The sequence below is a fragment of the Sesamum indicum genome, linkage group LG9, assembly GCF_026168435.1.
Source record: "Sesamum indicum cultivar Baizhima isolate 11 linkage group LG9, ASM2616843v1, whole genome shotgun sequence".
NCBI classification, from domain to species: Eukaryota; Viridiplantae; Streptophyta; class Magnoliopsida; order Lamiales; family Pedaliaceae; genus Sesamum; species Sesamum indicum.
Window position 1 is genome coordinate 19,533,086 of NC_142665.1, and position 123,973 is coordinate 19,657,058.

The window sequence follows — 123,973 nt, forward strand, 5'->3', positions numbered from 1 at the left end:
TTACGGTCAACTTAATATGAAAGTTATTTAGTTGGATCAAAACTAAAAATTTTGGATACCAAATGCGATTACTTGTAAACTTGTGGGTACTGAAACTGAAAATGAAATTATCCCTTCCAACTACAATATGATGATTGTATTTGTAATTTTACAAAGATAATAACTACATAGGAAGAAATTTAATATTTAAACATACCCAATTGTGATTGTTAAAAATAAATAGTCATAGTAAATAACCATTGACCATGGTCAACGAACGGTTGTTGGTCGTTGTTTTTACGAGTGTAGCTAAAATATTTGTCATGACAAAAATATAATTTTTATGGTGAATAATTGTTGAGAATTCGACCTCTCAGTCCTATGACCTTGAGGTCGAACACCAGGTCGCATTCGTTGAGATCATGGTTCATGACAGTAATCGTGAGATCGCACTTGAGCCTATGGATCAGAACACAGTTCCAATTATACTTCATGAGGTCGCACATGCCACGTCTGCAGATTTGCTAGATACGGGATAGATACTCTCTAACTGTCTTTATTGTACCTCCATTTTTGAATGATGAAGATATTACAGAAAACAAGAGGAGATTTTCTCTATAATGGCTTGCTCTTTGCATTCTTCTATCTTTGAATATATGAAATTCAACAATAATTTAAATTTTTACATCAATTTTTAATTAAATATGATTAGTAATAATTATCTCTCATGATCTTATTCCGTACTCAATAAAATCATACTTAATAGTAAATTTCCTTCTAGTAATATTTATATAATTAAACAAAATCTTAAACGATGTTGACATAATTAATTACTCAAATTAATATATATGGGCCTAGACTTCTACTCAGTTGCAGGGCTATAGGACTAAGAAGTCTAGGTTCCATTGATTCACTACACAATTACACTGAGGATCGATGAAACATAGGATTGGTTTTCTAAGTTTTACCTGATCTTATCTAAGACAAAATAAATAAATAAACAATAATTAAATATCAAAGGGAGATCAAACGTAAAAGTTTGGTTAGCAGTCATGTCTTGATTCTCATAGATGTCACAAGTGACATTCTTGTACCTAAGAAACTCATCAATTTAGATAGGAACTAAAATTGTGATTTTGGAAAGACTTAATCATAGATAGATAGAGTTAAAATTTTGATTATTTCGATTAAAAAGTTTAATTTTCTCAAGGTGTAGTATTAGTGGTTGGCTGGGCAAAATTAGGTTTGGCCTAGATTTTTTATAAGCTAATTATTTTATCAGTTGAAATATATTTTTTCGATCACACAAAATTGGTGCAATGCGAGGTGTTAAAACCATCTTTTTCTATTTATAGCATTTTTTTATAATAGTATTTATAGCATTTTCTGTTACATATTTAGTATTTACACATTACGTATATAAATATTACGTCATTTAGTTTTATTTAAAAGAATTATATGTGTAATATGTTTATATTAAATGCAATATAATTTGCAATAAAGAAATTTAATCTTCAAAATGTTTGCCAAGTTTCAAGGAAACGGATAAGTCGATTAAATTTTCTATTTTAAATTATGTTACATCTTATATCCCATTTAATATGTACGTATTATATGTATAAATTATTATGTTACATATTTTATACATAGGAAAATACTTTATGCACATAATTTGTCTAAAAATACGACGTAATTCGTATACACGTGATGTAATATAAAGATATATATATATATATATATACAATAAGAATGGAAATACAAATTAAAAAGAGAATGATCATTAGACATCCCCTCAAAGTTTTCATACTAATCCGGGAAAAAAATTCAAGTTTTGGATCCCTTTTGATTTACAAAAACAAAAACAAATTAAAAGAAAACAAAAAAGCAAAAAAGGGTGATGTATTATTATATATGGGATGGGCATCCATGAAGCAGAACCCAGTCTGTTGATCAGTGTCGCATTTCCCAAGAGAAAATTGTCAGTTTTAATTTGCTGTCTCTCCACAAGAGACTGTTGCGTTTGCTTTCATGAACTCCTATTGCTCCTGTTACGCACAGTATTTTTCAAAATTTTTTCCTTTCTTCGTTGTGGGTGTGGGAATGAAAAATCTGGAATTTGCCTACACTTATTGAGGCTCTTAAGCTGTTGAAGAAACAGTTGCTATCCTTGGAAAAGAGATCTCATCGCCAAACTCTCTCTCTCTCTCTCTCTCTCTCTGCACATAGAAAGATGCAGACATATTGTTTATAATTGGCAAGAGAAAATGATACAAGACACTAAGTTTCCAACAAACCTCTTTCTTTTCTTGTCAAAAGTTGACATCCTTCTAGGGCTTCCCAACACAACTGTGGACAAACCATGTACATACATACACACATACATACATGTTAACTTCTGCTCAAATCTCAAACCACATTATTACATACATGTCTCCAACTTCAACGCACCACAAAGTAACAAAAAGCCCATGTCATTTTCCCTTATTTGGAACCTTCTCCATCTTTTCCTCTCAAGAAATCTCATTCTTCTTGCACGCAATTAGCACACAGTACTGAAGTAGACATTATATGCAGCATCTTTTCACACTGCCCTCATCTGGAATTGACACTTCTGTGAAACACTTTTAACTCTGTGTGTGTGTGTGTACTTATCCATCTGGAGATCTGAATTTGAGTTGAGTGTTTGAGTGTGTAATTGACTATGTTAGTGAAAGAGGTTGTAATATTTAAAGGGTTTGCAGAAAGAAACAGACACGAGCACTATAAGTACTAAATTATACTATATAGTCTATATCTTGTAGGGAAATGCCAAGAAATCATGTCTGATCAGCTAAGACTTTAGATTCTTTAGATTACATCCAATCTATTTTTTCTATCTCTTGCACTCATGTACTGCAGTTGAAAACAACAGTTGAGTGATGAAATTGAACAGTTTGGATCATATTAATTCATCAAGAACTTATTTTCATCAGATTGTACTATATACATATATATCACATGTAAATTTAGAAAAATTATACTGAATGCTGAGTTCTTGCTTGCCCTGGACTTTTCAAAACTCACATGAAGCCTAGACATCCGGAAACGAGATTCAGAGTCTCAAGATACAAAGCAGACATACACATACACATACACATACGTGTGCGTGCGTGTGTGTGTGTGTATAGAAGTAGAATCACTACCTTTCTTACCCCCAGATCCAGCAAATGATGGTTGGGGGGAATGAAGCCTGGTCCGAGAGTCATTCAGGGTTTAATTTCCCTGGAAAAGAAACACAAATCAAAAGAAATATCAACCTCCATGACCTCGAGCCAGACAACATTCCTCTCAACCTTAACACTCACGAACAATACCAAACATTCATTTAACCCTCATCAACCTACCTATGTACATCTATATATACATATATATGAGTTGTTGAAAATCTATCTGATCTGGTATATGTATGTATGTTTTGAGGGGAATGAAGCCTGGTCCGAAGCATTACTGAGAGAGAGTTCCAGCCCACTTATAATTCTCATTCATCAGAAATATAGGAACTCTCAAACAGCCTCGAGCCAGCCTACATTCACCTCAACCCCATTTCTCTCCTCTCTTTGAGAGAACCCTACTAACAATTCATGTCTGTATATATAGACGACTCAGGGGGGGTTAGAAGGTGGGTAGTCCCGTAATGTGTTTTTACACATACACTCAGCGACAGACACACATACCAACAGGGACTGACTCAAATCTAATTTTTCTTGCATGATTCAGATGTTGATCCTAAATTAATCTCTGCAAAATAGTATTTAAAGACAATATTACCTAATTCAAATGTCAATGTAAAAACAAGAAAAGATAAAAGCTCTCTTACAAGTCGCAGCAGCTGATCAAACTTACCTAATTAATATATATATATAAAATAGTACTTTTTGTAATTTCTATCATTTCCTAGGCTATGACTTCATGACTCATAAACCCCCCCCCACCCCCTTGTTTCCAGTCAACTGGGCAAACCTGTTGCTTCCTTTTACTTCAAGGGCATTTTTCTTTTGTTGAAAAAATAATGATTTATTATTGTTTATGGTCCTTTTTTATTATTAATATTATTACAGTCAAACACACACAACAAGACAAAAAGTGATACATTTAAAAATGCACTTTACACGAGAAACAGAAGACTGATTCAGACAGAACTCTGTAACCCTCATAAATGCGATTCTTTCATCAGTGTTTTTCCATCATTACCTTATTATTTTTAGCTTCCTCTCTACACCTACTTTACATTAATTCTCCTCTCTATTATCAATTTCAATCCTCATCCCTGTGTCTTTCCCTTTTCCTCTCTTAATTACCACTATTTTCTATATATATATATATATACATACACTCTAAATCTTCTATTATTTTTTCTTTTTATTTTGTTAAATTTTCTATTTTGATGAGAAAACATGAAGATGGATGTTTGTGATGATGTTTGGTCTCTACACGCAAAGGTCGACTCATATGGCCATTTTCAGCTCGAAACAAAACTTCTATATCTAGGTTTTTTATGCACATAGTTTGATCTCAACCACACATTGAGTGCAAGCATTTGCACTGTGGGCAAACAATAGGAGTTGAACTCTTTTTTTCTCAAAAATCCTTCTAAAAATCTTTCCAATATTAACATGATCTTTTTAATTAAACTCCTGTGTACGAGATAATGTGAGTAGGGTATTAGAAAAAATACATTTTTTTATGGGGAAAATACAAGTAACTCCTTGTGATATCATAAATGAGCAAATTATCTCTTTATGAAAAAAATAAATACCAATTTACCTTTCTGTATTTTTAAAAATACAACAATTTGTCCCCCTATGATTTTTAAAATTAAGCAATTTACCTCCCTGTATAAGGAGGTAAATTACTTCATTTTGAAAAAGACAAGGGGGTAAATTGCTATATTTTTTTATAGGAGGGTAATGTAGTCATTTCAATATCACAAGGGGGGAGTAAATTGTTATTTACCCAATTTTTTATTATAGTTAATTATAAAAAAAATAAAAAATATAAATTAATCATGACTCCACAACGACTATTAGTTGTTATTTCTACAAGTAAGGTCACTACATTAGCAAATGTTCACGCCATATCTAAAAATCATAGCAAAAATTGATTAACCATAGCAAAAATTTAAGTTTTTCGTTAGTTTTGTTTGTCGATAGTTAATAGTATTGATTCGTCACGGTTTGAATCGCGAGCATTTATAACGTCGGAAAAAGTTAATTTTTTTTACAATAGTAATTATGATAAAGTTAATGAATTTGTTGTTCTTTCTCCATATCATAATGTTTTCGTCTCCAAAAATTGGAAAAAAATAAATAAATGCACGAAATGTTTTTATCCAAATTAAAAAGTTAGATTATTTTGATTTGGGCTAGAATTTAAATTCCTTGCACAGAAAACGTGTACTATCGATAATTTCTCAAGTGTAAAAATACATATTATTGGGATTTGGGAGTTTGACATATATTCTGAATGTGGTCGGACAGCTGGTCGCTCCATTTTTCTTCAAATAACTTTTTATAGAATTTCATTTGATGTAAAAGAAAAATAAATAAATTAAATAAATTGTTCAAATACGTCTAACAAAATTTATCGATCTTGAATATCTATACTAATATTAAAAGAAAAGCATTTCATATTCACAAACGAAGGTTAATGACATGTCACACCAATTTTTGTGAAATTAAAAATGCCCTTCATGATAAAATAATTATCTTATTCAATTTTTCAAAATTTACATTAATTGATAAATTATTATTTCTTTTTATTAATTTAATATACTGACTTATATATTTCTCTTATTTATAGTATATTTTAAAATTGTGAAAGTATATATATTTTATGCACGTAAGAACAGTGTGCCACAGCGGCTGGTATAAAAAAGATAAAACCCTATTTTCACTCACAAATAGCGATTACTTATACCATGATATTAATTTCTTAAATTATCAAAATGTCCTTATGTATTTTCAACTACCCCTACTCAAATTCTTCTTCTCATCTATATTATCTATACTATCTATTTACACTAATATAAAAATTTCACCCACACTAAATATCTCTAAAGTAGTTTTATTTTATTGATTTGGTTTATATACCTTATTTTTATTTATAATATTTTATAGATATAAATAATTATTTATTATATGCACGCAGGAAGATTGTGTTATAAAGGCTAGTATAAATAAAAGAGAACTAAGATGCAACTCCCCAAGATTAATTAAAGTCTAAATTTTCTGTTGACTTTTTTTTTCTTTTGCATTTATTAAAAAAAATAATTTTAGTTATGTAATTTAAAAGGGTTTTGATCCTGTATTAAATTAATTTTTGTAATTTAATCATATAATTTTAAAATTTTGACAATTTTCATTTTTTTTCATATAAGTTGCACGCGACCCAATTAAATTATGAAAATTAATTTGTGCAAAATCAAAAATATCACCACCATAAAATTAAAGGACTAAAATTGCAATATTTCCGAAAAATTGAAAGTGCAAAAATAATGTCAAACGATTTACTGCATATAATTTTCATACATTTTCCGAAAGTGAAAAAACGATTTTACCGAGTGGTTATTTCTGGGTAGCTTGACAAAACAATAGCCCTCCGCAAAACACGTTTTGCAGAAAGTCGGCGATTATGAAAGTTAAAATCTCGACCGCCCAATGCAACCATCCAACGGTCGACTGTGGTTGGAAAGCCAGCGTGATTGTCGGTGTTAGCGCAAGCGGAGGATCGGGAACCGAGGAGGCAGTGCCTGCCCAACAAGGAGATGCACAGAATACTCCAAAAATTAAATAAAAATAAAATATATATTTAAAACCTCTTATGGTTGAATTTTTTTAAAAAAATAGTAATAATAATAAATAAAATAACATGTTGCGTGGATGGTTCAGTAATTAATGCAGTTGCAGGGCTTTATTTATTTATTTTTTAAATAACATTTAGGACATCAAATTTAAATACAAATTCAATATATATTTGTTTTTATTTCCATTTTTTTCTCACTTATAATCACAATTTTATAGATTATAAACTTGTAATTCTAATAATATGTCTAATTTATGTTTACGTAATCTAATTTTATTTCATAGCTACAAAAAAAAATAAATATTAAAATCAGTATCGAGCTAATTAAAAAATAAATTTTTTATTGCTAATCTACACTATTTAATATCTATTCAAAATAATTCGATGCTAAACTCCTTATTACGTAAATTTTTGTTGCCAAAGCCTAAATGTATCAACAAGTAAATTTCTTAAATTACATAATGTAAATTAACAGCATGAATTTTATTTACGACTTAGTTTGACATTATTTTTTTGGCAAAAGTATCCCACTATTTTTAAGTTTAATTTTAATTTCAATTTAGTCCTTTATAATTATCGATAAATTCTTATTATTGGAATTTGATCGTTTGAAAGGTACTGTTGGTCGTTTGGAATTTTTCAAGTTGTAATTTTCTTTTGCCACGTCATTTTTAAAAAAGAATATATTGAACTGTTATTAAATTCGTCAAAAACCCAACACTGTTGTCGACATAGTTGACGACGTAGAAACTTTCCGATTAAATTGCATGAAAAGGACTAAAATCGCCACCATTTTTAAGTTACAGGATCAAATTGCGACTTTTCATTTCAACAGAATCAAAATTGCCACCCCCTTACTTACACGATTAAAATTGCAATTTTTCTTTCACCTATTTCACATAAAAACCAACCATCAATCACATATCATTTCCAAACAATTACTGTTTACAAATGGATCTTCCCTCTTCAAGTTCAACCAACAATAGAACTACAATCAAGTTGATGATAGAATTTGTTTCTACGAAAACAAAACATTTGGATGATTTTGAAAATCAATAAAAAGTACAGGGACTAAAATAAAAACAATCCAAGAAAAATATGATTTTTTGTGGTGACTAATTATATGATTTAAATTAAGTAAATATTAATTAATTACCATTGCGCAATAGCTTAGCCGTAGTTTCCAAGGCGATATTAAAATATTAGTCATAATTAAAAATTTTAAAAAATAATTTTTCCAATGGCAAATGTTATTTAATTTATATTATAAGGTAAAGGAAATGTTGCTATCTTATCAGCTTTTCATTTATTATAACCTGAGCTACAACTTGACTACAGCTTTTAGTGCATATATGACCATATGGACTCATTTATTGATACATGTTTTCTTCACAATTTTCACTTGGATCACTTTTCTATTTTTCGACCAGCTTTTGATTTATTATTTAATTTTTGTTTTTAATCACACTAAATTTTGAAATATACAATGTTGAATTTCTAATAGAATTAGTTTTTTTTTCTTTTAAATTCAATTGATGTTAATCTGTCAGGGGGACAAATTATTACAATATTGAATATTCATTATGTCCAGACTATATTTTAACTAAATTCCACCAAAAAGAGTATGATTTTATGTTATATGTAATTATTATGGTTGAAAGTAGTAAAAAAGTCTTAGTAAATATTAATTAATCACAATTACATAAATGCTCTTAGTTGTCGATTTTGCAGCGCTAAAAATCAGGCATAGGGCTAAAAGTCATATCTAATGGTTTGATCACAGTTAAAAGTCATTGGCAAATTTCGATTAACCATGATCAAAATATTAAGTTTTTTCATTGAATTTATTCGAAAATGTAGAAAGTATGGTACGTCTCTATCATAAATTTTAAACTGGGGTGATTTATAATGTAGGGAGTAATTTTTTTTTTTTTTAATCCATGGTAAATCTTCTCGTCTTAGTACATCTAGTAAAGGTCTAGTTTATAAGATGGGATATTCCTCGAAGTCTAATTTAACGGTATAATTTTCAAAATATCCTCAAATTTTCTCTTTTTCCAAATTACTTTTTCTGGTAAGTTTTTAAATTGACCATCTTATTCAACATTTCACTCGTCACAGTTATATTTTACAATTTTTATCAAGAACAACTAAGTAATTTTACTTTCCTCTTGAGCAATCCAATCCTTCCTTGATTTCATCTCTTCAGCCGTGTCAATCACATCCAAATATCTCATCACATCACTCGTATATATATATATATATATATATATATTTTAATTAATAAGGAAAGAATAAATTAAAATAAGATGAAATAATACAACAAAAAAATATATAAGAATTCATTTAAAGGGAATTCTAGTAATTGTTTCAAAAAAAAATATCAGAATAGTTTTTCAAAACTCCATAATTTATAATTAGTGTATTTAATTATTATAGCTCCATCACAAATAAATTGGTGAGACATTATGATTCTTTTTTAAGAAAAAAATAAAAAATCTTCCAAAATCATCTGGTTTATTCTTTGAGCAATGACCAAAAAATATACATCAAGTGATAAAAAAATTATTTTGTCACATATAAAATCCATATTTTTAGTAACCATTATTTGTGAAAATTATAATTAGTAAGAATTAGTGATAAAAGTTATTATTAAAAAATATTAATGACATATACACAGTGATGACGTAGTAATTATAATTGTTGTCACCAATTTGTCATTTTAAATGTATCGTTGATAATTTTATGTCTAATTATTGTCACTAATAACTATATATTATGACAAGATAAAAATAATTGTACGTCAATATATATTTTTTGTGACAATTTTAAAATTATCGTTTGGTATTTTATTGCTAATACAATATCTTATTGCAAGAGAAAAGAAAAGAGGATAATTACACTGCCCATGTCTGAGGTTTGGTGTAATTACATGCAAACTCCCCATCGTTGAAAAATTATGTCTAGTACTCCGGTATTGTTAATGTCTAATAAATAGATAATCATTAATGAAAATTCATCAAATTTATTGATATGAACAAAAAAATTAAATAAAAATTCATACGTAGTCTAATTGACTTAAAACTGACTTATTGTAGGTAAAAAAAAAATATAATCAAACCACCATTAAACATCTTTATACGCTAATATATGTGCTGTGATATATTTTTACTCTTATAAGGGTATTTTACTTTTTTTTTAAAAAAAAAGATTTATTTATGTTAATACATCAGCATGAAGTTAATTGACAGTAAATATGAATTTTCATTTAAAATATTCTTTTGCTAATATTACTGAATTAATGAATTTTAATTAATAAATAAATTTATTTATTAAATAAAAATAAATATTAAAAATATTATATATAATTTTTTAAATAATAAAAAAATACATAAAATTACACCAATTCTTTCGAGAATGCGGTCAGACTATTAAAAGAATAAATAAAAAAAAAAAAAAAGGTAAAAGGAGTAGGCATCAATGGAAAGAGGTTTTTCAGGATGATTCATCTTCCTGCAAACGAGATTAATCAGAACTGTAGGATTACATTCATCAGTGTCAAGTCCCAGAGAGATGGACGGTTGAGATTTCTCTCTTTCAAATCGTACGGCGGCAGAGTACACAAACACGTGATGGCGATAAATGAGTTCTGGAAGAAATAGATGATAGATCCACAGGCGACAGTGACGAGGGATCTGCTGCCACGTGGATGGATATTATTTGGTGGTGACTCCCATCAGATGGGACCACATCTGGGAGAGCAAATCATGTGTCAATGATGACCATGATCATCCCATGTAGATGCATATAGACATACATATATATATATGTATGTATATACAGGTGTGGCTTTATTGCATGACGACAGTTCAGTTAGTAGTTAAGGTTCATTCATTAACAAAATAGGCTTATATCCTTTTTCTTTTTCTTTTTTTTCTCCCCCAAAATTATATAAGATTCAAAATTCATCTGATGTCGGGATCACACTCAAACTATTTGCGATGATAAAATTAGCCCCGACATCATAGGTGGGATTTAAATTCAATCATGGTAGATTATACATTTCGATCATTTTCATAAATACATAGTCTAATATGATAGGTATATTTTTTCTACCGTATTTATTCCTCTCGAATTTCATTCGTATCAATTTCACTTACTTAAAGCATCGAAAAATTATAATCAAAGTTTTCGTGATGTATTTCCATCGATCTTTCTGAATGCATACAGATACACTTGAAAGAAGTGCACAGCCTCATGAGAAAGAGCCCTTTAGGTAGGGCGAAGTCAAAATTAAGTGAACATAAAATAATGGGATAAATTAAAAGGGTATAGGCATAATATCAAGAAATAAATGAACCCTAAATGAATTAAAATAAAATGTAGACTAATTGACTACACATTTTTACATGAATTGACAAATTCTCGTACATTAGGTTTTGATTGATGTAAGAATTAACAATGTAATTAATATTTAGTCTTGTGTTTACATCAGCCAGTACTTATCCATTATATTAAACTATGATTTGTGTTAAAGTGTATTTACTTTTTTGGTGAACGCTATATTTGATCTATTAATTTTTTGTTGTAATAGTTACACGAGAAATAATGTTCTGTTGTCTTAAATTTTTAAAATTATTTACTTGAATGTAGATCAAATAAAAAATAATAATTTAATTAATTTTTTTTGGTTGGTGGGGGGGGGGGTAGATACTTTTTTATTCAAAATGGATATTTAAATTCATAGATAGGTAAAGATCCAACTCAAATCTAATCTATATTTTTTTAATGAATTTGGGTTTGAACCTGAGTCTAATTAATACTACTCATTGGGTTTGGGTTTGTATATTTTGAATTAGTCTATGGGCCTCAGTAAACTCTTACTATACCCATTCACACCCCTATTTTAGTCGCTCAAGTTCATTTCTTAACTTTATCATCCTTGAAATTTAATTTTTATCTTAGTTTGGTCTCTCTGACCATTTTTTGGCGAAAATGTGGTCGGAGTTTGACTTTATGGAGGGTAAAATGATCGATTTAAGTTTAATTTTATCATTTTAATCCCTTAAATTTGTAAAACTATCAGTATTGTTTTAAAAAGAGAACTATTTCTTTTATATTTTTATATGGTGAATATGATGTAATATCTTGTATGAAAAATAGAATTTTGAACTCTTGTTAACATAATAATGACATATTGCTTAATTTAAAATAGAATAGTCTCTTTTTTCTTCATTTTCAGAAGTGACCAAAAAAAATACAAACTATAAATAAATTTTATAAAATTTATATAATCTAAAAATATAATAAAAAAATCTAAATTGATTTTTCTATCTTAGAAGTTAAAGATATGTCAAATAAAATTAAATCTGAACAATGTTTCTTAAATATTAACAGCTACTATTTTGAAGAAAAAGTTGATAGAATGTATTTTTAATTAGATTATTTGGTGGGTTTCAAATATATATAATATTTATTTTCGGAGGTCTTTTTAAAACTTTTTCTCTAAAATGGAACTATATATTTAGAAAACCTTTTCTATAAAATGGAACTATATATTAATTAGAAAACTTCTTAAAATGAATTTTATACATATAAAATCCTCCCCCCAATAAAAAATAGTTAAAGAAACATAATCTATCAACTTTTTATTAAAAGATCCAAATACTTAGTAAATATTGTTAATAATTAACTTTTATACTTATCTTTAATTTTTGAAATAAAAAATTACTGAGTTATAGATTTTTTTTATTATATTTTCATATTAGATAAGTTCATAATATTGATTTTTTTTAACTACTGCAAAGAAAGAGACTGTTTGTTTTAAGTTAAGCAATATATTATTATTATTATTATTATTATTATGTGCACAAGAGTTTAAAGTTTTCATTGTTCACATAAGATAATTACAATATATCAGCATAAAAAAATATAAAAAGTTATTTTTTTTCATTTAAAAAAGGATTAATTTGATGATTTTACAAACTTAAGGAATTAAAATTATAAAATAAATTATTGACCATTTCCCCCTCCAAAGAGTCGAACTCTGACCACATTGTCGTTGGAAAATAGTTAAAGGGACCAAAATGATACAAAAATTAAAATTTAAAACTAATGAAGTCAGAAAATGAAATTGAGGGAGAAAGTGATTTTAAGCGAAAACTTAACATACCAAATATAGTATTTACTCTTACTTTTTTATGATTAATGGTTTGATAATAAGTGTAAATTACGTATCTACCTTATAATAAGCTAAAATGTCATATCTGTGAGCTGTGTTCTGTTTCATTGTCTAGCACACCAAAAACCCATTCAGCCATTGTCATCAGAGATGCTTCTTCAGTAGCCTGCCATTCCGCCGTTGTCTTCCCCGTGTGGATCAGTCGCAAGGGAAAAGCGGATGCAACAACTACAGTCGGTCAGCAACTATAGAAAATCTGAGATCAACAACGATGTTGTGAAGAAAACGATTCAAGATTGGCATAATAACAGCGATAAAACATGGAATGACAAACAAAACCATTTCTACGCAAGTTTTTGAACACTGCAAAGTGGAAGAAACCATTAAAAATAAATCAAAAAATCTGTGTAAGAAAGTTATTGCAGTTTAGCAGTGGTGTATTTTAGAAGTCAAAGAATCTCTTCTAACATGTCATAAAGAATCAGGCAGATTGCATATAATTTTTCAACTAAAAAGGACGAAAAGTGTTGCATCCCTATAATTTCAGGATGAAAAATAAAATTTTGCGTAAATTTATTTACATTCTTGTTAATGGGAATTGTTTGATAAGACAACATTGATATATAACATAACGACACGGATTTGCACAAACTCAATCAACATATTATTAATTTAACTTAACAATCAAACCAACTTCATTGAGTCCACCATTGACTAATCAAATACGGGACATTATTCCTTATTACAAATTCTAAAATTTGATCATAACGACTGAATACTTTCAACCTAGGAAGCTCTGAACTGGGAACAGCTTGTACCGTGAAACAACAGCGAAGAGCTGAACCGGAGCCTCGAAGCAGCCACATCAAACTCAAGCAGATGATTCTCCAGTTGATGTCCTCCCACGACTACTGAGGTTGTTGGTCCAGTCAGGTTCGATCCTCCATCGACAAAAGCAAGGCAAATTACATCGTTGCTGACTCGAACCATTGAGTTTGAGCCATAAAACCTCCAGTAAATATTCTTGCTCTGCAGAACCAGATCGATAGTCGGCACATCAGGCCCTGTCTTGGAGCTGCCAACAGTCTTTGAATCAAAGCAAGCCTCGAAAGGAGCCACGGATGCCACTCTTGTGATGTTCTTGGACGCAGCCGCCTCCACGAACTCTTTGATCAAAGCATTCAATATTGATCTGTGCAGGCCGGTGTATGGCCTAACGGTGCGTATACTCGTGCCTCCAGCACCTGTACTCTTGTCAATCGAAAGCAGTGTTTTGTTGAAAGAGAGAGTCCTATCACCAACTCTGATGGACTTGACATCGATGAAGTACTCAACTGTCAAATTGCCTATCTGCTCATTCCCAAAAGTGCTCACAGGGTTCCTGATCAGGGGTGTAGACAATAGTGACTTAGAGATTTCTGGAAAGGGGCTGCTGTAAGCCCCCTGACCGATGATCATGTTGCCGTCATTTCCGGAAGATGGAAGACAGAGAGCAAACTTTTGGCGAATCTTGAAAGCAGATGCAAGCTGAGCCTGCAATGAAATCCTAGTCCTACCTAGGCCGATCAGCCCTGCAGTGGGGCTAGCCAGGCCTTCTCGTAAAACGGGATCCGAGAACTGGAAGGGGAAGTCATTCACCCTGTACTGGTCACCACGTGTCGAATACACGCGCAGAACGTCCTGCCCCAAGCCGCTATACCCCTGAGTGCCGGTGAAGGGGTTCAGAGCGTAGTCAGAGCACGTGTTGTTGGTGCATCCAGGCACTGGAGGCGACAAGAAGCAGAAGACGCAGCCGACTCCATTGGCGATCCTGCATTGCTGAGTGCCGCACAGGATTGGGCGGTATGAGGAGGCGGCGTTGAAGTAGTCAAGGGAGTTGAACCAGAGGAATTTGCCACCAAGATCAATCACAACATTGAAGGTGGTGGCACTGGAACCTATCTGAATGGTGGTGTAGTACTGATTGGTTGTGACATCTTTCTTGATGGGGAAAATGAAGGCTTGGGGTTTTGGAGGGCTCTGGGAATTTGAAAAGGGAGACAAGAGCAACAAGGAGAAAAGGAAGATTGAGAGAGTGGAAGGGGCCATTGTGTGAGGAGGAGTGATGCAGATAGATACTCTCCTGGATATGTATTTATGGACGTACTTGATGTACTATTGTGATATATTATTAAGGAGAGATTTGAATATTACAGTATTGTTTTGAATTGACTATGAATGGCATGCCAGCAAATCATCTTTATCTTTTAGATCTCATATTGTCTGGTTGAAGTCAAACTTCTTAATCAGATCATGAACAATTAAAAGTCAGAAGTCTAAAACTCAACAACTTACATTCAGATGAATTTGCCAATAAAATCTAGTTTAGTTGGCAAAATTAAAGTCTCATAACTATTAGATCATGAGTTCAAATCCCATCAATAATTAATGTGTAAAATGTAATATAACCAATTTACTTAAAGAACAAAAAATTCTGACAAGTTTCAGACACGAATCATAATAGGATTATATTACTAATATCACAAGAAGGAGTTTAAAAGTCTAGAATTCAACTTACATAATAACTAATACTCAAGTGGTTGCATCTCTAATAACCTCAATATTTGCTCTAATGAACCTAATCTTTCCTTCAGGTGACGATTAAGTGGCCTAACAGCGGTACATTGTTTCGGTGAAAGAGATGTACGAGTTCACGTCCCTATGGAGTTAGAAAATCAACTTTGATCCTCCTTGAGAAAAGACTTCTCTTACATAGAGAATTTATTATAGCCGAAATTATGCTTTTGCAAGTATTAAATTATGATTGCTGATATCCGTGTACTTTAACACGAAACTATAATATATAATAATATATTCTCCAGAATGATGTATCATCAATTTTCCGCGTGAAATAGTCAAAACTTTGTAGGACCAATATATTCCTTGTTTAAATTAGTGGGCCAGAAATTGAAATAATTGCAAAACTTGGTGCTGAATTTTTTTGTTTCTGAATGATTTGGTGCTGACTTTAAATTGTCCTATGGAACTTATATTGCACTTGGCATCACAGTAGGGCTCATAGCTATCTGTACGACATATAATTTTAAGCTCGAACAGTCTCCATAAAGAACCTAATAAAAGAAGAAAAGCATTCACAATTAAATTTTCTACACAGTATACCTAATTATCTTCAATTAAAAAGAAATGTAAATTTAAGCAAAATCTCTATCTTAATATGAATGTCAATTCAATTTTCCTCTTATGGTGGAGACGTAATATTTTGTCTGACAATCGTATAATTTGTATTAGAATCAAGAACCATAATTATTCATATTGGCAAAAAATTGCCAACCTCTGCGCTCTTATTAGTAAACTATAATTTGAAATATAGGGGCTGTTGTACCATTAAAATATGGTAGTGTATCATTTTTACTATCAACAATGACTTTTTACACAGTACTACAGTAGTTATTTTTCTACTTTGTAATAGATGTTTATGGTTGATGGTTGAATGGTTGGTGGCTGACTTTAAATTAACTCTTGATGTTAACATTTTTTATATAATGATGCACTCAAACCAATTTTCTCAAAAGAAAACGGAAATGGCTAATCCATATGAGTTCATGTTTCAGTTTGATCCACAGAAGCATAATACAAGGGAGCTAGTGATGAGCATAGTAATACTTCAGATTGCATGTGGATTGTAATAACCTAATTTTGTAGCATATCAAGTTTTTAAATTTGTACCTTCTATAATTTGATTATTAAATGTAAAAAGAAAACATGAATGCTTAATATGCTCTATAAGAAATGATCATATTGATATCATCCGAATATTGCAAACGATACAATCCATCAATTCAAGCAACTGATAAGAGACAGATTTCAGACAAAATTACTCTGATAGAATTTGCAGTGAACACACAAATTCCGGAAACAGCATACCTGCATTCATTTGTCTACTGATTTTCTCCTCTCCATTTGTCCAGAGCGAACGATTCCTGCTTTCCATGTCGGGCCTCAAAGAAGTCTTCTCTACCCAGTTTCAGTAAATCTGAGATGGAAAATGATTTAGATTCACGATGCATAGAATGTGTTAATTAGGAAACAAATGAAGGGTCAAATAGTATTCATTATTTTGACAGTTAAAAGGAAAAAAATACCATACTTGAATAAAACAGGCCCTTCTTCTCTACTGCAACAGTTATACCATCCAGAAACAAACTTCTCTAGTTCCTGACTTGTTTTAAGCAGAAAGGTAATATGAGATACTTTACACCCCAAAAAAGGTAGTGAAAAGTTTTTCTCTGATTTTGGATCCAAGAACATGGGTCATGGCTGTCATCTTCTCCACATGATCTCCGTCATCATTTTTTCATTATTTCTCTCAATTTTGCCCACATTTTCAACAGAAAACCCTCACTCAATGTACCAGGATACCACATTGTAAAGGTGGAGGTAATCCTAGAACTCAAGATCAAAAGTTCAGATTTTTGCTCGAACTCAAGAGCTTCAGCATTGGAAAATCAAGAAATGGTGATTCTGTTCTCGCCCTCACTGGGACCCAGCGGACCCACCAGAGCTCCAGTTCCTTCTCTGCTGCCACACTTCCATCTGCATCATTGCCATAACCATCCTGCACCAGCAGTCAATCCCACAAACCATAAGGTACAGATGAAAAATTAAGGGACAGCGACAAGAGTATTGACAGCAGACCCTGCATCTGCTGGAGTCGCCTCTGTTGTATGTGCAACTGAGCTGTTTTTTTCCTGCCTCAAATTCAAGAAACAGAAGCAAAGAACTATGCGTATCTATCTAAAGACATCAACTCATTGGATTTGGATATTAAGATAGCCCCAGGACTCTACACTATAGTAGGCATAGATAATTTGGCCATTTCCCTCGACAACCGAAGGGCTGAATCTGGTTCTAATGATGATGAAAGTGACGCTGCTAATTCAGTTTGAATAGTATGTAGCAGTGTGGGCGACTTATCTGCAATGCATTGTATGTGTTCAGTGGCTAATGGAAGCTCTCCAATGTCAGCCAAGTAATTCAGCAAAGTTAAATGGGACTTTGGACATCCTATACCACATGTGAGCTCACACAGTAGTTTAGAAGCTGCGGTAAGAAAACCTGCGGGAACATATATATATCAGTTCAACTTTAAAGCAAGAAATCTTTTAGCAAGCACAATATGTAAGAGGTATGGGTTGATAAGTCACCTTCTTTGCATAGGCAGAGAAGAAATGAACTCAGTAACGTGTTTGCAAGTGTTGCATCCTGTTCAACTGACTTCTGAAAGATATGCAGAGCCATTTCAAGGTTTTTCTCCTGGCAAAGGCCTTGAAGGAGGAATTTGTATATCGATTCATCAGGTTCCAACCCTTTCCCAAACATGTGGTGGAACAGGCGACAAGCATCTTCAACCTGGCCTACTTCTGAAAATTTTTGAATCAGGATTTTGTAACTCTCCAAGTTCCCAGAGCAACCACTTGCAAACATCTCATCCCATAGCCGTTTTGCAGGTCGCACTAGATCCTCCCTGCAGCAAGCTTCGAGAAGAGAATTGTAAGACGAAACATCTGGGCTCAAACCTTTCTTCTTCATCTCTTGAAGCACCTGATACCCTTCTTTAACTCTTCCAGCCTTGCAGAGGAAGGAGACCATTATATTGTAACTCTCCAAGTTGCTGAAGTACTCTTTCGTCGACAAGAGTTGGAAAACTTCAACTAGTTCTTCTCCTTTTTCATGCTTGCAGAGATTTTCACTCAAGTTGGTTAACGTTAGCAGAGTCGGCATTCTTTCTTTCTTGAGCATGAACCTCAAAAATGAAACTGCTTGCAGACAGTCGACAGAAGACACAGATCCTATCAACACATTGAGAACATCATCCTCAATTGGAAAATTCCCGCTTACAATCACTTCACCCAAATCTTTTGCTTCACATATCAGTCTCTCTGAAACTAACTGAAGAATAAATTCCCTATAATCATTAGCCCTTGGCGCCACCCCTAACTTCCTTTTCTTCTTCAAGATCATCTCTACATCAACTATGTTTCCCATCTCACGCAATTTCTCTGCAACAATTCTGTACGCCATAAAATCAGGCTTACACTCTCTTTTTCTCAACTCTTCCAAAGCACATATTGCATCCTTCACCCGGGACTCCACACACAACCCATGAACAACCAAAAGCGCAATAATCGACCCATCAAATCCCAAACAATCAACTTTCCTAGCGTCATCCAACAAAATCAAAATCTCACCTAATCCCATATTTCTGCAAGCCCACCATATAAAAACCCCAAAACCAAGAGTACTCAACCGAACACCTTTCTTAATCATTTCATCAAACACCTTCCGGGCACTCTTAATCATCCCTTCAGATGACAACACCGCAAGAAGCAAATTACAAACTTCAGGTCCAATCTCCGGAACAACAGATACAACATCACAAAATACCGAAAATGCCACATGGGTTCTCCTACCGGCGACAAGGGAACCAATGACCGAGCGATAAACGGAGGGACTAAGGATAATCTTTTGCACCCTTACTTGTTTTAACAGCTTATCAATGGAGTTGAATTGGCGGGAAACGGAGAGGGACTTGATAACGGATTGATAAGTGGCGGAAGTATGGGAGAACCCCGGTTGTTGAGACGCCCAGTTGAAGAACCCAAAAGCGAGGGAGTGATGATTGAGGAGGAACGGGTCGATAACTCGGGCAACAAGGACCGGACTCAGTGAGTCCCGGCAGCCGAGTTGGTGGAGGGTTTGCTCTAGCGACGGTGCCCATGGCCGCGTTGGTAGCGTTTGATTGGACACGGCGAGCAGTGCTCTGCTAATCACTCCGGCAAACTCAGTCACCGACCGTCTCATAACACCCCTGTGCGTGAGCATGAGATCGACAAATTTAAGGTAATAGCATTTCGCACCCTTAAATTACATCGAATTTGCACAGTCCGCTCTTAAATTTTACAAATAGCATTTTCCAACCCTCCAAATAGCATATCATTGGCAGATTGCATCCTCAAGCTACTGGAAATTTCAAGGGAAGTACAATTTTCACATGGTTTTTCGCTGCATCAAATTTTTTCGTCCACCATGCGTTCTGGTTTACACACAATCAGTTAACTCTCACGCTACTCTACTCAAGTCCTCGTGTTCCATATAGTTTTAGGGTTACATGCACATATTACGGCATGAATATAAACAACACAAAATTTGCAAAGCTCAATAACTCAAAAGAAACTACTAGCTCAGAACTCAGAGCTGCTAACTCTAACATCTAGCTCCTAATTCATAGCTCAGAGTTCATAGAAAATAAGATTGGTAGCACTTTACCCTATTCCTCTCTTTGACTCTGAATGGGACGGCGCGTACACTGTTTTCTAGAGCTTCATTTCCCCATGGTAAAAAAAAGCTTGATTAAAGATATAGAAAAGCAACTACTTCCTATGATTTTATCACTCTTAAGGCTCATAAAAAATACATTTAAGGAAACTATAGAAACTACAACCTTGCATTAATGACTAAGTACAAATACAAGAAAATTTGCCCAAGATTTGCACACAATATACACTATGCAACTCAAGGGCCATGGACATTTTTAAGGCACATCGAAATTGCAGTGGACATCCCCCAACTATTGGGAAAATAAACAACCGATCATGTTTCAATATTTCCCAGCAAAGCATCCAGTCATTGCCATGTGTTATACACTTTGCTGGAGAATTATTTCAGCATGATTGTGTGCGTATTTTCCCAGCAGTAGTAGGATGTCCACTGCAATTTTGATGTGCCTTAAAAACGCCCATGGCCTTTTGAGTTTCCCAGTATGTATTGTGTGCAATTGTAAGGTGAAGATGATTTCAGCGATCAAAACTAAAGTTAAATATCAACTCAGAATACAGCTGCAATACATTGAGAAACTGATAATTCCAAATCAGCAAGCATCATCGGTGGGATGACATGTTTCTTGCCGACAGAGAGTCCAGAGGCTCTGGACTACCAATTATTTCTAAACCATCTACATTTGCTTATGAACATGAAGTGAACACAAAATCATCGAACTTTGCCAGCTTTTGAGGTCTTGAATTATTCCTTTCACTCGCTTTTTGCTTTTCTCCCTTCTTACTGGAACATTGAATCATTTGATGGTAACGAGAACTGCAGCTGCTTGCTACAACATGATTCAACTATGCACCAAACACTACATGCTACATCATAATGTTGAGCGCTTCAGGTAGACCAATACCCCAATGCTTGTCAGAGCAACTGCTCCTGCAAAAATCCCGTAGTGGAGAGAAGCCGCCCCACCTTTCTCGGCAACTACAGTATCGGATGAGGGCTTCGTCGTTTCTTGACTTGAATCATAGTACTCCAAATGTAACCTCAAAATCTGGTAAAATAAGACATGACATCAGGAAATCATGATGGCGAAAAGTTGGCGATGCAACAGAGTGAATGGAAGCTCCGGTGTAAAAGAAAACAATATCATAACAAACGGATGGTATTTTTATCAGCAATATATCCACGCTAGTCACCGAAGGACACATGGGAGATGAAGAGCGAGAAGCATGTAATGAAAGCTGATTCACTTTTCCAAGATAGGGATTGGAGAAAGTATTCATGTTGTAGCAAAATGGTACCTGCTGACACTTTGAAATTCCCTGTACATTTACCAAGCTTAAGTTAATAACTTGCCCAGCAGGTGCTGTATTAGCATCTCTGCATTAGTGCAATACTAGAGGTAGTGTCGCGAAATGTCAACTCCTTTTAGTTTTGGCAACATAATGGCCTATGATAGAATTTATAAGGTTCTTGTAACTCTCTGTGTACTTCAATCAAGGAAGGTAAATAATTTGAAAACTGCAACTCATAAGTAGCAAAATGGAAACCTAAGAGATGTGAGCTGACATACCAAAGCAGACAACTCTAAGCCAGCTGCAAAGAAAAGCATACTAAAGATGCTGATTACTGTAACTATACTGATCCCACAGTTAAGAGGCGAAGAGCTTTGGCCGAGCTTCTGGTGGGGTTTGTGACCCAAGACAAGGGGCAAATGGCACATCATTTTGTAGAATATCCAAAGCACAATATCATGATAAAAGTTTTAGAGAACAATATATATATATATATTTATATACACATATATATAGACATTTATGGCTCTGGAGGATTTCAGATTCAAGTTGTCTCAAGTCGATCAGCATGTTGAATGCTATCAACAGAGACAATAACATCCTGCACTTTCTCTTGTTATAGTATCCTTGGTGAGTGAGCTGAATAAAAATTTCAAAGAACAAAATTTACTAGATCATCATCGTGGGAATGTTCTAAACTTTCTTCTTTAAAAGGTAAGTAAAAGCTCAATATTAGATCATGGATATCTTTACAATGTTCCTCCAATATCACCCAGCTCTCAGGTGTATGTCAACTCCCAGATTATTTCACAGTTTATCATATTCTGTAAATAAGAAAACATACAGGGAAACAACCACTCTCACCTTTTGTCCTGCTGATCTTGCATGGGTTACAGCACTAAGAAGATCTCCATCTGTTGTGAGGAGAACTTTATCACCTTCATCATCTTCATACTAGAAGATAATACAGAAAGGGCATTAAGAAACTTCTCATTGAAAAGCAAATAACGAGGAATTTTCTATATGCTTATATACCCACCAGAAGTTGGGGGCAACTTTGATCACTGGATGCACCCACCCGTTGCATAACAGCAGAAACAAGTTCAGATAAACTGTCCGTGCCTGGTGGGAAAGACAGAGAGAAGATTAAAGCATTAGAGTAAACAGAAAATCTTCTATTGAGTTTCTTCATTAAGCTTGAATGTATTCTTTTGCTTTCTTCATTGAACTCAATCATGAGATGACACGTATCTCCATATCAGGACCAGCAGCATGAGATAGTTTCGTGCCTGACAATCTTTCGATTAGTATATATGATTGTTTGTTTGAAGTTCCATTTAATAAAGCACCATCAGCAACAATGCGCTGTCTTTAGTATTGCTGGTCCCTATCGTCACATTCTGGTACATGCTCTCTTTTAAAGGACCCAAATTTTTAGGCCTCCACACAGCTAGATGATTTGATGGCACTTATTCATAAAGATCACTCTAAGAACTAAAGATAAGACGCTCCAAATAATCACAGATCAAACATGCGTCAGAAGATGGGTAACAACTGAAGATATTAGTGAATAATAACCATACTAGCATTGCACACTGACCAAAATTAAATCGGTGCACACGCCCTTTTTGGTCCTTGAATTTGAAAGAAAATGAATTCCCAAGACCAAGAGAAGGGTAGGCAGACTTGGCTTGTTCTACACCCTCTGATGTCGCATATTGGGGCATAGACATTTCACTGTATAAAAACGAGCAAGAAAGATCAGTATACAAACATCCCAATAATCAAGATAATTAACAAGAAAAGTAGAGTAATACCTGTGAGTGTCAAAATCATCCGGGGGCTCCAAATTAAGTGCTGAATCCCAGAAATTTTGCAACACTGTATTTGCAATATCATTACCAGTCCCGGAGCTACTTTCAACCTTGAGAGAAAAACTAAAGGAACTTAATTCTTCCCTCCATCAAGAAATATATACAACACACTACCATGTCCATTAATCTACTTTGTTTGCGTTAGCAAATACCAGTAATTTGTCAATACAAGTGGCAAGTTTCGGGGAGCTCATAATCCGACAAACATGCAGACAGTAAAGATACACTTATCTTGACAGAACTTTCCCTTCTCTATCCTAGAACATAAAGCAAAAGTGGAGAGATACAAGATCAGGGTCATTGTAGATAACGTAATTAATTACCCTTACAAAGTTAATGATGATCAAAAAGAATTTGTAAGAGCACTGATACATTTAGTTGTATATCAATAATGTGCAAATGCAGAAACATGCACTATATTTGGATTAACTTATTTTTCAGACTGAAATACATTTCCCTTGGAGAATGAGTGAACTCTGAAATGAAAATGCTTTTGGGAGTTGAAAAGTTGAACCAATTGGGTGCACAGATTGATTGGACATTACATTTTGAAAAATATGTTTGTTTTACTTGTTCTCAACTGGAAACAAAGAGTGTCTTTTTCAAAATAGAACCTTACTTTCTAAAAATGAGGTGTAAGCCTCTGAAGAAAGGGGTTGCAACAAGTTTTATATTCTTAAATGTTCTTGGAAAAAATTCAAATAGAAAATGAGAGAAACAAACATTTCCTTTTAGTGTAAATTACAACAAGTTCTCCTTAGGTTTGGTATAATTACGAATACCTTTGAAAATTTATAAATACCCTCCTCATATTTGATGAAATTATGTAATCTTTTAATGGAGGTCCAGAATTTTCAACTTTTTGCCTTGCTGTAATTTTTTCTTTTTAAAAAAAAATGTAAAAAAAGTGGATGGAAAATTTGAAATATTGTAAAAAAATTATCCACTTATTCGATGAAAACACTACAGAAAAATTTTAATAAATAAATAAAATTATAATTTATAGCCCACAAGGGCGTTTTAATCACTTCACACACAAAAATTGGATAAAAACCTAAATTGTTAAGCTGTCAGTAATTTGGGGGGCATTGGTAATCCTCCAAACAACGAAGGGTATTTGTAATTATGTCAAATCTCACGACAACTTATTATTGTATTTTACGCTTTTTTTATATTGAAAATGCCAAATAGAAAGATGAATCCAAAACTTAGCAGTATGTTTTATACACAGGTTGACGAGGACAGCATAAATTCTGATTGACATTTTCATCCCTCAAAATCAGAATATAAATATATATATATATATAAACCAGTACCCCTTGACTAGTATGCAGCCACTTCGGACAAGATAAGTATTCAGTTCCACGTCTGAAAGAGTCCTCTTAGGTTATCAGAACATTATTTCAGGACAAGAAAACCAAGAGAGTGCTTAGGATAGGGTATACATGTGAGTAGGCAAAGTTCTCATCTCACCAAGAATTGTTAGGTAGTATACACTATGCAGTTTATGTTAAAAAGCTTCTATCAGTAAATTTAGAGGTGTATCAATCACTAGTTGAGTACAAGTCACTACGCCAAAAATTTAAGGGGGCGTGATGTGGCAATCAACAGAAAAGAACTTTACCATAGAAATTGCTGCATGAGTTATCTGCAAAACATCCAGACAGGCAGCAATGCCTCCATCTGCCAAGAAAATAATGTTAAAAATTTTTGAGAATGGAAAAGAGAATTTAATGTAGTACTCACCTTTGTCAACAACAGGAAGATGCAAAAATTTCCCATCATGCATGATATGCAATGCCTCAAGAATTGTTGTCTCCAGCGCCGCAGATTCAGGGTTAGGCGTCATTACCTTGAGAAAAGGAAGTGGCATGAAAGCACAATAAGTTAACAGAGACATCTTAACCAACAACCATGATAATCAGGTGAAAGTTAAGGAAACTATTTCATTAGATCCATGAAATTAAATTTGTGAAAGGGGAATCACTAGTACTCTTCGTAGTCAAGAAGAAAAGTGCAGAAATAATCCCACCACAGTCACAACAAGCTCAAAATAAAGACCAAGGGGCGGGGGACCATAGACTGAGCTATGAGTTTCATGACATCAACAATTAGAGATTACAAACACACAGCAAATTAAGAATAATTTACTAGTCATGCATCCACACAAGTAATTCCGAAATGGGCAAACCAAGAAAACAACTATCAAAATTGCTTCAATGTTAAAGAAATCTGTCAGAAAGTTATATGATTCATCTGATAAAAATAGTGCTAAGTAAGCTGGAAATAAAGCCTCATAATAACTTTCCATTTAGAATGAGGGGCAAAAGCATAAAAGTTAGTCAAGTAATTGATGCAATATGAGAGAAGCATGCTGCATATTTGATAAGAACCATGAAAGTAAAAGAAGCTGGCATACCTTCTCCACTAGAGTTAGCTCAGGAGAAAGGTTTTGGGACACAACTCGCATGAGTATATCTTTTGAGCTGAAACAAATTTCCAAAATTTAAACATGAGCTTAATCATTTGCAGAAGACCACATATCATTTTAGAGCAAGCAAGTTTTCTGATCAAAAGATTATACGTGAGAATCCCCTGCATACTGTTTCCTGTCATAACAAGAACTGAATTGACCCGTAATTCACGCATTCTTTTAGCAGCAACATAAACAGGATCTTGAGGAGATACAGTTGCAACCCTGAAGACGTGACAATATTACAGACTTAGTAGCGAAAACAATGTCAGGGAAACTGTAGCATCACAGAGAGGAAGATCCTCAGCAAGTACAATTTACCTAGAATTTTCGGAGATGATAGCGGATAGAGAAGGCTTGAACATGCGTTCCCTAAGTGTTTCTATCAAAGCTGATGGTGCTGAAAGGCAAAGAAAGAATGAAAGTTTTTTATCAGTATTCGATGTTATGCAAACAGAAAGACAATACTAGACGATACAATGAACATGAAAATTTATGAAATGCTGTAAACTGCAAAAACTAATACATAGCTAGTATGAGCTGCTTTAAACTTATTATATGGATTAAATTGGCACTAGTCTACTACATTGAGCGTTGGGCTTAAGTATCTCCGAAATGCAGTTTAGCTGCAACAATTTTCCAGGCCAGTTTATGCTGAGTTGTTGCACTGATTTCATATAAGATCCTAGAAGAACCATAAGGATAGACAAGGCACAATCATCAATTTTTCTATTATATTCCTTTCACTACTTCCATTTGCAACAATGAAGCATTATAATGAACAAACGAAAGGCATGTCCCAGAATAGGTAATTTTTACCCTATTAAAGTTTAATATTTGCAAGTTCATAATATGCTGATGCAAAGTGTAAAGGATGTTGTGTGAGTCAACTCTACAATCACCCAAGGGCTTCCTTCATGCAGATAGAAAGAAAATGGACCTTACTGACAGCAAAAATCACTTGCAAATTAATCAACCTTCACAAGAATATAGGATTTGCAAGGAAATGAAGAACTGCAAGTCAGAATTACTTCTCTAACACTGAAGGGATAATTTTATTTTTCTTTGTCGTTTGGAAAAATATAGTTTATCATCCTAATATAGAAACCAATATCAATAGCAAATAAACATTGAATTTGGAACTAACCGGAGAAATTGCTTCCAAATTGGCGTTCTACACCTTCAACTGCAGCTGCAATAGCACTTCCCTGCTCAGCAGCCTTCTCCATTCTTGATATAGCATCATATAGGCATTTTGTGATATCTAACAGTGCTATAACTTCACCATTCTCAACAACAGGGAGGTGCCGGAATTTCCCTGTTAAAGAAAATAAATCAGTGAACAGTAATTATAAGTAACAAATATGTCAATAAAAATGCGAACAGTAAAAGAAGTAATTAGCAATGAACATTTGTGCTTTTGAACGAAGCAAAATATCAGCCGCATTTGTGTTTCTGGACAAAGCAAAGTATCAGATGAATTAGAAAGAGGAAGGGTTACAGCATCAAACCTGAAGGGAGGTTAACATAATAACTTGCTAAAGTTGGCCATTCTTACAACAATTTTAATCAATGCTTAAATACTTGCATGCACAGCCAAATACCTAAGCTCTAGTTCACTACCAAATCATAATTTCTGGGCAAACAGCATAGAAATACTCCCGAAGCAAACAAGGCATGGAAAATATCAACCTTGGACCATCTTCTGCAAAGCCTCAATAGCCAAAGAGTCTGCGTTCACAAAAATAGGATTTCTAGTCATCACTTTTGAAATTACTGTCTGCTCGGGCCTCAATTCCTCAGCTATTACCCTGGTTGCTATGTCCTGCGCACAAGAGTTTCAGTAAAATTAAATTGATACTGCTGCACATTCCATCTCAATAATTGCAAAAAAGCATAAGGATCAGTTTAAGTTCATCTCATTAGCATATGCAGCACCATCATCTTCGAATCCTTTCTCCGTTTTGCTTCCACTTAAGAAAACTGATAAACGAAAGAACTAAAAACAAACAGAAGAATGAAGCAGAAAAACAGAATTTCGTTCAGAATGCCCATGATATGAGTACCTTATCAGTAACAATTCCAGAAAGCAAGGCATTAGCATCGGTAAGCAGAACAGCATCCACGCGCCTGGCTGCCATCCTTCTACAGGCATCCAACACTGTCGTCCCCTCAGGAATTGTAAGTGCCTTAGATAACCGGAGTTTCTTCACCGTCCTCTCCGCAACACTAGACATGCATGAACACACGCAAACCAAACACAGTCGATCCCAGATCATATGGGTTCCATACAAGTTACCAATTGAGTTTGAGTAAACATCCAAGTATATAGGTACAGAAAATGACAAGTAAATAATGGTAACCGAAAGTCTATCAACTTGATATACTAGATAAAAAAACTGTTCGAACATAATGTAATCAAATGGTGTAAGACAACACATATAAAAGCATACACATGATCACTTAAATACACATACATATATAAGAAATCATAATAAATCCTAAGCATAAAAGTTCAACAAAATGAGACACAGCACAGGTCCAAGCACAAAGGTAAAGGAGAGAAGGGGTGATTGTCCCGTAAATGTCCATACTTCCATATACCATACATGCAAACACAATACAATCAAGAGATAGCACCTTCATAGAAAAGGCCAATTTCACCATTTTGCCCCATTAGAGAAGATCATGTATGCATAATCCACATTCAATCAAGGGCAATTTGGTCGTCTCAGTCAAATTCCACTCAAAGCAAGCGTTTTAGGGTGCATGCGACAAAACGACATGGCCTGCCAAAATTATAGGAGAAATTTTATGGTATCTGTATTTTACTAATTAAGCAGTAGCACCAATCCTCTAAATCAATTCCAATTCTTCAGTACCTTTTATCTAAAATAGATTACACAAAAGCTGCAGTGCTTCTCATCTCACTCTCTAATAATCAGTGTTCTTCCAGTTAACTACTATTCCAAATCTTGCATGTAACACGGGCTTCGAGCAAATGAACGTTTCCCACTAAAACCTCATCCTGTACAACGATTTTGACTTTCACCTTCAAGTCCCAATATACGTCTACCCAAACATATCAATAATCAAACTCAAATCTCCATCCAAAAAAACAAAAAAAAAAACAATGAACCATATATGAATAATATAAACAGGTAATCTATCTGTGGGAAGCTTACGAGTTGGAAGGGGAGGACGGCTTAGCATTGGCCCCATTACTGACGGAGCCGTTCTCAGAAGAAGCCGCCGACGACTTCTTCACGGAAGAGGAACTGCGCCTCTGGGCCACACTGTTGCGTCTCGGAGCCGGCGGAGCCGGCGGACCACTCATCTTCCTTCTTAATTATACGTAAAACAAAAATAAAATCTACGTCAATTATATTTTCTTATACCACCGCGATTACGACGAGCATAAGGATTCCAATAAATCAAATCAAAAGAGAGGTTAGGGCTGGAGCAGTCGGGGCCGCCCTATCCCTCTGCTCTCCTCCTCTTCTCGACCTTCTCCGATGAGAACCGAGAGAGTCAGAGGAACGTGGCTGCGTGGGTCTGGTGTGGGATTTCAAATGTGTTTTACTTTCGCTTTTGTTTTGGTTTTATAATATAGAGAGAGAGAGAGAGAGAGAGAGTAATCGTTGTGGTGTTGAAGATGCGAGTGTCTTTGTTTGGATTTGTTTATTACATCCTGCGGCTGTCAGCTCTTCTCCAATCAATTCTTTGTGTGCGTGTTTTCTTGTTAGTGTGGAGTGCGTCGTAGACTACAAATTATGTGTGAAGAAGGAAAACTCATTCCTATATTGTTTTGTTTTGTTTTTCCCTTTCGGGGGTCTCACGCTTTGTCTTTTACTATTTTGTTTTTTCGTTAGATCACCATCACAAATTTAACATAATTATAAATATTTTTTATTATTAAAAATTTTATCAATATTTTTATTATTATTTAATAAAATTATATAATTTTTAAATGAATGTTCGAAATTATCAATTTTACTCTTTTTATATTTTTAAAAATAAACAGTAAAAAATCTTTAGAAAAGCAAACAAGGTGGATAAAAAATTATAAAATTAAAATATCAACTTAAGTCCATAAAAAATTTAAAAAAAATTAAATTATAATTCATAATTTACAAAAGCATTTTGGTCAGTTCGGCATAAAAAATGGATGAAGGTCTAATAGAAGTGAACGGATTTAATCAGTTGTTTGACGGCCGTTAAAATCAGAAAATATTAACAATGAGCGAGTATTTGTGATTATGTCAAATTTCAGGAAAACTTGTTGTAATTTACTATTTTTTATTATTATTAAAGTGTTTTTGCCACCTTCGGTGTGTGTGCTTAGATTTTCAAAAATAAAATAATTAAGATTGTTTATATGAAACTAATTTTTTTGTAAAACTTTATAATGAGTAAATGAAAATCTAAAATACCATAAGGAAAATGAAGAAAAATAGGAGAGAGAAAAAAGATAAAAATATTGAATAAAAAAGAAAGAAAAACTTACTTGATATTAATAATAAATAGATAGATTCATGATAAATAAAAATATAAATAATTTATTGATGTAGTTTTTAAATAAAAATGTAAATGTGAAAAATATATGTGTTATTCTATAAATGGTCTAATTTACACTGGTTAAATTATAATTTATATTATCTATATTTTACTATCTACACTATTATTAATGGTTCTTACTTATTTTTTATTTTCTATTTATGTTTCAATGTTTAATTTTATTTTTTTATTTATTATATAACTTATAATTCACCCATTTATGTAAGCATACAAATATTTTAAAAAATAACAAAAAAAATATTGCTGAAAATCTTTATAAAGTACGACTTTTGTTATGCGCAATCTATATGTATTTTAAGATATTCTTTTGTTGATATGAATTTAATTTATAAAATTAATGTCTATTTATAATATATATATGCATCAAATATACCCTTATTGCTGGTTAATTTCATAAGGTGAGGTCACTGACACATGCACACGCACTTTCTCTCTCTAAGATGTTTTTACTATTTAAATTTTTCTAATTAACATTCGAAAAAAGAGAAAATACTTCATTATTTAATAATTAATATTATTATAGTTAAATAAAGAAAATATTGGGCATATTTATTGTTATAAATTATACGACTAGAAATAATCATTATGTTAAAATTTTAAAATATATCAAGAAATAACAATTTATTTTATTCTAATAGCGTTATGCTCATTTTAGCCATTTTATCAATAACCTTAGACAAAAATACACAAATATTTTCTTACCTTTTGTCAAATGACGAGCTTATAATTGTAATTGCAACTGTACGGCACATTTAAAAAATAATACTTACACAAACATTTCCTGAAAAATATTACACTAACACCATCAAGGAATGTAATTGTAATTTTGCAAAAGAGATGAGTGTTTGTGTGTTTTTGGCACAATTTCAGCAGGTGTCAATATAATTTATCCTATTATATATTTATTGTATTTTATCAACAAAAGTTTATAAATTCAAGATTTACATTAAAAATTCATTTTGTGTAATTATATTTTATTTGTTTACAAAACTTTTGAATAAGAAAATTACACAAATAATTTTTAAAAATTATGTACACGCATAAAACGTATGGCACAGGTTAGGGAATAGTTTGAAATCAATACTTCTCAAATATTTTCCCTTTGATTATTATTTTAAAATTAAAAATAAAAAATAAAAACACAAACAAACAGTTTTTTTTAAAAAAAAAAAAGAATCATACATATTGTAATTTGAAAAGAAAAGATAATCAATTAGTTCGTATGTTTTAATTTGAAATAATAAGTATATTGTAATGTTTTAATATTGACGGGTATCTGTCGATGAGGTTTAGTTTAATTGACAAAGTTGAGGTCCCTATGACTTTTAGGTAATGGGTATGAATTCCATCCACATGTGAGTTTTTATTCTATTTTAATAATAATTATCTTTCTATTGTAATAGTTGCTATTGATTATTAATTATGATAAATTACAACTAACTCCTCTAAGATTTGTCATAATTTCAAATATTTTTTTATTATTTGAAAAATTACAAATATCTCATAAAATTAACGAATGGTTAACAAATACCCTTACATCTGTCGTGATAATGTATTTGCTAAATGAGAATTAATTTCAAAAAAATATGTATAAACTTTTAAATAGGAATATTTTTTTTTATAATTATAATAAATTTTATAATATAATTATGAGATAATTATAATCGAATAAAACAAAAAGGAAAGCTTACTGATAGGTATCCAAAAAATTATACCCACACACCGCAACAGACGATGGCTGCCTTTCACGACGAAAAGGGTTTCGTGGTGCTGCCGTGGAGCTTGTGATGAGGGGTTTGTGGCAGGCAGGGAGTCCTGGGGGATGCCCATCGAATTATTATTTTTATTTAGATAAAATTATATTTTTGGTCCTATAATTTTAAATTGTTAGTACTTTTGATCATGTAACTTATTTTATTTACACATTTAGTTCTTTTTTTCAACGAATTTAATCATGAACTTTGGTCCTTATTTTTGGTGAATTTAATTATGTATTTACAGTTTTGGACTTCTTTACACTATAATGGATCTCATATTTGGTCTTGTAACTATAGGTTTTTCTAGAACCAAATTTGTCAACAGATAATTTACCATAAAGAGACCAAATGTGAGATGCTCGTGACTAAATTCGTAAAAAAAAAGACTAAATATCTAAATTGAGTAAGTTACAGAATCAAATATGCTATGACTTAAAGTTATATGACCAAAAATATAATTTTATCTTTTATTTATTTATTTTGTCTTTATGCTATTTGTTATTTTTACAATTACCAGAAATAGAAAAACAATGTAGATAATTCAATTGTGGTTTTTATTTATTAATTTTGTGTTTTTTATATATATATAGAAATTCATTTCGTGTTCAAAATTGGCATTTTGCTTTACCAATGATCTGATTTCGAAATTCAAATGTATTGGTGTTTATTGAACAACATCAAGTAGGCCCTGATCGTAATTCTATTATGTTGGCAGGAATTAAAATCAAGAATAATAAATGAGATATGAAATAATATACCTAACATTTTTGAGTTACGTATTTATGAAAATAATTTTAATTGTACATTCATCATTTAATTTCATTTCGCTCATACGGTGATAAAACTTGCTATAATATTTATCCTATAGGACTAAACATGCTAAGTTCATAAATCATGGGATCAAGAATACAATATACTCTATTATGCAGGACTAAAAGTGCAATTTTTCCAATGAGAATTGCACGGGTCTCAGGGGAAGTTTGGCCCTTTTGATAACATCTAGGTGTAATTTTCTCATTTTAGACCGTACATGTGTGGTCTCCATATTACGCAAAATTCTTTGAAATTATTTCAAAAATATATAATGTTTAAAGTATATTATTTCAAGACAATATGAAATATATATATATATATATCATAATAATGACCATAAATCAGAAATTACTACAAAAACGAACAAATATTCACACGTACATGAACTTAGAATTTGGGCACCCTTAAAGTTAGGTATACAATTACTCTTCATTATAATAAAATTATAACTATACCCTCCCAATTAATGTAATTAATTTTAAATGACGTAATTATAAAATTTTAATTACATCTTTGTTAATGCGAAAGCATGGTTTTAGGAAAAAAATAATTATTTTTAATTTCATTATTTAATAATCATAAATTAAAGAACGGTTAGGATTCAATCAACACAACATTGCTTTTCTCCAGAGAAATTGAATGTAGAAAGGAAAAAAGAGGTGAATGGGGTGAGAGAGGCTCGAACTCTCGACCTCAGGATCACTCAATAAAGCTATGAGACCTACGCGCTAGCCAACTGCGCCACCACCCCAACGCTGTACTATTATAATTTTTTGATAAAAACACAAAAAATAACATTTTAAGTTTTTCTTCAATAGGATTTAAGCAATTTACTTGCCGTGATATTGCAAATAAGTAAATTACTCCTCTATATAAGAAAATAATAGCAACTTATCACCTCATATGTTTTAAAATAAAGTAATTTACCTCCCTATATAAAAAAGTAAATTACTATATTTTAAAAACAAAGAAAGGTAAATTGCTATTCTTTTTTCACATGAGAATAGTTTGCTTATTTATAATATTACAAAGGGATTACTTGCAAATTTTTCATTCTTCAATATATTAATTATTTTTATATTTTGATATCTAAGGTTAAAGTTGCCATTATTCAAACATCGATTAGTGATAATAATTATAAAATTCGATTACCAAAATAAATTTTGCCCTACCAATAAAATATATGTACTTGCAAGGGACGTTAGAGTGATTAAATAGCAAGAGAAAATAACTCATAAGTACCCGTATTAACAAAATATGGTACTGTAATTTACTCTATTTTCGATAAATATATTCCTCAAAGTACTCTCCAAAATAGGTAAATGGATTTTAATAATGCATTGCATATGTTTTTTATTTTATTATTTTGGGTTAACTATATTAGTAGGTATTTTAGATTTTTTAAAATTCTAAAATTCTACCCGTTTGATCTATTTTAAAATTTTTAGTCTATTAATTTATTGGTCGGACCTAATTAGGGCCTGCCTGTGTTGAGTTTGGATTATGCCGATTCATGGGTTGGGCCCGAGTTTAAAAATAAATCTTTTTAAAAATTTGGGATCACCTCAGAATTAGTCATATATAATAATAAATTAATTTTTATTCAAAAATTTTTAAGCTGGTCCATATCGATTCTAAATAGTGCAGCCCATTGTGCAGGTTGAAATTTGGGTCTGGCTTAGGGTTCATTCATTGCTAAGGTTATGTTTCCTTAACATTATTTTTTGAATTAAAATATAAAAAAAAAACACAGTATTTTAATCCATTTTAGAAATTTAAATTTTTACAAGTATTTTTCTTATTTTAAATGCCACCAAATAGCAAATAATAATTAAATACATTAGTAAGTCCGCATGAAAAAAATAAATCGGACAACAACAAATGAAACTATTATATAAATAGACATACGATGTATTCAATAAATGAAATCCAGCTTATTACTGCGGCCAAGCATATGACATGTATATCTTAATTTTTTATTTTATTTTTCTAATCTCAAAATATATTTATTTATTTTTAAATGGATGAAGGAAAATTTGAGGGGAAAAAAATAAAGAAAAATATGATATTACGATGTATGTTTTATATTACTAATATAAAAAAAAAAGTTATCTACACTCACAAATGACGGTTAATGACACTGCTGCACCAATTTTTTGTGAAGACACCCGTCAACTAATAAGATAACTACCTTATTCAATTTTTTAAAATTTTACATTAACTGATAAATTAATTTTTTTTTTCCTTTATTTCTATATTTTTTGAATATAATGTATTGTTTTATATATTTTACTCTTATTTGTAATATATTTTAAAGCGTAAAATTTTATTTATTATATGCATACAGAGACTGCTTGCTACAACTGCTAGTGATATAAAAACACTCTATTAATATATTCAATTTATCGGTATGTTAATTTTAATTTTTTAATATTTTATTATTATTTGTTTCATTATTCTCAACTTCTACATCGTTTTTTTTCTTCCACTATTGTTTAGTCAATTTTCAATATTTTATAAATCTAATTAATATATTAATAAGAATTATAAATTCTTGATGTAGATAATTGAGATGTCAATTATGAGTTATTGATATTAATTATCAACTAATAATTATTTAGATAATCATAATTAGGAAAGGATGAGCACATTGTTTTGTTCTCCATAGAAAATTGAATGTAGAAAATGAAAAGGATGGATTATGGGGTGAGAGAGGCTCGAACTCTCGACCTCAGGATTACTCAGATAATGCTATGAGACCTACGCGCTAGCCAACTGCGCCACCACCCCGCTATGTTGTTTCAATAGTACTGTATTTACATATACACTTCACCCAATATCTCTAGAACCCAAAACTTGCTCCATTAAAGAGAACACTCGCCCACACCCTGAAAAATCCACCCTTGCCTGCCTCCCCGCCCCGTCCCACTAATAAGTAATATTTTCAGTAAGTTATATCATTTCAGATATAAATAATATAACGTAGTTTTCTATATAAAATAAATTATGTAATACAGGGAATACATTAAATTAAAATTATTTTTTATTAAGTAATATCATTTTAGATATAGGCAATTTAATGTAATTTTTGATTTAAGTGAATTATAAAATATAAATAGTACATACAATTAAAGTTTTAATTTTTCAATAAGTAATATTATTTTTGATATAAGTAGTTTAACATAGTTTTCGATCTAAATGGAATAATATAATACAAGAAATAAAATTATCTAATTTTTTTATTTTTCAATAAGTAACATCATTTTAAATTTAAATACTTTGACATAATTTTTGATATGTTAATTATTAGTCGTTGATATTAACTGTAATTGATTTATTAGTTATATAATTATAATTAAGAAAAATGATGAGGAATGGGGTGAGAGAGGCTCGAACTCTCGACCTCAGGATCACTCAACAAAGCTATGAGACCTACGCGCTAGCCAACTGCGCCACCACCCCCTGTTGATGTTTGGTTGAAGGATTAAATATCTAGACGTCACAAATTTTCTAATAATTACTTTTTAAAGTTATATTTTATCAAAATGTATTGATTAAAAGCTACGATTTGCAGCTTTTTTTAGCCCCATTGCAAATTATTTTCTATATGATATATACATTTAATTTCTTTCAACCATAAGGCTACAGTTGTAATTTGAAATCAACTGCTATCAACATCTGTATAACCAATTATTAAATCACGAATCAAAATGGAATAATCATATTTTTCAGAAATTGATTTTTTCATCATTAATTATATAATTGTTAAATTAATTTTTAGGCTGAAATGATCATTTACAAATCTATAAACGGAAAAATCATAATATGTTACTACAGTTTGTTCGCATAGGATTCGAATAATACTTTTGATTAAATGAGATTTGGTGGGTATTTGAGTTGACATGTAAGAGTGTTCATTTTATCTTATTATGGGGTAATAATTTTAGATTTCAAATTTTGTTCCGAATATATAAAATGCTAACAAAGAGAATATATACTACTTGGTCACGAAATGGCAGAGGGGTTCTATGGTGTAGTGGTTAGCACTCTGGACTTTGAATCCAGCGACCTGGGTTCGACTCCCGGTAGGACCTTTACGTTGATTTTACACTTTTTCGTTTGCATGGTTTTCGTTATTTATGCAAAATGCAAGGAACAAAAAATAGAGGACTTGTGTCTTATCTTTCTTGGGCTGGTTGGATTGTGATTATGAGGATTTCTAATCGGCCCATTGCACTCTTCTTCTACGACATTTGATATATTTATACGTAAATCTTTATGGTTAAAAGATATTAATATAAAAATAATATTTAACTTATTGCATGTCAAATAATTTTTTTTGACTAAATTACTATAATAACAGTGAAAATATATTTCCTTACATGCATTCATTTGTGAAGATATATAAGGATAATTTTGTTATACAATGATTTATTTTTTACCTGTAATAGTTCAACAATAAGTCAATCGAAAGTAAATATAAAATTTTTATCCAATTTTTTTGTTCATATTAGCAAATTCGATGAAATTTAACTAACGGAGTAACTTATCTTTCAGATGAAAGCAAATCTTAGAGTATATAATACAAATTTTCAAATTACAAAAAGTATGCATATAATTACACCAAACATGTAAAAAGAAAAGTGTAATTATTCCATAATATAAACATGATATTCGGTATGATTAAGTAAGACATGGACCAAATTCAACTAAGTAAATGATGCCATATTCATTATTATTTATAATACGAGTCCTTAATCAAAAGAATAATTCCAATTTTTAGAAGAGTAAAATTGTAGTAACCCCTTATGCTCCGTTTGTTTGGCAGGAATTGAATTTAGAAAACAATGTGTTTGTTTTTATGTAAATATATAATATATATTACTATAATAGAATACAATATTCTACTCTTTATTTGGATGTTTATATATTGAGCACATCTACACACAGCCATATTACAAATTTATATAAAATAATTCCATAAAAATACAGGAAAAAAAAAAAACACGACTTAAGATGTGGGAGAGTTAAAAAAATGTGTGCTACCAACCCAACAGATAAAAAATAATATCTCCCTTAAAGGAAAGTCTGTAGTCAAACTTATCAAATCATCGTAATATGGTAGATTATTGTAATACGCTCAGTAGACAAATTGTAGTCATGTAATGGAGGTAGATAAGGAATGAAATGGTATTTTACCTTAACCTATCCTAAATTATGTAGTTTTGTAATAGTATAAAAAACCCCATTCAATTAAGAGGAGGAGATTTTTTGTAAGAACTCTAGACAATGTGTCGAACTGCATCTTAATAATATAAATACATCGACCTCACTTTTTGACGGCATCAATAATATTTAGTAATCTCCATGAAAAGGAATAGAAATTCCTACAAAATATTGAGATTTATATTTCCATTCCTTTTTTATGCAAGATTCCCTGGTTTTAGGATATGTTACCTTTCCCAAGTCTAAAATTTTTACCAAACCAAGATACATGATGCCCTGTAATTAAATTTTTTTAGGGCTATGTTTACTTCATGGGTAATTATTTTTTTATTATAAAAAAATAAAAAATTATATTAATATATATTTTTAAATATTATAATATTATTATTACGAGTTGTGGTTTTGCTTTTGTTATATGATTCTTTAGTTTGGACAAGTCAAGCTACTAGGTCGCTTAAGACCAAAGAGGTTCTATGGTGTAGTGGTTAGCACTCTGGACTTTGAATCCAGCGACCTGGGTTCGACTCCCGGTAGGACCTTCTCTTTTTTCTGTGTGTACAGATATGTAATTGATGTTTTCGTATGTAAATAATAATTTTTTTAATATTAATTGCCCTTAGAATCACATACGAATTAATTAAAAAATACTTTGTCTAATATATTAAGTTAAGAGATAAGTTTTTAACAATAATCAATGTTGTCATGAGCTATTCGTTAAGCTTTTCAACGGTACAATTTTAAATTATTATTATAACTGATGTTATTATAAGTTTTAGATTTCTAATAGAAATCCTAAATTGATCATAATGAAGTACGTTACACATCACTTACCAGAATTGAATACATATATATACTATACTTGTATTATGTACGTACCTCAGCTCAAATATAATACGAGTTTTGACCAATGAGATTATGAATTTAAATCCCGTCAATATATGAGTATTGATTTACATTAATAGTAATATTTGATCTACTATAATAATAACTATTGATTGAAATTCGTAATGTTATTATTACTGATTCCATCAAAAAAAAAAAAAAAAGTATAATACAAGATTTGTTTTGAGAACTTGAAAAGTGAGTATTAGATTAAAAATTAGTTTTTTGAGAGTTCCATATAGAACATAAACTTTATTTTATTTTAGTATTGGTCTCATGAACATTGAAATAACCAAACATTTAGGTAAAAATTAGGGTTCCAAGAAAATAAGGTAATGATGTTACTTAAAAATAAAAGTCTAAGAAGTTACATAAATTCTTACACAAAGTATTTGGAGTTAAAACATGTGAAATCATAAAGGGTAGGGGGGATAGTTCATAGTTGGAGGTGTTGGGGATGATTTGCTCCTTAGCAAGCAAGCATGTCAAAGAAGACCTCTGGCTTCTTGTACCCTGATTTGCATAGTGCCTGAAAACATCATCTTCATCATCAGTTTCTACATTAGAACTTCAATCCCCAGGATAAAGAACATTGATTTTGATTTGGAAGTTCCTATGTTTTTATGTGTATACACGTGGCACACGCATTCTATATGTGAGCAACAAGAACTGTGTGAGAGAGATAGACAGACGCGAATACCGTTTTTAGTAGAATTTTTAAGCAAATTTATTGGACTACATGTGACGAATTGTGGTTGTAACTTACTTGCAACGCTGATGCAATGTGAATAAGAAGTGATTCCGACCATGGCTTCCCGATGAACTGGAGGCCGATGGGCAAGCCAGATCTATCGTATCCGACCTGCCAATTGAGGAATTTTAATGATCAAGTTGTGTGTGGAAACTGGAAAGCAAGAGAAGATTGTAGTGAAGATGATCTTTGATATCATACAGGAACAGTCACTGCTGGCAGTCCCAGAAAGTTCCCTGCTATCTGGTATCGTACTAATGCAGCTGAAAAGTATTGGGCAAACGATTAGTTTCATTGACTTGAGACTTTGCAGGACTAGCATTTTTGACATGTAAACAATGATCAGATATAAGTTTCAAGTATAATTTACCTCCGTTTATGTAGTCTAGTTCACCGGTTTTAAGAGCATCGTCCTCTATTGTGTATGCAGTCACACTGTTTAAAGAATTAGGCAAAAGATGCAAAACGTCAAAAGAGTATAGGTGAAGTCATCCAGAAGCATGAAGTCTCCAATTAGCCTATAGACAAGACTTAAGTTGCAATTAGCCGGATATCTCGTTTTTCAGAATCTTTTCTCAAAATTTATTTTATTTGAGCATATTTGAAAAAGTTCCCCCCATTTTTTTTTCTTTAAATCTATTTCCAGCTTAAAATCAATCGTTATCATTAGAATGTTCGAAATTTTGAAAAACCATTTGATACTCATACTAAATCCAGAAAAGACATATCACATCAACAATGAACATTATGTTTTATATGAGAAACAACTCATTCAGACACACACATTGAAAGATGTTTTCATTTTTCGAACAATCACTTTTTCTTCAAATTATTCCTAAAAACGAAACTATCCCTCCAATTGCAGATTAAGTTTGTTATGTTTCCACGGAATCCTTTTATCTACCTCTTAAATTATTGAGTTAACACTACAAGAGAAAGAAAATTCAATTAAACTATAGTGAACTCAAGAAGAGAATGAATTTCTTACCCAACAGTCGGGGTAACGATAACATCTGCTACAGAAAATATCTTTTCATGGAACTGCAGTTGACGTTTCCTGCCAAAAAAAAGAACAAAAACTATCAACAGAATCCAAAGAGTATAAATTGTTACAAATATCATTAAATGTCTTTCATAAGTATGTTACCTTATTCTCTGTGCATTTAGATACTCGTGACTGTGGAAAGAACTGTACACTGAAAGACCTACTCGGACGTCCCATCCGAGCTCTGCCCTATTTCTGTTTCATTTAATAGCCCAAAAAATGTCAACATTTAACTCTTTCATTCAACTTCTCAATTCAGGAAAAAGAGATATAAATTGGGACGTGTTAAGCAGATAAAGGAATACTCACATATTCTCTAGGTAGCTAGCTATTGAATCACTACACTCTGATCCGATTGTTAGATAATGTGCCAAGCGCATGACCTCTATATCCGGTATGGTCACCTCTACAGACTATAAACAAGTGGATGCTCGATTATTTGTGCTCGTAGCCCAGGGGTTCAATTGCCTCAGAATACTGAAAATTGCAGATAGTGAAAATTTTGAAATTATGGTTGGAAGTTCTTTACCTGCCAGCCGTATTTGTCTGATAATTTTGCAACAGCATTAGAGCAGCACTCTCTGATATCATCACTGCAGTCATTGAACCACTGACCGAGCATGTAGAGATTAACATAAGCATGAATTGTAGTTCCGATTACGAGAAAATGAATTGAATGGTATTTCATGTTAAGTTGGGAAAAAAGGGAACGACAAGAATGGATCAGAACTACAAACCTTCCTGTATATTGCCATTTTGAAGTCGGAGGACATGTAGTTTGCAGATTTCAGCAGCGGCAAACCTATTTTTGGCTGGATTTTGTTCCCAGCCAGTACAATGGAAGCATTGAGTTATTTAACTGCTACATTTATTTTTCCACATCAATTGAGAGCAAAAACTAATTGTATACACTCAATTTCCTAACTGCTGCATATATCATCTGTTCCTGAGTGATTTTTCAGTTAACATATAGAAATTGATATGTGTTTAAGTGTCACAAGTACAAAATGACCAAACTACTCCGTCATTAAAGTTTAACTATTAAACTTTCCAAGGTCCTTGTTGCTCTCGAATGCGTTGATCTGGAGTCCTTTTTAACCATTGTGTATTTTGATTAGATAGCCCTTTCAAAAGTTGACACATGTATGTGACGTGATTGGCTCACATTGATGCCTAATTATAAATATCGTTATTTCTCTAACTTCCAAGTAACCAGTTAAAATTTTCTTCTCTATCTTTACTTTCCATGACCTCCTACATGAACTTACATACGTATTAGACTGTCCTCCAACAATCCTAACTGTATCTGTGGTTTCAAGTTCAAGTCCCACGAACAAGAATTCAAACACCATTCAAATTGAGCAACCAACAAATTTGACTCCTTTGGTTTGACCTGATAAAAAAAACTAGTTTTTATTCTCATTAGAGCATGAGAAACACCATGTTCTTACAACAAAGGAAGGAGAAATGAAAAAAAAATGCAACTTCTTTGAAATTGTAAGCCAAACTCCTTAAAAATTGTTTTATACCCCAAAATCTACAAGTAGATGTAGATGATAATTTATTAATTGGACACTTGACTGTGCAGCAAAGAACATGTAAGGTGGCTAGTACCATGGTAATGCCGGAGTGATCAGATGGAAGGCCACCACTGATAGCTGCATAACTGGAACATTGAAATTGTTGTTAAACGTTCAAGAATGAATAAAAGGTGCAAACAAGGTTAAGTAGGGTAACATAAAGAAATAAGTCAATCAAGAAAACCAACGTAATGAGTGCATCCTCGACTGTCGCTGCAAGAATTCCTACCATCCCAACTGTATAGTTTATGGGAAGAACCCTACAAATTAGCAAACGCCTAAGTCAAATTGAATGCAGAAACTTTTCCAAGAAACAATAGCGTAATACAATGATAGTGAAGTTTACCAAAAAATTGTATGATATTATAATAGATAATAAGCCGAAGAAAACATAATGCAGCATACCCGTTGTGTGGCACGCGTGCAAACGTTGGTTTCAAGCCGACGACACCACAAAGAGCTGCAGGAAGCCTTACAGATCCTAACCAAATCACAAAAGTAAACCATTAGTTTTTGTTATTTCCAATGGAAAAGTTCTTGAAATGGAATAGAAATTCAAAAGCACTTTCTGGACAAACTAAACTTTAGATTTAAAAGATTGTTAATTGCGTTAATCTCTCTTGAGAAATGTGTATTACTGACTATATCCTTCTCTCACTTAAAATTATAAAAATCTCCTCTCCCAATTTCCATGTTAAGAAAAGGGGGCCTATATGATTATTTCCCTTAAGATTATAATAAGAAAAATTAGACCAATATGCTTCTGGAAATAAAATATTAATACAAAAATTAACTTTTTAAACATAACCAAATGTCCAAATGGAATGGGGTAATATATAATATAAAATTAGAGAAGAAGATTTATTAACTTAAAAAAGAAATGTATACATTCAAGAATTATACCAACTCTCATCGAAGATCATCTTAAGTGAATGTGCAATTTGTTCAACTTTATACCACAAAGGGTTCAACGTTTTTCCAAGAATCCAACTGCTAAATCCAGTGTTGTTTCCTACTACTAACTAAAATTAAAATAAAGATATATGAAAGGTGGTACCTCCTCCATCAACACCAAGTGCAACAGGGCACAATCCGGCAGCTACCACAGCAGCAGATCCACTGGAAGACCCTCCAGTAATCTTACTTCTATTGTATGGATTTCTAGCAGCCCTTTAACAACCAAACGAGGATTAATCACGAATCTTTATGATCTACAACAGCCAGTTCCACAATTAACAAAGAACAAAAGCAATAAAAGAACTTAAAAGAAAATCATAAATCATCTCCAGTAACCATATACATTACCCGTAATGAGGATTTATTCCACTTATTCCAGCCCCAAGCTCATGCATATTCGTTTTGCCCACTATTATGGCGCCACATGCTCGGAGGCGGCTAACGCAACACGCATCGTTTTTACATTGTCTTACTTTGTGCAACCACTTTGTACCTCCTACATTAGCCAACTATTAGTACTCAGGCAAATAACCCAACTTAGTACTAGATTCTGTAAATTGAGTTCATCCAAGAAAATTAAACTGCATCGACCAATCACCAAAATAACTCCAACGCATCATACTCAGCTATCAACTTAGACTTTAAATTGGCATAACCTGTAGTTGGATATGGCATACAGTCTATTTCATCTTTGATGGCAACCGGGACTCCATCTAGGATTGATATTGGCGCTCCTGGAGAAACAAATATTAACAATACAAAACTTATGTTCTATATTCCATCCAGAGACAAAATGGTAATAAGTTTCACCTTTCTAACACAACAGTTTACATAGTTACATACCTTGTGCATGCCGAGCAGTTGATTCTGTAGCCTGCTTTAGAATATCTTCCGCATTGTAGTTAATAAAGAATGACATCTGCAGATGTCGATTAGATGACTCATGAACCGAAGCGATAAATCGATCTGCTACCTGTTCGAAACACAGAAGTTTCACTCAGAAATATCATCATTGCTTAGAGAACGGACACAGAAGTGGATGGTAAAAGCATATGGTTCGAGATAATTGTAATTTAGTATAACTCAAAGATGCGTTGTTCACATACGGAAACTTATATTTGATGTTTTGTCCATATACAAGATTCAGTTTATGTACCATTTTTGGAGTTGTTTGTCCTGAGGTATAAGCCCTGGCGTAATCCAATATCGTCCAGCGCTCGAAACTAAGTTGCGTACTCTTAGGTATGTCTTCTAGTGATTGAAGACAATCTACAGCCTGCTGAACCTTTTCCGGAGGGGACATATCGGGCTCGAGACATTTTACTTCATTTTCTATGATTCCTGTCATAACAACATAGAATATGACTATAAGCTGAAAAACCACCTGGATATAATGTATCGATTCAAGTATTTAAATAAACTTGAATTTGCAGAAGACAACGGGCCATGAAAAGTGATGGTAGAAGAATATATATGAATGATGGATTAGTTCTTAAGCATATGTTACAAGAATGAAAAACCAGAAATATATATATATATATATATATATATGTGTATGAACAAAGTTTAAGCAGGAGAAATGGAGAAAAAGATGCCTAACCTTGATATGGGTGCAACGGAACAAAGAGAGGTGATTCTTGTAACTGTGCAAATGAGACAAGCTGCAACAAGTGGAGGACTTTCTAAGATAATATATTGCAAGTTCATAGCAGTCTATGTGTTCAAAAGTAAGATCTGATTATGAGATTCTTTAGAAAAGATTAGGTAAATTGCAGTTGTGTACTTCATGATTGTTCTCTTACCTGCCATAAGACACCTTCTGTACATAACTAATGTATGTGCTGAGATTTGCAATGCGGTAATAGTCAAGGGTCTGATAAGGTTGTTAGGAAACCTCTATATTGAATTCCATGAAGAAGTTTGATAACAAATGATTTCTAATCCTCAGACATTAAATATATTGGTTTCAATCCATTGCTTCAAAATAAAAGGATTTGATTTAGGAGTAAAATCTGTAGTCTTTTCTAGAAAATGATACGATGATCAACTTGTACAAATTTGCTAATACGAATAGGAAAACTTGGTTGGATGCCTTCATTCCACACATGATGGTAAACAAACAATGATCATATGTAAATAGCATGATCTTTTGCACATCCTTAAAGTCAAATGGTAGTTCAGTTGAAACTCAGTGTCATTAATCCATTCATGCATAGCATCAGTAGTGTATGTATATCCACAAATACATACTTTGTTCATATCCTTAATGTTTATAGACTAATGCAGAAGTATTTAATTTGTACACTTATTAGAGCTTAAGTTTAATTTGTAATATGAACCCAGGGGACATGCAAGTAATTTCCTAGAAGATATTTCTGAAGCCCAAAAAAATAAATAAACAATAAAAAGGACTCCAATGATTCACATTCAGCACTTCTAATGTCGAAATCAGTCCAAACTTTTTGTTTAAAGAAAAAAAACTCTACGGTCTTAGTGTCTAATTACCTAACAGTTTTACTGTATATAATCTCATCTACAGAGATCTAAATAATAGTTAATTGTACACAATGTTTGTAAACATCCAAGGCACTTGAAAAGTACACAACTTTTAGAAAATTTGAATAAGAATCAAGTTGCCCTATCAGCATTCTCGTATGGATGTAATTAATGCTCACCCATATAGGCAATTAATTATGATAAAGAGGATATGGAAGAGTATTTGTTCTTACACCGCACCTCAAAAACTTCTGTTCCTTTTTAATGTTATGTGGTCCATATCGCCTCAATAATTCAGAAGCTAGCTGAAAGAATTTGGACAGTGTTATGTCTTTATCTCTTTAAGGCGGCAAATATTCCTAATTTTTTAAGAATTAAAAAAAAAAGCTTTGGTACTGTTTGTCATGGAAATGGACAAAGATAAAGAGTAGATTACTCGAATTGTAAATGGTTCTTTGCAGTCGTGGTCTTTCTCATCCTCAAAACTACTGTAAACTAATATATATATCCTTCTCCAAAGCAGCAACCTTCTACCAAAATTACAACGTTGTAAGGAATGTCAACATACTGTGATAAAAACAAAGAAGAATACAAGGAACACAAAAATAAATAAAAGGGGCACAAAATTTAGGTGGTTTGGAACAAAATTCAACTGATATGAATCTCATTGCAACAAATATTCCTGATAAATATCTTAGAAATAACCACTTTACTCAGCAATTGATCAGAAATCTTGACTATAATTTGTTTCCATGAAGGTCAAAAACATATAAGCTAATGGCATTGCCGAAACAATAAGTAGAGAAAAAGTGAGCAAGAAAATTAATTTCACCTTGTGGATTAGATTGTTCCTCTTCAAGAAGTAGAGTAAAATGCCTCCAAAGATAGATGACTCCAAGAACCAGGTAAACACTTTCACAAAAAGACCAGCCATCCGGGGAGCTGCATGTACACCCACCAAACCAAAAAATACACACACTTAATCAATTGCCCAACTTGCAAAACCACACCTACGAAATTGAATAAAATGCAGCAAACCAAAATTATTATTACCTGTATAAATGTATATGTATACATAAACTGTACGTCGGCAATTTAGTCATGCAAGCTTTATGTTATACCGTTCACACAGCTTTACTTACAGAAATACACACATACATACGTATATGCATACATATATATATATATATATATATCCAGGTCATTTTCATCCATCCTCTGAACATATACAGACACATGTGTGTGTGTGTTTGAATTCACCGTATACGCACGCAATTCTTCATGCCCAACTCTCATTTCACAACGCAATTTTTAGTGGGAACGACTTGCACAAAAATATTCGTATATATCACTGCATTGCACTCACACACACCCCTGATGGTGTGTGTGAAAAAGCACTGCATGCCACAGGGACGCAAGCAAACAAACACCCGCAAACGAAAAGATTAAGTGAATTCACCTTTGACATTGGCCCGGATATAAAACTCATCGCTTTCAGGGCCGAGATCGACCTCATCAACCGGCTTGTAAACCACGCCTTGCGCCTTGAGAATACCCATTGATTCTATGTATCAAAACCCACTACAAATTACAGTATTTCAGTTCGTATACACACACACACACACATAAATGCACGACGAAACCAAGAGAGCTGATCATAAAAACCCGAAAAACTGATGCACCAATAACCAAGCACCTGTAAATATATACTGGGAATTAGTGGAGATAGGGACGTAGAAAGCATACAGTGATGGGGTGGGGTGGGGTGGGTGGGGAGGGGGGGTAAGGGTGTGTTTGGCGGAGATGGCAAGGAAAATGAAGGAAAATTGTGCGACATGCATAAATGTGGGTGTTGGGAAAAAACAGAAGCAAAGAGGAGGTTGGAAAAGGAGGAAAATTCTTGGAGTTATTGTCAAAACAAACAGATTGACAAACACAAGATCAGCAAAATCCACCAAACACTCTTCACTTACGCTCTATCTTATGTTCCCAAGAAAATTATTGGTACAGATTTGTAGAATCAAATCGATCACATAAGTAATATATTTGTTATATAATTAATAATTATACATTTATTACAAAACAAAAATATATGTTATATAATTAATTCAAATTCAATCAAACTCGACATGAATTATAATTTACTATGTTCCCAATGCAGGCGTTGGAGTGTGAGAGGTGGGAAGTGGAATATTTACAAGCGTTAATTATTTCAATAATTCACAAGAATACTACGAGCTATAACGTTTCAATATAATTTTTAGGTATATTACAGTCATCTTCGTTAAGTTTTGATATAATTATTTATATTTTTTCACATTTTGAGAAATTAGAAGTACTCTGATTTTGAAATTCTATTAATAATGAATACATTTCGTTAGTTTTCGTAAGGCTTTTATCTAATTTTTGTAGTGAGCTGCCCAATATGCTTTTTCGAACTGCGAATATATAAAACAAATAATCTTTAGAGAATATTAATCCTTAAAATTATTTTAAAAAATTATAAAATATACAAAACCAATAAGTTATAATCCCAAAGTGTATTTTTGTTAGTTCACCATAAAAAAATGAATGAAAATATGACGAAAGCTAATAGGATAGACTCTTTATTAAACGAATACTAAAATCAAGGGAATATTTATAATTTTTTTAAATAAATAAAAATATTTATAATTATGTCAAATCTTACCGAGAGTGGTTGTAATTTACCCATAATAATATTAATGAAGTAGGTTGGAGGTATGTGAAATGTAGCCAATGGATTGAGAGAGTATTTAAGTTGCATTTGGAGCTCATTGGAGAAATATGTCACGAGACTCTATGCATTGACCTCATTGGGTTGGGGTTGGGGTGGGAATGTGATTGGTCCATCTTCAATGAGTCAAGAAAAGGTCTTGCACATGCTATGTCAATGTATAATACAACCAATTTTTATTAAATTTGGTATAATTCTAAATATTATTTCATAATTCAAAAAAAATTATAAATATCTTTTTGATATTTGATGAAATTATGTATTTTTTTGAATGAATATTTGAAATTATCAACTCTATCCTTACTATATTTAAAAAAAAAATTGTAAAAAGTTATACACATAATCTATAAAAATATTTAAAGTTTTTAAAAAATAAATAAAATTATAATTCATAACGAAGACTAACGAATTGAGCTATGGATGATTGATATACATCCCTTACTTTTTAAAAATTAAGAGTATGCATATTTCGCATCCATTTATTTAGTACACGAATCATTGAGTGCAACATAAATTCAACCACTGAAAAAATTGTACAATTGTTCAGTTGTGGACATAATACTATAAAAAAAATGGATTATTCCATATACTATAAATTACTACTGCTTAAACTATAACAAAAAATCAATATTATTAACCATTATTACATAAAATCAACGTATGAAAATTCAAATTTTGTCCACGAGTGATCATCATTCGCCATTATTTTTCTTATATCCAAAATATTTGTCATAATTTTTAGGTACAACTAATATTTCGACATCGTCTGAAAAATAACAATCAATAATTATTATATAATTATAATTAATTAATATTAGCCCCAATATTTAACTTTTAACCATGATAATTTAACCACAATCAAAATCCATACTAATTTCTTGTGAGCAAAAGGGTTTGGGATATCATCTTTGGGCAAAGCATTAGAAGGATCTGTGAAGGAAACAAGTCTATTTATGTAAGGATTTCCTTTGTTTATATATAATAAAACCATTATGAATATATAGCAAAATATTCTGATCAGAAACTTATAAATGAAATCAAGAAAATCAGATCAAGAAAAAAGAATCCCTCACATTAATTATTAGTATTCCATAGGCCCATGAGGCAATTAATTGAAAGCAATATTTTATTTTTAGCAAAACATATGGGGTCTCATTTTTATTTAATACAAGGACTGGTCCCAGATCAAAATATATGGTACCATAACTAGTTTGGTGAATAAGTTAAGTTTTTGTGTTGATTTTTATTTAATTTGGTTAATATAGTTATTTATTATGTTTTTAATCTATAATTAATAAAAAATTGCAGACAATCGTAATTTTTTTCAGTGCATTTTAAACACCAAACGTTATATATATATATATACATACTTTTTATATATTTATTATTTTTATACTCTTATTTTTAATTTAACTATTACTTCAATAATTTTTTATATTTTTAACAAAATATTTGGTTCACTGAATATCGAATTGACATATATATAAAAAAAAATGGTTCGATAATTTTCAATATAACATTTTGGCATATCAAAATATTAATTTACTAAAATTTCGATTTAATATAATTTGAATTTATCGAACGAACACCTCTAAAGTAGACATACAGTGATGAATAGTATAGGCAGGATGTAATTAACCTATTAATAATTGTAGTAATTAGTAGGTTAGAAATTTTGTCTTTCCTACCAATAGTGATTAATGGCCATCATAATTAGGGTTTTTTTTTTTTAAACCTCTAACAGTTGACCAAATATTTATGTTGGATGTTAGGATATCTTAATTAACACTAATTAAGTTCCTTACGAACGTACAAGTGGTTGGTAGAGGGTCCATGAGGTGTGTGTACAAAGTGGGGATTTCTCTTCCTTAACAATCGATTTTTTAAGAATGAATTTGGACCCGTAATACAGTACTATAAAAAAATGACCCATATAAGAAAAATATACTAAAATTAACATATATCATACTTAATAATACCTTATTATTACAGTAGATAATAACTCCTGTTATACAGCTGACAACACCCCATGTACCTAACAGGGTCCGAACCTATGTGACTTTTAAGATCAAAACGGCCTCAACTTCACTGATAATTTGTCATTCTTGTGCCAAAAGTCTCAATTATATTTTTTTTTTATTTTCTATTACATCTCGCGGAATCTTTTTATTCAATTTAAATTTAAGAAAAAAAATGTGCTTTCGTTCTGTATAGATTTTCATGTGAAAATACATTATATATATATTCACTAACTTTATTTATAAATATTTGTAAGATAACTCATTATTTAGTAATTTACTACATTAAAAGTAAAATTCAAAACGTATTACAACCTCCAAAATATCAATTTTCATTTTATTTTTTGAAAATTTGTCGCGCAAAATTCAAACTCTTGAATCTAAATTCGAGTTTTGTAATCAATTTTAATATCTCGGTTAAATACAAATAAATAACTTTGACGATGAATAAAAATACTTTATGCCTATATCTTTATTATATTTTACTACTTTAAATTTATTTTTTGAGTGGACTTGCTTTATTATTATATAAGTTATGTAATAATGAAAAAATAAATTTAGTAATAGATACCAAACAGAATAAACACATAATAATCTTGATAATAATATGAAGAATAAAAGTAGTACAGCTAAAAATAAAGATAAAATATATTGATTGATATTTATGTAATTTTTTTAAAGTGTATTGATTAATTTTCATTTAAAATTATGAGGATAATGATCATTAATTAAAATAATTATAAAAATAACATAAAAAAACATCAATTGAGTACCAATATGATATTAATAACAAAACTCGAGTACGAATTATCATTTCAAATACTAAAATAACATTAATAATAAAATTCGAGTATGTAATGTAATTATCCAAATGAGAAGACACGAAACAACAAAAGTATTTATACTCGACGAGAAGATAAAAATTAAAAATTGAGAATAAAAATAAAACCAAACAAGGCCTTACTACCAACTACACTGCGGCGTCCCTAAGTAATGCCTATATTTCACATATTAGACGGAAAATTAATTGACAACATATTTATAATTGTTGATTGTGATTTATGAGATAAGTACTTCCACGCATAGGACTTGCATGATTAGATGTGTTAAATTATTTTGCATGGTTTATTTAAAATTTACATTCCGTATACATAAATTACCATTATTATAAATAATTAATGAGCCCACAAAAAAAAGGACATTTATTGTCCTTTTAATAATTCAAATTACGGTTTATGTTGTCTTGGGATTCAAAATGAATTACTTGTAAATGGGTCGGGTTGGATTAATATGATCACTTTGTTCTATTTTATTTATTTATTTATTTTTTATCTACTTCAGTAATTTGAATTCTGAAGGTTTGAAAATTTTAACACAATGAAAAGGAAAATAAAGGACATCTATATAATAAAAAAGATGGTTACTACTTGTATGTAACACAACGGAAATATTGGATTGTTTGTCCCATATATTTGGGTCTTTTTTAATTTGTCCTATTTGTTATGATTTTCTCACGTTGCATCCCGTAAGTTATAAATTTTATTAATTTTAGTATTTTCATGTATTTTTCGTCCAATAATTGATGAGGCTGTTAGCGGTCTTGATTAGGAAATATATGGTTTATTTTTTGTTAAATTTCCCATCTTTTCATATATATGGATATTTGTGTCATTGTAGGTGCTCTCGCAAAGAAAGATGAATCGTGCAAGAAAAGGATTCGAGTGGGAAAAAATGAAGAAATTTGGTAAAAGCACACCCAGGATGGTTATTTTCTTGTTTTTTTTTATTTTCTTTCTCTGCTATAGAAAAATTAACAACTATTACTAACAGTGGTTGAAGTTTAGTGTGGAGACTTAGATTTGAATCCCAGCAGTAGTCACATGTGTAATTACTAGTTTTTATTTTTCTTTCTTCAACAAGCCTTAACCAAATGGAGCGCTCACTGCTCTAGGAAGTTGGGATCCTGCATCTATTCCTCAAATATTCAGAGAGTTGTAGGTCAATGTAAAAAGATTTTATCATGTCAATTCAAAAAAACCAACAAGAAGTTACTTACCTCTCTTGTGGCACATGACAATGAAATTTTATCTTTATTTTAATTATTGCTAATAATTATTTCTTTTCCAACTATGGGGGTGTGAACATGGTCATTTTCTTATTTATTTCATTTCCTTTCTCTATTTTAGAAAATTAATAATTATTATTAATAGTGGCTGTAGTTTAGTGGTAAGAATTCCACGTTGTGGCCGTGGAGACCTGGGCTCGAATCCCAGCAGCCACATGCACACTCATATTAGCTTTTATTTTTCTTTATTCCACAAGCCTTAACCTAAATGGGATACCCTTAGCTAGGAAGTTGGGATTTTAGGGATCTATTCCTTAAATATTCAGATGAGTTGTAGGTTAATAGCGCGTGAAAAGACTTTGTTGCATTGATTTAAAGAAACCAACAAGTTGCTTACCTTCTTTTGGCACATAACAATAAAATTTTAGCTTTATTTTAATCATTACTAATAATCATTTCTTTTTCAAATGTGGTAGTGTGAAGATGGTCATTTTCTTGTTTATTTCACTTTCTTTCTCTATTGTAGAAATTAACAACTATTATTAATAGTGATTGTAGTTTAGTAGCAAGGATTCCACGTTGCAGCCATGTAGACATGAGCTTGAATTCCATCACCCACATGCAGTAATTAGTTTTACACTTGCTTTCGTTCTTTCTTCTTTTTATGGGTTATAATTACTTTTTATACCTCTGATTTTGACTTGTGGTGGCCATAATAACTATTTTGACGTCACATGCATTCCCCTAAGACTTATACTTTCTCCACCTAATACACAAAATAATCCAAAATATAAAATTGACCGTGTATACTCTATTATTATTTTTAATTTATCCATCTGATCCGATTTCAATTATTTCCATATTATTTGATAGAATAACATTGAATAGAGCCAACACTGCCTGAAAACAGAAAGAACCTACACCTAATCGACAACCCTAAGGGGTTGAAGGATGGCTTGGAGGGCTACCCTAATGTTTCTTAAAGAAAGTATACATTTTTTAATATGTAGATCTTAAAAGTTAAGAAATTGTTTTAAAAAATTTGTCCTTTACATAATTAAATTTGAAATAAACAAAAAAAATAGTTTTTCCGTTTTGTGAAATGACAATTTGTCTGGAAAATTATTTTTTGAAAAATTAAAGGTTCATTCTTTGAATTCATGAATTCTTTCAAAAGCGTTTTTAAAAATAGAAAAATTATATTGAAAAAATATTTCTTAAATAACATTTAGCTACGATAATGTTTTAGGAAACGTCAAGACAAACATTGTGTGCACTTGGATTAAACAACCAACATGTGGTGTAGTCGGCCGCTGCTAGTATAGCTTGAGGTTGTGAAGCGGCCTACAAGGGACCGATAATCGTTATAGTTCTAATTTATCCATCTAAACAACCAATATGTCAAGTAGCCACAAACTACAAGTATAGTTTCGGGTTGCCAAGCGGCCTACAAGGGGTTGGCAATTGTTTTTGATAGAGTGTCATTTCTGAATGAACTATATAAATAGATTTAGGTATAGGGGTGGGCGATCGGATTGGGTAATTTGGATCCTGGTCCGACAAGATCATTTTTTTTCCCCCCAATTTTTTTAAGAAAAAACCTGCTGAATTAAAAAAAATCGGGCGGGATTTCAGTAGGATATCCCTACTCGAATTACTCAATCAGACACCCAATTTTTTTTAAAAAAAATCATGTATTTTATATTTTTTCCTAGCTATAAGGTTCCTCTCCTTCTCCACTCTTCCTCCCTTTTCTCTTTTATTTTTCTTTTCCAAACTCCCAACTCCCAACCTTCCCAATCATCCAACCCCAACAAGAAATCCATCCTCTTTCTCTCAACTCTCAAGCTCTAAAATTTCAAAATATCACAAGAAGATGATAGAATTAGAAAGCCAAATACAAAAAAATTAGTATTATTTTTAGTTTCGTTTGTTGTTTAGTTTATTGTATATTTAAATTATACAATGACCCTAAACATATAACAAGAAACAAAATAGAGGTGCAAAATATATAACAAGATGCAATTAAGAAATTGAATTTTTTTTTTTTACCGAAAATAGAGGTTGTTCGAAGAACAACCTCGTGGGGTGCAACTGATAAAGAATCACCTCTTATTAATTGGAGGTTTGGTCAAGATAAAGTTAGAGATGCTTTATATGTTATATTGCTTCTTGATGAGCTTTCATTTAAACAGATGAAAAATCGGGTTTCAAGTACTTTTTGTCGATTGCATGTCCTATGTTCTTGATTCCATCACGAAAAACCATAACCAAGGACATTTACAAGAACTCCATCTAGAACTTGTATGCAAGAATGATTTCAAAAGTTTAAGACCGGAGGTAAAACTATTGTTGTAAAGCCGGAGTTAGATAAATATTTAGGTGAAGATCTTGAGGTATTTTCGGAAAGAGTTTGATATACTAAATTTGTGGAAAGTAAACTCCCACAGATTTTCAATTCTTTCCAATATAGCTCGTGATATATTGACAGTCCCGATCTCTACCGTTGCTTCAGAGTCTGTATTTAGCACCAGTGGTCGTGTTCCTAATGCATTTAGGAGCATTATCTCCTAAAATAGTACAAGCCCTCATTTGTGTTCAAGATTGGGTTTGTATGGATTTTGACCCAATAAATGTTGAAGAAGATTTATATGAAATTGAAACAATTGAAAGAGGTATTTCTTTTTGCTCTTTTGACTTTTATATTTATTTTTTATTTTGATACTTATTAATAATAATCACTTTTCTTGTAGAAATACTCAACTTGGGGATTGATTCAACTATTGCCGATATTTGATGGTCTACGACTCCATTGGCAACTTGACATGCTTCAAGATTTCAACTATGATCTATGACTCTTTTCTATTTTGGATGAAGGTAAAAATTGCATGATGTATTGATTTTCATTTCATTTGGTTGATTGTAAAACTTGGATTGTTGTTTTATTTTTATTGTGATTTGTGAATTTGATTAATTGTAAATTTGTTAAGTTGAATATTATCACTTTTATTTAATATTAGTTGCAAAAGAAAGTTTGTTTAAAAAAATAAAAGGGTGGGTTGAATTTCGGATATCCGACAAGAATCCCGATCCCAACCCGAACTTCTAAGATCCAACCCGATGCCCCACCCCTATTTAGAAATGATGATTATTTTAAAAAATCGTCATACTTCATAATTAAGATAATTTTGGGGCTTATGAAAATTTTGATGACAAACTTGAAAATGTGTAGCACAAATTAAATAAAATTAAGTTGAAATCATTTTAATGTAGTTTCATTTTTTTTTTTTTATAAATTATGGTTCTTTTAATAACAAAATAAATTCGTAACACAAAATCAAAACTTCATCACTATGTTTGTTTTTATTTTCAAGTTATATTTGGGATGAGTGAAATTACACTCAATATTTATCATCATATAGAAATACACTACTTGGGTGTTTTTAACTGTTTTAGCATAAATACATATATATATACGCATACATGTACATAAATATATATATAAAAAAATATAATTTGACAATAAACAGTAATTTTTATCTCATAAAACACAACATTAAACATAAAATACTTATTTTAAATTATATCCAAAGACAAATCCAAAACAAACATACTATCTCTAACACATACTTATTTATCTTTGTTTTACTCTCTATATCTTCACGAAACACAATAAAACTATCAAAAAACGAATCCAAATACTATGCATCATTTTGATCGAAGATTTTGGTACGGACTAAAAATCATAATAGAAGAGGTGGCTTTTAGAGCAAGTTTTCTTGTATAAAAAAAAAAATTGATAGTAAAAAACAATTTTCTTTCAGTGAATAATGATTCTAGTAATAAATTTTCAGTTGAACTTTAAATATTGACTGAGCAGATTATTATACTTTCTATATTTGTAGCCTTGTAGTCAAAGATAATTATTCCATTAATCATTATAAGATTTTGTGATTATTTTGTAAATTGAAATGATTGCTATTAAATAGTTAATTCTGTCAATTGTATCACATAATCCCAAATTAATTATTTCCTCAATAAATGTTCATAACCCAAAATAATCATACACCAATAATTTATAAAATCTATACTAATATAAAAAGGAAAAATTCTTGATATTCACAAAAGCTGATTAATGGTATCATTGCATTAATTTTTAAATTTAATAATTATATTCATAATTAAATATTTTTAAAAATTAATTATAATTGCCTTTTGTTTTTAAAAATGACTCCATAGTATTTTAACACGTCTAAACCTATTTTTTTATTGTATAGATAATATCTTAAGATAGTTTTGTTTTATTTTTTTATTATTTTCTGAATGTGATTTATGATATATATATTTTTTATTATCATATATTTTAAAAAATATGAAAGTTTTATCATATTTACAGTGATACGATGTGCCATGACAATTTGTATTTTTATATATTTGACAAAATTGAGACTTTATGATAATGAGGTGCCTAGTCCGAATCCCATCAATACAATTTTAGAAGAAATGCGACTTAAGAGAGAGAACACTAATGTCGCTACATTGGGAAGGGAAAGAGCGACTAGGCGGACCTCGATTGGTAATTAGTAAGAAAAGGAAATAAGTAAATACTCCTAAGAAACGCCTGAATTGGAGCTCTCCAATGGATTCCCAAATTTGTCAATTCCGCAGTTTAAACTTTGTATAAGTATTTCCCGAGATACAGAACGATAAAGCAGAATTTGTTGTACAAGGTTGATATCAGTAGTTCGAGCAGATATGGGGGATGGAAGGGGAAGCAATTCGGGCAGTAACAGCAACAGCAAGCCGGAGTGGCTGGAGCAATACGATGTGATTGGGAAAATCGGGGAGGGAACTTATGGGCTGGTTTTCTTGGCGAAGATTAAGTCGAATCGCGCGAAATCTATAGCCATCAAGAAGTTCAAGCAGTCCAAAGATGGCGACGGCGTTTCTCCGACCGCAATTCGGGAAATCATGGTAAATTACGACCAACCCGTTTGTTTATGTGTTTCCAGTAATGTCTATGTGTTTGTGTGGGATACGTGTTATTAGTTCTGTTCTGTTCTCGGGGGTTTTGGTTGCTTGCTTGATTGGGAGGTAGAGAACAGTAAAACTTATTGTTGGCTCTTCTTCTTTTTGGTGGAATTCGTGTATGTGAAGTCTAGTAGGATGATGATTTTTGTGTGTGGTCAATTGGGTGAATGAAAAGCTGCAGAAAGGGGTCTTGGTTGCCTTTAGACTTATTGAATTGAATGAGGGAATGAAAGAGGGCGAAACAGACAGTGTGGGCTTGTCTTTCTCTTTCCCCCTTCATATTTTTTTACTGGGTAAGGTTCTGGTTATTCACCATGCTTGAAGCTGCAAATGTGTTTGAATAAGTAAATAGTTTTTTCTTTCTGAGAGGAAGTAAATAAATTTTTAAAAAACGTGCTTATTTGGTGGATGGATCGGCTTAAGTGTAGCTCACTGTGTGTGTCTAGAGCTCATAAATATTCACGACAGAGAAGGAGGAAGGATATTATAAATTATGTCAGTTCACACAATATAAGATTTATTTATAAATGAAGCAATTTAGTTGGATATACCTGCGATGCTTCTCCCTGGAAATTTATAGTGGCACCTTTGTTTTATTTCACTTATTTCTTCTTATTTTTATTTTTATCATGGTGAAGGAACTATTCAAGATTATAATAAATCTACGGGTCATATGGCAAGGCAGAAATTGATTTGAGTCCTTTCCCTTTTTCATGAACTATATATCCGAAAGAGACCACAAATGATGGGTGTTGGACTCAAATCTTTTTTTTTTTGGGTTTCCCCTTTTTCTTTTATCAATCAGGGATATAACATGTTTGTTCATAACATTTTGCTTTTTCTTTTAGTTTTTCTTAATGATTCCTTTAGTGTTTGCTTATTCATGTTTCGTCTTCTATCCTTGAGATTTTAAAATCATTTCCTGAATGTAATTATATCGGTTCTAATTTGCAGTTGTTACGTGAGATTTCCCATGAGAATGTTGTAAAGCTTGCGAATGTGCATATCAATCATGCGGACATGTCACTTTATCTAGCTTTTGACTATGCTGAGCACGACCTCTATGTGAGTAACTTCTTACTCTTTACTAATAAGCCCCATACAACGTACTCTGTCATGTTTTACTGTGAGCTGTGCACATTGCTCATTATAGTGAATGGTAATAGGTCCTTGTGTGAACACCCAACCGAAGAAAGATAGAGAAAATAGAAGAAGCTATATACACTTGTTTATATGCTCATCAATCTGACTGTAGCAAAAATTGATTTATCTCTTCTGGATTTTACTAGGAAATCATTAGACACCACAGGGACAAAGTCAACCAACCAATCAATCAGTATACCATCAAGTCAATATTGTGGCAGCTTCTTAATGGTCTCAATTATCTTCACAGGTTTGTATACTTCTATGTTCCTGTGCTTAATTAGTGTATGATTATAGCTAATCATACACTTACCTCCACCCAGACAACTGCAAACTGCACCTAATTGATTTTTGATCAACTGGTTTTGAATCCTGAGAAATGACATTGTCCTCTAGTTAATTTGGGCTAATGTTCTTCCATGGCTTGTTAGAAATAATTCTAGGTACTGAGACCTAATAAGCAGCTTTTGTCTCAGTGTCATATGTTTTTATCACTTTAAAAGTCCTTTATACTTTATCTCTGTGAACCTGATCTGGAGAGGGAACCTTGGAGAATTTTGCTTCCAGTATGTAGTTAGAAATTACTTGAAGTTTCTTGATATATCATTGAATGGTGCTTTATCTGTTCTCCTGAAGGTTTGAACATAACAATGTTGAGATGGTGGTGACTTGGTGGATTTGTTCTGAAGGGACTTGGAACTTTTTGATCCACTACCTTCCATCTTACTTGCATTTGGATGACATTATCATGTGAATCCTCTTTGATGCAATTCTTTTTAATGTCTCGAATAGTATTTGGAGTTACTCCATTTATTTAAACGTCCTAATATTAATCTTCATCATGAATCCTTCTTTGTTAGAAAAATTAAAATGGTAATCTATGTGCCTGATCTAGTGTTGCTTTCTTCTAAATTCTTCTCCTAATGGCAATGCAATTGCATCTTTTAAGCAATGTTCAGTTTGCACCATTTTTAAGCTAATAAAAAATGATTAAGTCTAACAGAGACGTTAGATGTGAAAGATTTAACACTATTTCATAATTTTGATCATCTCAAAACCTGGATCCTAGAACATATCTCTCTTTAACCTATACGGCTTTTAAACATTAATTGGCTTTGCAATTGGTTTCTAGACCTTCTAGGTCTTTTGAGATTATTGGCTTATTCTAACTTATCTCTATTATTTAAATTACTCAATGACAACAAAGTTAATCATTGGTGTGATTTATAAAGAGCTGAGCACTAGGATTTCTAATACAATTAATATATTTTATTCTAAAAATGATAAAAATCTTCTCATGAGGGGTATGAATGCTCTATTTTGTGGATGGTGTCTTTATTGCATAAAATTGTGCCTGTGGATGAACAGAAATTGCAGAATTCTAAGGAAAAAACTATGTAGCTTTGCACTTATTATGTGATTGCTTGCTCGTTGTGGATGCATCAGGTGGCTTTGCCTCCCCTCATACAATTTCTAGAGATATAAAAGGAATCTTATTTAGAGGACTATTAGAATATTAATATTCGTTTTTAAATAATTTGGATTTTAGTTTTGTTCTCCAGATATTTGCATGTATTGGATATGTTTTCAACTTTCTGTAAGGTTTTAAGAAGACAAGCATGTGGCTTACTGATCCTATAGGAAAATGCAGTAATCATGTCCAAGTTTTGCTTTATTCTTGGTCTGTGGTTTAAGTTGGAAAACTGCTGACCTTGGCTAACTCTTTTACAAATGACAATTTTTGCAGTAACTGGATTGTCCATCGAGATCTGAAGCCTTCAAATATCCTTGTAAGTTGCTTTTGCTGTATCTGTCTTCTAATGCCATTTGCTTCTCAATTATATATGATATTATTCTAAATATCTGTAGGTGCTATTGTTTCTGTACAAGTTTCCGTTCATGATTCTAAACCCTGAGGTCTTGTGTTATTTATCCTGAACTTTTGGTTACCAGGTAATGGGTGATGGAGAAGAGCAAGGAGTAGTAAAAATTGCTGATTTTGGCCTTGCAAGAATTTACCAGGCTCCCTTAAAGCCACTATCCGAGAATGGGGTAAGAAAATATCTTGTTCCACTTTTTCATTTTTGGTTTAAAGCAATCAAGTTCTTATACTTCTCTGTGTAAACTAGTTGAGCGCAAGTCGAGCTTGGAAAGATTTCACAGCTTGAGTTCAACAATTTTACTTCCTAAAGGAAAATATTGAGCTCTAGTTTATTGACTATAAAAAATCAAAATTTAAATTAATTATATTAGTAAGTTTTTTTTTAATTATAAAATGTCATTTTTAGAATATTTATTCAACATAGTTGATTGACTAAAGAAAATTTTATCTTGAATATAAATTTATATCGGAACTATGATAATTTAGAAAGAAAGAATACCAATGAATATGAAATTAGATGTGACTCTTGTTTGGACAATGGTAGAAACATATAATTTGTAGTCAGTGTTATTGTATATCTAATATTAGTTTAATAGTTACATCATCAGCATGGTCGTAGAAAAATGGGATTAGATTATGTAAAACTTACAAATAACTTGGTATGGTGTGTTTATTGATATATATATAGACAAGATAAACAGAGATGAGAAAAGTGTCAATGACAGGTCTTGTCAGCATTTTGTAAAGGCGGAGAATGTAGCTTCAGAATTCAGAGAGATAATTAAATTGTTCTGGAATAATTGCACACCGAAATCGGAATTGTGAATTTAAAAAAGGCCAATGCTTTATCTGATTTATGTATTAATGCTTTATTCTAATAATTAACAATATCTTGAAAGTTTTAAATGGTTGTGGAAGACCGCATTTTAAAACTGCTTAGTAGGAACCCAAATAAAAAAAGTTGAGTCTTCGGATTTGCATTGATAAAATTCTTCATTATCAACTCTGTATTCTGCTCTTTACAGTTTTTAATTTCTTGGCGCATCCATGCTTCCCTTCGGCATTTTTTATTCTTGTTATTATGGATACAATTCCAGCCATATTAATAGTTTGAGTTTTTGAATTTCTGAACTATAGGTTGTTGTTACTATTTGGTATCGTGCCCCTGAGTTGCTCCTTGGGGCGAAACACTATACAAGTGCTGTTGGTAAGATCTTTTTGAAACCATATTTCTCTGGTTAGTGGTTATCATTGTAAACATATCACATACGTATGTGTGCACGAGCGCGTTTTTAATCTTATATCACCAAAGAATTAGTTTGAATTAGATACTTAAGTCTTTTGCTTGATTGTGATATATTTTATTTATGGTACAGACATGTGGGCTGTTGGCTGCATCTTTGCTGAGCTTCTGACTCTAAAGCCGCTATTTCAAGGGCAAGAAGTCAAAGGGACTCCTAATCCATTTCAGGTATGATGTTTTCTGTAACCTTTGTTATTTAGAGTAAGTTGTACTCATTGTGTTGCTCATGCCAAAGCTTTTTGTACTCCTTTGGCTGGCTACGTCTTCTGAAATTTCTTTGATGATGCAGCTTGATCAACTTGACAAAATATTTAAGGTCCTAGGTGAGAAGGTTCTTTTGATGATTCCTTTTTCGTGGTTATTTTGTGAACAACTGCTGATAGATGTGTGTGGTGTTAGGTCATCCCACACAAGAAAAGTGGCCAACTCTTGTGAACCTTCCACACTGGCAATCTGATGTGCAACATATTCAAGGACACAAATAGTTAGTTATAACTTTTTCTTTTTTGCACTGTTTTGATATCAGTATGTTTTCTGCTGAGCAGTCAATGTCCTAGAGACATATATCTGTGTTGTGTTATTAGCTAAAAAATTTTCTCATTTAATTGCTTCGGTTCATGCAGTGATAATGCTGGACTTTACACTGTGGTTCATCTCTCTCCCAAAAATCCAGCATATGATCTCCTCTCCAAGATGCTTGAGTATGTCCCCTGTTTCTGCAAGCATTGCATTTGAACTTTTTATAATTTGGATCTGCTTGATGGTGCTCTCTTGAGTCACAGTAATAATAATGGGATTTCGACATCCACTGATATTTAATTGTATTTAACATCTATTATATTATTAAGACATATAATTACTGTGGCTTTAGTTGTTCATTAAAGTAAGATAAGATATTCAGTGCTTCTGCAAATCTAAAATATTCTTACTTTTCTGATGTTGTTGATATCAGAAAGCCACGTAGAATGCCAGTAGGTCTCAACATTTTTATTCAGTATTAAGGCTCTTTTTTTTTAGACTTGGACGTGTCTGCAGCCTGATATTAGTTTTGACTCCTTTTCTTCTAATTTCTTCATAATTGATGCATTATGTTTGGTCATTTAAGATTAACAGATTGACATTTGATATGCGGGTGTTTTGTTTGCAGGTATGATCCCAGAAAACGAATAACAGCTGCACAGGCTCTTGATCATGAGTATGTAATTACTGCTCCTCTACCAGCTTTTCAATCCTTGTTGTTTCTGATGTGCCTCCTGCTTGGATGAGCCTTTTACATTTACAAGGATAAGTTGTGCTTGCTTTGTGCTAAGACTGGTCAATAAGTGACTTTGTTTCTGAATTGATTCTGGAATTTGTTTTCGCAATTAGTGAACTGCAGCTATTAGTTCCTTTTGTGTCTTTGTTGCATTCTATTTTGTTCGGGACGAGGTTTTGGCAATCAGCCAATTAGCTGCTCCTTCTGTGACTTGTCTGGCATTTAATTTGCATAACCTCATCCCTCAATTCAACCATTCATGATTTATTACTATCAAACTCAATTTCCAATGTGATTTTCATGCTTGAGTTTCCTAAAGTAAAAAAATATGTCACAACTTGACATCTGATCGTCCAGCTAGCTGCATCCCCCTGCATTATCTATTTTGTCTCCCTTGTTCTATCTTCAAGTTTTGAAATCTGATGCATCTATGTACTGGGTTCATTGGAATCAACCTTTTAACTTGGTGCAAATTTTGGTTTATACTTTCTGGGCCAATGAGTCCTGTGATTATAACTCAGCTTAATTAAATAAGTATCCTCTATATTTCTATTTTGATCTTAACTCTCCAATCGGTTTCTGTGCTAATTTAGTATGTCTGTATAAAAACATGTATTCATCATTTGGGCTTTCTCAAACAGAAATCTGTATTTGCATTGGCCTTGACTTTGCTTGATCTGACTTGATCACTAATGGAATTGAAGGAGCCTAGTTTGAATGTGGTCTATGACTAACTCTAGAAGTTTTTACTTCTCTGGTATATTATATGTTTTTGCTCTCTATACAACAACAATTTTTACTTTGCTCTTTGTGATTGTTTTGTTATGCTGCTTTTTGCTGAAGGCAATGTAAATTGTGATGCAATGATGGTGGTTAGTGTCGATAGGCGAGTTATTTCCTTAAATAATGGTAAACCTGCTATAATATTTAGTTATTTCATTACACGTGGGGTGATTTCAATCAGTTTGCGGGATTCATGATTTAAATCTTACTTTGATTGCAGTCACAATCTTCATGTTTTTTCTTTCTCCTGTTGCACTCTATATTTTATCTTACACCATTCTGTATCCTTAAGTTGGTGGACGAGTTTTCTGTCATTAAATGTCAAGCTTTTTTATTTTTTAATTAAGTTATGTCCTAGTGGTTTTGGATTATTACTAACTGTCAAAGTTAGACTAGCCATCTTTAAATCCTCTAAGGTTCCTTTTCTGATTTACAGGTATTTTCGCATGGAACCTTTGCCGGGTCGCAAGTAAGTAACTATATTCCTTAGTTGCTGCACTTTTTGTGATCTAGTAGTTAATTCCTTTAGGTGATTCATGTCTAATACCACCTGCTTATTTAGTAATTTTGGTATATCTAATAACTCAATTGTGTCAGTGCTCTGGTATCTCCACAACCGGGAGAGAAAGTTGTGAATTACCCAACTCGGCCAGTGGACACAAGCACTGATATTGAAGGAACAATTAGTCTCCAGCCCTCTCAACCGGTATGGTTGGCTAATCCTCTGTTTATTTGACTGTTTGAAGCTTCTTAATATGCTAATCTTGTAGAGTACTTTGTTCTGGTCATACCTATCAGTTTGTGTAGCATTTGAATTGGCCCCCAAAAGTTGTCACCCTTGTAGTCATTTTGCCCAGAGTAATCTCTTTATGCAGCTAGAGCTTTGATTATCTATTATTGCTGCCTATCAGTTATCTGAGGCCTGAGCTAATTACATTTGTTTAGAATGCTTTTCTCTACCTTGTCATTCTTTTCACTTAAAGCAGTGTGCTGTTGAAAGAAATATAAGTATCTTGATGGGATGAAAAAATAATACCTAAGAATAGCATATTTCAAGCATGGTAATTAATTACATTCTCATTCTGTGTTGGCAATTCTAATGATCCATTCCAGGTAATAGAGGGGAGTTTATTTGAACCATACTTAGAAACAACCCCAAATTTGAGTTGGGAGACACCTTAATGCCAAATATGAGTTTTGGATGCCAAGAGGAAAGGTTCGGGGCCTGCGTGCAATTGAGAAACTTCTTGGACATTTGCTGGAAATTATTGAGATGTTCAAATAGATCTTTCCAAAACCATAATAATATGCACACATGAAATTTTATTTATTGCATGTTTAACTTTTGTGCATGAAATGTTGCAGTCTTCTATCTCATGATGATAACCTGATTTCTGTTTTATGATTCGATTCTTTTATGCTTTACAAGGCAACTCTCTTTCGTTTTCTGGGAAAGGTTGATGTGCCTGCTGTATGTGGTCCCCGTCATTGACTTTTTCGTCTGATAGATTTGAGCTTTAGCTGTAGCAGCAGACAACCTGCTATTCTTGATGCAATTATGTAAAGATCCTAGTGGTTGTGGCTTTTGTGGAATTACCTTGCACCTGGTTTAACTTGATTTGAAAAGCTCAACAGGCTGTGATTATCTTTGTAATGATTGATTACATGTTAGGCATCATTTTTCAGAACCCCTTTTTTTGGGGCAAGGCACTCTTCTCTTCTACTCTGATTCAGTATTACATGGATGGTGAAGTTAACCTGAAAACCATAACTCAAGCCGTATCTGATTATTTTTTTTTCTTGATGGTGCACGTTTAATATGCTAAATCAACTTAATTGAGTATCAGATGAGATTATGCTACTATGTTAATACAAATAGATACGGTAGGCATAGGCGAAGGAAATACCCCCTATTTCACTGTCTGAAGAATTTTGGTTGAGGGTTGAAGAGAGGGGAAATGGCTCTGCTGTGGATTTAGAGGTCTTTGCATGGCGCATTTGCGAAGTATGGTATATTATGCAGTACTTATCAAATTGAATGATCAAAATCATCATAAGCAAGTCTAAGATAATGCATGTTATGCATTTCTTCATTTGGAGTATTTCACGTAGTTACACACAAGCCAAAAATTACAATGTCCCTTTATATCTAAGAATGACAGTGCAATTATGAGTGAGTCCTAAAAAATTAGCCAGTTGTATGTTCTACTTGTATAAAAACAAATAAGCTATATAATGTGTAAGTAATTAAGTGAATAAGTTTCACTTGATTACAACCTTATTTGCATATATTAAGAATTTAATGTATAAGCCATAAATAGACTGATCACTTTTTGCTACACGACACATTTTCTCATCATATGCATTTTCCTTGAAGAATTATGATTAGCTGAAAGATTCCAAATTGTGTACAATATTAGCTCTTCTATACGAGGAAATCTTAATGCCGTATTCTTTCCTTGGACCGAATTTGCAAATGGGACGCGATCCCTGAATTTTGCATTATTGTCATATATCAAGGGCTGCATATATAAAAACATGCTTTGAATTTATTATCTTGGTGGCCCACTTCTAGACATTCAAGTGATTAATGTGGAAAGCTCTATTTTGCACTTTAGCCATAGTCCTTTTCATTAATGCTTAAAATTTTCAGCGTCATCCAACAAAATTTATGAGTTTCAACTTAAGAAAGGTGATGTAGTTTAGGTGCCTCTAACTATTAACTACTTTACCACTGCTTAATAATAGTCTGCTTATTGGCACTTTCTGACTGTAGCCTCCTTGAAACTTTATTAGCTCTCGGAGTTATATGGTGTCCTGAAGTGCTTATTTAACTAATAATTTATAAGCACTTCAAAATTCATTCCTTGGAGCCTCTAAACAATACAAAACACAGCACTATGATATAAGCAATTTAAAGTGCTTACACCCTAACCCTAAAACTTTAAAAGTGACCTAGAGAATAGCTTATAATTATTCATCACGTTTTGCTGGGATCACTTGACTTATTTACAATCTATAAATCAAATTGGATTAAATAGCTATAATCGACTCTTAAGTATAATCGGTTTAACTTTTTGCATGTACGGTCAATTGAAGAAATATAATATGAGTCTAATTGGTGAGGTGACATTGCTCTTACTGGAGTATCAAACCTAACTTAAAAGACTAAGCAGCAGTACATGAGTGAGTGCTGGGTATTATTAGGTGATCCTCCTCTACTTCTTCCTACATTGGGCTGGACGGTTTGGTTTTATGCTACTAAAATTAGTGTGTAACAGTTGTTGCAAATTGGTGGTTTAGATAACTTCCGTCGGAGAAGTTTGCTGCTGTGAGTTAAAATCTATTATATTGTGTTTGAATTGACGGGTTTAGAGTTAGAGATTTAGAATCCATGATAAGAAATCCTTTCGAACTTGTCTGGATAATTTTATATGACAAAGGATCCAAACCGTTCATTTCTATTTGAGCTATATTTTGTGGCATTGTAATGGATTTCAAATCCATTTCTGAAATCATTCTCATAATAATTCCTTCTAATTCAACTCCTTTTATCCAAGTGTAGCATTAAGGTTTTCTACTTTCCATCAGGCTCCAAATTGAAATATAAATCATCGTGAACCGAATCTATTTTAATTATGTCTTGATATTAAGATGTTTCAGGTTTGAATATGTACTCCTCTGGAACCATGAGTGATATTGTGAACCATGTCAGTATGTATATGGAAAAAGGTGAAAGTTATGAAATACTACGAAAACTAACATTTAGTGGAGGAAGCTGGATGAAAGTAAAATCAAGTAACTGTATCCCGTATAACCATAATTTGTTGCTGGTTATATTAAGTATGTGGAAGATTTGCAAGATCTAGTTTTTTGTGACAATTTTCTTCCGATGTCTTTGTTTTCTCATGCATACTTTTGTTTCGGTTTGCTTTTATTAGGTATCATCTGGAAATTCGATGTCTGGGGCCATGGGAGGTCCTCATGTGATGCAAAATAGATCCATGCCCCGGCCAATGCCCATGGTTGGCATGCAACGGATGCAACCCCCCGGAATCCCAGCTTATAATCTTGCTTCTCAGGCTGGAATGGGTGGTGTAAATCCTGGTGGGATCCCAATGCAGCGAGGTGTTGGTCCCCAGGCTCATCAACAGCAACAGGTTTGTTGGTTTCGATGAGCACTCTGCTGAATGTTTATGTTGATTTCTCTTCCTTCAGTAAATACGTAGTCTATCCTTTTATAATAGATGAGAAGGAAGGACCCTGGAATGGGGATGACTGGATATCCTCCACAACAGAAATCAAGGCGCTTCTGAGGTAATTCCACTTGTAGTTCTTAGGTTTTGCTGCTATAGAATATTTTATTTGCTAATATCCCTTAAGAAGTCTGGTTTGATTTCCATCGCAGAGCTAATATTAATGTTTGGACTGCAAGCATTCAAGACACAATAGATCATCTATATTAAGTTGCAAATCCATATTAATCCTGTCTTTTAATCACTCCTGTTGCACTTTTGCCTGATTTGTTAAAATGGTATGTATATATTTCTTTATTTTGGTTAGTTTTGTTAGATTTTGTTCCTAAACTTCTTACTCTGACATTTTCCACCTGTATATAAGATAGTTTTAGTTATTAATAATCATGCATGGAACAAGATTAATGTATGTGCTCCACCTCATTTTGTCATGAGGAGGACACTCTTTGGGTGGAACTTAGGTCTGTGGACCAGAGGAAAGGATTCCTAATACTGGTGTAAATTTCTTTAGTATTTATCTCCTTTGTTACAGAAGTAGATATGGTTGACTAATGAAAACTCTGGTAGATTTTATGGCCATAGAGAAAGGAAACCAAAAAGGGGGAAAAAATAAAATTAGAGTTTTCCCCATGTCAATGTATTTCTACGCAATAGCCACTTGGTCTATTTCATGCTTCATTCCTTCTAGCTATCTGTCTGCGCTTGATGTTCTTTGTATCCTGGGAATGGCTGGAATTCATATATGATAGAGATGGAACTAAACTTATATCACATCTACGAGAGGTATATGAGAAATCTTGATCTCCATCAACATACTTTTGATAACCTTGAACTGTACGGTAATGAATTTAAATTAAATTAAAATACAGAAGATCTTAGCTGTATTAGTGATCTAAATCTTAAGACATGATGGCTAGTTTGTGAAGGTTTAAGATACAAATTCCCCTAGGCAAACATAAAATTGACTTTGAATCAGGCCCGAGTGAAGGGCATTAAGTCTAAATCTTATTTAAACAAGAGAATATAGTTGAATACTTGGATTGTTGCTATGGCCATATTTCTGCAGAGAACTTGAAAATAAATTCCCGTAGAAGCAGTGGCATGAAAAAGTAGTAAAAAGAGCTCCAGAATTATCTCACAAACTAATTTTGAAAGAATGGAGCTACATTTGGATGGAAAATTGGGATTGGAGAGATGGATTTGAAATGATAAGTGGTCCGAAATCAACCAAAATGACTCAAAGTATAACTTTAATGAAGAGCTCAAGATTTATCAATTCAAACATAATGTAAGAGAATCAGAGATGGATATAGGTTTTCATTGTCCTAGCAATATGTGGACTTGTGGGCATATAAATCTGAGTTCCCTAGGTAGCACTTACTTGTCAATTCATTAATGAGATATTTCTTTGAAATAAAAATGAAGTAAAATATTGAAACTATGTTTGGATGTGAGATGAACTTGCAATGTCCTATATAAAAGATGTTTGGCAGTAGATTAAAGGTATAATTATCTTTTCAAAATGAAGAAAATGAAAAAAAGAATTCTTGAGATATTTTTCCTTACAATTCACAAATAAATAACACCTGTGTAAAAAAAAGTATGTCGTGATGGAATTCGGGAAAACTTCCATAAGTGACTTTCTTGTACTTTGCTTTTGTACAAGTTAGCTAACCAATTTAGCACTTCGAAAAGGTTCTACTAGAAACTGGTATATCCGAGGTTGCACAGCATACATTTTTTGCTCATTCATGTGTGGAACTGTTGATTATGTGCTTTCTTTCACTGAATTGTCCGAATTGCAAAAGTCATTTTGATCAGGGGGTGTTCCGTAAGACTCTTTTACTATTTTCGAAGAAGCTATCTTGTATGTGTATGTGGCTTTTGGTTTTACGTTTACGTTTTTGTGCGTTGGGTTGGCTGTGTGGTGTGGTTGCGCCAATCCCCTTGCCTTCTCTTCATTTTGATTGATTTTTATTATTTTGTGCAATCTGCTCGCCCTCTAATTGAAAAACTTGGTAATTTTGTTTTCAGAGAGTCCATTAAATATAATCTAATTGTTTCTGCATATGTCACTGCAATTCGTTGCCCCCTCCTCCCTCCCCTTTTTTTTCCTTTTTCCTCTATTGTGGTGGGGGGTTGAAAGGAGCTCTAAACTTATCAAGAATTGACCCATGAATGCAAACAGGTGAAACTGTTAAATAAGTCGTATTTACAATCACACCACTTGAGATTCAGGCATATCATTAAGGGGGGAAGAGGGTCTCAGTTTTGGGAACTTGCGCTAACACCACCTATATGATTGTTTTATATTACCATCTAGTTTTATGAAGAAATTTATAATGTAAGAGATGATTGCTAGAAGTGAAGCATAATTTTTCAAGACCTGAAGCTCTAGGGATAGTAGTGTAATTTACTCCTTAAATGAAGAAAGTATATAGCTCCTCAAACCAAGGGCAGGTCAAATGTGCAGAATTAATGCATGATAGAGCCATGAGCTATAAAGGAATCTCAATTTCATCCTCACTCACAATTAGGTTAAAGAGGAAGAAGGAAATCTATGAGGTCTGTGGATTATGTTGCCTACCAAAGTTGCATCTTTTGCCTCATTTATGCATATGAATTTTCCAGGGATCATTAGTTATTGATTTCATAGTCTGATTCAAGGCTTCTACATTTATATGCAGAATTCAGCTCGATTCCAGAAGAAAATGGAGCAGAAGTGACGGGATCAGTAAAGAAAGGCAAGACGTACACTCAAATCATTCCAGAAGAAGAGACAAGGGCAGTAGCAAAACAAATGATTCAACCCCAGATTCACAATATTCAGTAGAAGCATACAGATCAAGAATTGAGACTAGTGCCTAGTTGTTCCCGAAATCAAACTTTCTTGGTAGTATACTTGCAATTGACTCGATGATTTATCCTTATCCTGGTGCAATACAATGCTTTGTACAGTTCATCCTCTACTTATTTTTGCCGTTCATTCTGTAACTTGTTTCTTTGCTGAGTAGTCAACATATATTTCTTAGGCTCAAATATAGGAGAAAAAAAAGCGCTGAATCAGTAGTAAATTTGGTTTCTGGAGAAAATGCCAGTGAAAGTGTGAACTGATATAATTCCCATTTCTTTCCTCACTGAAAATATAAACTCAAATGCAGATATAGATCCATAAATTTGGTTAATCGAAAAATTACAAGTAGTTGAGTTGTTTTAACTAGTTTGCAGAAAGTCGATTGCAGTAGTTATTTTTCACTTGAAGCTGTAATCAAGTAGGCTATCCTGAAATGCCCCCTGCCAAAATTGCCTTGGTATTCTGTATACATGGAGCAGTGTACCAAGGTTCTACCTTTTTCAATCTAAATTCACCTTGTAAATTACAATAAGCTACTAGGGACTTGGCATAGTTGCGAATATTCTTTCGTTATTTAAAAAATTATAAGTACTCTAATATATGATGAACTTATGTAATTTTTGGAAGGGTTGGAATATACTTGTTGTATTCTTTTTTCAAGAACATTAAAGAAAATGTAAAAAGTTGGACGAGGTGAATGGAAAAATAAAAATATTATCTATTTGGTTCATAATTTTTTTTTAAAAAATAAGTGTAATTATAATTAATAGTCTATAGTTACATTATGGTTAGTTTAACATAAAAAAATAGAAAGGAATTTAACGGAGAGTAGCGAATTTGCTAATTGTTAGATGATTGTAAAAATTAGAAAGAGATCAATAATTTTTTAAACAATAAGGGGTATGTGTAATTATGCTAAATTTAAGAAGAGCTATAATTTATCCTTATTTATAATAAAAAAAAATGTAATCACTAAGTAAGGTGTAGGTTAAAAATTAACTAAAAATCTGAGTATAATCTATATCTTGCACATGAAATGTTATTGTTAATTTGATATCAAAATTAAGTAAATCTATATCATTTTCAGATAAAAATAAATAATCACATCCCTATATTCCAAGTACACTTAAAAAAAGAAAATAGAACAAAATCATAGTCTGATCTAGCATATTTTATCAATTATTTTTTTAAAGATTATCCAAAATACAATTAGTCATTGTTTGGCAAAAGAGCTGAATGTATTCAAGTTCTGGATATGATATTCCAATTAGAGCAGAGAAAAGAGAAATGTGGGGATGGGCTTTGCAAACTGGCCCAACTGCATTTCCTTTATCATGTCCGCAGATCCTCTGTATTTGGTGCAGAGTGTTACAAAGCCAGATAAAGATACGCCGCCGCCGCAAAGGCCGAGATTGAGAGAGAGAGAGAGAGAGAGAGAGCATGGACCTCAAAAATGTGAAAGCCAAACAAGTCTTTATATTAATATCCCAAGAAAGAACAAAACAAAATAGCCAACTGTACCTTCTTCAATTTTCCACACACACAAACATTTGTCAGAATCACAACATACAATTTTATTTGTTTATTCTTATCAAATTATATTTTTTTATGGACTATTTATTTATTGTTAATATGTAATTTTCAGCATATTAGTTTTCTTAATTACTATAATTATAAAGTTTGACTTTAAAACCTATTTGTTCTACTAAATTTGATACATAGTTGATGGCTCATAATTTATTGCCACTATTCGTATTAGAAATAAAAAAAAGAATATTTTAAAATTGAAAGTTTAAATAAAAAATTTAGAAAAATTGAATTAAAGGCAAAAATTCCCTCTGAGTTTCAAAAAATTAAATAGTGTAGCAGTTTTCTCTATATTGTAACTTTAAACAAATATATAAATATTAGCAACACATTATATTAATAGACAAAGATATTACTAGTATGAAATTAATAATATAGACAAAATCAAACACTGTAAATGTAAAGCCTTCATGAATCAAATTATTTATAAATAATTTTAAGGAAAAAGACCTCTTTCCAACAATTCTTTGAATTAATTTAATTCTTCCTATAATTTGATTTCAGGGTCTTCTGATTCTTTTTTGGATATCATTGTCAAATATTTTCTTTCTTTAAAATGAATGTTATTTATTTTATTAAGGAATAAGGACATTTTTGTTCATTTTGATTGAAATTTTATAATTAAGGATTTTTTAAAGGTTTTGAAGGTATAAGGAAGTTTTCTAGACCACCTTTATTGTACAAGCATAAAAACTATTTAACTATGTTTATTACTTCCTCCAAGAAAAAAAAAAAAAAAACTATGTTTGTTATTTATTGATGTGTGTTTGAATTTAGAAAGTTTACATGAGTCTGATTCATATATATGAAGGTCCAGATGTTCAGGTAATTTAAAAATCTTGTAGTATTGTCTGTAAGGTAAGAAAACGTAAAAATACACCAGAAAGGTTCTAGTTATTGCCTTTAGATGTTTAAGCCCATAAGGTCCTAAATAAGAGAAGGTGAAGGTCGTGAAAACATTTAATGTGTCAAAAATTGTAACTGACCATGGAATCCTAGTATTTACAGATGTTCTTGATTGTATGCTTCATGTAAATCATTGATCCACAGATGATCAGATGGTCATTACATATTTGTAAATACCAAGCTCAAGTCGAGTTGAGCCCACCCTGGTACGATCTGAATATAAGAGACGCAAATTTTGATTGTTTTCATGATTAACCAAAAGAGTTCAAAGCATTTGTGTAAATCTTCAAGATCATGAGGTAGCACCCTATTACTTGTAATCGAATAACTACTTCTCCTGAAATTTAATATAATTACAAATATCCCCTATTATTACAAATATCGCCCCTCATCAAAGAACATTTAAAAAATATTTTTAAAAAAATCTGAAAATGGGTAAAGTAAATAATCCATAGGGCATATTGATCCATATTTTTTTAAAAAAGAATCTAAAAGATATAGAAAATTATAAGTTATAATCCTAAAGACCATCGAATAAATTGAGAACTAACGAAATGGGCTCATTGTTAGGTGAATGTTAAAATTAGAGAGATATTTATAAATTTTCAAATAATAAAGTTTAGAAAAGAAATATAACATTTAAACATGATAATTATCATAGTTAAAAATTATTTAACCGTAATGAAAAATCATTGACCACGGCCATACAACGATTGCTGATTGTGATTTTTACCAGTTCGTGACTAATAATACATTTAACATGGCTAAAAAATCATTTGAAGCATGACAAAAATAGTTTTGAAAGTGAATAAGATTTAAATTTATTCAAACACCCTCATATTCTAGAAGAGGATGAGAAAGAGATGGTGTGTGTTGAAGAGGTGTTAGAATGGCAGAGAAAGATACGCCGCCGCAAAAGGGAAGTGCAATCCTTACATATGTCCTTTATCCCCACAAACTAAAACCGCCCACTCTTTAAATTATGCAATTTTCCTTTGTCCCAATCACAAATTAGATACATACCATTTCAGAATTCAGACACCAACTGCACTCAACATCCTCATCTTACTTAACTCATAAGATTCATATTTTCCAATAAAAAAAATTTAAGTTTTATTTGGATTGAAAAATTTTAAAGGATTTATGAATTTTAAATTCTACGTATTAAGTTTTCTGAATTTATTTGGATAATTTCAAATTTAAATTCTTCAACTATATTACGCACGTATGTGGGATTTCGGGCTAAAATATACGTGCGTAAGGGTATTTTATAAAACTCAGCACAAAAATCACTCAAAACAAGTAAAAATATATCAACATTATAAGGGTATCTTAATTAAAAATATCAAAATATAAGGTCAAAAACAGCTAAAAGGCACCCCCAAAGGCACAATAAGTGCGTGTAGTGCACCTTCCATTAATTACTGACGGAAGATGTGTTTTTTGCTAAGTTTTACAATACACAAAGGGGCTTTTCGCCTATTTCGAAAATACAGGATTTTTTTTGTAACTATTTCAACAAAACACAAGGAGATAAAGCATTTTAATAATTTCTTTTATATGTATACGCAACCACTCTTCTATTTCTTTTTAGAACTAATCACTTTTTTAGAATTTTTTGCAAAATAACCTCGCTATTGCTATTATTTTAAAACACTTAATATTTATGTGATAATCACTTTTCTATTATTTTTATATTAATTAACCACTCATCAGAAAGTACAAATTTCTACAAACTTCCCATAACAAGGGCAACTTTTACAAAATAATTGTTATTATAACCATTAACTCTTATTATTATGATGGAAAAGTTTTTTAATAACTTAACACATTCATCTATTATAAAATTTAAAATTCGTTTATTTTAGATTTTTAGCAAAACCCCAGATTCATCATATCAAAAACAACTCAAGGTTTCTTTTTTTAGTATACAACAAATAAAATAAATTTTTCGCCCAATTGGGGGAGCGTGGATGATGTAATCCTATTCCATTTATTTAATGCTTGGAAATGAAAGTTGTTTGATATCATCACTATATATGTAACCTTAAAAGTGATTTTCTCTACTCAAACATTTGTTTTTAGCCAAAAAAGTGCTTCTCTAGTTGCATTGAATCCCCGCCCTATTTTGCTCTTGCCCAACGTCAGCAATTTTGGCCCCAATGTGTTACCTAATGCCATTGGCAACTCATACCAAGAATTTCAAATGAGAAATTGTTCACTCAGTATGTTTTTCTTAGCAAGATCAGTCATTTGTGAAGGTTGTCATATATTTTATACTATTTTATAATGGAAAATTTGTTACATGTAGACTTTCTGTAATTTGAAAAATTTCATTTAGTACCCTGATGTTTGTTCTGTGTAACATATAAATCCTTTCGTTAATTAAACTTCACCGAATTTGCTGACACTAATAAAAAAAGTTGAATAAAATATATTTATCTCCTATTGACTTATTACTCACTTACTGCAGGACAAATAAATATTTTATGATCAAATTATCCTTATACATATTCACACGATGATGAATGTGAAAAATATATTTATAAAGGTATCTTGACCAGAAAAGATTTGTTTGACTTACAATAGGTAAATAATAAGTCAATCTGGTGCAATATTAATTTTTATGGTAAATTACGACCTCTCATAAAATTTGACATAATTCTGAATACCTTCTTCTTGTTTAAAAAATTACAAATACCCCCTTATTTTAGTGACCGTCTAACAATTATTCCAATCCACTAGGTTTTCATCAATTTTTTGTGGTAAACTGACCAAAATGCCTTTGTAGATTAAAAATTATAATTTTTTTTACTTTTAAAATTTTTTAGTTTTTTGGATTAAGTGGATAATTTTTTTATAATTTTTAAGAAATTCCCATTCTTATCATTTTAATAAGTTTTTATTTAAAAAAAATTGTAAGGGCAAAGTTGACAATTTCATACATCCATCCAATGATTACATAATTTCATGAAATATTAGGGGTTATTTATAATTTTCCAAATAACAAGGAATATTAGTAATTATACCAAACTTTAGGGGAGGTCTTTGTAATTTACCCTAATTTTTATTTAATATTTTTGCTAATATCAATAAATTCAGTTAATTTTAACTAACGAATGGGGTCTATTTGTTAAATAGAAACAAACGCCGGGAATACTTAATGTTGTTTACAAAACACAAATAGTCTTAGGTGAGGGCATAATTGAAAAAAGACACTTATTTTTGAGAAAAAAAAAATCTTAGTAAACTTGATTTGATCGAACCCAATTATTTGTACAATAAAATTCGATATACTCGTCATATAATTGCTTATTCTTTCTAAAATGGACACCAATCACATTATAAATGTATTTATTTATTGTGTAATTAATTCATATATAATCAAATCCAATGAATATTTCACCTATCTTTGAAGTTTAATCCTATAAAATAACAAAACAAACTCACTTACCCTATTGTTTCTCCTCTTTCAACAGCTCTGTTTCTCTTCCCACTTTTTCATGTCCAATCCATTAGCTAAAACTATATATTAAGACTCTAAACTATGGAGAAACTACACTTTTTTTAGCAAAATGTATACTGATTAAAATGCCCTCATATATATATTTGTCTTTCACAAATACCCATCTCTTTAATTAACAAATTTGTTCACAATTTCGTCGGTATTTATTAGACGATCATTAATTTAAAAATACTTGTAATTTTTTAAATAATAAAAAAATATTTATAATTATGACAAATTCAAGTACGTCGACGATACTTTTTCTTTTTAACCACAACTTGGCTTTCCCCCATCCCGGGCTTAAGAATGTCTTGAAAGCGAAACTATCAAACCATCCCAGTTGTTCACCCAATTCAGTGACCCTACGCCCTAATGGGTGACTTCAGTTTTCCTACTTAACCTACTTTACCTTAAGTAAAAATATCTTATAAGAAGTGAAGTAGGAATTGGGTGCGGGGCGTTTTCTATTTAAAGGAAAAGAAAGAGAAAATGACAATAAGCAGAAAAAGGGGATGAAGTAATAAGACAGTGTAAGAAACATTATTTTTCTCATATCCTACAAACTACAACTGTTGAAGAGTGTGACGAACATCAACATCTCTCCAATTTTTCTATACAAGAAAATGGCAATAGGACCGCTTCCAGCCGCAGTCTCTCACTCACCAAGTGGATCCAACACAAATACGAGAAAAATTACTTAAAAACATCACCAATTTTCATCACATCTCGAACCCTCTTCCTACTCGCCGCTGGATCTTCTCCAGATACAGTGAACTACTCTCGAGAACCCGGAATTCCGAGACCACATTCTTGGTTTCTTATCTCACCTGCTCTTATATAAGCATAAATCCATCAGGGGGTTTCCTACACTAATACCATCCAAGAAAATCTGGTTTTGGTGCCGTTGTTTTGCTGGTTTTCGTTATAAGTATCTACGGGGAAGAGTATCGAGCCTATGTCGGACCTTCCCAACAGCGTCACATACATGACACAGGTAATCCGGAATGGACTCCATGAACGCAGTCGTTCCATAAGTTCTTTGAGTGCTGGATAGTTGAGCAGGACCAGCACCTGCAAGAACTTATCTCGGCCGCCAGGGAGTATGAGGAGCGGCGGGGGCGGGGATGTAGGCAGGATGATGGAACCACAGTTGAGGAGGATGTGCAGGATAGAACTCTACGTCCGCTTCTTGAACGGGTGATCCAGCACTACGAACATTACTACAGGGCGAAATCGAGGTGGGCGAAAAGCGACGTCCTGTCCATGTTCAACCCCTCGTGGAGGAGCAGCCTGGAGGATGCGTTTATGTGGATAGGAGGGTGGCGGCCCAGCATGACGTTCCACCTGCTGTATTCCAAGTCTGGGCTGCAGCTGGAGGCCAGGCTTACTGAGCTGCTACAAGGCCTGAGCACAGGTGACTTGGGGGATCTATCACCAAGTCAGCTGGACCAGGTGAATGAACTGCAGAAGCAGACTATAAGGGAGGAAAAGGACATCACTGAGAAGCTGGCGAAGCAGCAGGAGACAGTGGCTGACTCGTCGATGGTTGAACTTACGCATGTGGTGACAGAGATGATGAGGGAGGGGCAGGTAGATCAGGCGATGGATACGGAGCGAGTTGATGAGACGCTGGCGCCTAAGGAGGAAGGATTGGTGGAAGTTCTGCAGAGGGCTGATGGATTGAGGCTGAAAACGCTGAAAGAGGTGCTGAATATTCTGAGTCCAATACAGGGGGTGTATTTCTTGATCGCTGCTGCAGAGCTGCACTTGAGGGTTCATGAATGGGGTAAAAAACGGGATGCTAGACGAAACGAACATAGCGAAAATGGTCACAGCCAGCAGCACTGATGAAGGCGAACTACCAGTACAGGAGTACAGCAGCCATGAAGAAACTGCAACTGTGAGGTAGCTGAGAAGTGGTTCGAATACGTCTAGATATATCGTTGCTGTTTGGTTTGATGATATATATCTACAGTATGATCTTTTTTCCAGGTCGGGTCTTCTGTTACATAAAGCTATGTATTTTTCTGACGGTTTTCTAGATTTTGTTTGAATTACCTTAATATCATGAGAAATTTGTTAATCGATCCTTTGATTCTAGACTAGGTTTTAGTCGGAATTCGTATGAAGCACATTGATTTATTGTGCTTATCATGTAATTGATTTATAGTACAAACAAGCAACCAATCACAAACCAGGAATGGAGGCAGTTCCCATAACGATCTTCTGTAGCAAAATGGAATTTGTTCGAGTAACGAGACCGTAACATTACAAGCAGGTGTTTTTTGCAACACTCCCTGAGAAAGCATGTATTCTATTTGTAGAGCATTTGGGGAAAGCTGAAGACAAAAATGTGAAGATACAAAAGGAGCAACAACACTCAAAATTTTTCTATTACTTGAGGTTCTGATGATTGTCGATAATTTATTAAGTCTACTACATGCTTTGGATCTCATCCTAACTGCAGAGAACCAGTAACTCTTGCCTACAAGTAGTACTGGGTAAACACCCGATTTATTTGACCAAGAAAAGTCGAGGACGGAAGACGAAAGGCACCTGCCAAAACTAAATAAAATCCGCTGCATCATAGTCGACCTCATTTCGTACAACCTTGCATGAAGAAAACCGTGGATGTCAGATGAACGGACATAAACACCAACAATTGTAAAGCTACCAAAAATGAAAGGGGGGAGGGGGGGTGGTCAAATGCCTACCTCTTTACAACTCATCCTTGACAGAATCTGCATTGATGGTTTCAGAAATTCCCGAATCTGGTTTGGCTGAAGTTGATTGGGCTGGCTTATCCCGATTCTTTTCAATAAAGCTAATGATATCTTCCTTTGTCCTATCCCCTTCATATTGCGACAAGTTACCACTCGCAGACCTGAAGTACACAGTCGGGAATCCTTGGACGTCAAAGGTGTCGCCTGGGACATCGTTTACAGTTGCATCCTGAGAAGAGATAATGAAGATTATTACAGTAAAACAAAAATGGTTCCCCTTCAATTTTGTAAGAGTTCAAATGCAACTAGAAGGTTCATAAATCTTAACGCAAAAAAAGGTCAGACCTAAATGAATTATTTCGAAGACGAACAACACAAGCATGGACATCAATTGACAGAGTCTATATGACTTCAGTCAAATGGCTGGATATCGCAACTTTTCACATAGTATTATATAGGCAATGTCACCAGTATCAGACCAAAAGCATCAGCTGCAGAATGTAATCAAGATATTGAGAGGAGATCTTACAAATTTTGCAATTACAACATTTGGATCATTCTCAAAGTGGACAGCAACTTCTTCCAAGATTGGAGCCAACTGCTTGCAGTGTCCACACCAAGGTGCATAGAATTCTAGCAGAACTGTAGAATCAAAGTTTTTACAATTACAACAATTCGAACCACAGTATACAGATAGGTGCAGTCACTGTAAAAAGCCATCAAAACCAAAGGTCAATGCATTGTAGAAGAGATCCATTGTTTCTTTTAAAAAAAAAGTCTAAGTTTTAAACAAGTACTAAATATGTAATTCCAATAGAACAGAAAAATATGTATACAAGACCAGTGGAAAAAAAGAAAGAAAAATAGAAGCAGCAGCAACTGCTTTTGCAGCATAAACAATATATGGCGAAATTATAAAGTGTATAATCTACATAGCCAAATGTATGAGTCTCAAAGCTTATGTATTCCACTACTATGAAAAGAAAGACAAAAATAATAGTTGTGTACGCACCATTCTTTCCAGAGTTGAAAACCACGTCTTGCAGGCTGTCACGAACAACCACCTTTACAGGTTCATTGTTGGTTTCTGGAATAGGCTCTGACCTTATAAATGGCTCCACCAGCCCAGCCTTTCACCATTTGAAGTGGAAAAAAGAAACATATGAGATTTAGCCAACCACTGACAAGATGTAACTAAGCTCTCCCATGAAAGAGCCAGATGCTGGCAGCTCCAATTATAAATACTTGAACTGCCAAATTCAACTATTAGGCAAAAGATTGAGCAATTACCGTGTAATCTTTCAGCCATGATTCAATCTGATCAGGCTCTATGTTTGCTTTGAGATATTTCTGCCCATCAGGTTTCTGGATAATAAGCAGAGGTGCCTGTTCCACCTCAAGTCCAAAGTACTGCCATCCACACATAGGGTAATATTTACATGTCAAATCTGGTACTCCCGTCAAGAGGAGACAATAGAAGGGGAAGGAAAAAAAAGGGGGGGAAATCAAGAGGTGTATGGAAAAAGAGGCAACCTGGAAAGCATTTCGAGTGGAATCGACATCACCGAACAGAAAACTTATGCCCTTCCCTTTGTAAAGGGTTGCGACATTCTTATATTTTGACTGGAAAGCGTCATGCTCTTTGCTGAAGTTTACAAGAAGCATGGCCTGGACACGCCAAATCACTTAGATAAGTAAAAATCCTTGCCATAACATACTATGAGCAATGCTCTAAAAGGTTAACCAGGCAACATAATATCAATAAGAGCATAAATGGTGTCCCACAATGCAATATGTTTATCAAATCAAAATAGAACAATGACAGCATTGAGGACCCAAAGCACAATAAATTCCATATCAATTTTACAGCACTAGATTTACCATAATCAGAAGAGATTACCTGGGAGAGTTAATTAATTGTAAAAATGTCAATATAGTTTAGACAAAGCTCTTAACAGTATCATTCAAACTTTTCCATATTAAATTAAGTCAACCTTCAAAAAAAGACCTCCAGAAAACCAAAAATATTAGAAATAACCCGCACTGTCACATTTGAAAAGCAAGAAACTTATTTAGTTATTCACAAAATAATACTATCATATATTCTGTAAGGATGTAATGTCTTTAGATAGTAAAAAAGTCATTAAAAATACCAGAATCTGAAACTTTTAATGCTATCCAGTATCTGAGACTGATAGTGATATAAGATATTTAGCTAAACTTCATTTTGCACAATACGGATCGTGTTTGAATGTAAAATTGCTCCCTCAATGCAGACAAGTTAGACTTGGATTATTATACTGTATTCAAGTATCTATGCTCAATGACATTGTGAAACTCTTCACACAAGAGTTAGCCACAGAGCGGAATGGATTGGCAAATTTATTTACAATTCATATTTTAGATACAAGTTGCGGAGTACCTTATCATTGGAACTCTCAAAGAATTTGTTGATATACGGGTAATTGCTGGCATCACTATTCCATGTAGTCACAATTGGAATTGTAGATTCTGCAATAAATTTCTCCAGTGCCTCAAGTTTAAAATCCTGGAATAGAACAATTCAAGTGCCACTTTTACAAATAAACAACCGCAGAGTGGACATGCTCTCCAACCTAGAACATAAATGGAGTGGAAAAAGAAAGAACGAAAGAAATATATAATCAAGGAATACCTGGGAATCCACAAACAGTTCATCAAAAGGCTTAAACAAGCGCAAAGTTGGTTGGCTGACTGGTTCACCCCGAGGAAGGAGTTTAGCATCAAGTGTATGACCAAAGTCATAGTCGGACCGCAACTTCTCAGCTAAAGCAGTGAAATTCTCAAATTCCTCTCCAGACAATTTTGGAAAAACTCCAACCTGGTAAACAAATATAACAAATCAAGAACTGCTTAGATAAAACAGAGAAAAGAAGACAGACTTGTCAGAGAAAAAGAAACTGAACAACTTACGATAGAAATTTTTTTCTCATCAACAAGACTCGCAGCATCTTCCACTGATTTAATTTCAGCAGACGCAGGACCAACTTGTCTCTTCAAGTAATCAACAATACCATCAGCCTCACGAGGGCCCTTGTAATCTTGGATGCTTTTCCCCCCATTTCTTAAGATCTTAATGGTAGGAAAACCCTGGATCTCAAATTCAGTGGCCAATTCCCTATTTTTCTCTTCATTTGCGTCAACTTTTGCCAGAACAATGGGGGGCTCATGGCTGCTTAATATAGATGCAGCCTTTTCATACTAAGGAAATGAAGATAATCAAAAGAGTTAGCTCAAAAGCTATAACTACTGACACATAAAAGGAGAGAGTGGAAAATAAAAAGGAAGTTTAGTAGAGAAATGCAAGGGTTACCTCTGGGGCAAGAGCCTTACAGTGGCCACACCTGTTACAAGAGTGAAACAAAGGAAATGACTTATTCACAAAGGAGAGAACCTTTCATACAAACATCACATGATACAATGTAACGAGTCCATTGATGATCTAAATTTGTCCTAGATGCAACAACGAAAAATAAGTAATCCCATTTTCAGATTAACAGAAGTAAGACACATAAAGAACATATGGTGGTGCATGAAATTTTCAGTATTTTTTACTCTAGCTGTAACAATGAAATTCCACCAAACAAAGAAGAGAATGGAAAGGGGACCAAAAGAAAAACAAAATCAATAATTCATCATTGGCCCAAATTGTGCATTTCCCTTATAGACAGTAAATTCTGATGTGTGTGGCGGGGGGAGGGGGGGGGGGGTTAAAGCTTTGAGACATTCTTATAAATAGAAGTTGTGCAGTTTTCTAAAGACATTAAATTAATACCTAAATCATAAAAATTAATAATAATAATAAAAAATTAAAAACCCAATTAAAATAGAGAAAGGACAAGTCAAGAAAAATATCTAAGCCATCCAAGACTGGTACAACTCCGGCTGCGCGGTGTACAACATTTAATGCGTAACACACAAACAAACACGAACAAAAAAATTCTATATTTTCATCTTCCACGCTCACAGATACCCAAAAACGATCCAAACCCACATCACACAACGAAAAACAAAACGAATCGAACCAAATCAAATCAAGTTACAGCAAATTGAAAGCGCTAACAAGACGAAGATACATGCATCTACATCCATACCAAGGGGCATAGAACTCAACGACGATAAAGCTGTGCTTCGACACGACTTCCGAGAAATTCGAATGGTCCAAAGTCAACACCTTTTCCACCTCATCCTCCGCCGCCACCGGCGACACATTCAGCAACGCCACAAGCGCCACCGAGACCACCAGCAACCCACTCCAAATCCTAGCCGCCATCGCCAAAAAACACTCCCCTTGCTCTCTCTAGAAATGTGTGAACTGAACTTTCTCGCTCAATTCTCACAGAGACTCTTCTTGCATGTGAGGAGGGGGCAGAGTGAGACAGAGGAAGAACAATTGCATGAGGGGCTACTTATATAGCACTGGTGGGACTGAGGGCCACGTAGGCACCCCAGTTGACGTGGCATTACTAGATTGGGTGAAGGGACGTAGATGCAATAAAATGACAGATTTTAGGGATTTAAACCGGATTACTGTAATAACTGGTACAGGATTTGAAAGAGTTATTCCTTACCACCGATTTTATGAACATCCATTCACAGATCAACGGTTATGATCTCTCCACATTTATTAATTATCCAACTAGATTCAAGTCCAACCATATATGTAAATTTTTGTCTCATTTTATATGAGTTATATTGACCGAATAGATATTTTTATTATTATTTTTAATTATATTCATATATTAATTGAATATATATATATACCAAAAAAAATTGAATTTTTTCTCTTTTATTTTTGTCTATTTTTTTTCGAGTTAATTATGTTTTACCCCCTTTTAAAAAACAAACAAAAACCACATATAGATACTAAAAAGGCAACGCGAACTCCTAACCATTAAAAAAAAAAAAAAAAGGTCGTCTTTGACGTTAAAGGGTAATATCGTCATTTCACCTAAAATTCAGGGAACGCGTTGTCTCTTTTGAAAAAAAATATATATTAATTAATACTTTAAGGGGAACTTTTATTTATTTATTTTTAGGGTACGTAGTAAAGTTGATGATGTGATAAATTGGGGAAAAAATCAGAATGTTGGTTTGTGGTATTTATGGTGAGTGTTCATAACTTTCCAATTAATGCTCTCACTTTTATAGCAAGTTGTAGTAAATTAGGATTCTTACCTATTTATTAGTTGTAAATGTAAATGAAAATGAATAAATTAAACACAATGTGATTTTGTAAATCAACAAGTTTATGAAAAATCACTCTTTATTTGGGAAAAAAGTTAAATATGAATCAAATTAGCAGAATATGGAATATTATAAGTGACAATATAGGTGTAGATTGGTCCAATTAAATTTTTTATTTTAAATTCTATTCCACTGCAGTTTGACTGATTGACTAAAACTATGGATTTCAAATTCCAAATATTAATTTTTTTATTTATTTGGGCTATATTTGGAATAGTGAATTTTATATCCCTTGCCATATATATATATATATATATATTAATTTGTTTGAACGATTTTTAATTCAAAAAATTTCAAATTCTTCATATCTAAATTTGAACTTTTTTTTTCAATATTGATATATTTCTTCGAATCTTTTTTTTAAATTCAAATTCCATTATTTCAAAATATAACTCATGTCCATGAAAATAGCCTAACCCCAAAAAGGCTCCAGTGTTCCAAAATAAAGAAAGGAATTCAAGGTCTATGGTGCCCCCAAAAGGCTTAATTTAGAAGAGGAATCAAAATGACCCCACGAAGTCTTTCCCAGGTAGAACCCCTAGAGAGACCGGTAGGTGCTGCAGAAAATAAATCGGATAAATGAAGTGTAAATATTTACTTTTTTTTTTTCAAATTATAAAAGAATGCCAGAGATTTACTTTTTGAAATTTAATAACTAATCAAAAATTCAAATATTTTTTAAAAGTTAAAAAAATAAAGTAATATTTTTTTATTACATGTCATTATTAAATTAAAGGACGTTCTTTTAACTATGTATGTATTTTCACAAGTAAAAACAAGTGAAAAAAGTTAACTCCAACTTAATTTCGTGAAAAAAGTGATTTTCATGAAAAAAGTGAAAAGAGTGAGAGAGCGTTTACATAACAAAATATTTTAATATTAAATGTAATAATCAATGGAATAGTCTCATAAATTAGTATTGATAAGATATTAACACCAAACTTTAGTATTAAAAATCAAATTTATAATTATGCACGATATGATTGTCTATCATGCATAATTATACGAACCAAACGAGCCTTAATAGTATATACTCATTTTAAAATTGAAGAGCAGATTAAATCAGGTGAAATAACGGGATTGTTAAATTTGTACCTTTACTTTGAATCACATAAGATTTAATTTTTAATTTTTAAGTTAAATCTGGATTATTTATTTTTATCATATAATATAAGAATATTATCCAAAATATGGATTGTAGATTATATTTAAAGTATATCCAAAAATATATAAATTTAGGTAAAAAAGAATATTTTATTGAAAAATCATGTAAAGTTGCACAAGGCCCGCATTACACCATTAGCTAATAGCGAGTTTTTTTGCATTATTATAAAAAATAAAAGAAATTAACTTTTTTTTTTTTTTGCAATGCGGTTTTTACTTTCTATATCGCAGTGGGCTGTTTGGATTTTTTCTTGAATAAACATCAATAGATAATTTTAAGATTATTATTAAATGTACATTTAAGTTACAATAATTCAGATATTGTCGTTGTAGAATTAGTCGAGACAAAAAGTATCATAAATTATCACTATATATAACTAATGGCATATCTATTGTAACAATATAGCCGTGTCACAACAATGTCAAAAGTTATTTATTGTCAGTAGACTGTTATTAAAATATATATGTATTTCTAATTATTTGAATGATAATTTTATCCGGAACTTTTACTAGATAATAGTTATTATTAATTCATTGCGATTGTTGTGAGCAAAAAATGCTCCTTTTGAACAATTCAACTTGATATTTGTTGGCTTTGTTTTGCAAGTTTCAGAACAAAAACCTGTAAAACTCTTGTTAGCACTTCAACGCTCAAATCAAGATATTAATAAAGAAATATAAATAATAAAGCAATAAGGTTGTGCAAATATAACAGGATGCTAGTTTTCTTGTGCACAAATGTAATTGAAAAGTACGCTATCTTAGGAAAAGTAGTTCAAAATTTATTGGTAGCTTTCGCTAACCATGGTGATAAGGTTGGACTCTTGCATAATGTTTGGATTCGTTTTTTGAGTGTTTTGTTGTGTTTTGTGAAGATAGAGAGAGAAAAACAAAGATAAATAAGTGTGTATTGAAATAGTATGTATGTTTGGATTTGTTTTTGGAGATAATTTAAAATAAGTATTGTATGTTTAATGTTGTGTTTTGGGAGACAAAAATTACTATTTATTATCAAATCATTGTCAAATCATGTCTTTTTTTATATATATTTATATATGTGTATATATATGTAAGTATTTGTGCTAAAACAGTTTAAAACACATAAATAAGGTGTTTTCGATGACAAACATTGGGTATGTTTTGACTTGTCTCGAAAATAAATTAAAAATAAAAACAAACATAGTCTTGAGGACTCGGACTAAGAAATATCCCACATCTGTGTAAATCCCATGTCCTTCGAGGATGGAGATGTCTTTTTAATACAGGGATCACTCCTACTAGTAAAGTCATCCACTATGGATGGGGATGTCCCCTAGATATCATGATAATATCTTCCTGTATTTTAGAGAGAATTTTCCTCCAATCAAAATTTTCAAAATTCAAGATACGGGTCACTCTTGACCGGACCCGATTTGCGTCTTACTTAGGCGACTAATGCTGATTCGGCCACATAGGATCTCTTCATGGCGCTACTTTTGAGTCGATCCCATGTTTGCCGCCTAATTAGGCTCCTCGATTTGGGGTTTGGTTGCGATTGGGTTTGATATTTAGTACCAAACATTGAACTAAAATTTTGATTTGATATATATTACAGACGCAAAATTCGATTATAATAATTTGTCCTGTAAATTGAATTATTCACACCAATGTATTCAGTTTGTCCATTCAAATTTAATCCATTCTTTACTTATTTAGTCTGGCCTGAACCGAATACATGATGCTCCACATGAAAATTCTAAATTTTAAATTTTAAAATAAAGTTAGAAACTTAAATTTTCTAGAGGAGAATGATATAATTAATAATAATTACTATTGAAAGGACGACCTATAACTGCAAAACAATTAATATAGGAGATAATTGTAAAAAGCCTAAATAATTGGGGTCTAAATGTCAATACACAAAAGTTGAAGGACGTGGATGCAAGAATCACAGGTAGAGTGAGGATGCCTCTAAAAAGGCGTATAAAATATATTATTCCTGTCCCATCAGTGCACACTGGAAGTTATGAGAGAGAGAGAGAGGAGTGAGGAGAGAGAGAGTTTGCTTGGCCACCCACCAATACCATTTTCACACAATTTGCTTTACTAATTATCTGAGGTTTGCTTCCTCATTCCATCTCAATTCATATATTCGATATCCTTTTCGCCTTGGTTCGGTAAGAAGCACCACTTTGTTTGTTGAAATTCATCATAATTGTGCTTCATGATAGATGAAATTTTTGGTGCTGCTAAATATACTCTTTAATGCTTTTGAATTTCTGTAGGAGTTTACTTTGTTGTTTTAGATTTGAGTTGTTGTTCAACTTTTTGCTTTTTTATTGCACTCCTGTCAAGGCTGGTACTGTTTAATTTTCTCTTACAGTAGAAGTTCAATTCGCCGAGATGCTTACATGGACATGTTGTAGTTTCGAGTGGTCGTAGCTGTTGTTAATTTTTTCATATGGCAATTCTCTATATATGAATTTTAATCTTTGTATGATAGTACTACTGTGGCAAGTGAAAATGCATAGAAATCTTTTAGCAGGAACACCGAACATCAGAGGGAATACTTGTCTTGAATCCTTTTTGTCTTGTATGAAATTGTTTAAATTTAAGAAAGAGGTCAATATATTTTGTAGTTTATGTATGGCTTAACAAAGAATTGTAAGTATCTGTTTCTGATCTGTTTGTATCTAAGTCGAATTGAAAAGTTTCTAATCTGCATATTTCTTGGTGCAAAAAAGAAATAGAATTCCCTTGGGTACAGTTCTGTTAAAAGTTAGAAGCAAATCGCTTCTTTGATAAATGAGAATGAGGTCTTAACTCAACCAAGTGTCAGCCTCCATGGTTCTGGAGCCCACAGTTAATCAACTGTGGTCACAGAATTTGGATTGAAACAGTCCTCACTTAAAACATCTGTGGTGGTGTTTTATCAAAAACCAAGTAAGCCAATTAAGGTACAATGGGTCAAATTCTAAGGATCCAGACTGATATACTGATGAGAGCTAGAGGAAATCACACATTGTGGATCAAGTTGCAAGGCTTGGAATTTTTTTTTTTCCAAGATGAGCTTTTAGAAGTCAAACTAGTGAAATGTATTTAGAGTATTGATAAGGAATAAATCTATTGATAGTCAGGCAGAGGTATAAAAAACACGACCAGGCAACCCCAATATGAAGAATATAAAACCCAACAAGCATTACATCTGCTAAAGCTTGCCGGCTGAAACTGCTCGGTATCTTTGTCCTTTGGAAAACATGTGTAGCTTCTAAAGATCGTGGGAAGCAGCTCTTTCCTCTCAGCTCTACTGGTCAACTTGTAGTTAAAAGATCACATGTACATTAGATATTTGCCTTACCAAATCCAATTGAACCAGAAAGAAATCATGTTCAGAGTCTAACTATAGTTGTAAATGGCGCATGACCTGGCGCACTCTCAGCGTCATTTTTAGAAAATGGCGGCTTGTTTATGGCTCAGAAAAGGCGCGCTAAGTTTTCAGCCCTGCCCTTTTTAGGCTGGGCTGAAAACAAATTGGGCTTCGCCCAATTTTTTTCGCTAACTGGCTTCGCCCGTTTTAAATCAAGGTTACGCTTCAACAAGCCTCGCCTTTAACTTAACTTTTTCAGTGATAGATCTTTTATGTTTGTTCTTTTAATGATTATGTAAGATTTGCTTAATGGCTTGCATTTTTTAAACGTTCTTTTATGATATAATGGTTAAAATAATTTTCTGTGTTTATATTTAATTGTTTGTGCATTATTGATATTAAAAAATATTGATGTATGAATCTATAATTTATTTATGTAAATATGTCCCGTGCTTTAAAAAATCACATGGCTCTGGGGAACCTTCGCTCCATGTACCTTGAACAACTTGAGGCTAACGTGAAAACTGTTGCATGTACAGAAAAATATTTCTTGTAACCCAATATATTGGGGAAAAGAAAATATTAAACAAAAATTGCAGGTGTGGTTCACTATCTTTGACGTCTTCTTACTTTCTGTGTACGTTTAGTCTACATATTCTTGTACACCTTAATACTGCAATGTCATCTTTTTCTCACACTCCTTCCTTTTAGGAGGGTGAGGTACGGTGAATAAGTAGAGCTGCCATGTCTGATTTTCTAGGAAACTGAAAATTTCAATTTTTTGTGATATCAGATGGATGTATTCTGTATGCTGAGAACCGACCATTTTAACTTCTTAAATTGCTTAACATTCCATGTAACTCCTTTTTCTTCTGCAATGTATTAAGGATCTTGTTTCTCTTCAATTTGCATGGCCGATGATTTCAGAAGTATTTGTGTTCTAGGAACTGCCTATTGTTTCCATAGTGCATGACTACGTATCATTCTTCAGAAGCAAGCTAGAGGATGTGATGTTGCCAGATACCTGATATGCTTGGTTTTCTGAGAGATTGGGTATAAACTTTATTTGGACTGGATTTTGTGCTTGCCATCTCATTGATATATGCGATGGCAGAGTTTGCTATGGATATAGTTGATTGAAAGATAATACTGTTATAACAGCAGCATAGCAGGTGTTACATAGGAGTAACCTTGCACTCAGCGATGGAGAAAGAAAGGTCAAATCAAACTAGTGCAGTCGGTGAGGAATTTTGCTTGCCAACTGCAAATGGGGAACCAAGGGATGATGGCTCACGTCATAGCATAGACAGGGAAGCAGGATTGCCAACTTGTCGAGTTTGTCAATGTGTTGAACCTGATAGAAGGGGAAATGTCGCACTGGGGTTCTTGGGTATTTCTCCACCACCATGCAATCTCATTACTGGCAATGAGGAGATGAAGTCTAATTTGAAAGTTGCTTTAGGAAATATTGAAAATAATTCCCACTGCAGAAGTGATTTGAAAGAATCTGAGTTGGTGGAATTTATTAGCCCATCAGGAGAGGTTTTTGTTTGTACTGCTGATGTAGAATTAGGTTTTGATGACAACCAAGACAGGCTATTTGAGCTCGGATGCGCTTGCAAAAATGACCTTGCTTTATCACATTACGCTTGCGCACTTAAGTGGTTTATCAACCATGGATCAACTGTCTGCGAAATTTGTGGATCCGTCGCAAAAAACATAAGATCTGCTGACTTCAAAAAGGTATTAGGATCTTTAAAAGAGTATGAAGCATTAAGAGAAAGAATCGTTAATGGCGAACCTAATCCTGCACCACCCCAAACAAATTTTGGTGTAGATCCTGATGCTGTTGCTGCAATTCGGAGGCAAAGGTTGAGTGAAATTTCGTTGTGGTTTAACCCACATAACAACAACTCTGTCACTGTGTCCCAGGTGGTCAGTGAACAACCTTCAACTTCTAACACAGTCATGGAAGAAGTCGCTCCAGTTGAAAATACTGCTACGAAATGGGCTGTAGAGGGTACTGGAATTCTGCTTGCTACGGGCCTGCTGACTGTTACCCTTGCATGGCTCCTTGCTCCTCATGTTGGAAAGGTACTTGAACATGCTATACCTTTCCTGTATTCACGTAGTTACTGTCTCCTGTTTGCTGTTCTTCTGGTCCACACTATTATATGTATACTAGTGTTGCTTACTCGACTTGTAGTAGCATTACATGGTAGTTAGAGTAATCAGTGATAAATCCTGATTTCTGCATGTTGCATATTTCTGACTTGTGTATACCTGACAATCATAGGAAGTAGAAGGGAGCTGATGAAGTTAAACCCACTTTATACGTTAGAAGAAAAGTCTCTTTGCGGTTTAGGTGCGAGGATCCGTTTATGCATGTAGAGTTTTACGTTCCTTCAAACATGTGAGAGTGTATGTGTTTATGTGGTGCTCGTGGACGCATGTGTGTGTATAGATCTTCAATTGTTCGAAAACTTGATTTATTTATTTCTTGCCTATAAAAGTCTTATTGCCATGAGCAAAGCGGCAGTTATCACCATATTTGTTCAAATTGTGTTGTGTTTCTATCTTCTTTTTGAATGAAAAGGAATTTTAGTAATCAGCAGAACACTTAGTCGAATTTGTGTATAACCTTCCCTAATCACTACTTGACAAGTGATGAAAAAATTGTAGTGACACATGATTGGGTTTTTCACTTTAGGTTGGAGATGTGTGTTAGCAGAAAAGCGAACTGAATTCTAGAACTCATATGAAATGACAAACTTTGGCAGATATTTGCTTTATTTTTGCTGGTATACTTGCACAATTTTTGGTGGTTGTCGGTTTTATTGAGTTTTTACCAAAAATCATCCACTTCAATTGCTAATCCTCTTCCTCAATTTACTATTTGTCCACCCACGGACGGAGATAGGACTATTGTTGTAGAAGAGTAGAAGAATAGAAGAAAGAACATGGAGAAGATCGACAGTGAAGGGATGGAAGTTTGGTGCATTTCAGTTTTGAGAAACAGTTATCCCTAGCGAAAAGATGAAAGCTGCGGCCAAAAAAAAATCAACAGATCTTAATACTATTTTTAACACTGAGATATTAAAGGTTGCAACTCTTTTACTAGAAATGCGATTGTCAAATGACCATGACCACAAAATAATCACAACTGATTGCAATTTATAGAAGTAATTAATTGCTAGTCATGAGTTCCTCGTGGAAAAATAACTTACTACTCATGGCTGTTTCATTAGTTTGTAAGCATTTGATTCCCACACTGATCTCTCTCACTTTGTGCCCCTCACATTTGTAAGAATTAGGCTCACATCCTCACTTCAAGACCAACATATGGAAATGAGTAAGAGGCAGTTCAAATGCTACGCCTTGAACCACTCGGCCATCTCTCCTACATAATGATTATGAACCAAAAACCGAGTGAATAGCGAGTTCTTCATATTCCATTCTAGATTATTGGATAGGTACGACCAGTCCATTTAAATTTTAACTATATATTAATATTACAAACAAAAGTAAAAAAATTTCATCAGGGGCTCCAAGATAAAGAGAAAATTCTTGTTTTATGATTTTTTTAAGAAAAAGGGGGATTCTTGCTTGCAAAAACGACTCCCTTCTATTCTACTATTTCAAATCGATTAAATCAAGACACTTCATGTTGACAAAATGAGCTCCCACTTTCATCACATTGAAATAGAACTCCTCTTCACTAGCATGAAAATATTAAAGCTGTGAGCAACTTATACTTATGTGACTAATTGGACTTTATTTGATGATGTTTCTGGTTTCCCCTTAATAAGTTATTTTCCTTTTATATGTGTTGTTATTCTCCCTCATGAATGCTTAAGCTGAATTATTTGCCTTCTTTCACAGAAAACCGCCAAAAATGGCCTGCATATTCTTCTTGGAGGTGTCTGTGCATTGACAGTCGTAGTTTTCTTCCGTTTTGTAAGTTCAGTTACTTGTTAATTTTTTGGTTGTATTAATAGTAAATAGTTATTATATAGGAATCCCAGTGGAGTTGCAATGATTAAGCAATCATGAAAAAATTAGATTCAATAATTACCATATATGTGCACTGTGAAGATCTATTGAGACAACAAATGCTCAAATATATTATGTTTCTAGTCAGTTATATGCTTCAGTTTTACGGTCCGCCCTTGCAGTTGTGGGTTAGTCTTAGATGGCCACCGGGGCAGTCGTTATTTCTTCTTGAACTTTGGTTTTTCTGTTTGGTTCAGAATTAGAGAGTGAACACCTGGAGAATGTCCTCACCACATTTCGACCAAATAAAAGTATAATAAAGACATTTAAAGGATGAAATATGGAAGAACAAAATACTTCAGGATGTCACAATTTTTCATGCCTTATTATGATCTTCCACATGCAAGGGGACATATTGGATAAGTTCAGCTCTGAATGCTTGTTGTCTAATGAAGTTGAATCATTTGTTCCATGACATCTTTCAAACTTAAAAAGCTGAAGAGATTCTTATGCATCTCTTTCCTTCTTTTTGAAATGCTGAAGTAAATTTGATCTGAACCTCAGAAAAGCATTCTTGTGAACCTTATGGAAGGGGTGGGTTTGCTTTTGGGCATTTGTCACTGATAGTATGTGGGTTCAGGATGTGAAAAAGAAGAAATTCTATTTGGTTCAGGAAGGATCATCTCGGTATTAACCTCTATTGTTGGTTCAATTTTAGAGACAATGCTGAATTTACATTGTGGAGCTATTGGGGATTTAAGTGTCTAAATGTGATCAGTAAATTTCTCAGATCATTGCATTGATTATATTAGAAGAAATATGGCCATCATCTGTGCACAGTTTCTCAATATGGACGAAGATGCTAAGACAGGCAGTGCATATAGAACAAAGTAAAATAGTGTCAAATAGTAATGTTGCTCGGTCTGCAGTTTGCATTCTTTTGATGAGGTGGTATGGTCTTGGTTGGTAGTTTGTTGCTGTTAAGTTGGAGTCTGATTCGGCTGTCTTGAGTGAGACATTATTATGATTGCGTCTCTCAGCTGATAAATATTCTCTCTGCATTTGCAGTTTGTGCTGACAAGAATCAAGTACGGACCTGCTCGATACTGGGCTATCTTGTTTGTATTCTGGTTTCTTGTGTTTGGAATATGGGCATCACGAACGCATGGAGCTCATACAACGTGATCCTCTCTGTATTAATCTTTTTCCTCTTACTAGTTGATATATTCAGCTGTTTTTGTCTATTTATTAATCTATTAAGGAAGCCTAAAATTTTTATACTCCATTTGTGTAAGTAGTGAATGTATAAACAGGTTGTGTTGATTTTTTTGGTCATGAAGGATATTAATTAATATCTAAAACCATGTTTGTTCTGCTTTTGAGTGAAGGTATTTCTGTTTAGTCTCAACATTGCCAGGACATTCAATAGCCAATGCTGGGTTGTTTAGCAGTAGTTCCAAGATGTTATTTTCTTGTTTGTAGCACTTCTTAAGATTGAAATCCACAAAGTTCCCCCGTCAGTTTGTCAATCTGGAGAATGCCATGTTACTTTAGCTCATTTCGTGATATAAAGACAGTTAGCCTAAATAAAACCTTAGTGAAAGACAAAGAACAATCATATAACTTACTAGTTAAGTCTGCAATCAACATTGTAGTACCAATTTCTAAACATGGTCTACCGATTGTAAAGACAATCAACAATCTCAGTGATGCCGTAGAATTTGTAAAAGCTAAACTACCCATACATATAATCGACAATCATAAATATGGTCAACAGGTAGACATCTAAAGATAAAATGAACATTACTGGAAAGGCAGATATGACCAACAACTTGAGGAATATTATTACTGATAAACTACATACTAAGAAGCCTGGACGTCCAGAGAGCAACATGTTCTGGGCGGGATATCTCAAGGAATATATGATGCTTATATACAGCTATATACAGAGATCCTACTGCTAGTGATGAGCATGTCCTCAGGTTTCACGACAAAGTTCTTCTGTGTTCTAATACTATTTCTTGCTCCAGGCAACCTACCTTACAGCTTTATTCAAATGGCTGCAGCTTGAAGTATGTATACACTGGTGTCAAGTCAGCTTGAGAGGTTATGTAAATCTTCCTCATAGTATGTGTCAATCTATGCTGCCAAGTTCATTACCTTGATATCCTGAGTGGTAGCTGCACAATGATAAATGACATTAGCGTATATGGGTTGTCCTGTAAAATTCTAATATGCAAACCCATTGATAAGAAATAAGCAAGTGTACCGCCAATTAGTTTTAGACACATAATAACCAAGTAAATAAGTGGTGGAGGATGCATGAATCATGTCTGAGATAATTATTCTTCTTCGATTGCCTTAACTATGTACAACGAGACACTGAGCAGTTCAGAAAATAAAATAGAATTAATACCACAAAAGGGATGCAGAATAAGTATTTCAGCCTTTCCAATTCAAAGTGTCACATGCAGCCTTGAACCATAGAGAGAAGTGACCGGGGGCAAGAAATGGGAACCATTTATTATGAGTATTTATCGTCGCTCAGAAGATGGTTGCAGATTGCACTTTATTCACTCTTCAAGTGATAAGACCAGGTAAAATATATGGTTATGACGAGGAATGCTTTTAGACTATTTGATCATGTTTATAATTGTATACAACCAGTAGATCATGAAATAGAGCATTCCAAGAGAGGACATTACAGTGGATATATGATAATGGTATCACTAAAACTGATATCTGAGTCACAGTATTAAGAAAATCATGAAGAAATTCATCAATTTATCTCCTTGAAATTTTACCAACTAATGCCTGTCTCCAATAGAACACAACAGAAGCATCACCGAATGGATCAGAATCACTTTCAAACCATGTTGTACCCAAGGTATAAATAGGCGTGGAAGCTTAGATGTGCACAACAAATGAAATACTTTGAAGATTTGGTGTATTGGGTTATGCTCCCAAGAAAACAGGTCAACCTTCCCACAGTGAGCCAAAAATGGATTGGCATCATCTGAAGAGCAGTTTAGCAACTCTTCGAATCTTACTTCCGTAGTATGAAGGATGATGGAATTTTGGGCTTGGTAACTTTGTTTTTTGTTGAACCATGGATTCTAAGATGATACTTGGTGCAAATCTTCTCGTATCACAACCATCAATTGCACTCGACTTTCTCTGATAGAACACAAAGATAGCTTACAGAAGTAAATTGCAAGACAAGAATTTGTATAACAACTTTAGATAATAAGATCCACATGCATCCTGGTACCACCACTTATATTTTCTATTACCTCTTTAGTTTCTCTTTAGGTAGTCTATGACAGACCCTTGTAATATGTAAAGAATCTCTAACCTGAGCCATTTAATCAATGTCGAACTGACAATGGACAGAGACATGTAAATATTCTTGCGATTGTAAGTACCTTTCTGAATATGGCAGTTTCAATATATCCTTGATGCCTAGAAAGAAACTTGAAATTGATGGGCAAAATCCTATTTAGCTTTGGAGAAAAATGTTTTCAAGGGTTTTTTTTTTTTTGGGGAACACAAAGGGTACTGTTTTCTTTCAGCACTAGTTGACAACAACCTCTCCAACCAACACACTTCAACGTACTTCAAGAAGCAACTACAACACTTCTGACAATACTAGATCAGAAGCATGATACATGTTTGGTGACTTACTTCAACCCATACATCCAGTTTCCAGCACCCAAATCTATCCTAGGAAGTAAAATGCTTTGTGTGCTCGTTAGTAATTTGGTTAACTGAAATTGAGTAGTATAGTTCACCAGCTGCATAATTGTAAACATATGTCCTTTCTATCTGACGGCTCAATTACTTCTTTGGAACCCATTTCATGAAGGGAATCCATAAACCATAACACTAAAGAAGACTTAGTAGATTGGAGTACCTTTAAAGCAACACACAAGAATCAATGTCTTGTGATCCCCAGATAACTAGAATTTCAGGTGTCATCTTCGCTTTTTCATACTTCACTTAAGAAAAGGCTAAACTCATATGTATAAATACTTCATCTGCCATCAACATAAAAAGAAGAACCAAACAAAGAATTGAAAAAGCAAAGAGAAAAGTGAAACTAAAGAACAACAACCATGAAAAGAAAATGAAGTACTCACTTAATTAGTCTAGGCAAGATAGAAGACATCATCAGTCATCAGAAGAATGTACTGCAGAATCCTCAAAGGCGCATTCCTGAAATCCAATGAGGGCAACTTCAACTCTCTAACTCTACTGCACTCCCCGGAATCCCCATTTCCAATTCTCATCTGTTTGGTATTACAAATTCTACTCACGTCCAACTTCCTATACAAATAAACTTCCCTTTCAAGATCATCATCCTTGAAATCCATGGCCTTGCTATTGGACTTGAAAAGGGACCATCCCGCTCCAAGCAAAGCCTTAGAAAACCCATCCATGGAGTCCACCATCTGACCAGTGCGCGAAGCGAACAGCGAAAGCGATGTGCAATGCCAATTATTATTGCTCAAAGACTCAATTTTTTCAAGCGGGCCGCAATTATTTTTCAAGAAAGCCAGCTTGAAGTAACCCCTGGAGAGACTGGCAAAGAGTCGGAGGTGCGAAAGCGAAGCAGTGGTGAAAGAGGGGAACGGCAATGGAACACTGTCGTTTGGCAGTGACCACGAATACGAAGACGATGATGCAAACGACGAACCCCATGACGACGATGATGTGGACGACGAGGACGATGGGGGGCATGGAGGCGGCGGCGACGGCCATGAGAAGATGATGTGTGAGAGAGATGGGTTGGGACGAAGATCCATGCCAATGACTCTGGCGATGGAGGCAAGTCTGTATGTGTCTTTCACCAATTCTTGGGTTGGAGCGAAAAGCATCAGTGGAATTCTGGCTCTTGATTGGGTTGAAATGCAGTGATTATCATCACTCTCATCAAGATCATCGTGGTGGATACGGAGAAGAAGAGGGTTGTTCGTCACATTATCGCCAGAAACCAGAGAACGAACCAACTTCAGTGGGAACATATCCCTTTTCACACAGTGGGAAAAGAGAAGCAAAGCTTTAGATTCTGATGGATGGAGGTGAGGTGTTAGATGCTGCCCCAGCCGTTTTCCTCATCTATGTCGGGTTCTTGTATCCATTTCTTCCAGGAACGCGATTTTAGTTCAAGAAGTGTTAGAACGATCTCATCACAAGGGCAATTTGGAAAACATAATCCAAATAATTAAATTTTGAAATAATGACTATTAACTATTCATTATGGTTTACATGGTCGGTTCAGCGGTTTCTTCATAAATATTTAAACTCTACCTAATATTTTTATAAGAAAAAAATAAAAATTAACATCACTACCATTATCGTTTTTTTAAGGGTAAACTCAACGAGCTCACTTGATGTCCAACATAATGATAAATACTCATTTTTTTTTAAAAAAATTATAAATACTTTTATTGATGTTTAATAAAATTATGTAATCTTTTAGTATGTATGTTTGGAATTATAACTTTGTTCTTATTCTATTTTTTTTTTTTTGAAAAAAAAGTGAAAAATTAGATGAGGTGGAGGGAAGAATTTGAAAAAAAATAAAAAAAATTATAACTCATAATTCAGAATGACATTTTAATCAGCTCATTATAAAAAACGAATGAAAACTTAACGAGATTAAAGGATTGGGCCCATCGCTAAACGTTCCTTAAAATGAATTGGGGTTGGTAAATTTCAAATAATAAAAAAAATATTTATAATTATATTAAATATTTAAAAAATTCATTGCAATTTTTTTTTTAGTTCGAACGATTGAATTTAAAGGGTCTCTGGATGTTTTTAAAACATCGTATTATAAGATGTTTGGAAACGTAAAAATTTTAAAAAGTATTTGGCAAATGTTTTAAGAGAGGAGTTTGAGGGTTCGTATTTTATAAGTTTTTTTAGATAAAAGAAATTTCAAATTTAGTTTTTAAAATTTTAATTAGTTTATTAGTTTACTGTTATTGGTTATGACTTTTTAACGAAATTGAATTTGGTCAAGTATGAATGAATTATTGATATATAATTTTAAAAAAATAATCAATTTTTTTAAAGCCACAATGTCCATAGTGAGGCCCATTATGGGGCAGTTCTAGGCCCACTACAGGAACTTATGGGCCTGTTGATAGATCAGGTGGATTATGGGCCCCCAATTTATAAAGTGGAGTGTCATGGGTTAGGCCCACTTTCCGCCTAAAAGTCGCTATAAAAATTGGTAAAGTAACCGTCGCGGTGGTTTCTAAGTTCTAACACAAGAAGTCGTGTGTCTTCAATTGTATAAACCGTGGAGTTTTCCCACCCAAATCTCTCTCTCACTAACACACTCTCGCTCAGTTTCTTTAAGAGAAATGTCGAAGAGAGGGAAGACGAGGGAGGAGGATGGGGTGGTCTCCGACGGGGACGAGCCTCAGAAGAAGGTTCCGAAGCCCGACGACGATTCCGATGAGTCTGACACCATTTTTATCTGCGAGGTATGCTTTTTTTATTTTAATAGGTTTTCATGTTAGGTTTTACTGTAGGTATTCTCCTTTTCCTGTGAATCTATTGTGCTCCGCATTTAATTGGGTTTTGCTGAATTTTTTTATTGTTTTGGGAGTGTAGCTGTCGAAGAATCGGAAAGTGTCGGTGAGGAACTGGATGGGGAAGGTTGTGGTGGATATTAGGGAGTTCTACTTTAAAGATGGCAAGGAATTCCCTGGCAAGAAAGGTGTCGTTTTATTCTTCATTCGCTTTTAGTAGGGAGAAAAGAAGACCTTTTGTTAGCTTCAATCATTCCAAACCTTTTTTTGTGGTATAAAGTTTAAAGTCTTGTTGAACGTAACGATTGTGAACTTAAGGTAAATTGAGTGGGATAAAATCTCTAATAGTGATTTAGTTGTGTAAATAGGTTGTATTTGCTTGTTTAAGTTTGGACAAATGGTTGCTTGAAAATATGATTGTGAATGTCTTTTTGCAGGTGGTATGGTATAAACTATTATAGACAGTGAATTTCCATTTATTTATTTTTTTATTTTTGAAGCTATAGACAGTGAATTTTTCTGATGGCCTTTTAACAAACTAGTGATTCAGCAAACAAACGTGTATTCAGATACAGACCGTTGTGGGTTAATATTATGGCATCAGACGGGCCTACTGCCTATTGCATCTGTAGATTCAATTCACACACGAAGAGAAAGAAGGGGGGAAAAAGAAAAAGGAATAGGAAAGTAAAGAAAGAAATAAAGGAAAAGAATAATGCAAAAGAAGCTGCCAATTTTTAACTTATAAAGGAAAAGACTTAGCAATGGGTAATATTTATTCTTTACCTGTGTATACATAATTGGGAAACAATATCCATGGAGTGGTTGCTACATAGAAGCCCTCCTCTTTTGTTGCTTTGACTAGATTGAGTTCCATAAGGTGTTAAAGCAGACAATTTCTCATTAATTCTGATCTATTCCTAGATTCCTCTTAACTCAAAGTTCAACAGAGAATTCTTCCTAGAATACTACAGCATCATTTGAAGTAGTATGAATCGCATGAAGACCTGGCTATAATCCAACATTTGACCTCAAATTTGGACTACTATTGTCGTCATTATTCTGTTTTATTTTATTTTCCTTCAATTGTTTGCTTTTATCTAGGTAGAGTTCCTCACAAATTATTATGATGGGGATAAGTTCATTAAAATCAGACCAATCCTTCTGGGCTCCTACATATGAATTACTCTATTTTCTTGTTTTGGTGGTTGAATTTGGATTACTTAGTAAGTTGCTTTTGCTCTTCTATTCTTGGTCCAGGAAGAATCATGTTACTCTTGCTGGACTCATGCATTTCTGCATGGCAGTTACATTGGTGTTTGTTGAATGATATCTTTATGCCGTAACAGTACCGTAGTTGTCTGACGCTACTTATATTAATGTGTCAGATCATATTCTGTCATTCGTAGATTCAGGTCACTGGTCATTTGGTAATATGTAGTCTAGGTATTCGGGGTCTGGATTCTGCACTTCATTGTTAACATCTGATTTAGTTAAAATCATGACCGACATGTTTTCCACTTGGTTCTAATGGCTAATTCTACTAGGAGGTTGGTAGAATTTTTCTTTTTTCAGAAAAAAATAATATGGCAGTTGAATTGCACATCGTTTATTAGAAGAAAGTGGACTTTTGTGATTAATGTTTTAGTTTCTTCAAGTCTCTTGGATATAATGCTTTTAGTTTCCAACTTAACAGGTCTTAATTGGATTTTTTTCATTTAATTCAATTAGTAAAGTATTATTGTCTATCAATCCCATGAAACTAGAGCAATTTTTAGTCACACCCCTCTGTATTATAAAACCAGGCAACTCTTCGGTATTAGTTACCACATGAGCTAGATTAAATAGTTGTGTGGAATTTTCCTTATTATTTCTCAAATTAATATTCTTTTATTTTGATTAAGTTAAGTTATAAATTTGCATTTGCCTGTTTGAGCTCATTCAGTGGCTGCACCAAAATTTGTTATAATCTCTGTAATCAAATCCTATTTTGGGTTTGGATATCCATAAACTAACCATGCATTTTGCACTTGATTACAGGCATCTCATTGAGCATGGACCAGGTATACTTAGATCATAAAACCCTGCTCCCTGCCCCAACCCCCTAAAAGAAAAGGAGAAAATTCAGAGTTTTCCATCTAATGATCTAGATTTAACTATGGATCTTATAATTTTTCGATCTCCTTTTTTGTTTGCAGTGGAAAATTCTCAGAGATCATGTGGATGAAATTGACAAGGAGATTGATACATAAAAACATGATGGGGTTTTGGATGGGAGCTTCAAGTAGAAAAATCGGAACTAGTTGAATAGCTGAATGACCTACTGCCTAGCATCATTTCTGTATAGAACAGTCTTTAGGAAGTCTTTTTGGGGTCTGTATTTTCTTGAACTATCGAACTTAGCTTGTATACTCTTACAATATCCCTACTTTGATGGCCGGTTACATCAGTACTTTCACGCATTGCCTGCTATCATTTGTACCATTTCACTCTGCCCGCTTCGTTTCACAGGCTTGGCCAGACTGAACAAGATGGGTGTTTGCTTATTCTAATTTCTTGTAGCGAAGTGTACTTTCTCTTCATTTAATCATGCTGAATGATGATTATGTCAAATTGTTTCTATGGGTGATCTGCAGAATCGGCATTGCAATACTCATCTTGTTAGTTTCTAAATCTTCAGTAGCATCCTCTGAACTGCTTCAATCAGTATGGTTTACCTGTTATTTCTGAGGTGGTGAATAGATACAAACTACAACGAGTGTCTTTTTTATCAGCTTTCATGACCAAGTATTTGGAAGCAGTCTGCTTCAGTAATTCACTGACAAATTCGTCGATAACTTAAATTTCAGGATATCCTCAGATTCATTTGTACCGATGTTCAGCTGCAGAACTCAATTAAACCAAAGTGGAGAAACCCCTTTTGGGAGCAATAACCTGGCTTGTTTATGAAGCTCTTCTTCTTACCCAAAACCAAACGCAGTGACATAATTCCAGTAATGACATATAAGAACGTAAAATGGTTAGAAGTTGATCTGAGTTTTTGAAAACAGAAGGTTTTGTTGAGGAAGGGATTATAGGGGATTGCATCCAGTATGAAGGTTTTATCTTCAATATGAGCCTTAAACAATTGACATAGATTCATCAGTGATCCAAACGGAATTGCAGCACAGTTCAATCACTACTTTTCATTAGTTAATATGTACTTAACAAATAAATCCAAATAAGTATTCCTTCTGTGGTTTCGAGTCTTAGTGTCTCCTATTCCTATGTAGGAAGGTATTCATCATCTACCTTCATACAACAAATAGCCTGTCATAACACATACAATATTGGAAAGCTTACAGTTTTTGAGCATAAGGCCATGACCTGTTCTGCCAACATAACGAACTAAAAGAGATCAAGAATCATGGAGCCAAACATCCTGCCAATCGAATGCTACCTGAGTGGCTCATCGGCTGAACCCGAATGATCTTTTGTTTAGTACTTCTGCTCATCCACTCTTCAAAGGCTTTGGCATCATAAGGGATCCTCAGAATGCCCTCATTGCAGAAACCGTACTCCTCTGCTGATCTGCACAGAAGCTGCACGAATTCTGCACTAGACAAAGCTGTGGTGTGAACCATGAAACGTTTCGTTTCTTGATCAACACCAATTGCTACTGGAATATAGCCTCTTGGTGGCATTAAAGAAGGCCCCCTTAACGCCCCCCTCGAACGCTTCAGGCTGTGAAACCTCACAACCCGGCTGAACTTGCTGGCTTTCACTCCCATCCTATCCACAGACGAAACTACGATACTGATCCAACACGCATAAAAAAGATAACTACGTGATTAGATACACGATATGATTAGTCCACCATCCACATCATTTTTCCTCCTAATGAACAAAAACACTGATTTATGGAGTACAGTCTCCTGCCTTCATTGTTTAACATTGTTTCATAGTCCTATTTATGATAACACCACCTTAATAAAGAAATCTTGGCACTTGGCCTCGGTTTTGGCATGGTCTGGACATTAGTGGAGAGGAGGCATGGGTTTGCATGCCGTCGCCGTAGGGCAAACTCAGTTATGCTACATTATTGTATAATTAAATCTAATTAGTTTCGTAATCAAGGTACTCATAATATTGGAGGTGATAAGGCTTTTTGTTTGGAGGTCTCTTTCATCTGGATCTCTCCAATGTTTTTTTATGCAGCTAAATCTGGCTGCATGTCTGCTACTGTGAAGGGATCTTCTCCATTTGTTCACATTTCACATCGCAATATGATGTTGCGCAATATGTCCTACCTGTACAGATTTTGTACTGTGTGGGGGGTATGGATGCTTGGAGGATCTGGTTCTTCTGCTGTTGTCATCTCTGATACAAATTGGCTCATCCCTTCAATTAGTTTATCCAATTTTGGATTGTTATATGACGGTATGAATTTGGCTATCACGGATATTTTAGGTTCTTACGCGATGTATTATCAATTTTGTCAACATATCTTACTATGTTTTATTGGTGAAGGAGAACAGTCGATACAGTTCACATGCCCGTGATATTTCATCTCTTACGAGAGGTATCATCCATTTTGATTAGAATTGCATGAATTTATTTGGAAAAGATGGTTGGAGTCTCACCATTTCAGATCCTCGTCTTCGTCCGAGGTGGAAGGACAATAACACATTGAAAATAATCAAAATCAATCAAGAGAGAGAGAGTTTTCCAATTTATATGAAATGATCCTTTTTCTTCTTTGATCTTACATGAACAGCAAATTTGGGGTCAGTCATCTTTCCCTAATTTAAATATAGATGGTATTTCATCCCTTCGTCCTCCCATGTCATGCTTGCGTGCATGCAAGCGCATATTAAAAAAATCAGATAAATATGCACACGTATATCCACCAAGAAAAGCATGTATTAGAATCAATGAATGGGCTGTATTAAATTCGCACGACTGATAATGAAGTTAATTATACTAATGAACAAATCAGTTGATTATATACTTTGCCCAACCGTCAAACAAAAGGTCGGTTCTTGTACCAAAAGAATAAAGGCGTTCCTCAATTTATGCACCAATTAATTGTCATTATTAATTATATATCTCTCTAAGCTTATTATTAAGCTTAGCATGCCATTGTTTCCATCCATCGGACGCCCTTTAATTAAAGAACAGAGAACTAGTACTACGCCCACACTCCATAATCCGTAAAGCTGATAAGCCTCAAAACAATAGGCTCGATCTACTGTAAATAATTCCTCGTATAAAATTATTGACTCTGACAATATAAAAATACAAGAAAAAGAAATTTTCAACAAGTCTGCTTGTTCCTAACGCTCCTCCTACAGCTTCATATACGGTCCAAAAATGTAATTTTCACTGGTTAAGTGATTCTCATGTTCCATACAACATGGCCGAGATTCAAGAAACTAAAACTATTTGATATCAACCTACCAAAATAGACCACCAGGATGCCAAATTTTCAGCACCGACCTAAAATTAACAGTATTTTTCAACGTTATTGTTAGGACAAGCCACACCATGATAATCAAACGTAGGTACAGATTTTCAACTACTTGTACATACACAGAGTAGCGAACTATGTCCGGTGCTGGCTGGAGGACCTAGTATTCTATTCTGATGCTGATCACTTAGAAAGCAACTTGAAAGAAACTGATAAGTACAATTATCGACCAACATCCAACAATTTACCCAGCAGCTCTAATTCACTGATCCCAGAACGAAATGAGAGTTTACAATTCTGAATAACTAAACATCGAGGCATTCCAAAGCATGTGACATTAATGGTGGCTTATTCTGAATCGTCTTACAATTTTGGCTGCCTGATTAATTCTGCCGGGAAAGAATATTCTTGCCTTATTGCAAGGCATGGAATATAGTCCTGTAAAAAGAATAGTACATATATATATATATATATCACATTCACAACTTTCCATGGAAAACATGATGCTTTAACTTCAATGTCTACAAAGAGACATCCACAAGATGCCCGTAACCTACCCACATGCACTAAACAAGAGGGACACTAAGGGATCCAACTGAAAGCAATCTCGGTAATATCTGCACCACCAAGTGATCCAATAATCAGTAATTCCATGGCCAAAGTTTAGTATTTACAGCAGAAGAGATGGTAAAAACACTTACCTCGCCAAGTTTAGCACTGATTTTCAGAGGAACAAAATCATCAGCTCGTGTCACACCAATATTTACAATTGCAGTAGCAGCACCAGCCTCATGAGCAGCCCTGTAAAAAGCCCACAGAAGCATTTAGTGTCCTTAGACACGGCAAAGCCTCCGAGTGCAATAACAATGATAATACACCCTTGTCATACTGCGTATGTGGTTTACTTATGGTATAGATTACAAAACAATAATCAACAAATGTCATTGGACTGCACAATTAAATTAATAATATAGTTAAGAGTGAAAAAATTGAGATAAAATTGATCTTTACGAGTCAGAAGAGAGGCAAACTGCTCAGCGGATTGCCAATAGGGTTCAAACCAACAATAAATAGAATTGTAGTAGTTGTAATTGTATTATTCGTTTAAGTATTTTCTTACTAGCATATGCTGTTGTACATTATTTAATTTCTTAATCAGTTTAGCTAGATAACGAAGAATTTACTGGCACCTCAACCAAAAAATAAATAAAAAGAAAGTAAAATGATACCAAAAGATGACCTTTCAAGGCAGTAGCCACTAAGTCACAACTGAGGATCCAAAACTGCAAAAAGATTTCAAATACCTACCGATTGTTTTAAATCACAGGTAGTCCACTATCATGTTTGTTTTCTCGTCAATTCTCGGGGGTAATGAGGTGGCCATTCAATTCATTCTTCATGTTTTAGTCAACAATTAAGGGGACTTGATGTTCCCTCACCTCTTGATTAAAATTAACCAGGATTTGGAAAGAGAGGGAACGACAATAGCTGCAAATATAGAAGATAAAATCATCATGTATTTTTACCGGATGAGCCGGAAAGCAGACATGGTCATTAATGATGAACCAAGTACGAGAAAAGCATCGCATTCTTTTGCAGCTTCCATTGTTCTATCAACCCTACCCTTGGGGACATTATCACCAAAAAAGACAACCTGAAAAGGTATTACCTATATTAGCAAGTGAAGGCCAACCTGAATGCAATGAGAATCTATAAATGTACAGATATGCGGGATAAATGATACAAAAATACAATTTTTTCAGCCTATGATCCAAATTACAGGATACAAAGTGAGGATTATGGTCTTTTCTTCCAAGACCTCGAAATTACGTAACTCAGAGACAATAAAAGAATCAACAAACTCTTGACAACAATAAATACAACTCTAATATAGAAATAAAACCCAAAATTAAGAAGATTAAATTAAAAATTAACAGACATTTATGTGGATGACGAAACATTGAGCTACATCACAGAGGAGGAGGAGTTCAAAATTTATCAAAGAAAGAAATAAAGGGTAAAGAAAATGCTGTTGAATAACCCTTGCAGGATAGGGGAAGGACCCTTTTATTGTGGGCTACGACTAATATAAAGCAAGGTAAATAAAAAGTTTAAACAAAACCTGATGTTTAGATGAACTGAATGATACTCTGCAGATCAATACTCCTGCACAATCAGAATTCATTTTCCACAAACTAAAGATATCTTCAATTATATTACTCTTAGCACGAAATCCTAGACTAGCTCAAACTTCATACAAGAACAGTCCAGAAAGCATGTGTTTTAGGTACAAACAGTCTGTTCGGTATCCATATATAGCACACCCCAAAACAATTACTCATGGGTGTACAACAGAGACAAGCTGGGCTATCTCTAACCCACATCTAGTTCTTTTTCTTTCCCCAGCCTTGGAAGATGCAGAACTCCTTTTCCCCAAAAAGGAAAAAACATGAAGCTAGTTTTCTGATTCTAGATTGCCAAAACTGCACAAAGTCGTACTTGTTGCTAAAGTTAATCAGGAAGTGACCTTGCCATATGCTGTAATACCATCTCAGAACAGCACAGAACAAATTTCTTGGTTACAGAAGATTTCTTAGGAAGTTTTTTATTGATCTGAGTTCTTTCATTTTGCCATTTAAGATCCTCCAAGAACAAGTCTAAACAATTCTGCTCTGTAGCCCACTACTACTTAAAAAGTCTTTAAGAGCATTAGTTCCTTGCACTAAAAAAACCTTCTTAAGAAGAAACCTTTGGCGGAAACATTCCATCAGCTACGTATTGCATCATAAGACATCTCTCACTTTGTCCTAGATGCACATATTAGCATAGGTCTATTCAGATATTGCTTATTCTATTTCGCAGATTCTGCAGCATTTTATATCTCTTCACTAGACTAGGTAAGTATCATATTGCTTTATCAAGTTACAATGAATACGTGAAATTTTTACAGAATGAAAAAAGGGTAGAGAATGATATTCATGACTGCAGTAGCTATTTCTTGGGTGAGTCCACAAAAATAATATGTTGAAAATAAGCTCGGTCACTTAAGTAATATTTTTTTTGGGGTATCGCAGAAAAATAAAAATACTTGGGCAGAGTAGGAGTCAAATCACATGACTAGTAAAGTTGCTTACATCAGGTTTCAGTATTCCGTTACATCTCTGGCAATTAGGAATATGGAATTCTTCCTCCCAGAACTTCTCATCAATCTCAATATCACCATCAGGCCTTTGCTTCATTCCAAAGCTCTTGTCTGAACGGCTGTCATAATCTAGAGTTTCAATGGCCTCTGCCCACTGCAATGACATTAAAAGTTCTATTACGAATTTTCAACATATCACAGCCAACAAATAGCCTCCAAAAACAAACAAGAAGCCAAAAAGAGATCCCTTAAAGAACACAAAATTTCTTCACTTCAGTTTGGCAGTTTAACATCAGAAATTGGAGCTTGTGTGAAAAGAAAATACCACTTGTAATTTTCTATATTCCACCATGTATACTGATTAGCTGCATTTTAGGTGGCCTCAAACAAGTGCAGATATTGACGCAGCAAAGTTACCAAAAGATGGTATTTCAGCTACAAAGGAAAAGGTTCACTGTTGTTTAAGTTGAGCACAACCATGCTCCAGAATGTTCAGCTGGTCCTCTAACCAGGGTATCACAAGAAAACATGGAGTGGTGGGTATAAATCTGAGTGGACTGAGGGGTCTATTTACTTCCTCTTTTTGCAGGACATGGTGGAGGTTCATACTTTGGGAAGGTCCTCAATTGGCTTTTTCTCTAAAACAATCTTCTATTTGTATGTATGAAAACGGATTCATCCGAGTCTTGAAAGCTTTTCACAGTCACAAGTCCTCTACAGTCTATTTGCCCGTAGTCTAATTGCATCTATAATTGAAGGATGGATAGAAGACGAAATAGAAAGAGATCTCCCCATTACTTTGAAAGAGAATCATTGGTTTGACAAACAAACTAAATGGGAAAATGGATCTTCGATTTTCAGCAACATTCTTCAAAAGTAACAAGCTCATCCAATTTGCTTCAGGAAAAGTAACAATCTCATTTGATTCACATTTGGAAAACTTGTTAGTCTATATACAGGCAGGAACTGCTTGAAAAAGTAGTCTTCCAAGTTCAAGAAAACATACATTTCTAGAGGATCAATCTTATAAGGTCAAACATCTGCTTCCACATTAAAAGTACAACTTACACAAGAATACGCAAAATACAACCAAGATAGTAATATTACCCATTTTCTTCCCTAAGAGCTTAAGGCTGTTAACACCTCAAAGGCCCTAACTACGATACGGTTGCAGAATTATAATTCATGAACCACTTGCAGTGTTGACACAGCTAACAAACAATATAAGTTTACTCTTAGTAAACGGAGAGCTACTTTATGGTATTAGACAAACATAAGTTTACCCTTCAGACATGGAGGGCTACCATATGCTATTTGTTAATTATTAGAGGCAAAGTCCAAAGTAAAGCAATATTCAAGTTGGCATCACCATGTGTACCTGTGCAAATCCAATCATCAGAAATGTGATAAGTAAACAACCCATATCTCCTGCACCTAGATACTATGCCTATGACGCCCCAATCTTCTGCTACACATTATTAAACAAAATTCAACTAGAGCACTACTGCTAGACTAGACAATCTCTGAACTTCCACATTGTCGCATATCACAATATTTAGACAGAATTACATTTATATCATTCTGCATCTGAAACCAAATAAAACACATTCCTGTGGGTAGCAGCTGCTCCATAAATTAAAACTAGTTCACTAGGTATACACACTTAAAACTAATGTCTTAATTTTCTTGACAGGAAAACTCAAAGAACTAACTGGATAAGATAATGATAGAACCAACCTTTGGATTAAGAGCCTTCACTTGATCCTGAAATGAATTTCGAGGAAGAGAAAAACCACAATCTGTACAAGCAACTACATAGACAGTCCCATGCAGCTCAAGAGGGTTGCTGCCAGCACGATGGTGCAGCCTGTGATAAAGAAGAGGATATACAACTACTGTCACCTTAGGAACATTACCGGATTAACACACTAGCGCGGGCGTTTCCTGATAAAATTCAAGCCAACCTAATATGTGAAGGTTACAAGAAGGTCCAATAACAACTGAAACGAACTCTCAGACTGAGTGGATTCAAGTTGTTTTTTTTTTTTTTTTGCTTTTTCCCCTTTTTTAAGTGGTTGGCTGGCGGGTCTAATAGTCATAATGTAACAAACTTAATTATCAATGCAACTCGAATAAATAAAAACAAGAAGAAATGAATAGGCAGACAGAGAGTAAGTTGGTGTTACTACAGAAAAACTTGATTCTCATGATTTGTGGGCACAGTGTTTTAAGCATTCATAAGACAAATTTTGATAAAGTCAACCAAACACAAACATTTTGTGTATGTGCATCTGTCATACATGTTTATCCATATAAATATATATAATATATATACAAAGCAGTCATTATTAATAAAAAAATTACAACTAGATATTTATAGGTTCATCAATTCAGCTAGGGCTCATACACTTTATAGAGACATTTGAAAACTACAACCACCCTTAAGGGAAGAGTCGTTACCGATCTACATTTTGGGTCATCATAAAGTTTATACGCCCAGCTTTCTCAAGAGAAGCTAATGCAATATGCCCTGGCCCCGGTTGTGCTGCAGTAAATCTTCTCCATCCAGCATAGCTCCTAGCCCAATACCGTCTTCGGGCCCGATTGGAACGAAGAAATTCCTGTTCATTTGAGTTATTGCATATCAAAAGCTTCAATATTTGAATCATCCACCACATAATATGCACAAGCACATTGCACACACAATAAAACATTGCTTAGCTTATTGAGGCAAAAAGGAACATAAAGTCTATGTTACAACACCCAGATGTACATACTGGCATTTGCTAATTTCAAAACAGAGTATAAGCGAGAAGAGACCCTGTGAAGAATTGATAGAGAAACATATATTGTTGACCCATCAGCAGAACATGAAAATAATCATTATCTTCAGAACAAAATAAAGAGAAAATATCAAATGCTAGTTTTCCAACAGAACGAATATTTCATAATCAAGCGACTTCCAATCTAAGCAGTTCTCTAATGATTAGATAGGCCGCTTTTACTGAATTGCTCACAAGCAGATGTCAATTATGTGTTTCAGGGTTTGTTCCAGTTGGAATTTCAGGATCAATTTCTCACCAGACAAATTGTATTTCTGTCAGTTCAGTACTTGGACTTAATAAGTATGCATGTGCTGTTTTAAGCATCTAGCAAAAACGAACAAAGTGAGCACAACCCAATTATCATAATGATTACCTATTCCACATCACATGTTAAGTAATTCACCTTAGACCCAATTCCTAAAGGTGGGGAAGGAAGGTGCACAAAATTGCCAAATGAGATGTAATATAATGAAGGCAAAAGTAAATAGCACATGCCTTCAGATCACCTGATGAGTAATTGGACGGAAACCCGTACTATAAGCTCCATTTGGGCTGCCAAAGAGGTAAAGAGGAGATCTGGTGATTAGATTATGTCTAAAGAAAATTGACATGTAATACTTTTAAATGCTTACACAAACTCGGTGGTGAATATGATAACATTAGAGGTAAGGGAATCAATATTCGAGTTTGCAAATTCAATGTGAAGCTGCATTTAATGATTGTTTTATAAGAATATACCAACTTCAAGAACAGAATGCTAATTGTAGGTATGCGAGAAACCTCCAAGTGGTACCTCAAAGCTACACTCATAATTTTACAGGCGAGGAACCTGAATAGATGCTAAATTGACAGTTCAACGTCATCGTACATACTAGAGAATAAATCATATTTATATGTTTCTAGAAGAGGCTCACTCACAAGACGAGGGTGTTTAAAGTTAATCAAAAGAAAAAAAACAAGATAAAAATATTTGCCCCCCACCCCCCATTATTTGATGATATTCATACTGACAAAATAGTGTATAATGTTTACGAGACGTATTTTACTTGGTCTGAAGAAGGCAAATACAAGAAGATTCAACACAATGAAAAAGGGCATAAGTGAACTCGCAGAAGATGCAACAAAAAAATAGTACATTTGGCAACTACATGACAAAACAAAATGGAGGACAAACAATCAGTTCGATCAGGGAGAGAGAGAGAAACAGAAAGTACTTTCATACAACGTAGACTATCCTTATCTTGCTACCAGGTGAGGAAAGAAATTAGTAGCCTCCATTCCTACAAACTCTGATGGCCCAACTTGATATTTTAAAGTATTTTGGAACTATTTGTTATTTACATCACTGAGTTCAACAAAAATACATTGAAAACAATGGTTCCAAACCATAGGTTCTGAAAATAGAACAAGAAAGCATTTCCATACAATGCTAGTCATCACACAAATATAATGCTCCTACCAGATGAGCAAGCAAATTAATAACCTCCATTCTCGCGACCACATTAGAAAAGTTCAATTACTTTAGAAAATCATGAAGCTAGAGCATAGACAAATCTCAGAAATCAAGTTTTTAGCTACTATATGGCATATCAGAAGGCTGGCCACTTATATACAAGGGAGAAAAGTAACCTTCTGTAATCAGGAATTCCACTTTCTGTGCTTATCCCAGCTCCAGTCAAGACAACAAGCTTTGAGCTGCAAAATATTACCAAGATGAAGGTGGTCTTTAGAAGTCGCAATTGGAACAACTTTTTGTTTAATCAACATTAAGAGAGAAACCCATGCAATAACTAATTGTATGAACACTTAATTTGACCTCATTCAGGAGTGCCAAACCTAGTTCGAGATCACGCCATACCATTGCAAACCATTTGGTGGGCAATTAAAAAAGCACATTATCGAGATTCAAAACACGAAAATCCAGTTTATGTGGCACCTTCCAGGAAGCGTATGATTAATACCACGTCTACATAAGCTGGCAAGATATTTCAACAGACAAGATTTTTAGGATAAAAAGGTCTGGCCTAACTTAATTCCATTCAACTATGCAAAGTTAACAATTGATTGGATCAAAATATGCAATAGGATAATAATTGACCCTATTCTATAAATTGGCTTCTGTGTGAACCACTGTAAGGCCTGCTTGCTTTATTATGCATCTTTGAATTGAAGTACAGCTGATTGAGTTTCTAAAATAGAATTTCACGTGAAAGATTTAATCTATGAAGAAAAGGCGAGAAATGTAGTTACAGTTCCCTTGAAATTGTGTTGGACTTTATGCTTAACAAATTTCTGAGTGTTCGAGTTATTATAAAAATGTTAAACTCTGAAGAACTTGGTTCTAACTCATTTGGACCTTACACAACACTATATTTACCTTCTATCAAAGAATTGATACAAACGCTCAATATCTTCAACTCTTGGAGGATCTGAATCAGGAACCATCTTTTTGTCTCTCAAAAAATTTGAAGGTAGTTCTTTGTTTTCCATTGAGGCCCCAGAAGGTGATATACGGAGAGTTCTTTGCACAAGCTTGAGTGATCCAAGAGAAGATATGAATCTAGGCCTCCAACCAGTTTTTACGTTTCTAGTAATTGATTCAGTAGGATCTATCACAAATAAGATATTAGTGAAAGATCAGTAAGGTAGGGAACAAGATTAACATATCTTATACAAATTTTGTAGGTATGACTTGCCAGCCAATAATGTTCCCAGCAACTGCCTTAAACCTTTGAACTTCTGCATGTTCATGCAGCCATCAGTTATTTAAAATATCATGAAACCAAAGCTAGAACACATTACAATCTCATACGATACATCCAAAACTTGACAGCAATTTTCAACCATGTAAGCTCCTTATGCAGATTGATGCACATTCTAGTGCAAATGATCCTCTCAACAAAAAGTAAACCCATCTTTGAAGAATCTTACAACAAGCGTGAGTAATTTGGGAACGGTTTGAATACCAGCTCTCACTCTCCTAATGGAAAGTAACGAAGTTGACAGAAAAAGGAGAATATAAACCTCCTCCGAACAGGAAAAAAAACTCTCATTCTTCGGATAGTCACGTTTCGCACCTCCACATTACTTAAAAACAAGAATTACCGCAAAACTACCATAAACAACGCCAAAATTCATGTCTCTAACGCAATAAGCATTGTAAACACAATTGATTCACGCCTGATTCATGCAAACTACATCTAACTTCCTTACATCCACTAAAGCCTTACTCCAGACATTTTTATACTATCTAATGCCAATAAAATGCAATTGAAGCAAAATTTTCAAAGAGAACGACAAGTAATGTAGAAACTGCCGATTCCTTGGTGAACTTACAGAAACGAAAGGGCGGTGCGGGGAGCGCAGAGCTGGCATGGCCACTGGATATTCTGATATCCCGATTATTCAATTTTGATTCGAGGAAATACCAATAAGCTGTTGTTTCTCTTTCAAGTATATATTCATTGAGTTAAATTCATTTTTCCCGAAAAATATCAAAAAGTTCCCCATATTCATCGGACACATCGATCCGAAATTGGCCAATTGCGCATTGTTCCACGTTGCATGTCTCTCCACCGCTTACAGCCGCGCGTCTGCTTCTTCCGTTCCTCGATTTTTCTCCTTTTTTCTTTTTCTTTTTTTTTATCTTGGGGCGGGGGGCCGGTTGAAATAGTTTATTTTTGTTCCACTTATTTTTTAATTAAAAGGATAAATTACATTGACTCGCTATGAGGTAGATTAAAATATACAAAAATTCTCTATTTTTTATAAAATTACAGTTACATTCCCGAAAGTAAAAATTATAACTTTCTTTTCATATAATTGTATTTTTTTTAGTTATAAAAATGAAAAAGTAGAAGTGACGCCCCACAAACCCGTTAAGGAGGATTACATTTGTGTTATTTGCTCTTATTAGGGTCTCTATGACTAACCTATTGTCTAAAAAAATCATAGTGTAATCATGTAAGAATCAACACACAGATAATGACGTACGTTTAGTCTCATCAAATACCTTAATAAGAATTTAAACCCAAGTCAAGGGTGCAGCAAATGTTCATTCTTACCACTCTTGACATCAAAATTTTATAACAAAATTATCGATTATAAGCTCAAATAAATCGGTTAATAATTGAGTTTCAAATTAAAAGTTCGTATTAAAGTTGGACTTTTCATATTTTCATGAAAAGAAATTCATAAGCCCTAACAAATTTGGACCTTATGAATTTTTATGAGTTTTTATTTTATTTTATTTTAGATTCGCTAAATTAGGCTAAAATTATATTCAAATACGATCTGTCATAAAACTGATCAAAGCCTGTAATATTCAAACCCAAAAAAATGAGCTCAAACTACCTAAATTCTATTCATGCCGATAAAAACGGACCTTTACTACATAATAAGTCATCACATACACGCAACAAATCCATATCAAACATAAGTCCAAAAATTTTCTGCTACAACACAGCTCTGCAATCACGGGAATGATCTACCTTTATAAAGATTGTGACCACTTCTTATTTAAATTAATAAATTTTATTTTATCCATAGTTTTTTAATCTCTCTTTTTTTTTTCTTTTTTTTTTTTGTAAACTCAAAATTTGTGTGAATAACCACTGAACCACAACAAAGTATAGTTAAACTACCATATCAAATTAAAATAAAATCACAAGTTTGGATGGATGGATGGAACAGCCAAAGATGTAATCTATTGGGATAACCTTCTCAAAGTGCTAATAAGGCTAACAATAAGGGTAAATTATCTCTACAAATATTGCAAATACCCCTTAAAATTATAAATACTCATTTACGACAACCCATTATAAAAATGTATTTTTTGTTAGGGTATTTGTGATTTTTTAAAAAATAATTTACCCAAAAATTGAAAGTTCGTCCTGCATTAATAATAATAATAATACATGACAGCCCATTGTTGAAAATAAATTAATAATAGTATATTTAATTTACAATAATTATTTTTAAATTATTTAAATTAAGTTGATTTAATCTAAAAGTTACAAGCAATTCTTTACCAACTCAATTTTTTGATAAATTTGTTTTCTCAACGGCTCCAATTACCTCAACTTTTTTTTTATTTTTCACTTTATTTTCAAATACCTCAACTTTCGCTACTGTTTGACTAACAATTTTTTGTTTCTATTTTTTTTTTAAGAAAAAGTATGAACTAATTAATATTTGATGATATTGTTTGATGCATATTTAAATCGACTCTTATTATTTTTTGAGTATACATATTTTGTTGATAATATAAAATGACAGCAACGGTACAACGATATTATATAAGCCACATCAAAATATTGTCGATAATAATATTCAAAGACATCGTATTATTGAATACTATATTCGTTAATGAAATTTATACTTTTTCTAAAAAGTCTTTTTAATATAATTTACCCAATGTATTATCAAGCCTATAATGCACATTTTCAAGCTTGCAACTATTATTATATTTTCACACTTTTCCGGCAAATAATATAAGGTTTTTCAAAGTTTGGGTAGATAATTATAATTTTTAATTTAATAGGAATATTTTGTAATTATAGCAAATATAATGGGGTGTGAATATAATTTGTACGTTACTCGTGGAGAATTAGGCTTCTCTGCTCTCTCTTTGCGCGGCTAATCTCATGCGCATGAAAACAAATATATTCCCCCCATTTTCCCGAGTTATTTTAATTACCCCAATAATGTGGCAATGGAAATTCGATTTATAAATAGGGTAAATTACAACCACCTCTCCAAAGGTTTGGCATAATTATAAATATCTTCTTCTTATTTGAAAAATTATAAATATCCCCTGATTTTAAAGTTCATCTAATGACGAGTCTATTTCGTCATGTTTCCATCCCATTTTTTGTGATAAAGTGACTGAAATGTCATTTCGAATTATAAATTATAATTTTATATATATTTTAGAATTTTTAAAAAATTTTATGAACTAATATTCCCTCTAGATGATTTATTTTACTCAACATCAAAAGTTTTTATATTTTTTCAAATACTTTTTTTTATTTTTTAAAAAAATTCAACAAGGATAAAACGTAATGTTCACTTCACCATCTAAGAGCCACATAATCATTTTTCGTTTGAGGAGGGTGTTTGCAATTTTTCAGATAACGAGAGAGTATTTATAATTATGTCAAACTTTAAAAAGATGGTTGTAATAAATAAAACTTTTCGGCCCTCTCAGTTTCTTACTTTTAGATTGGTACCGAAATGTATGTGCAAGAGTCCGAAGAAATGTCTTCTTTTCTTGAACTAGTATGTAAGCGTCGCATCCATCTTTTAGCTTGGCAAGTCCTTTGTGATTGCAAAGGTATAATGTAGATCCTTTTAGAGCCCAAACAAGAAAAGGCAAGAATGAGTGGAAGAATCAAATGAAATTGCGAACTTTTTTAACCTTAACTAATTCTCAAGTAAAAGATTCCATTGGCCCAGACCACAACACCAAGTCCCACATAATATAACAACGTGGGATTTCTCAAAAAGCTTGGAATTACAAGTCCACATAGACCACAAGAGAGAGTGAGAGAGAAGTTAAAAAAACAGAAAATGAAGAAAGAAAAGTTGGTATTTATGATAGCTTTTGCGGTGTTGGCTGCTTCATGTGCAGGTTCTTGTAATGATCAGCAGCTGAAGTGGAGGAAATGGGGGCCTTCAAGTAGCAGCCCATCATCAATCAATAGACTTGGCTCATCAATCATATTCCCACTCTATGGGAACGTTTATCCCAATGGGTATGCAACTCAATTTTGCTCTTTTATCCTTCAAGAATGGATTGTTTGTTCTCGATTTTCTGTGTGTATGCAGTAGAGGGTATAAGTCAACAAGCCCAGATTTCCCCTTTTCTGGGATTATGATACTTGTTTTTGTTCTTGATAATTCTGAAATTGTACTTGTGTAACTGCTGGAGAATGGTCAACCCAACTTTTAGAACGTTGTTGCTTTGAGGGCTTAAATGCAATAAGCCTCCCTGCAAAAATGGTCGAGAAAAACTCCCCTAAATAAAAAAATGGGGTAATCAACAGCGGGTTGACGCGGGAGACAGTGAGCTTCTTTTTTAAAGTTTTGCCCGTTTTTTGGTTTGAAGGGCTTTTTTATCTATTAGTGTTCTCACAGAGGGTAAAATGCAATTAACATTCGGTATGGTATATGACTGAGCAGAGTATTTGTTGCAGGTTTTATTTTGTTCAAGTTTATCTGGGATATCCTCCAAAGCCGTACTTTCTTGATCCTGATACAGGCAGTGATCTCACTTGGCTTCAATGTGATGCCCCGTGTGTTCGTTGCACTACGGTAATTTGATCGATGTTATTAATACAGCATATGAAGAGTTAGTATACGTTTTGCATGGATAGAATATACCGATGTTTCTTGATTTTAAGGGTTGGGCTGAGAAGTATTGATGAGATCATCAAACTGATGAGAATAGTCAAGAATTTGAGAGAAAGAGGTAATGGAGAATGGAATGAGGGGACGAGTAGATATAAAGGAAAGAGAGTGTTGCAAGTATATACTGTGCTTTTAGTGGCTACAACCTCATGCTTGAGGAGGAATTTCTCACCATGAGATTTCCTATCATTGTAGGGGTTTCACCCGCTTTATCGACCAAGCAACGAGCTCGTTATCTGTAAAGATCCCCTCTGTGCTTCTCTCCACTCCCAAGATTATAATTGTGACAACCCAGAACAATGCGATTATGAAGTTGAGTATGCAGACGGAGGTTCATCCCTTGGAGTTTTGGTCAATGATTTCTTTACTCTGAACCTCACCAGTGGAGTTCGCATGAGTCCTCGTCTGACTATCGGGTTAGCACTCATATCTCAATTTTTTGCATATGAAGATGCTGTATGTTTCTAGCTCTAGGGCCTTTAAGGTTGGTATTTTTTCGGAGTCTACTCAAGATTGATGGATAAATTGATAATAGTGCTAATTGCTATTTATGAGAATAAACCCATTTTTCTTTTGAATGATCATCTGAATCTGCATTTCCATGGCATAAAAGAGTCGTATCTTTGTGTGATATTGAGCAGGTGTGGCTATGATCAGCTACCTGGAGCATCCGATCACCCCTTGGATGGAGTTCTTGGCCTTGGAAAAGGGAAATCAAGCATTGTTTCACAACTTCGTGAACAGGGAGTAATGAAGAATGTCATCGGCCACTGTTTAAGTGGGCAGGGAGGGTTCCTTTTCTTTGGAGAAGATGTTTATGATTCTTCACGCGTAACATGGACATCAATGGCACGGGATTACACGTAAGTAGTGCTCTTTTAGCCCCTGAAAACAGAAATAAGGGGAAGATCGATGCAATCGTCTTTCCTTACATAGGCTGAAAAATGCTTTAACTCTTTACATAAACATCTCAACTGATGATTGAGTACAGAAAGCACTACGCAGCTGGATCTGCAGAACTTCGTTTTGGTGGGAAAAGCACAGGATTCAAGAACCTTAATGTAATTTTCGACAGTGGGAGCTCTTACACGTACTTCAGTTCTCACATTTACCACACTCTTCTTTCTTTGGTGAGTTTGGAGTATCTCTATCATCTTGTTTATCATAAACTTTCAACCTCAATAAAAAACACACAATGCCTCAGTGTTTCTTGAGTGTTAGAACCGGTTTTTTCTGATCATTATGCCACTTGGAGTTGCAGATAAACAAAGAACTAAGAAGGACGTCCCTGAGAGAAGCAACGGATGATCACACCCTTCCATTCTGCTGGAAAGGCAAGAAACCTTTCAAGAGCACACGTGATGTCAGGAAATACTTCAAACCTCTATCGTTGAGCTTTCCCAATGGTTGGAGAGCTAAAGCTCAGTTCGAAATTCCTCCTGAAGGATATCTCATAATCTCAGTAAGATCTTGAACCTAATTCTTGCAGACGTCTGTTTCCTTCATCAGAAACTGTAAACACTTGTTTACTTGCAGTCAAAGGGCAACGCGTGTTTGGGAATTCTAAACGGCACTGATGTGGGATTGAGCAATTTCAACATGATTGGAGGTAAAGATCATAACCCTCTAGTTTCGCGGATAACATAATGATCACCCCCTTTACTTTGCTGCGTTTCTGGTGCAGATATATCGATGCAGGATAAAATGTTGATCTATGATAATGAGAAGCATGTAATAGGATGGACACCTGCCAATTGTGACCAGCGCCCCACGTCCAATTCTGTTGCCAAATAATCAGCATGATATAGATATTATTTTTCATGTGATCTCTGTGAATATATATAAATATATTAATTCAGTAAACTGAACAAGAACTGTAGCCCGTTTATATTCACCACTTGAATCTTGTGGTGCAGTTCGACCGATGTGCTTGATATAATGTATCATGAGTGCTTCTCTATTAAATCCACCAAACTATTGAGTATAGTAGGTTTGAGGTTTTAGTCATAAGGGACAGGAATATATAAAACAGTGTCCCAATACCTCGCCAAACGAAAATCTGTTTACCGATGGCTTGTTCTTGACAAATAGAGAAATTTCAATCCCAGGGAATGGGAAAGCTAACTATGGAACATGTTATTGCACGTTGTTTTGTCATGTTAAACTTGCCATTCTGGTCAAGAAACTTTGGACTTCCATTAAAAACAATTTCTGGATAGAGTTGCAGACCAAGGTTTTAGTACAGTAGTATATTTACAAAGGAATCAAGTGAAACAACAAATCTTATTGTCTAGTCTCGTGCATGAATGCTACATCCTAACCATACAACAGAAAGAACGAACAAATCCAAGACATTGTAAGGTTCTAACCATTACAAGAATGCCCTACTTGTTGCGCTTGCAGATATAAACTCAGTTTCACTCTAATCCAGCCATTCTCTGCTGTTCGATCTCACCATCATATCCAGCTCATCACCCAGGATCCCATTTCTTGATTATCTTGTTTGACTCTGATCATAGTTATCATCAACCAGTGTCCTTATCACACCAACCAACCAAGCCCATCAAATTTGACTAGCTGACTTTTCTACTTCCTAGTACCAACAACAGTCCGCACGTGCATAGGTTTTTGAAAATTATGAATGACCCTCTGGTCCATTTTCCTTTTCCATTGTAGGGAAAAGGAGATAAATCGAGGTTCTGGAATCACTATGCGAGAAGTGGGATTTACAAGGCTATCTACACCTTATACTATATAGTATTGGGACCAAGCAAACATAGATCCCATAGTTAGAAGGGCTTCTGCATGTAGGCAAACATGTCTTGAAATATAGAGAGCTGGTCATTGTTCTGCATTTGGGATCCGAAAGGGTCATCTTGAAAGCCATCCACGTAATTCAGCTGATAATCAAGATAACTTTCTAACTCACCCCACTTGGACTCACTCTGCACCTCCTTATCACACATAAACTCCGGTGATAAAACATGCTCGGAGCAGCTCGAGTCGGTATGCAATTTCGGCACCGAGTCAGATGTGTCAAAATGAATATATTCAGTCATCCTTTGAGATGCCACCGTCTGTGTCACCTGCATCACGGGTGTCGTCATCTCACCATAAGGCAATGCCTCCACCTTCGGCTTTTGTTCTTCGCTGTCTGAGAAATGCACATCCTTCTGATCCACATTGTAATGCTTCTCAAGAGTTCCTTTCTTGTTGTATATACGACATAAAACCCAATCATCAAGCTGCAATATCAAACGAGGCCATCGATCAATTCAATGAAGATTTTGCATAAAACAAAGCTCATAAACAATACCACATCCAATTTCTTGATAATTTTCTCAAGAAACTAGCAAATAGAGCCTACTGAGCTATTGGTTGACAGCAATTCAAATAACCACACACACAAGATTTCAATAGGCTTGTCAATATTATTCAAGCGATTAAGACTAAATTACCACCAAAATGCCCCACAAAAATGTTCTTGAAATCAGTAGAAAAGGTAAGTACCCTTAGATTATTTCTCTTTCCGGCTGAGCGATCAACATTAGCCAGGCGGTATTCATGCATAATCCAATTGGTTTTCACTCCTCTTGGAGCTTTTCCGGCGTAGAACACCAGAGCTTTCTTGATACCCAGTGTCTTGGGTTTCCCCACCGGCTTATCAGCTCCGGTGGCCTTCCAGTATCCAGTTCCCGCTGCCCGGTTCGGCCGTGAGCCGTTCGGGTACTTCCGGTCTCTTGGAGAAAAGAAGTACCACTCTTTTTCACCATACAGTGCCATATCTGTTATCAACCGCACAACATTAGGACCACCTCAACTTTATCAGAAATTGAAAAAGAAAATATTGCTCTCGATAGCCTAAGGATTGAAAGAAAAAAATCAAGAAGAGGGAAAAGGGAAAAAAAAATCATACTATCCGTATAATGATTGGAACTATATTTCCAAATTTTGCTAAACTGGGTTCTTGTTTTCGAATCGAATTGAAGGGATTCTTCAAACTACAGCTGAAAAACAGAATTACTCGAAAGCAGAGGAAATTTCGACAACTAAAAATATTGAGAATTTCTCTTTCATCTCAATCACACAATAATAGATTGAATTATAGAAAACGATTCACCCTCCAAAAATCGAATTTCTTCGGAAAAAAAGACCACCACATAATTTTTTTTAAGAAAAAAAAACCCTAGAAACTCTTACCAGGAAGTTCCCAGGGATCAAACTTGTAGAGATCAAGCTCAGCAATAATGGGCACCGCAATCTGGTCCCCCGCACACCTCCGGCAAAGGTAATGCACCACCAGCTCCTCGTCCGTGGGATGGAACCTAAACCCCGCCGGCAAATTGAGTTGCTGATCACCCTTCATTCACTTTCTTCTGTTCTCGCCTTCCCTTTTCTCCCCGCTGTAACTGTATAGATTCCTCTGCAAGTCTTGTGCTGTAGCTCGTTCGCTGAAACTGCTCTGAAACGATGAAAGCAGAAGCTGAGGGGCGTATATATATAGAGAGCAAGAGGGCGGGTGCGGGTTCACCGTTCCAAGTGGCGCTGTCACAGTTAAAGTAAAACGTGGGTCATTCCCTCTGTTGAATATTATCTCAAAAACGTGCTTTCCCCTCTCTTTCTTTGTCTTTTTGTGTCTCTCTGTGTTGGCGGGCGTGTGTACGTATGTGTGTAGAGCGTGAAGGGTG

General features: G+C 33.6%; 13 protein-coding genes, 1 long non-coding RNA gene, 6 other non-coding genes and 1 pseudogene across 40 annotated transcripts; 9 read left to right on the forward strand and 12 right to left on the reverse strand.

The window, feature by feature from the left end:
• Window positions 1-1,735: 1,735 nt before the first annotated feature.
• On the reverse strand, window positions 1,736-3,832 carry LOC148786990 (uncharacterized). Its single transcript, XR_016067248.1, has 2 exons — window positions 2,274-3,832; window positions 1,736-2,195 (listed from the first exon to the last, which is right to left on the reverse strand). It is a non-coding gene; the product is annotated as an uncharacterized LOC148786990 (long non-coding RNA).
• A 9,150-nt stretch (window positions 3,833-12,982) lies between these two features.
• Window positions 12,983-20,710, reverse strand: LOC105178052 (pentatricopeptide repeat-containing protein At5g14080). Of its 2 annotated transcripts, XM_088885237.1 has the most exons (4): window positions 18,205-20,710; window positions 17,148-18,115; window positions 16,925-17,033; window positions 12,983-13,256 (listed from the first exon to the last, which is right to left on the reverse strand). In XM_088885237.1, the coding sequence occupies exons 1-2, from the start codon at window positions 19,880-19,882 to the stop codon at window positions 17,844-17,846; spliced, it is 1,950 nt and encodes a 649-aa protein (XP_088741363.1). In that variant the 5' UTR covers window positions 19,883-20,710; the 3' UTR covers window positions 12,983-13,256; window positions 16,925-17,033; window positions 17,148-17,843. The 2 variants fall into 2 exon arrangements, with proteins under 2 accessions (XP_088741363.1, XP_011099702.1); XM_011101400.3 differs by lacking the exon at window positions 12,983-13,256 and having other exon boundaries at window positions 16,777-17,033.
• On the reverse strand, window positions 13,642-15,090 carry LOC105178051 (putative aspartic proteinase GIP2). The gene has a single exon (XM_011101398.3). It carries the CDS (start codon window positions 15,086-15,088, stop codon window positions 13,787-13,789), a length of 1,302 nt encoding a protein of 433 aa, XP_011099700.3. The 5' UTR covers window positions 15,089-15,090; the 3' UTR covers window positions 13,642-13,786.
• On the forward strand, window positions 17,307-17,833 carry LOC148786991 (uncharacterized). Its single transcript, XM_088885032.1, has 3 exons — window positions 17,307-17,425; window positions 17,469-17,566; window positions 17,667-17,833. Exons 1-3 carry the CDS (start codon window positions 17,307-17,309, stop codon window positions 17,831-17,833), a joined length of 384 nt encoding a protein of 127 aa, XP_088741158.1.
• A 141-nt stretch (window positions 20,711-20,851) lies between the features above and the next one.
• On the reverse strand, window positions 20,852-29,608 carry LOC105178050 (CBS / octicosapeptide/Phox/Bemp1 (PB1) domains-containing protein). 2 transcript variants are annotated; one of them, XM_020699018.2, is made up of 15 exons: window positions 29,160-29,608; window positions 28,041-28,203; window positions 27,667-27,799; window positions 27,122-27,292; window positions 26,296-26,374; window positions 26,086-26,199; window positions 25,921-25,987; window positions 25,248-25,353; window positions 25,126-25,184; window positions 23,445-23,551; window positions 23,228-23,364; window positions 22,667-22,749; window positions 22,492-22,581; window positions 21,634-21,654; window positions 20,852-21,383 (listed from the first exon to the last, which is right to left on the reverse strand). In XM_020699018.2, exons 1-15 carry the CDS (start codon window positions 29,309-29,311, stop codon window positions 21,207-21,209), a joined length of 1,659 nt encoding a protein of 552 aa, XP_020554677.1. In that variant the 5' UTR covers window positions 29,312-29,608; the 3' UTR covers window positions 20,852-21,206. The 2 variants fall into 2 exon arrangements, with proteins under 2 accessions (XP_020554677.1, XP_011099699.1); XM_011101397.3 differs by lacking the exon at window positions 21,634-21,654 and having other exon boundaries at window positions 29,160-29,605.
• Window positions 29,609-33,786: 4,178 nt separating this feature from the next.
• Window positions 33,787-33,873, reverse strand: TRNAM-CAU (transfer RNA methionine (anticodon CAU)). Its single transcript is given in 2 exon segments — window positions 33,787-33,822; window positions 33,836-33,873. It is a non-coding gene; the product is annotated as a tRNA-Met (tRNA).
• A 1,951-nt stretch (window positions 33,874-35,824) lies between these two features.
• TRNAM-CAU (transfer RNA methionine (anticodon CAU)) lies at window positions 35,825-35,912 on the reverse strand. Its single transcript is given in 2 exon segments — window positions 35,825-35,860; window positions 35,875-35,912. It is a non-coding gene; the product is annotated as a tRNA-Met (tRNA).
• Window positions 35,913-36,497: 585 nt separating this feature from the next.
• TRNAM-CAU (transfer RNA methionine (anticodon CAU)) lies at window positions 36,498-36,584 on the reverse strand. Its single transcript is given in 2 exon segments — window positions 36,498-36,533; window positions 36,547-36,584. It is a non-coding gene; the product is annotated as a tRNA-Met (tRNA).
• A 560-nt stretch (window positions 36,585-37,144) lies between these two features.
• Window positions 37,145-37,216, forward strand: TRNAQ-UUG (transfer RNA glutamine (anticodon UUG)). The gene has a single exon. It is a non-coding gene; the product is annotated as a tRNA-Gln (tRNA).
• Window positions 37,217-38,815: 1,599 nt separating this feature from the next.
• On the forward strand, window positions 38,816-38,887 carry TRNAQ-UUG (transfer RNA glutamine (anticodon UUG)). Its single transcript has one exon. It is a non-coding gene; the product is annotated as a tRNA-Gln (tRNA).
• A 660-nt stretch (window positions 38,888-39,547) lies between these two features.
• Window positions 39,548-47,757, reverse strand: LOC105178049 (fatty acid amide hydrolase). Its single transcript, XM_088885519.1, has 20 exons — window positions 47,519-47,757; window positions 46,892-47,001; window positions 45,164-45,224; window positions 44,720-44,904; window positions 44,407-44,536; window positions 44,220-44,297; window positions 43,912-44,059; window positions 43,664-43,776; window positions 43,012-43,087; window positions 42,795-42,866; window positions 42,641-42,692; window positions 41,764-41,838; window positions 41,556-41,636; window positions 41,336-41,439; window positions 41,129-41,221; window positions 40,970-41,038; window positions 40,352-40,416; window positions 40,183-40,244; window positions 39,997-40,092; window positions 39,548-39,759 (listed from the first exon to the last, which is right to left on the reverse strand). The coding sequence occupies exons 1-20, from the start codon at window positions 47,616-47,618 to the stop codon at window positions 39,700-39,702; spliced, it is 1,830 nt and encodes a 609-aa protein (XP_088741645.1). The 5' UTR covers window positions 47,619-47,757; the 3' UTR covers window positions 39,548-39,699.
• Window positions 47,758-53,041: 5,284 nt separating this feature from the next.
• On the forward strand, window positions 53,042-53,113 carry TRNAH-GUG (transfer RNA histidin (anticodon GUG)). Its single transcript has one exon. It is a non-coding gene; the product is annotated as a tRNA-His (tRNA).
• Window positions 53,114-57,482: 4,369 nt separating this feature from the next.
• Window positions 57,483-71,519, forward strand: CDKE;1 (cyclin-dependent kinase E;1). 3 transcript variants are annotated; one of them, XM_088885328.1, is made up of 16 exons: window positions 57,490-57,871; window positions 58,883-58,993; window positions 59,218-59,321; window positions 60,819-60,861; window positions 61,025-61,123; window positions 62,091-62,160; window positions 62,330-62,424; window positions 62,546-62,579; window positions 62,656-62,740; window positions 62,880-62,957; window positions 63,404-63,451; window positions 64,731-64,763; window positions 64,892-65,000; window positions 68,236-68,454; window positions 68,542-68,611; window positions 68,703-71,285. In XM_088885328.1, the coding sequence occupies exons 1-15, from the start codon at window positions 57,653-57,655 to the stop codon at window positions 68,608-68,610; spliced, it is 1,416 nt and encodes a 471-aa protein (XP_088741454.1). In that variant the 5' UTR covers window positions 57,490-57,652; the 3' UTR covers window position 68,611; window positions 68,703-71,285. The 3 variants fall into 3 exon arrangements, with proteins under 3 accessions (XP_020554891.1, XP_088741454.1, XP_011099697.1); XM_011101395.3 differs by having other exon boundaries at window positions 57,493-57,871; window positions 71,238-71,519; XM_020699232.2 differs by lacking the exons at window positions 68,236-68,454; window positions 68,542-68,611; window positions 68,703-71,285 and adding an exon at window positions 65,724-66,004 and having other exon boundaries at window positions 57,483-57,871.
• A 6,463-nt stretch (window positions 71,520-77,982) lies between these two features.
• LOC105178373 (protein DELAY OF GERMINATION 1-like) lies at window positions 77,983-79,485 on the forward strand (annotated as a pseudogene).
• A 271-nt stretch (window positions 79,486-79,756) lies between these two features.
• On the reverse strand, window positions 79,757-84,559 carry LOC105178047 (protein disulfide-isomerase). Its single transcript, XM_011101394.3, has 11 exons — window positions 84,259-84,559; window positions 83,478-83,508; window positions 83,078-83,365; window positions 82,800-82,985; window positions 82,548-82,673; window positions 81,659-81,793; window positions 81,416-81,535; window positions 81,138-81,255; window positions 80,655-80,767; window positions 80,117-80,354; window positions 79,757-80,012 (listed from the first exon to the last, which is right to left on the reverse strand). The coding sequence occupies exons 1-10, from the start codon at window positions 84,435-84,437 to the stop codon at window positions 80,121-80,123; spliced, it is 1,530 nt and encodes a 509-aa protein (XP_011099696.1). The 5' UTR covers window positions 84,438-84,559; the 3' UTR covers window positions 79,757-80,012; window positions 80,117-80,120.
• A 4,006-nt stretch (window positions 84,560-88,565) lies between these two features.
• Window positions 88,566-95,288, forward strand: LOC105178046 (uncharacterized). Of its 11 annotated transcripts, XR_016067348.1 has the most exons (7): window positions 88,569-88,731; window positions 90,866-90,974; window positions 91,083-92,015; window positions 92,842-93,023; window positions 93,230-93,394; window positions 93,804-93,878; window positions 94,983-95,125. XR_016067348.1 is itself a non-coding variant. In XM_020699054.2 (5 exons), the coding sequence occupies exons 2-5, from the start codon at window positions 90,951-90,953 to the stop codon at window positions 95,097-95,099; spliced, it is 1,149 nt and encodes a 382-aa protein (XP_020554713.1). In that variant the 5' UTR covers window positions 88,566-88,673; window positions 90,849-90,950; the 3' UTR covers window positions 95,100-95,288. The 11 variants fall into 11 exon arrangements, 7 of the variants coding, with proteins under 7 accessions (XP_020554713.1, XP_011099690.1, XP_011099691.1 ...); XR_016067349.1 differs by lacking the exons at window positions 92,842-93,023; window positions 93,230-93,394 and adding an exon at window positions 92,218-92,286; XR_016067347.1 differs by lacking the exon at window positions 93,230-93,394.
• Window positions 95,289-95,692: 404 nt separating this feature from the next.
• On the reverse strand, window positions 95,693-99,052 carry LOC105178045 (topoisomerase I damage affected-like protein). Of its 4 annotated transcripts, XR_016067351.1 has the most exons (4): window positions 98,054-99,052; window positions 97,828-97,951; window positions 96,896-97,091; window positions 95,693-96,094 (listed from the first exon to the last, which is right to left on the reverse strand). XR_016067351.1 is itself a non-coding variant. In XM_011101386.3 (2 exons), the coding sequence occupies exon 1, from the start codon at window positions 98,936-98,938 to the stop codon at window positions 98,063-98,065; it is 876 nt and encodes a 291-aa protein (XP_011099688.1). In that variant the 5' UTR covers window positions 98,939-99,050; the 3' UTR covers window positions 95,693-96,094; window positions 98,054-98,062. The 4 variants fall into 4 exon arrangements, 2 of the variants coding, with proteins under 2 accessions (XP_011099688.1, XP_020554716.1); XR_849082.3 differs by lacking the exon at window positions 96,896-97,091; XM_011101386.3 differs by lacking the exons at window positions 96,896-97,091; window positions 97,828-97,951 and having other exon boundaries at window positions 98,054-99,050.
• Window positions 99,053-100,173: 1,121 nt separating this feature from the next.
• LOC105178372 (RNA polymerase II transcriptional coactivator KIWI) lies at window positions 100,174-103,025 on the forward strand. 2 transcript variants are annotated; one of them, XM_011101836.3, is made up of 4 exons: window positions 100,176-100,411; window positions 100,542-100,647; window positions 102,500-102,522; window positions 102,658-103,025. In XM_011101836.3, the coding sequence occupies exons 1-4, from the start codon at window positions 100,289-100,291 to the stop codon at window positions 102,709-102,711; spliced, it is 306 nt and encodes a 101-aa protein (XP_011100138.2). In that variant the 5' UTR covers window positions 100,176-100,288; the 3' UTR covers window positions 102,712-103,025. The 2 variants fall into 2 exon arrangements, with proteins under 2 accessions (XP_088741568.1, XP_011100138.2); XM_088885442.1 differs by lacking the exon at window positions 102,500-102,522 and having other exon boundaries at window positions 100,174-100,411.
• A 2,961-nt stretch (window positions 103,026-105,986) lies between these two features.
• On the reverse strand, window positions 105,987-115,512 carry SRT2 (sirtuin 2). 3 transcript variants are annotated; one of them, XM_020698883.2, is made up of 12 exons: window positions 115,212-115,512; window positions 114,572-114,614; window positions 114,253-114,484; window positions 113,505-113,570; window positions 112,382-112,427; window positions 111,511-111,671; window positions 110,788-110,917; window positions 109,043-109,204; window positions 107,435-107,562; window positions 106,610-106,709; window positions 106,470-106,525; window positions 105,987-106,346 (listed from the first exon to the last, which is right to left on the reverse strand). In XM_020698883.2, the coding sequence occupies exons 1-11, from the start codon at window positions 115,248-115,250 to the stop codon at window positions 106,475-106,477; spliced, it is 1,158 nt and encodes a 385-aa protein (XP_020554542.1). In that variant the 5' UTR covers window positions 115,251-115,512; the 3' UTR covers window positions 105,987-106,346; window positions 106,470-106,474. The 3 variants fall into 3 exon arrangements, with proteins under 3 accessions (XP_020554542.1, XP_011099686.1, XP_011099685.1); XM_011101384.3 differs by having other exon boundaries at window positions 106,466-106,525; XM_011101383.3 differs by having other exon boundaries at window positions 106,211-106,525; window positions 115,212-115,511.
• A 2,793-nt stretch (window positions 115,513-118,305) lies between these two features.
• On the forward strand, window positions 118,306-121,269 carry LOC105178043 (Eukaryotic aspartyl protease family protein). Its single transcript, XM_011101382.3, has 8 exons — window positions 118,306-118,630; window positions 119,072-119,189; window positions 119,481-119,701; window positions 119,927-120,148; window positions 120,277-120,415; window positions 120,547-120,747; window positions 120,822-120,894; window positions 120,970-121,269. The coding sequence occupies exons 1-8, from the start codon at window positions 118,446-118,448 to the stop codon at window positions 121,077-121,079; spliced, it is 1,269 nt and encodes a 422-aa protein (XP_011099684.1). The 5' UTR covers window positions 118,306-118,445; the 3' UTR covers window positions 121,080-121,269.
• Window positions 121,270-121,549: 280 nt separating this feature from the next.
• LOC105178041 (NAC domain-containing protein 2) lies at window positions 121,550-123,767 on the reverse strand. The gene is made up of 3 exons (XM_011101381.3): window positions 123,486-123,767; window positions 122,796-123,070; window positions 121,550-122,530 (listed from the first exon to the last, which is right to left on the reverse strand). The coding sequence occupies exons 1-3, from the start codon at window positions 123,649-123,651 to the stop codon at window positions 122,075-122,077; spliced, it is 897 nt and encodes a 298-aa protein (XP_011099683.1). The 5' UTR covers window positions 123,652-123,767; the 3' UTR covers window positions 121,550-122,074.
• Window positions 123,768-123,973: the final 206 nt, after the last annotated feature.

Coding starts and splice junctions, on each gene's coding strand:
- LOC148786991 (XM_088885032.1), top strand. CDS start 17,307: ATGGGTCATGGCTGTCATCTTCTCCACATGATCTCCGTCATCATTTTT. Junction 17,426..17,468: donor ATGTACCAGGATACCACATT/GTAAAGGTGGAG, acceptor TCAAAAGTTCAG/ATTTTTGCTCGAACTCAAGA. Junction 17,567..17,666: donor GCGGACCCACCAGAGCTCCA/GTTCCTTCTCTG, acceptor TGAAAAATTAAG/GGACAGCGACAAGAGTATTG.
- LOC105178049 (XM_088885519.1), bottom strand. CDS start 47,618: ATGGGTATTCTCAAGGCGCAAGGCGTGGTTTACAAGCCGGTTGATGAG. Junction 45,225..46,891: donor GGAACAATCTAATCCACAAG/GTGAAATTAATT, acceptor CACTTGTTGCAG/CTTGTCTCATTTGCACAGTT. Junction 41,039..41,128: donor CTAAATGCACAGAGAATAAG/GTAACATACTTA, acceptor TTTTTTTGGCAG/GAAACGTCAACTGCAGTTCC.
- LOC105178043 (XM_011101382.3), top strand. CDS start 118,446: ATGAAGAAAGAAAAGTTGGTATTTATGATAGCTTTTGCGGTGTTGGCT. Junction 119,190..119,480: donor CGTGTGTTCGTTGCACTACG/GTAATTTGATCG, acceptor CTATCATTGTAG/GGGTTTCACCCGCTTTATCG. Junction 119,702..119,926: donor AGTCCTCGTCTGACTATCGG/GTTAGCACTCAT, acceptor GATATTGAGCAG/GTGTGGCTATGATCAGCTAC.
- LOC105178051 (XM_011101398.3), bottom strand. CDS start 15,088: ATGGCCCCTTCCACTCTCTCAATCTTCCTTTTCTCCTTGTTGCTCTTG.
- LOC105178052 (XM_088885237.1), bottom strand. CDS start 19,882: ATGCTCACGCACAGGGGTGTTATGAGACGGTCGGTGACTGAGTTTGCC. Junction 18,116..18,204: donor TCTCTGCCTATGCAAAGAAG/GTGACTTATCAA, acceptor ATGTTCCCGCAG/GTTTTCTTACCGCAGCTTCT.
- LOC105178372 (XM_011101836.3), top strand. CDS start 100,289: ATGTCGAAGAGAGGGAAGACGAGGGAGGAGGATGGGGTGGTCTCCGAC. Junction 100,412..100,541: donor ACACCATTTTTATCTGCGAG/GTATGCTTTTTT, acceptor TTGGGAGTGTAG/CTGTCGAAGAATCGGAAAGT. Junction 102,523..102,657: donor TCTCATTGAGCATGGACCAG/GTATACTTAGAT, acceptor TTTTGTTTGCAG/TGGAAAATTCTCAGAGATCA.
- LOC105178050 (XM_020699018.2), bottom strand. CDS start 29,311: ATGAGTGGTCCGCCGGCTCCGCCGGCTCCGAGACGCAACAGTGTGGCC. Junction 25,185..25,247: donor TCTTCCTGTTGTTGACAAAG/GTGAGTACTACA, acceptor TTTTCTTGGCAG/ATGGAGGCATTGCTGCCTGT. Junction 22,582..22,666: donor AAAGTTGCCCCCAACTTCTG/GTGGGTATATAA, acceptor ATTATCTTCTAG/TATGAAGATGATGAAGGTGA.
- LOC105178047 (XM_011101394.3), bottom strand. CDS start 84,437: ATGGCGGCTAGGATTTGGAGTGGGTTGCTGGTGGTCTCGGTGGCGCTT. Junction 83,509..84,258: donor GTTGAGTTCTATGCCCCTTG/GTATGGATGTAG, acceptor CTCTTGTAACAG/GTGTGGCCACTGTAAGGCTC. Junction 83,366..83,477: donor GTAAGGCTCTTGCCCCAGAG/GTAACCCTTGCA, acceptor TCATTTCCTTAG/TATGAAAAGGCTGCATCTAT.
- LOC105178045 (XM_011101386.3), bottom strand. CDS start 98,938: ATGTTCCCACTGAAGTTGGTTCGTTCTCTGGTTTCTGGCGATAATGTG.
- SRT2 (XM_020698883.2), bottom strand. CDS start 115,250: ATGCCAGCTCTGCGCTCCCCGCACCGCCCTTTCGTTTCT. Junction 111,672..112,381: donor TCCGTCCAATTACTCATCAG/GTGATCTGAAGG, acceptor TCAAATGAACAG/GAATTTCTTCGTTCCAATCG. Junction 106,710..107,434: donor TCTGCTTTCCGGCTCATCCG/GTAAAAATACAT, acceptor GGCTTTTTACAG/GGCTGCTCATGAGGCTGGTG.
- LOC105178046 (XM_020699054.2), top strand. CDS start 90,951: ATGCTTGGTTTTCTGAGAGATTGG. Junction 90,975..91,082: donor TTGGTTTTCTGAGAGATTGG/GTATAAACTTTA, acceptor CTGTTATAACAG/CAGCATAGCAGGTGTTACAT. Junction 92,016..93,803: donor TTGCTCCTCATGTTGGAAAG/GTACTTGAACAT, acceptor CTTCTTTCACAG/AAAACCGCCAAAAATGGCCT.
- LOC105178041 (XM_011101381.3), bottom strand. CDS start 123,651: ATGAAGGGTGATCAGCAACTCAATTTGCCGGCGGGGTTTAGGTTCCAT. Junction 123,071..123,485: donor TGATCCCTGGGAACTTCCTG/GTAAGAGTTTCT, acceptor GGTTGATAACAG/ATATGGCACTGTATGGTGAA. Junction 122,531..122,795: donor GAAAGAGAAATAATCTAAGG/GTACTTACCTTT, acceptor TTGATATTGCAG/CTTGATGATTGGGTTTTATG.